Below are 134959 nucleotides of genomic sequence, written 5' to 3' on the forward strand. Positions count from 1 at the left end.
AACAATTAGTTGCAGGAACAGTAAGTATATAATGGATTAATCTTGCTTACTGCCCTTTCTGATTGATAATTTCAACACCTCATCCATGATATTGATATTCCATATATTTTCATGGTTTCACCACATTAGATAGATAAAGTCTACCAGGTTTTTCATAAAGCAGCATGTAATTACTATTTCAGAGGGAGACAACAGAAAAACCTCTACTGAAGTTCATGTGTTTCCCTGTCATGCTAAAAATTAAACGAAGCACATGTTCTTTGTAAAAAAAATGTAATTTTAATACTCAGTATTACTACCAAGGATTCCCTTCAAGTTTCCGTTCTATCCCATGTGCAGCACAATGCTCATCCATGGAAGTTGATGGTAACATCAATGGGGAAACTAAAATGGGAAAACTAAAGGGATAAGTACCATGATATTGGAATTTGGTGATTCCTTTCAATATTTATCTTGACAAGTTTTTCCAACATGAATTACTTTACTGCACAAATGCTGTAAGTCACACACGCCGACATTCAAAAACAATATATGTCGGTCTAACATGGAATCATAAAGACAAATAAACCACAGCCAGAAGTATACAAGCTAAGCTGCAGTAGAACAGGGCATAGTCACTTCTAAAGTAACTCCAAAAGATATTTAAGGGAAAATGCTTCCATTAATTGATAACTAGAAAATATATATACATGCATCTTATATAGATTTATCACAAAATAAAAGTCCCAGTAGGACATGGGAAAGATTTTGAAAACAATGAGTTTGCGGCATAGAATGAAAGAGCACAGATATCTGAGAATCCAAATCATGCTGTAGAAAGAAATAAAATAATTTACAATCAGTTTAACAACTACAAATTATGACGATTAGAACCATGGACAATCAAATTCATTCTTTTCAGGAAGTGCAGTTGCAATGGTTAAGTGACAATTTCCAGACACATTCATATTATCGAAGCAATACATCTGCGAAATCAGATTGCTGGAGACCAGTAATGCCTATAGCATTATTTCATCACACCAGAAATAATAACAATTCTAGGCTTACATTCTTTTATTCTACTTTAAACTCTGGTACAGAGAAGGAAAATAAATTAACTCCTTTTAGGTACCCGTCTTAGGCATGATTGCGAAGTAAACATATGCTAACAAAAAAAATAGTAAAAAACATTCAATTTGAAATACGGTAATTTCAGTCAGGAAGTGAAATATTGTATGTAATTATTGGAACTGAAGCATCAATCAATACAACTCTGTGCTCAAGTTCATGTTGGACAACACAAAATCCTTACTTCCCTATTTAGCTCATGTGCATGAGTAAAGGCAGGAGAGAATTATTACCTTTCAACCTACTCCATGTTAGTAGGTACATTTGGAGCTGGGATCATCTGGTGCACAAGGTGCTGCATTCCTGGCTTCAACTCCATCTTGCAGAAATCGTCATACTCTTCATTATCGCCTGCCTTCTTTTTTACCTCCACTACCACAAGGGAAGGTGTTAGCTCAAATATCTCTGCGCCGATGGTTAATGGCCCCTTAACTCCTTCCCGCGTACCCTCTATGCTCACCCGCCAATCCTTCCTCCGCACCGAGAAACTCTTCACCTTCGCAATCTCCTCCAGTTTTGTTATAATATCTGACATAGGCTCAGCAGACACGAATCTGATCTCATTTCCCCTCTCCTCAAACAGACCGGACAAGTTGAATCCTTTTGAGAATGATATGATATCAAATGCATTAAGGCTTGCTGGCCGTGGTAGAGACCCACGGAGCCTCTGGCTCTCCCCAGTTGACAATGTGGCTGGGCAGGATACGACTGATGAGTCTGACTCAGACCCTGAACCATCACCATCATCCCCTTGTAGAGATGGAGGTGCAGGTGCCAATGGTGGGGGAAGAGCATCAGCAGGCTCCAAGTCCAGCACGTCATCAGACAGGTTGTAGAGCTTGTCATCCTCAATATAAAACTTGACTGGCTTATATCCTTTCTTGAACCATACGTTCTCTATGATCTCTGGCATAGTGATCCTAGTGGTGGGGTTTGAGTCAAGAAGGCGCATTATCAAGCTAGTAAGATCCTTGGAGAACCACCTCGGACACCTGAACTCCCCCTTGTAGATCTTCCGATACAGAACCATGATGTTGTGGTCATGGAAAGGGAGGTACCCGGCCATGAGCGCAAAGAGGATGACACCGCAAGACCATATGTCCGCCTTGGCGCCGTCGTATCCACGGCGCCTGAGCACCTCAGGGGCGACGTAGGCCGGCGTTCCGCAGAACGTGTGGAGCAGACCGTGGGTGTCAAACTGGTCCGGGCCGGCGGCGAGGCCGAAGTCCGATACCTTCAGGTCGCCGTTCTCGTCCACGAGGAGGTTCTCGGGCTTGAGGTCCCGGTGGAACACGCCGCGGGCGTGGCAGAAGTCGACGGCGGAGACCAGCTGCTGGAAGTAGCGCCGCGCCGTGTCCTCCTTGAGGCGGCCCTTGGATACGCGCGAGAAGAGCTCGCCGCCGCGGACGTACTCCATGACGAAGTAGATCTTGGTCTTGGTGGCCATCACCTCGAACAGCTGCACGATGTTCGGGTGGCGCACGCGGCGGAGCACGTTGATCTCGCGCTTGACGAGGTGGACCATGCCGCCCTTCACGGCCTTCTCCTTGTCGAGCACCTTGATTGCCACGCGCTCGTCGGTCTCCAGGTGCCGCCCCTGGTACACCTTCGCGAAGGAGCCCTGCCCCAGGACACGCCCCAGCTCGTACCTCCCCAGCACCGTCCCTCCGCCACCGCCACCCCCACCCCCACCTCTCCTCACAATCGCCGCCGCCGCCGCCGGGCTCGGCCGCACCGCCTGCCCCGTCGCGTCCCTCCGTGCCGGCGAGACGGTCGCCATCAGCATCGCACGCTACTGCCCCCCCGGACACACACGGCACCACGAGTATCTCCCCTCCCCTCCGCTCTCCGCTACTCCACCACCGGCTTTCCTCTCTCGTCTCTCCCTAAAAAAAAAATACGGTTTATATCGCCGCAGGGGGGCGCTTCTTCCCCCGCAGGCCCGCAGGAGGCCACAGCACCGCACGGGTCGCGTTGTGGGGAGATTTTTTTTTCCCCTCTCTCCTCTCCCCTTTTTCGCGTCTCCAAGCTTTGTTTGCTGTTCCATGTATCGGTGGGACGGGTCTCGCTTCGGCCTCGTGCGTTACGGTTTTTTTGCTGGCGCTCTCGAGTGAGTACAAAGTTAACTGTATCAAGCTTAGCTATAACATAAAGCGCTCGGAGCGGGAGGTACTAAAGCGTAACAGCTGTACAGTAGACCAGTGGCCATTGGTGATAAGCACAGCCTTCCCTTCCGAGTTGTGCGCTTCCATTCGTTGGCGAGCGGGGCGGCCCACGGCTCACGCAACACCTAGTGCAATAGCTGGCCTTGATACTTCGGTACTGAAATTTGTTGGGTGGCGAAGTATTCAGGGGTTGCATGTGTTCATAAGATAGGGTTTGTTTTTGGGACCGATACTAAAGCGAGCGGTTAACTATTGGAATGGTCTCATCTTTAATATGGGTCTTTTGGCTTTCGGAAAACCGTTACGGCTGAGTAATTAGACTTTGTAATTCTATATCCCATAAAATTCCAATCAATTCATATCATTTGGTCAAGTGTGCGTGCGGTTAGGTTTTGATATCTAACTAGTACCTATGTTGTCGTGTATAGGTCACCCTCTTCTAATAACGGATATTGATGGCAATATCATCATCATTGCACCAATCAATATACTTCCAATCATTTGAAGTTTTGTTTCTTTTTGCATACTCCCTCCGTCCCAAAATAAACCAATTTTTCACTTTTTACCTATAATTTTTTACTCTTCGTCTTATTCAAAAAAAATTGCGATTGATATTTTTATTTTTACTAGGTGATAAATCATGAATAGTACTTTACGTGTGACTAATTTTTTTCTAATTTCCTGAAAATTTTTCAAATAAAACGCATGGTCAAGCGTTGGACACGGAAACCGGAGAATTGGTTTTTTTTGGGACAGAGGGAGTACATGAGATAAACCACTTGTACTCGTCCAACTAAAATATACAGGACCTCCATCGTCATTCCAATTGAACCCCTTTTGAACTTAGATAAAAATGAAACATAAGATAAATAAAATTTTATGTATATAAATTTTATTTTACTAGCTCTAATGTTAGACTTTTCTACTCTAGTATTATTATAGTTTATTGTGTGCACAAAACAAGGTGTTTCTCTCAAAATCCCATAGGTTTTTCGAGGTCTTATCATTCTACCCAAATTAACAATGTTGAATGTCTATAACAAATACGGTTGATCCTTGTAACAAATTATATACTCACTCCGTTTAGAATATGTCCAGTTTAAAATTTTAAATATTAATAACCAAAAAATAAAAAATCAATTAAGTAAGAATTATTTATTACAAACAAACTATAATACAACTCTTTTCACTTATAATAATATATTTTTATAGATATTATTAATCAAAATCGTATCTAAAGATCTTATTAAAATTGAGGAGTAATTATATTTTGAAACAGGACACCAGTATCTGCGAGATCCTGCAAGCGAGTATATGCAAGATCCTCTGATTGTACCAACCACGACACCTTCACCTTCATAAATGAGCCGTTGCAAGTGATACCTTCACGTGACTAGTACGTGAATACCCAGTTTGGTCATATAGCCTACAAAAGGCACCTTAACGACCTATCAGGCGCCGCCGGCAGTGCCCCGGATTGTCCGTCACGCTCTCCATGCACGGGTGTTTAAAGTTTAGTGTTATGTCACATCAGATATTTAGATATTTAATATAAATATTAATATAGATTAATTATAAAATTAATTATAGAAATGAGAGCTATTTACGTGACCAGCCTAATTAATCTATAATTAGTACATGTTTACTGTAGCATCATATAGACTAATCATAAATTAATTAGTCTCAGTAGATTCGTCTCGTGAATTAGTCTAAGATTATAGATAAGTTTTATTATAATCTACGTTTATTATTTATAATAATTATCTAAATACCCAATGAAACAAGTGACTAAAGTTGTCCCAAACATCTCTTTAGTTGAGCAGTTTCAGCCTTTTATTTCCCCTCTCTCTCCTCTCTCCTTTTCTTTTCTTTAACAAGAGCACATTGGCGATAATACCAGCAGCAATACCATTGTACGGATTACTACTAGTACAAGAGATTTTGTTCGCTTAAAATAAAGCGCGGCAGAATCCCCGCCTATTCACCTTTTCTGCTATACTACAAACGAATGTTTTTTTGAATCGGAGAAAGACCGCGCAGCGGCGACGTGGTGCACGGGCGATACCCGAGGGGACAGGTGGAGCGTCCGCGTCCCAGCTGGTTGTGCGCGGCGGGGTGGCGAGGCGTGCCGGGCCGCCGGCTTCGCCCCCGTGGCCCCGTGGATTTTTTTTCCCCACACACTCGCCACGCCCCGGATAGCATAAACAAAATGGAAAAGTGCCGGCGTCGCGCGGCGCGGCGCCGTCCCCGGGAAGGAAGGGGGACCGCGGCGGGCGTGGCGCGCGGAGACGGCACCAGAATTCCCGGTGCCCTTCTCGTGCTAGCTGACTGCACTGTAAACCGTTGCCACTCTGCCGACGCTTGGACTGGAGCATCATCCTGCGGCAAGTTGTGTTAAACTGTTGATCTGAGACCGTGAGACCTACCTACGCTGCACAACGCAGGAGCACCGTAACACGAACAGCAACGTACACATGCAATGCTACCATGAGCCAAGGCAAAATACACTCCATTAATGAGAGTCGATCAGAGCTCGTGCTACTTTGGAGCTGTGGTAGATAAGCAGCGATAGAGACTGACCACAATGGGCCAAAGGAATGTACAAATACAATAGCCTATAAAACTATTATATATATATATATATATATATATATATATATATATATATATATATATATATATATATATAGACAAGTTATATGATGATGATCTATTTGGTCATCCATACCATATTTTATTATTTTTTTATTTATCGCATACAAATGCATGAAGTTTTTCTATAAGATCGGGAGCACGTGCTTAAGCTGTAGATAAAAAACGATGACCAAGATTGCTGCTAAATTTTAGCAATATCTTTACCTATAAGTCTTATGTCAAAGAAGATTATCAAATTTTAGCCTTAAACCAAATATAACTTTATCATACCTACTATTGGTAATGATAAATTTTCATAAGATCGAGTTAAACCAAACAAGCATGTAAGTCATGATAGACTCTCAGATGGGATTATCAAAAGAAAATCAGGAACATGGATTTGCAGTGGCAAAAGTTAGTCATGCAACTATTCAGATAAGTCGTAAGCGATACTAATTGGGAAATTTGATTGACTTGTTTTAGCAACCTCACATGATTGATTGCGAAGCTGCTATCGACTTTACAAGGAAATGCGAGAGAGTCTTCTGGAGACCTGAACAATATTCCATTTTGCAGCCACTGCAATTAAACCATGTTATATCTGGATCTTTCCGGCAACTAAAGGAATTGTTATATACTGATAAGTCCGCCAACTCAATTTTCGGGTACAGTTAAAACAAAAGGAAGTATTAAAAAAGTGTTAACAGTAAAAATTGATATTAACCTCCGTTAAAAACAGACAATATTGAATAGTATAGTAGCTAGGTTGACTCGGTCAAAGCCAATTGGTAGAGAAAGGCAGTCGGATAGCGTGCAAGGGTTCCACCCGATGGAATACAAATCCCATGAGAGCTGAAACATGGAAATAATGTTAAAGATAGAGTTCAAAAGGGGATCAACTCTATAAGTCTGTATGCTATAGATTGACCTTAGCTAATAAGGTATGACGGGTCTATATTTATTTATAAATGTAGTTAGGAAATAAATTTTATTACGAGTTCGATAAGGATAGCCTCAATGTTGAGGGTATAATTATTTTCTCATACATAAATTCATGTATGGCTGATTTCTGCAATCGGCTAGGTCCTGAAGTATCGACTACTTTTGGTTTAATATTATTTCTTGTTTTATATTTATCAGTTATATGATCAAACTGACTGACACACATTTTTTAGTTGATTCTAAAATTTATAACCTGCACTGGAGCAAACAAAACTTCCATGCCTTATTGTTTGATTTGCAAAACTCCTATGCCAACTGTCCAAACAATTTTCTTTGTCACGAGCATTGAATTTGTACTTATTTATCAAATTTGTCATAATAGCATCTCCAAGAGACTCTCTTGTTATATGAGTAGCTAAGCTGAAATTTAGCTATTGTGTGAAAAACAATTAATCTCCAAGAGAAGAGCTATCTAATGGAATAGCTAATTTTTTTCCTCCAATCGCCAAATCCGGCTAGTCTCTCCCACCTTCTCTCAATAGCCAAACCTGGCTCGGCCTACACATATGTTAGGATTTAGTTAGTGAAGATGGCTAGTCTACTAGAGTGCACATCAATTTGGCTATATAATTTTTTGATATGAATAGCTAAATTAGGATTTGGAGATGTAAATTTTGGCTAGTCTCTTGGAGATGCTCTCGGTAGTTATATATGCAATCCGTTCAATGTGAACCATTCCCTTGTTAGGAGTGACCTATAAACACTTATCCCACAATTTCAAGTAATCGTATATCAAGACGGCATGTCAGTCGTACCATGCGTATTCTTCCTTGAACACGAGCAGTTTAGTGGCAACCAAAATTTCAAGTAGGTTTGTATGAAATTCAAAAGAATACACGATGATCATTGGATCGATGATTGCCAGTGTGCTTTTATAAAGTTCGTAAAATTTTCGTATGGTTCAATGTACGGGGCACCATTGAGATCGTTTATGATATCCATTGCTACTGTAGCACGAAACAGTGTGCACATAATACTAGATGATAAATGTTTGTTGGAGTATACACATTTTTCTTGCATATATAATTTCTCGGTATTTCGGTATTTAATGAAGTATCTTATATTATACTAACAAACTAGTACAATATTCATGTGTTGCAACAGAGCAACGAGACATTATATATATATATATATATATATATATATATATATATATATATATATATATATATATATATATATATATATATATATATATATATATATATATATATATATATAGTATTTGGGTGTAATGAATCATAAGATTGAATCATGTGGTTGGCTTTCGCGTCATGTTCACTTTGCTCATACGGTGGAAGAGGATATGGTACATGGTGAAAGCCCAAGACCTATTTAATAAGGATTGATGCTAATTACTGCCTCCGTTTTATAATGTAAGATGTTTGACTTTTCAGTTTTTCAGTTGTAACGTTTGGTCATTCGTCTTATTCAAAAATTTAGTATAAATATAAAAAATAATAAATCGTGCTTAAAGTTCTTTTGATAATAAAGCAAGTCACAAGAAAAATAAATGATATTTTCATAATTTTCTGAATAAGACAAACGATCAAACATTGGAACCAAAAAAATCAAACATATTGCATTATGAAACGGTGGGAATATTTAACATTTCTTAACTTCTGCAAAAGTTATATGACAAGTAAAGTCATATGTGGTTAATAAACTTGTCTGGCTAGGTCATTCAGGTTCAAACTTTCAAAATACATTCTCAAGTACATAAACTCATCGAAACGCCACCACTAGTCTAAACTAGTCACAACCTATTTTAAACACCGATGATAATACCACTGTGGATTCCTATAGACTTAGTTGTGACACATGGGTCCCATATGAGGGCGGACACATGTTGGATTCTCCATCACCTCTCATCTCTCCTATCTCTCGTAGCTCCTTATTGTGATTTTGAATTTTATAATTTTTTAGTTTATAGAGTTTTATCTATTTCCTTCTAAAATTGAACGAAAGAATGAAGAACGATATGGATTGGCCTGTTTGGTTGATGCCCTCCTGTTCATGCCCGACCTGAGATGCTTGCCGGAAAAACATTGTACCTTGTTTAGTTGGCGTCCTGGTATGCTTACATCATGGCCTGGCACGCTGGATATTTTGATTAGCACCATGAAATTCCAATGCTTTAGAGAAACTAGCAAGATTAAAGGTAATGTGAAAGCTACGGGTCCCACTTTTGTTTACTTTCTCCTGTTTTTCTTGTTTTCACCTGAGTAGTTAATTTGTTGAGCTAATATTTTCTATGGAGTGATTATTACAACATGAATAGGTTTCAAACCAATCAACTCATATCTAGACTGCTCCATCAAGCAAATATCTTCAAATTTTCAAGTCATCTTCAGGCATTAGTTTCCATGAGGTACACGGAGGAAATGAACATGGAAATTCCTGATCAATCTAGCGCCGTTTCCCTAGAATTACTATCGTTTCCGACCACTTTCCTTTTCTTATTTATATAGAGTATAGAATATGGTTGTTTTATAAATTCTATAATAATGAAATTAATAAATAATACTCTCGTATTTTTTGTTTGACGTCAATTCAAACCAATTTCATATATTTGTGCCTCCGGTCATATATATATATATATATATATATATATATATATATATATATATATCGGTCTTATCAGACAACCTAATAACCACAAACACGCTACATTCGATGCGACACCCTGCGAGTGACATCGCGTTATTAAATACAACGACCGAGCGTCGTTCGTGCATACGCATGACGCCTTCCGCGCCACGTGGCCTCTCACGCGCAGGTCGAGAGACCGGCGGGTCGGGCGGCCCAACCCTTGGTGTGAGACAAATCAACCGTAGAGCATCAAATCAATAAATATTATTAAATCGAGTAATATCGTTAGCACCAATATATTGTTATTGTACAGTGAGACCAGAAGAACAAAGACGACGAGCCATGGACCGTGGTACCGTCGTCACTCGTCATCAACTAGCTTTTCTGTTCCTTCCAACTCCAAACCCACAGATTACTAACTCGACTCGAAGCTCCCGTTGAGCGAAAGCCCGTTCGGCTGTTTCACGAATCCTTCGGGGTCGGCCTCGTCCTCTCCGGTTTAGTCCCAAATCTAGCCTTCACCTCGACTCCCCTCGCCTCGACGCCTCGCCATGGCGTCCGACACGGAGGGCGGCATAGCCGCTCTCTTCTCCATGTACAACGACGATGAGGAAGAGGATGACGGCGACGAGCCCAGACCCCCTTCACCTCCGCCGCCCGCCGCCGCAACCTCCTCGTCGCCGTCACCTCAGACAGAAGGCGAGAGCTCAAACCCTAACCCCAACGCCGCCACTTCCTCGGCGCCCCCCTCCCCTCCCCTCGCCGAGGATCTGGCCGCCCGCAGAACCCTAGCGAGCCCCTACCCCTCGCCGGGGCTCCCGCCGCTGCCTTCGCGCCGTTCGCCCTCGCCTTTCGCGATTGCTTCCCCGTCCCCTCTCCGGCCCGCTGCGGCCGTACCGCCGGCCGACCTGCCGCGACCCCCTCGGCGTGGCCCACTTGCTATCGTGGACTACGGTCATGACGAGATGGCCATGTCGCCGGAGCAGGAGGTAGAACCGGTAAAGTTTGTGTTTAGTGATGCTGCTTGGAATTTCTTATTTTCCAGAATTGATGTTGATGTTATTTGGTTGCAGGACGGGGAGCTCAATGGCATAGACATATCGGGTTTGGATGCACAGGTTACTGAGGGTAAGCACATCTTTCTGTAATACAGTTTGCTACCTTGTGTTATGTTCAGTATGCAATCCTAATTTCTAGTACAAATCGAGATGCCCAGCTAGCGTGCTGTGATTCAAGGATTTACAATCAGTGGCATACTTGATGCAGACTGGTATGCAATTTAGTGTCAATTTATCACAATGCAAGCATTATTGATGATATATTACCAATGAGAGCACATATCAGAATTCAGAAAACATGCTTGTGCCACTGTTTAAATGGTTTGTTCGCTTGAAAGTTTTCTTTTTCAAAAGATATTCGAAATTGAAGTTCTGGAATGTTCAGTTTACCCACAAAGCATTTGTGTCGACTATTATGCTCCGGATATGCAAAGACCTGAAAACATAATCCAAACACATGAGAATAATAATTTTTTGAGGGACTTTATTTTCACGCAATTAGGCTATAAACACTGTTGCTAATTGCCCCAGTTATAAAACATAGGTTTCACAATTCAAAGAATGAACTTTGAATTACCGACATACCACATTAACATGCCTTGAGAGTTTTTGCATTTACAGTCGTGTCAGTAGTTAGTACGAAATTGTTCTGTGCAGAACAAGAACGCACACATCTCTTATTCATTCACAGTGGGAGCTCTTGATTTCATGATGGATTTATTTCCCTTTGTGATTATATATTTGTTTCTGACCATTCTAGAAAACATTATGGCGAGTTACTGGTATCATTTTATGTTTTTTATGAAACTAAATTATTATGACCTCTACGTTTCTAATCTAGATAAGACCTTATCCATATTCTTTCTATCTCTTACAGGGAATTTCGAAGAAAAAACTCTTGCAGGTACTGTTCACATACTGACCCCAAATAGACGATCAGAAATGTCTCAGCAGAATGATGCACCTGAGCAGAATCAAGTAGGGACGACTGCTGCAATGAGTGTAGCTGGAGCTGAATCAGAAGATGCTCAGTTGGAAGAAGCTGCTGACAACATTCAGAATGATGATCCACTGAGTCATTTCCTTCCTCCTCCTGTGACTGCAAAATGTTCTGCAGCACTTCAGGTTTCATTTTTGACAGAAACAATATTCTGTGCATGTTTTTTCCATATAAAAAATTGATTGCATTCAATGTAGAACATGTGCTCCTTTGCATCATATCACTGTTTTTTGGATTTAGCAAACTCCACTGTCTAAAGTAAATTTGTTCATCAGCTCATAAAAACGCATTCCCAGTAATCATTTCGTGCATTTTTTTTCCATGGTTTAATTGAGAACTGGCTATGCCATAGCTATATGTCTTGTTTTCCTTTTATTTTTTCACATGCTTGTAAATTTGTTCATCTAGCTATTGACTCTTGCTCATATGTAATTATTGTTTCCTGAAACAAAAAAGGTTGACAGTTTTGGAACCTTTCTGTTCCTTTTAGTTTGTCATATGCTTCTCTTATCAAGTCCTGTTACACATTGTACCATCACGGCCTTTCATATGACATGCGTACTGCTTAGAAATTAGAATGCACATCCATTCAATTTTTTGCATTGCTTATTGCATTAAACATTGATTTTGTTTATTTATGTTCCACTGCTTTGGATGCAGCAAAAGATCAACAAGTTCCTTGCATACAAAAGGGCTGGAAAGAGCTTCAATTCTGAAGTGCGCAATAGAAAGGACTACCGAAATCCTGACTTTTTGCAGCATGCTGTTCGATACCAAGAAATCGATCAGATAGGGACCTGTTTCAGTAAAGATGTATTTGATCCTTATGGGTATGATAGAAGTGACTACTATGATGAGATCGGTATGTTATACTTGTGTTTTATCCATTATGCTTTACTCATGGATTACATAGTGCTGTTTGACAAACAATTGAACATCAGAATATAGTTTCCTCTTTTCCTTGCTAAATACAAACACACACTTAGGCCTTGTTTGTTTTAGCTTAGGATTATTGTAATCTGGATTGTATAAATAATCTGAAACAAACGACTAGATTATTGTGACAACTTATTATAATCTAGAGCCCAGATTACTGTAATCTGATAAGCTCCTCCAAAGTTACTTTTTTCAGATTATTGGGTGGCTAAAGACCTACTACCCTTGGATGCTTTGAAATAATTACCCTAGACTTTAGCCTTACAAACCCAGTAATTTAGGGCCACAATATCTAGAAAAACAAACGGCTCATAGCTTATAACAATTCAACTTATAGTATTCTGACTCAATAATCCAGATTACAATGATCCTAAGCAGAAAAAAAAACAGCGCCTCAATAATGTAAACGAAATAAATGAAAGCACATGCTGTGCTATGCATGTAGAATGTGTTATCCCTGTCATCTGATTTGTAGTCCATTCATCCACGCCATCAAATATATGACTGCTTGATGTACTTTGCTACTAGTTGGCTGCATGCATGCACACAGGGAGCTTTATATGCATGCATGTGTACGTTACAATATCTACTACTTTAGAAAAGCTTTAAATCATGATTTCTTTTTAAATATTTATCTGATATACAATCCAATTGAACTGTTATATCTATTGTAATTAATTCTTTACAACACGATCTCACATGACTATATTTTGGATATTGCCCGATTTGTGTTTCATCACATATGAAAAAAAAAGTTTGATTATTCATTGAAAAAGTTTCAGCTATTAAAATGGTGAAATACAATTGAATCACACTCTGAATAAATTTTATCTGTTGAAACATGTGTTATCTATCAAATCAAAGACAAAAAAAAATTATTGACCAAAACATCGAAAAATCACAGAAGAGTGTTATTTCAGATATGATTCTTACTCCTCTATAGTGGCCATGAAACAACATCAAAATATCTAGTGGAACATTCTAATCCAACACAAAGGAACATCGAGTCATACCTATTAAAACATAACAAGATACTTACTAAAAGATCTAAAGAGTAGCGCATTCAACATTCACAAATAACTAATGATACATTTGAAAATATTTAATCACACTTTGAAACATTTTTGTTATATAGTATGAAACATTGAGTTTTATTTGTTGAAACATTAACATGTCTTATCCGTCAAAGACAAAAAATATGACAAACATTATGAAAATAATCACTGCAACATTTATTTAACACAGGAACATAAAAAATACATCGACTAAAACTAAAACATCGAAAAAAATTCAAAAAGTATCGTTCCAGATCTGCTTCCTCCTCTCCAGTGGCAATGAAACAACATCAAAATTACAAAACAACTTTGTTGCATATCTACTTTCTCTGCGGTGTAACTCCAAATGTGCAACATAGTCAAATTCCAATTGAAACATTAGCTATTCACATATCACACATCATTGTTTAATGGTTGAAACATCTACTATTCTTTCATCAAAATATAATCATGTAATATCTTGATATAAAGATTTAATTGCAACAGATATAGTGATCTAATTAGATTGTAGATTGGATAAGTAGTTTAGGGAAAAAAGTGGCTTTTAATATCTTTAACCACTTGCACTCTTACATGCAAGATAGTATACTAGCATGCAGGGATAACAACGCGTGCAGAGAGTGCCTGAGCGGGAAGTATCTAGGCATCTAATCTTTTGGCATCCATCAGCAGAAGCATTATCTGAAAAGTTGTTATAATGGGCTTGATTTGCTGCATTACCATTATGTGCATATAAAATAAATTAGATGATTGCACAATTCTGAAATGATTTGATGAACTGCTCTTATGTTGAGATGGGAATTGGTGATCAAGGCTAACCTCACAGAGGAGTTCATTATTTGTAAACTGAAATTAGAGATCAGTTATTTATACATATATTGTGCCTGTGGAGTTATTAGTGAATGTTTCTATTTCTTTCTCCAATGGTCTTATGCAAAGACTATATACTAATTATGATGTGTCTCCTATTTGTCCACAGAAGCTGATATGAAGCGTGAAATTGAGAGAAAAGAATTAGAGAAGAAAAAAAGCGGGAAGGTCGACTTTATCACTGGAGGAGTACAGGCTCCAATTAGTGCAGCAATACCGAAGATTGCAGGTGCAGTGCATACAAACATGCTGTGTGCTTTATTTTGACATCATTATTACCAACCTGTCATTTATTTCTGATATTTCGGTGCTCATTGCATGTTTTACAGCTGCTGTATCAGCGGCAGCTGCGGCTGGGGCGCCATTGGTTTCAATATCAGGAGAAGGCGTACAGAAAGAGACTAGGCCGAACAAGAAGTCAAAATGGGATAAGGTTTTAAACCTGAACCAAAATAGTATTGTTTGCATACTGCAGTGTTGATCGTCAGGACTGACTGTTGCTTTTGTGCTATTTATTACTAGGTTGATGGGGATGTTAAGAACCCTGTAGCTCTGGCTCCTAGTGGACATGACAATTTATCAGCAGCTGCACTTTTAACTTCAGCAAATGTTGGTGCTGGATATGCTGCTTTTGCGTAAGTTCTCTTGTTTCAGCTGTCAGAACATGAGAACAAATGGTTTGCCTCTTTGTACAGGGTCTATGAGCGTGTTTTTTCTTGGGTATTATCTTCCCTGCTGTCTGCTGCCGATCGAAAGTGTAGGTGTCAATCCAATAAAAAGTAATAAACTAATTGAACTGTTCATAGCGATGCCATTGTTCGTTATAAATATTTGTTCTGAGAAAACTACTTGCAGAGTTGCGGGGCATTTAAGCATGAATCATTTCATAGAGGTCATTTTATTTGTTTTGAGCAACTTTATCATGATAAATTGATAGCTATATGAAGATTCATTTTATTTGTTTGAGCAACTTGTTTCATGATAAACTTGAGCACCCCTCTGCCAATCATAACAATGAATCAATTTTACTTTCAGGCAACAAAAGAGGAAAGAAGCTGAAGAAAAGAAAACAAGTGATCACAAGTCAGAGAGAAGATCGTAGTGCTGCTCTCCTCCTCTTTTTACGGATGTACTTCTGGGAAATTTTCAATTATACAGCATTATAATGTGCAAAAAAATGAAATTCAAGAGTTGGCTACAAGACTTATAGAAAGTGTTCCTATTTGTTAACACGCATTTTCTTTGCGTGTGGGCACTTCTCAAATGCAACCTGGCAGAATTTTCCCTGTTGGATTTCCCTGTGTAGGACGGACGTATCTTCTTCATCCTGGCTGAATTAACTATTTAGAGCTAAAATTTCTGCATTCCAGTTAGGACTCAGGTATAGCGCCTTCCAAGTTCCTACTTTCGCTAATGCTCGTGTCCTGTCAGGACCTAAACCTTGCGGTTTGGACGGCACGGATGGGCCGCTCTGCGTGGAACAGTGCCGTGGATCTGCGAACTACGTATGCCAGTAAACCAGCAGGCACCAGTACTACTGCAGTAGTAAGCCAGCCAACCAACAAACCCAATAGATGAGTTTCACGGTGCATTACGGCCGCTTTAACAGTTTAACGCTACCTCCATTGCGACCCAAACGGTCCAGGCGTCCAGCAGTGATCAAACACTGCAGCAATTGCATCCGTAGGCCAGCAGCACCCCCCTTCGAACTGGTAGTAAAACCGCCGGCAAGGGACAAACACAATAACCGGAACGGCAATCCCCCCCCCCCCCCCCGGCCATTAATTACGACCTGTTAACCAAACCTGACTCAAGTCCATGAATTCACCACAGTCCCACAGTACAAAGATGTACGCCACATCACGCCACGAAACCCGTAGAGATCTGGCAGGGGAGCATGAAATTTTTTATTTTAAAACATTTTTAGTAAATAATTTTATTACTAAACCTCAGGTTAAAATATTTCCACACATAAATCTTTTGACCATGTCACCAACACTGACGTAGCGAAAAACGTTATTATCGGTGGCGTGGTAGTATTTTCTTGCCACGCCATGTCGACCAGGCTGCGTGATAGCGTTATCTTGCCACATCATTAACATTGATGTGGTCACAAAGTTCAGTTTTTTTTAAAAAAATTACTCGGTGGTTTAATAATAAATTTACTTGCTAAAACCATTTATTTAATAAAAAAAATTTCGGGGAGCATCGTCGCAGCACCACGGCAGCGGGATGGGGAGCACGTTGGCCCCCTCGCGCGGCGAGTTTACTACTACTACTGCCAAAAAAAAAAACGAGTAAAATTACCTGCTGATTGGGGGGCGGTGCGAAAGGTGGCAGCAGTAGCCAGCCTCTCTCGGCTTCGCTCCGGTGGCCGTGCGGCCATGACGCATTGCCACTGCAGGCAGGCGCGCGGTTTTACTACTCCTGCGTTTACCCGCAAACGTACCACCACCGGTGGGTGGAACAAGCAGCACTGCACCAGCAGCAGCAGCGTCGCGATGCACCGCGTCGGAGTCCGTGCAGGGGGGGCATCTCTGATCGCTTTCCTACGGCGGTCCCTGGCCCCGCGGGGCCCCAGCGGTAGCCGCCGGCCCTCTCTCCCTGGCTCCCCCGATGCAATCAATCATCGCCTCGTCGCTCGCATCGCACAACGCAGGGCAGAACGGCACCCAACGGTAACTTTCCTCGCCCCTCTCGGCCTCAATAATCTACTCCTACTCCGCCTCTCGGTCCCTATGGCGACTGCGAGTCAAGCGGGGCACGAGACGCACGCAGCAGGGGGCTGACGGGGCAACCATCATTTTTTTTTCAGGAGCGGAAAACTACAAACATCCCCTGTACTTGGACCGGGCTGTCAGGTGGTGCTGTGGGTATCTAAAATCGGAGCCAGCAAGAGATGTTCCGACCGGTATCTGGACTACTACGTGGTGCAATGCAATCCCGCGATGCACTTCTGGTCTCTGGCGAGTCTTTGCCATTGGCTGGCTTCAATGATCACCCCCGGAAAGGATGTTGTTGCCCTGCTTGATCCAAAGGACTCTGTCATGTCACATCAGTGTTCATGATACGGTAGAAATTATAAATCGTTCCCGCTAAGGTAATCATTGTAAAACTGTAGAATGCTCTGCTAAAATACCTTCAGGTGATCAAAGATGTTCCAGATTTGCAATCTGTCCTAGGATTAGAGTAAGAAAGTGTAGCATCTTCGGTAAACTAAAAAAAAAAAGGAGAAGAACCCAAACTCGTAATAGTAGGATTAGAATAAGAACGGCTACTCGTAGTCGTAGGGACTAGGGAGTAGTTAATGCACGGAGGGGAAGCTGGTGAATGGAGAGGGGCAATTCGGTCATCCCCAAAAAGCCAACGGCCAGTTCAGTTCCCCGGAAGGAGGGAAGAGACGCTCGAAACACGCATAAAAGGGAAAAGAGAAGCAAAAGTGGGGAGGAGGAAGCACCACGACGAGGAGTCGACGACCCCAGTGTGCGAGGGACCAAGGCTGACGACGAGCGAGCGAGCGAGCGAGAGAGAGTGCGAATTGCTCTTGCCGCTTCTTCTCCCCCATCACGCAAACGAGCCATCCTCTCGCGCGGCCTTTTCTCCAACAGATTTCGTCCCGATCCCTGCGGAGGGGACGCTGCCGAGTGCCGGAGTGCGTACGCTGGGGAAGCCAGCCCCCCACCTGTCTAGCTCCAGAAGCCTTCGAGAGAGAGAGTGTGTGTGTGGTGTGAAGTTAGGTGAGGTGAGGCGAGCGATAGAGCGAGGAGAGAGCACGCAGCGGCGGTCGCGCCGCGCGCCTGCATAAGCGAGGGGCCCGTGTGTCTTCCTCGGCGGCACAATCTCGAGGAGAGAGAGAGAGGCGTGAAGATGGCTGAGGTGAAGCCGGAGGAGATCAGCCATCCGCCCATGGAGCAACTGCAGGGGTTCGAGTACTGCATCGACTCCAACCCTCCCTGGGGTGCGTGACAGCAGCTCGAAGCGGCGGCGGCCTTGCATTTTTCCTGCTCGTGATTTGGTTTTCTGAATCCGCGCCTTGGTTTTGCTGTTTCAGGGGAAGCGATCATCCTGGGCTTCCAGCACTACATCCTGGCGCTGGGCACTGCGGTGATGATCCCGGCGGTGCTGGTGCCCATGATGGGCGGGAGCGATGTGAGCGCCGCCACACTCTGCTTTGATTTCCTCAATCCATCGCCATTGTCTGCGCACTCACTCGAACTTGACCGTGTCCCGGGCTTTCTGATGCTGCAGGGGGACAGGGTAAGGGTGGTGCAGACGCTGCTCTTCGTCACCGGCATAAACACGCTGCTGCAGTCGCTGTTCGGGACGCGCCTGCCGACGGTGATCGGCGGCTCCTACGCGTTCGTGGTCCCGATAATGGCCATCATACAGGACTCCTCGCTCGCCGCCATACCCGACGACCACGAGGTGAGCAGGCGGCAGCTCTTCTTTCCTGTCCATCCATCCGTCCAATCGCTCTACTGTTTCGGATGAGGTGTGTCTCTGATGAACCATCTGCTGTTCATCTCTCTCTCTCTGAGCAGAGGTTCCTCCAGACCATGAGGGCGATACAGGGGGCGCTCATTGTATCCTCCAGCATTCAGATCATCCTTGGCTACAGCCAGCTGTGGGGCATTTTCTCCAGGTTTACCTTTCAACTCCTCCTGCGTTTAACTACAGATGGTTACTGCTTGTTGCGTGCGTGACAGCGTGAGCATGTCAGATTCAGTTTCGACCGCGCCTACGCTCCCATACTGACGGGTCATGGTCTCATGGGGGGTGTTGCTGCTTTTACCTTTCAGATTCTTCAGCCCGTTGGGGATGGCGCCAGTGGTTGCATTACTCGGGTTTGGCCTTTTCGAAAGAGGATTCCCTGTGGTACGAGCTGTTCATTTGACGCTTCACATGTTTGACAAGCGAGCAGAACATACAATGTAGCGATTTTTTTTTTCAGACAGGAAAGATTGTTCATTGCATTTTTGTTTTGGTGTTACTGTATCAGGTTGGGAGATGCGTTGAGGTTGGCCTTCCAATGTTAATCCTGTTTGTCGTGCTTTCTCAGGTTTGGCAAGCAACTCCAATTGCTTAGTGATCAAATTTAAAGAAGTTAAGCATTTCTAATTCTTGCATTGTCAATTATGTTCATCAGTATCTGAAGAATGTACAGATAAGAGATATTCCAATCCTGGAGAGGTTCTCCCTGTTCATTTGTATCGCATTGGTCTGGGCCTACGCTCAAATCCTCACTGCAGGTGGTGCGTATAAGCATAGCCCTGAGGTCACTCAGATTAACTGCCGCACTGACCGTGCCAATCTGATCTCTTCCGCACCATGGTTGGCCTCTTCTCTTATTTTCCTAACGAATTAAAATGGTTGGTGTTAGGATGCTAAGCTCTACTTAGTACAGGACTTTGGTGGGTCAGCTCTTATTTGCATTACATGCTAGATGTCAAAGTTTCTAAATTTAACCATATTTAGTTGATTGAATATGTGTTCAGTCACCTTAAAGTGAAATTGATACTGTTATGATCGTTATTTTAAAGCTATCATCGATAGATGCTGTAAAAAGGAAAAGACTAAAGGCCAGTTCAACCTTTGGGGCCTTAACAGCCTTATACATTTTGCATTGGATGGGTCACAGAACTCACAAATAGTATCAAATGGGCCCACACAAAAGTTTATTTGTCCTTCATGTTGAATCCTATTTGAGATTATATTCTTTGGTTAGTTTTCTTCGGCTGATTCATCATTCAGTTAGTGTGCGTGCTAACATAGGGACTTGCTCCAGGATTAAGATCCCTTTTCCACTACAATGGGGGGCACCAACCTTCAGTGCCGGTCAATCCTTTGGTATGGTATCTGCCGTTCTGGTCTCGCTAGTAGAGGTAATGCCCCTCATAACTCGTCTGCAGGAGCCATTTCTTTGCGTGGCAGCCTTGAATTTAACTCAAAGTCTGTCTTGGACAGTCCACGGCTTCTTACAAAGCTGCGGCTCGGCTTGCAAGTGCAACTCCACCTCCAGCACATATCCTCAGTAGAGGCATTGGGTGGCAGGTAGACATTTTCCTCGTCTTTGTTCTTAACTTTTACTCGTGAATGTCGTTCAGAGCTTTAAGTAAGTTGACTCTATAAACAACAGGGCATTGGTATCCTTCTTGATGGGTTATTTGGAACGGGCACTGGCTCCACCGTGTCAGTGTGAGTAAACTGCTCAATTTTTTCATCAAACAGTATTCTTACTCCCAGCTTGGTAATATTAAGATCAATGCAGGGAGAATGTCGGGTTATTAGGATCAACGAGGATTGGAAGCCGAAGAGTTATACAGATCTCTGCCGGCTTCATGATCTTTTTCTCCATGCTAGGTGAGCAATTTGACTGTGTACAGATCATGCCACTGTTGATACAGTATTGCTGAATTCTTCTTTTATCATCTGGCACAGGAAAATTCGGAGCACTATTTGCTTCCATCCCATTCACGATCTTTGCTGCCGTGTACTGCGTCTTGTTTGGACTAGTTGGTTGGTTTACCCTGCACGATCTGCTGCGATAAATACACCACTGTCTTGTTCTTGTCTCACTCATTTTATTTGTTTGACTTTCAGCGGCAGTGGGGCTCTCCTTCTTGCAGTTCACTAACATGAACTCCATGCGCAACCTCTTTATCGTCGGTGTCTCCATCTTTCTTGGCCTATCTGTGCCCGAATACTTTTTCCGGTACAGCATGGCTGCTCAACGTGGTCCTGCCCATACAAAAGCTGGATGGGTATGTCCCTCTTTATCATCTTCCTTGTGGGCTCATTAGTCAAACACCTAGGATTTCGAATCTGAGGGTATAGTATCACCTATGTAGCCAATTGTTCCGCATGTCTAGTTCAACGGGAAAGTGTTGTTGGCAACTTGATACTAGATAAATGCTAGTACTACATGATTCTTCTGAAACAAATCACCAACTTCTGTGTGTTGTGATGCAGTTCAACGACTACATCAACACCATCTTCTCGTCGCCTCCGACGGTTGGACTGATCGTGGCCGTCTTCCTGGACAACACGCTGGAGGTGAAAAACGCGGGCAAGGACCGGGGGATGCCATGGTGGTGTACGTTCCGGTCGTTCAAGGGGGACGCCAGGAGCGAGGAGTTCTACAGCTTGCCCTTCAACCTCAACCGCTTCTTCCCTCCGTCTTAAAACCGGAACGATCTAAAAATCGTCGCTGATGCGATCGATCGTTTGCGTCTGTCAGAAAGAACTCAGAATGCTGAGCAGAGGCAATGTAGATGTTTCTAGCTGGCCATTATTTCATTCGTTGATCCGTCGTGTTTATGCCGGTGAAGTGGTGAGGTGAAAGTTGCCACGCTAGTCTCGCTGCAAAATGGCGCCGCTCGTGTGATCGTGTCCGTGCCGTGGGGTGTTGTTTTTGGTGTGTGCTGGGGGTGGCGGCGGCAGGCTGGCGGCGATGGCGGGGCGGCCCATAGACGATAGATCTGCGGGCGCGACGCGTTATTTGGGCCTAGTTGCAAGGAGACGCGGGCACCGGGCGCCGGTGGTCTCGACGCGAGGTCAGGTCAGGCTGTCTGCTGGGGTCCTGGGCTGCAGCCTGCAGGAGGTGGTGACTGGGTCGCCCAAAGAGAAATTTCGGCGCGTCGTAGGGGGAGACGCGCTGTTAGTCCTGCCTGACGGAGGCCGGAACTCAGAAAATACTCCCAGAGTCGCAGGGAAGAGAAACACAGCGAAGGTGGCCTTATCCGGCTAAGATAACTACTGCAGCATTGCAATTTGCAGGCTGACTGTAGATGCTCTGATGAAATAGGAGCTGGTGCTGCCACCTTTGCTCTCATCCGTTTTGCTCCGATTGAACCTGCCGGCTAGGATTAAACGGATTGATTTAAACTACAACACCGATAAAAAATAAAATAAACCTGAACATATCTGTACCCCGTGGATCAGGATCTACCGCGCACAATGAACACATGTTGATACGATTCACGCAAAGATATAATACTATACTACTTATATATTAATAAGTTCCAGATCCGATCAGCCGGAAGACTTCCCCACCCTCACGGCTCACGCAGTCACGCTTACGTGGATAACTCAAAATAGATAGGGCGACGAGATAGGCTCCAAACACAAGCAATTAACTTATCGAATTTCTCCCTATCTGCTATAAGCTCCTCCCCCCTTTTCAATACCATGTTCCTCATATTAATCCAGCCACCGAAATCCATACGCCCAGCCCATCCCAAAAAAAAAAGAGAGAGAAGGAAACAAAAGGAAGGAAAAAAAAAAAACTGATCGTGGAAAAATATCCAACACACGGCAACACCCACTGTTTCCGGTTTCACGACCCAACGGGAGCAGCACCCAGCAATTGAACCTGTGCCTCTAGTGCCCGATCCATCCGGATTCCGGGAACTCGTCCAGGCTGGGTTGTTCGCACGTCACGTCGACGCGGACGCATCCGCCCATCCTATAAAAAGGGGACGCCGCGTTGGCTCTCATCTCAGTGCGTGGCATTTCGAGCATATTAAGCAAGGCAGGGCAGGAAGGAGTCGGGAGAGAAGAGAGCAGCGGAGACGACCACCATGTTGGAAGGGAAGGCGACGGTGGAGGACACCGACATGCCGGTGAAGATGCAGCTGCAGGCGATGTCGGCGGCGTACAAGGCCCTCGACCGCTTCGACGCCCTCGACTTTCGGAGCATCGCCGCCCACATCAAGAAGGTCCGTAATAACCATGCTCTACGTACTCAAATTGCTCGAGATCCAAAGAGCGGATTGAATTCGGGTTTCCATTTTTTGCTGCATGCAATCCATTCTGAGCTTCTGGCACGTAGAACTGCTGGCTCGATCAGCTGCAACCGTCCGAATGAATGGCTTTTGGTGCTGCGTATATGCAGGAGTTCGACATGATCCACGGGCCAGGATGGCAGTGCGTGGTGGGCGCCAGCTTCGGCTGCTACTTCACCCACAGCAAGGGAAGCTTCATCTACTTCAACCTGGGGGCGCTCAGGTTCCTCGTCTTCAAAGGTGCAGCATCCTAGCCGATGGGCTGAAAGCGACGGCCACGAGTCCAGAAGCCATCTGATTCAGAATAATCAGAATAACCAGCGGGCGCTGCAAGTTTTTCTCTCCCGGTTTTTGATGACGACGAGGGCGTGAAATGTACTCTCACGATTTAGAACAGTAGAAAATTGGGAGTAGGGATTTGGAATTGCTGGTCAGACATGCGATTCCACTTGGTGTTTGTGTTGTGCGTGTGTGTGTGTGTGTTTTTTAATAGAACGACTTGGTTGTACTCGTACATAATTGGATCAACAGCAACAAGGCTAAATTTATTCAGTATTGGTCTACGAATTTGCTGGAGTTGCTGGAATCAAATTCGCGTCTTAAAGCTTGCTTTATAATCTTGCACAAGACGAGTTCAAACCGTAACTCTCATTATTAATTTTCAAAAGGAATAGGAGAAAATAAAACTAGCTAACGTGTCGATTGAAAGAACAGAGTAGAGGGCAACTTTAGTTCCATTTCTAAAGTAAAAAAATATTAAAGTAACTCTCATTATTAATTTCCAAAAGGAATAGGAAAAAATAAATTAATTTTCAAAAGGAACAGGAGAAAATAAAACTAGCTAATGTCTCGATTGAAAGAACAGAGAAGAGGGCAACTTTAGTTCCATTTCTAAAGTAAAAAAAATATTAAAGTAACTCTCATTATTAATTTCCAAAAGGAATAGGAAAAAAATAAAACTAGCTATTTCTAAAGTAAAACAAATATTAAAACATAAAACTAGCTATTTCTAAAGTAAAAAAATAAAACTTGCACAAGACGAGTTCAAACCGTAACTCTCATTATTAATTTTCAAAAGGAACAGGAGAAAATAAATTAATTTTCAAAAGGAACAGGAGAAAATAAAACTAGCTAATGTCTCGATTGAAAGAACATTGAAGAGGGCAACTTTAGTTCCATTTCTAAAGTAAAAAAATATTAAAGTAACTCTCATTATTAATTTCCAAAAGGAATAGGAAAAAAAATAAAACTAGCTATTTCTAAAGTAAAACAAATATTAAAGAGTAATATGTCCGACCTGTCGGATTCGAACCAGCGACCTAAGGATTGATCTGCACATACTACAGTCCCCCGCTCTACCAACTGAGCTAAGGTCGGATCTGATCTGCAAAAAATAATTTATCTTTTAAATGTTTTTCTGTTTCTGCCTTTCAGCTAACTATCCAATTAACCCCTTAACTGTTTAAGTAGATAGATGCTTTTGTCATTAATTAAACCATGACAAATGCTCTTCTTCTTCTTCCTCCAGCTCGGCAGCTCCCAGGAGGAGGCGCTCCCGGCCCGGACCGTTCAATACGGAAAGCAGGGTGGCTAAGAATGGCGCTATGGCAGGCAAGGCACTTTCTAATAATAAATCATGTGCCGCTCCCTAATTATGCTCCCCTCTTCCCCGGGCGCCTCTTCTTACCGGGGACAATGCGGACGATCGATCGAACCACCACCCGGTTCTTGGATTACCGAGACCCACAAGAATCATCAGCTCGGGATTAATCATTTCAATCCTCCCTTTTTGTTCCTTCTCGTGGCTCTCTGCGTGCGATCTGCAGGGCGCAATCTTGGCTCATCCCTTTGCTTCTGCACACGTCGCTCGAGGCCGCAGAAAGCTGCGTCCTTTACAGGTATATACACTCGGTGGTATCATGGGGGGGGGATTCCCCGTCTTTTCGACGTTTCGTGTCATCGAATCCATTTTTCCTTACTGCCGTTGTCGCCAAGACGGCCGCGGCTGTCGCGGGGCGGGCCGGCCACTGTGTGAGAGGGTGATCGTTTGATGGCAGCAGCGAACGGCGGCGGGGCACTCTTGGAGCGGCGGAGCTCGGTGCAGCGGTCGCAGAGCATGGTGCTGGAGGAGGACCGCGGCCCACCGGCCGACGGGGAGCAGCTCACGTCGAGCGGTGGCGGTGGCGGCGGCGCGCTCAAGATCGGCGCCGTGCTCGACCGGGACAGCACCGAGGCGCCCAAGTCGCGGCTCGCCAAGGACGCCGGCGACCACGGCGGCGGCGGCGGCGGACCTTCCGGTAAGTCGCTAGGATCGATCAGACGGCCGGACGCCCCGTGCGCCATGCACTGTACGGCATTGGTTTGAAGCGATGCTAGACGCTTGCATGCAGAGATGGAGCTGATGAAGGAGAAGTTCGCCAAGCTGCTGCTCGGGGAAGACATGTCGGGGTCCGGGAAGGGCGTGCCGTCGGCGCTGGCAGTGTCCAACGCCATCACCAACCTTGCAGGTGAGGTGACTGCCTGCCCAAATTGCATCTCAAGCACACCGAAAGGAAAAAAAAAAGGTCCTAGCGGTGAGAGAAATTTATTGTTTGTGCTGTCCATCACCAGCTTCTGTGTTCGGCGAGCAACGGAAGCTGGAGCCGATGGCGCCGGACAGGAAGGGGAGGTGGAAGAAAGAGGTCGGCTGGCTTCTGTCCGTCGCCGATCACATCGTCGAGTTCGTCGCGAAGAAACAAGTCTTGGACAACGGCACCGAGATGGAGGTCAACCCCCATGCAGCAGCCGCATATGCCCGTTTGCACTTTGTAGCTCAGCATCACAGCTCACGAGCATGCAGCTCCAATAACCCGCTGTCTCTCCTGTGTCTCAGGTGATGGGCACGCAGCAGCGGAGGGATCTCCAGGCGAACATACCGGCGCTGCGCAAAATCGACACGATGCTCCTGGTAAAAACGCGGCATCGATCTGAAAAAAAATCGCAAGCTAACGAGAAATGGCAGCCATAACAAATCATTCATCTTCTTTTTTTGCATCGGGCCAGGATTACCTGGACAACTACAAGGATCGCAACGAGTTCTGGTACGTGAAGCGCGACTCGTGCTCCGAGAGCGACAAGGAGGAGACGCAGCGATCTGAGGAGAAATGGTGGATCCCGATCGTGAAGGTGCCCGCGGGGGGGCTCTCGCCGGCGTCCAGAGGTTGGCTCCAGCACCAGAAGGAGCTGGTGAACCAGTTGCTCAAGGCTGCCATGGCCATCAACGCCAACTGCCTCATGGAGATGGCCATCCCGGAAAGCTACCTCGAAGCCCTCCCCAAGGTGCGAACCAATCACACCCATCCATTCCATTCCACCGTGCAGCGCACTGCTGACACTGGCAAGAATCGGCAGAACGGGAGGGCGAGCCTCGGCGACGCGCTGTACCGGATCATAACGGACGTGGAGTTCGACCCGGACGTGTTCCTGTCGACGGTAGACCTGACGTCGGAGCACAAGATCCTGGACCTCAAGGACCGGATCGAGGCGTCGGTGATCATCTGGAACAGGAAGGTGCACAACAAGGACGGCAAGTCGGCGTGGGGGTCAGCCGTCAGCCAGGAGAAGAGGGAGCAGTTCGAGGAGCGGGCGCAGACGCTCCTGCTCATCATCAAGCACCGGTACCCCGGCATCCCCCAGTCCACCCTCGACATCGCCAAGATACAGGAGAACAGGGTAAGAAAGATCGCCATTGGTTTTACTCCCGTTGTCAGCCGTCTTGATCAATGTCAAAGAGTCCTGGGCTGCCGCAGGACGTCGGGTTCGCCATCCTGGAGAGCTACTCCAGGGTGCTGGAGAGCTTGGCCTTCAACGTCATGTCAAGGATCGAGGACGTCCTCAGCGCCGACGACCTAGCCAGGGAGAGGGCCAAGAGAGAGGCGGCGGCGTCCCCAGCACCGGTGCCGGCGCCAGCGCTGGCGCCTGCTATGGCTAACGACGCCGCGGAGCGCCACCAGCAGGTAGGCGAGGCGGATGGCCCCGGCAAAATGGCAGGTTCCCCCAACGGCAGGACGCTGCTCGACTTCATGGACGACTGGAACGGCGATGCCGAGAGGCCCTCGCCGACGGCGCCCGAGGCGCCCGCGCAGGAAGACGGGAGGCTGATGAAGCTGCCCAACATCATGACGAACCTGAAGCAGACGTACATGGATAAGCTGGACCTGTTCGGAGCGCATAGAAGCCCACCAGGTCGCCACTGAAAGGCGGCACGAGATTTTGCATGTACTATACATAGTAGTGTACATATAATGAATTTGATCAAACTGGGCTCTCGCTCTCGTTTTTGGCTTCTGGGTTTGTAGAGTTGAGAATCTTATGTAACATTCCAAGGGGTTGTGTGGTTGACCAATGTATGCGAGTATACAACAAAGGCATCTACTGACGTTTATGCAGGTGTGCAAGAAAGGACAGTCAACCATGAAAATACGAAATATATAGTTGTTCTGTACCCAAATAAACCATAAACTGAGCAACACCAGAGAACGAACACAGACTCTAATTCCCGGAACTACTGTATACTATTATTGCGAAATGTGCAAACAACAGGCTTGATAGTCCCAAGGGTTTTCATGATATGCATACGTAAAATGGCCGAATTGAATCAACTTACCCATGGGATGCCATATAGATGAGAGGCTTTCCTCCCTCATGAAGGCCGTCTGATCACCGTTGAGTTCAGTGAAAGTAAACATTCAATCTGCTTAATAACTAGGCTCCAATTTCCAAGTGTTTCTGCATGAAAATAACGATGAAAATGTTCAGGACATTGGTGATAGACGATTAAAAAGTGCAGAGAGGAAAAAAAATGAAAAAACAAACATAAAAGCGCATATCAGTAGCCAAATGATCTGCAGCTTTCCCATTCCAACAAACTGATGTATAATCTGTCAACCAGTTGCCGAGGACATCTAAAAACTCGATTGTGCTAAGAAGAGATAAACGATATTGAGTTGATGGAAACAGTCAAGCCTTTTCATATAACATCAACTAAATTTCCAGCAAAGATGAAATTGAGTTCATGGAAACTTCAACCGCTGGTTTTCTACGAATAGCTGTTGGCCTGTTGATCTGTTCCCTCCTGTCAGCCATGCCCTTCAGCTCCACAGTGCATTCGTTGAACATAATCAACAAGAGCTAAACGCTTTCTTGATTCCCTGAATTTGCAATAAGCCTGCATTTAAAAAAAAATTAGTTAGTAACATGAGTTTTGTTTGTCCTTTAAGTAATTGGAGAGTTTGAAACTTTGAATACATAAAAATAAACAAACATGAGTTAATTTTCAGCCTAATAGTTAAGCAGCATTTCCACAAACCTGAAACACAAAGTCACACTTTATTTAGATTCTCAATGCAAATGCATACTACTTTCCGAGTAGATTTTATAAGAAAAAAATCGCTACACGAAATTATTTTTAATCAAAATCAAAAAGAAAAAATACCTTACTTCAAAGTTAAAGCATCAGCATCAGTGGTTGTTAATTCGTATGACGGTATGACCTATTTGGAGCTGATGAAAACAAATAAGCTTTGAACCACTTTCATCTGGAACTTTCTGTCATGCAAGACTTCCATCCAACATCATAAAATCATCTCAAATGATACGGTAGTATAAAGCAATGATAGCTAAAGACTAAAACTGGAGGCATCAGTGGCTGCCAGTGACGACCACCTTCTGTTGCCTGATAAAATATGCTTCTTTTTTATTCATCTTGACAAAATTGAGAATACTATCCAGGCATCTGAGTAGGCCACTTCAGAACTAGAATTAAGATAAGAGATGAAAAGAAGAGAGATTTCTACATTTGTCAGGTATTAATTACTATGATCAGCACCAGCCACCAGATGAAGATGCCTGAATTCCTGAAACCTTGTGCTCAAGTCTAAGAACTAGAATCATACACAACAGTGAAATTAGTGGCATAGGGCTTTTAACCAACGAAGCAAACCTGTGAAATGGTGTAGACAAATTTTCTTTTGTTATTTGAAGATCTGGGGCATTTTGTACAGTGTTTATGGAAGACCACACTGAAAAGAATATATTGGTGAACTCCTAAGCTATATGAATCAACTAAGCTGAACATTTGTAAGAAGCCTTGTGAGTTTACTGAGGGTTTCTCGAGCAGAAACCGTGTTAGGATGGTGCTCGCCACAAATGGAAGTCAGGATGAATATGGCCTTCCTTATTAGGTCATCTCCAGTGTCATACTGTCCTCCTCGAAGCATCAGCTTGGCACGTGTTTCCAAAACAGATGCTTTCAGAAGAGCCAGCTCCTGCCAAAGACATGTGTATTGGGCTTCTGACTGAGTTGGCCTGAAACAGGAGAACGGTGTTTCTCTCCATTTGCCAGCATGAGAAAGCATTGAGTCAGCTGCACGCTCCAATGCCTCGGTGCATAGCCGCAGCAGCTCTAGAGCTGCATTACATCGGGAATAGGTGATGAATGTGTTGATTGCAAGGGGCACAACAATCTGCTTCACAAAGAAAATTAACTCAGATGGCCTTGGTTCTACCAGCAAAGGATCAGAACCAAATCCAAAAATCATGAAGCAGGCAGCCCACAGGTGCTCGGAAGACTGTTTAATTGAGCCTCGGAGGTAGATTGATTGGACAACAGCTTGTACTGTTCGTGTCCCTCCTCGCTTGCAAGCATATAGCCTGATCAGATCATGGAACTGTACATGTTCAGGCTTTGTGCTGCATCTGGCAATACCAAACCTCATCAGCATTGCAGCCGCTTCAGCTTCAGATTTCTTCATCCTAGATGTAGCCAAGCCACAAGTAACTGTTCGCCACCACTTCCTCCACCTTGGACCCCTCCGGTGCTTCTTCGGGACTTTATGTGCAGCCAAGGCCAACATAGGTATTGGAACTGCAGAAGGTGCAAACCAACCACACACTTGAATCATCCGGGTTGCCAAGCTCCTAGGACCATCAGCATGGTCAAATATCGATAGGCAGACATCCAGGAGCCGAACGAGGATTTCATGATTTTTCAAACCGAGAGCATCTCTCTCATTCCAAGTAAAATCTCTTATGGGAAGAGTTCGACTCAATGTGTCAAGAAGCCTACTCGGAGTGATTGGAAGCTCTGAAAGTATGGCTCCCACAATACCAAGGCCAAGAGTGAGTCTCCCAAGCTTTTCTTCAATTGCCTTTAGCGCATCAATTTCCACCAGTGGATAATCCTTGACACCTCCCTTCATCAAAGACATTGCCTCAGCACCGGACAAATAAGAAAGCTTCATTGGCTCCAAGTTCATCACACGTGAAAGGCGTGTTGTTATGATGAAGTGGGTCTCTCCACCAAAATGTGGGAGAAGGTCTGTTATAACTCTCTTATCCCACCAGTCTTTCTCACTCTCCAAATTATCAATGATAACTAAAAACGGTATGTCCCGCATCAGTTCTTGCCGTATTTTGGCGATTGCTTCGTCTTCCTGCTCTTCAAAGCATCGGTCACTTCCTTTCTCATGCAAGTGATTATCAACACTTAAATCAACTTCCAAAAAAGTCCGCAAAGCTAAATAGTTTTGTCGGATGTACCTGCTTTCTCCTCTGACCCATAAGACCATCTTATATCTCTGGGAGAACCTGTATGCATACTCCAAAACCAATTCTGTCTTGCCAATTCCAGATTCCCCTGATATGCAGGCAATACCCTTTCCATAGAGTATCTTCCTACATCTTTTCTTCCTCCCATACCTGCCATCATTTTTTGTTCTAAATGGTCTCCCATGTCGTAATGGACTGCCCAGTCTCTGCATCTCAATGTTTTCCTTGGTCTCCTTCCACAACACTGGCTCCTTTCCTTTACTCTCATCAGTATTTACTTGCTCATAGTTGTTAACAGACCGTCCAATTAGAAGGCCCTTTCTTCTCTGCTTCGTCTTGATCTCAAAATACTCTCTTTCCCCATCTCCGCTCACATCACCAAATAAAATAAGCTCCAACTCTGAGAGCTCTTTTTTCCTACCAACAAAATCATCATTGCGAGGGAAAGGGAATTCTTCCTTCTCCACCCTCCCTCTCCACCTATTCACTCGATCAACCACACTTCTCCTGCCCAATTTTGTGGCCAAAAGAATGATTGTTTGCAGTATGCAATGCCTCCAATTACCATCATTTGCTTCTAATTGCACATCTGACACCCGAGAAAGAGCATCAACTGATTCCCTCCACTCCTGTTCCATTCCACCATATAACATCCAGAGCTCACCACCATGCCTCTCCCACAGTTCTCCTCTCTTCTCAATAATATCTCTGGAAAGGCAATCAGAAGCACCCAAGTCAAAGAATATAGGGATCAGATTTTTCTTGCCAAAGAAGTTCCTGAGCTCCTCAATGGTATACGGATTGCCAAATGACTTTCTCGTGAGGATGACAACTCCATATGTGGAAGCATTCATGATCCTCTCAATAGTATCATGGCTGTGAGAACTCCGGCATCTAGACCTGTCAGAAGCAAAAGAGCTGATTCCATGTATCTCAAGCTCTGCACGGAGCCAATTTGTGAACCTCAGCAGTGAAGCCTTACGACCATGAAATCCTATGTACACATCAAAGCACCGAAGCCTATTAATGGAGGTAGCTGATGTTGTAGGTTGAGAAGATGAAGATTTCCGATATAATCCCCACTGTCTTCTATGCTTCTCCTTCCGAGTTGAACGGACTCCTGTGCTTGTTGCTGATGAACTACCTTGACATGGATCACTGAAGGTGGAAATGAAACTAGGATTGTTATAGACAATTGCTGGAATGTCAAAATTGCTTGAAGTACAAAGGCTAGGAGGAGGAGAAACATCCGACGTCAATAACCCAACAGTGGCTGATGGTAATTGCTTCCGCTGTATCAGGGCATCATTGGAGAGAATATCACCAATTTTCAGCACAGTGCCATTCAAGGAATTATTGTTATCAGGATGTGCGTGATCTGGAACACGAGCAGATAGACATCGTGGCGTGAAGAAAGGTGACTGATTCGCAGAAACAAATGCTGATGAAGAAGATGATAGGTTCCTTGATGCCGCGGAGAACAAAGTCCCGGCATCTGAGCTTTCCTGCTGAAGCTCCATGTATCCCTCTTTTTAGCACTATCCAGCTCTGACAGGTTAGAATGACCCTAGCTTAATTCATCCCTGTGGAAATCAGTATCTGCAGAAGACAGAAAAAAAATAACTCAGTGATTTGAACGTGTAGCATAAATAACTGGAACTTTGAGAATAGCAACACCTTTTACTGATCAACACAATACAAGAGCATTACTGTTTAAAATGCCATATTTTCAATGACCTTCAGGATACAGAAACTGCCAAAAAAAGTGAGCAGTACTGAAGATTTCTATTTCAGGCCAAGGACAGCTACGTTCCTACTCGTTCAAATAGAAAGCCATGAAGAGTGAAATTGGGGGGAACAGATAAAAAGGAACAGAATGGAATAAAAGAACATCATATTGTCCATGGAAGACAGGCATAATAATAGCTCGGCAAGTACTTCCAGACAAATAAAACACTTCAGGACCGCGTTATGTTGATCTGGTTTACGAGATGCCAGCAAGAAAGAAAGCAAAAAAAGGTTGATATGAGCTGTGCACTTTACCGTGCTAATCAATATGGGAGCAGGAAATAACATGGTGTTCGGTACAGCATTGCAAACGAAAAGGTGAAGGGGATTGGAAAGCAGGGTATTTGGGGGTGACGTGGGTGATTGCGGAATATGTTCGCCTCCTGAACAATTACAAGGCATTGAATACCATTACTGCGATTTTTGAAGCGTCCTGATAGTGCTAGCTACTCGGCAGTGAGTGGAGAACAACAGCACGGAGATGGAGGAATGGTAGGAGTAAGGAACCTCGGCTACTATGAGACCGCCGCCGACGAGCATGACTCCGTGGGGGCCATTGCAGCTGAGCTTGTGGCCGGCGATAAGAACGACCGGATGTTGCCGAGTGCGCCTCCAAGGATGGCCGCCAGATTCGGAACGCCTCGGCCGCCGCTGGCCGTTCGCGCGGATGAGGTCCCAGCCTCGGGAGGTCGATGCAGGGTAAGGGGCTGGCTCAGGCGAAGACGACGCCGTCCAGATCCGCCTCCTGCTCGTCGGCCGCTCGCCGGACTGCCGCTTCGCCTAGCGCCCGTGCGCGCAGGCTTTGTCCCAGTCGCCGACAACGGCCGCAACGCCTCCTCGGCCGATTTCGGCACGTGCTCGCCGGCGCGCCGCTAGCCGCCGGCAAATCGAGTGGGGAGAGATGGGGAGTTCAGATCGCGAGAAGGAGGAAAGGATCGAGCTGGTGGTGGTGGCTGGAGGAACCAACTTTCCATGTAAACGAGATCTGAAGCCACTCGGTTAGGACTTGGGAGTGTTAAACGGGTCTGTATTGGGCTGGGAACCTTTTCCAGGGATCCGATAAAAAAAATTAAAATATGCCGGAATCTCTTTCCGCCGTAATCAAATCAAATCACGCCATAAAAAGTCCGAACCAAGCATTTGCTAATGTCCAAACATTCAAGAGTCCATTTTTGAGTCCATTTTTAAAGAGGAACTCATTTAGGAGTCAATAGGGTAGTACACCAAAGGATGTAACTAAAACTTTTATATTTATGTTTTTAGTAACTTAAACTTAAAAAAAATATAATGTAAACCTATAAAAATAACTTTAAAATTAACTTTATAGTTTAAATTTTAGCAACGAAATATACGTTTTAAGTCGAAAAGGAGGCTCCAAAACAGACGGCCCTTAACAATTCTTCAATAGCCATTGCACCTTCCTTTATGACAAATTCAAGTTTTATCATTAACAAGTGATCAGTTTTAAAAAGTACCATCGATAAAGGTATGTTTTATAAAATGATATTGCACGTTGTTTTTCTTTCCCTTTACCAATGTTGCAATTCGCAGGTCCTACCAATGTTGCAATTCGCAGGTCCTCTAGACCAAAGTGGTAGCTCACTGACTCTAAATACCCTCTTAATAAACAACCAAAAATAATGTTGGCATCGTCGTTTTATTTATAATAAATATAAACAAAATGATATGGTAGCAAATAAAAATAATTATATGTACAAATTCTTATTATTTTAAAAGCCAATATTAAGATAAATTACGAATAACATAAGCTAAATTACAATAAAGCTAAGGCAAACTACGAGGACCCAAGAGGATTCCACAATATCCAGACCGTGGTGGCACGGGGACGGTAGTACCACAACATTCCGCATGTTTTTTATCATACCAAGGAAAGAACATGTCATATCCTTATAGGCCAAACTACCAAACTAATTACTCGGTACTCGTTTTAGAATCCGATTGTTTGATGTTTTATCAAAAATAAATTTATATTTATAAATAAAAAATAATATATAAATAAAAAAAATTATATATGTATTCTTATCGATCTAGCTTAAATAAACTTCGATGAAAACCCTAAATCAAATCTAAATTTATGATTAAAAATTCAACCTTTAGCTTATAAGTATAAGAAATCTAAATTTATGATAAAAATTTAAACTTATGCTTAGCTTATAAGTATAAGAAAAAAGATTTTTTAGCTTATAAGAATATGGAAAAAGACAGAGGTTTACTATGCATAAGACTGGGCTGCACAAAATCCACGACCAGCTCAGAGACAAAGGGAAACGAAAAATGATGCATCTGAATAGCACTGTATCGGCGTATACCCTGTCCGCCAATGGAAGGTAACGAGAGGCGCGCATTTGTTCGCATAAAATAAGCACTAGCTTCACAAATTTATAGATTAAACAACGCGGCAATGTGAAAGCATCACAGATGGAGCTTATTAGGTGATTCCAAATGAATCACCATTTTTTTCCCTGAATCCACCGGTACAAAACTGCCCCCAAAAGCAAGTAACACGAGTCAATTACAAGACAACTTCCAGGATGTGCTCAACCAGCAAACATCACTAGCTGAATCCTTAGAACACTGCTTTAGGTGATTTTAAGATGTTATTCTCGGAGGGAGTTGTTACGCTATCATTGTTCACTTCAGTTTTGTGACTGCGGCATGGATGGCATCTGCAAGATGGGGTATCGTCCTGCCGCTCAAACCAGCCATACTGATCCTCCTGCAAGAGACATATTTTGCTTGTAGAGATGAGTAGTCACAAAGGAACAATTAGTAAAAAGAACTACCAATGAAATGGTAAGTTAGATCGTCAAATGTTTGAGAACTGTTCGTACAACCGCAGACTTGGATCATCCAAATGAATTTTATGAGAACATATGCTTTTTCGTTAAATTAGACAATTACCCATCAGATGTCATGTAAATGTGGTACTCCTGCCTCATGAAGGCCACTTGATCACTATTGAGCCCAGTGAAAGTAAACATTCCAATCTGCTTAATAATGTGGCTCCAATCTCCAGGTGTTTCTGCATGATGTTATCATGTCAACAATGCTCAAATGCACAGGCCATAGAGATCAGAGTTAGAGAATGAAGCGAAAATGCAAAAACAAAAACAAAAACAAAAACAAAACAAAACAGATTAGGTAATCATAACAGCCCAGCTACCATTAAGGTTATCAGTGCAAGCCAAGTAGATCATACAGACATTTTAAAAATAGATTGGTTTAATAACTAATTGGAGTTTAGGGAATTTATCACAGAAGTTTGATTAATAAACTTGAAAACAATGAACCCAATACAATGCTATACAGTTTTCTCACAGCCAGAGAAATTCTAATTTAAACAATTACATAATAAACTCAATTGCGCCATTCGCAGAAAAAATAAAGAAGGGGAAATAATACTGAATTGTTATAACATAGGAGTTGGCAGAAACTATTACCTCTCGTTTTCAAGGCATCAAAAAGCTGTTGCCTCATGCTAATAATCCTGTCAGCCATCGCCTTCAACTCCACAGTCCATTCATTGAACATCACACTAGTAAAACCATAATCAATAAGAACTCAGAACCACCTTTTATTCCCTGAATCTGCCTCCAGGCACGCTTTTTTCTACATAGTTCACAATAATTATGACATCAATGTTACCTGTCCTTAAGTATGGTAGCCACGATAGATGCACCATGAATAGGAGGGTTTGAATACATAGGCCTAATTACAAGCTTGAGTTGACTTTCAACCCTGACAGCTACATCAGCACTTCCACAAACCTGAAATACAAAGTTACATTCTATAAACTTTTTCTATGCAACTAAATAGGATTTAGTGAGATAGCCGGCATGAGATGAAATGAAATAACGACACAGATCTAAATGTATGACAGGTAAACATCAGTTACTACCATGAACAGCAAGAAGATGGCAGCAACCTCAGTCAAGTCTAAGAAGTATGTATGGGCAAGCCACAACTTGACAATTATTAGAGTGAAGATATCTTACAATGCTTAAAGCACCAACACGCTCTCCATACAATCCCATGTTCTTAGCGTAGCTCTGGGCCATGAGCAATTCACCACCATCAGCAACAAACATGCGCACTGATTGAGCATCTTTGTCAAGACTTCCACTTGCAAATCCCTGAACAAATAAAGCATTTCATGCATTACAATGATTTTGAAATCTATTTGGAACTGAATATCATGTGAACAGAAATCAATGGAATTTATGGCTACAGAAAGGAAAAAAAAAGCCATATGTCATGCTTCCTAAGAACAAGACGCATACGTATTAAGTTGCAATTATTGACCTGATAAGCACTGTCAAAGAATGGCAGCAATGCTTTTGATCTCATCAATTGCCTGATCTGTTCCCACTGATCCAACGTTGGATCTACTCCAGTAGGGTTGTGGGCACAAGCATGAAGCAGTACAATTGCACCTGAAGGAGCTGAACCGAGATCTTCTAACAGCCCTGTAACACCAAAACACATCCTTGATCAGGTCAGACAGGTGCAAATAATCTTCATCATAATTATAAGCTCCTCCATGGAAAATTGACGTCAATACCTTGGAAATCCAGTCCACGGGTTGCAGGATCATAGTAGCGGTAACTCCTGACAGTCAAGCCAGCTAAAGTGAACACTTTGGGGTGATTTCCCCAGGTTGGCTGCGGAATGTAGATTGTGCGCTGGAGGACACATTTGTAATTTAGCGATCACATTTTGCAGTGTACCGTAGAACCATAGCAATTCATATCTATAAAGGAGCCAGGACAGTCCTTACTTCATGATAATGCCTTGCAAGAAATTCACCTCCCACCCTTAAAGAACCAGTTCCTGACAAGCACTGCACTGTAGCCACCCTACTCTCTTGAATGGCAGGACTGCTCCAATAAAGAGTACAATCAGTTTTGTGAATTACCTAAAACAAGAATAAGCCAAAAGTAGCCAAAGGATCTGAAGATGCCACTTTAGTGAGAGAATTTTACAGTTTGTTATGAAGATTGACACTATAATCTTTGGTCAAAGGTAACAGATGGAGGAACATACCTGTCAGCACCAAAGATAAGCTTAGCACTCAGCTTATTGAATTCGGCCAGTCCAGTTATTGGCAGGTACTCCTTAACACGTGACCTAGTCAAAGCAAGTAATCGCAGGTAAAATACAACTGCAAATATCAGCATAACTTTCCTGTCAAATATAACCAACGATTTCTTTTCTGTAAACCCATCCAAGAAATAATCTATACATAAAAGATGTTTACCATGTGCACAAAAGTGCATTGCTTGTAAATCGTCAAATTGTACCGCTAAAGAAATTAAATCATCTACAGAGAATTCCTTTGTAGATAGTGCCAACTAATAAGGCAATAGTTGGATACCCAGCACTGCAAGTACATCAACCAATCCTACACGCTAGTATAAGAACAGTAAGGGTCCGTTTAATTCCTAAAAACAACGGATTGAATCTTTAGACACCTAAATAGAGCATTAAACATAGATAAATAAAAAAACTAATTGGACAGTTAGGGAAAATCGTGAGACGAATCTTTTAAGCCTACTTAATTCATGATTAGCCATAAGTGCTACAGTAACCTGTATGTACTAATGACGGATTAATTAGGCTCAAAAGATTCGTCTCGTGTTTCCAGACGAGCTAATTCTTTTTTTTCATTTGCGTCCAAAAACACTTAAACATTCGACATAACACCTAAAAATTTTATTTTCATGAAGCATAGACAGGGCCTAAAGCAAAAAAAAAAAGACCTGAAATGTTATAAAATCAGGTTGGTAGAACAGGAAAGGTCACTAAAAGACCAAAGGTCAACAATTATTTTCTTAGAATAAAATAAGTCAGCCGGACGATTCATAGCAAAAACGGTGCCAAATACTAGTAGTATAATAAACAATATACTACTCATTACCAGAGGTTAGATCTAGAAGCAAGTTGAGCCGGCAAAGCCTAAGAACATCAACTCTGATATTTCAATCGCTTGAGTCTAAATCATGCGGATCATCTGGTTTTCAAATCAGACTTACGGGTTGTTGATCAGCATCTGCTCGGCATGCCTGACCACATTCAGCACCAGGGGCTTCCCTTCCTAATCCGATCAGAGCACAATATCGAAGTCAAATCCACCACCAATCCAAAGAAATGACGGAAAGCGCAAATTCAATTGAAATCCCCAAAACACCTTACCTCTGTCCGGTAGGCGCCGACGCCGAGGTTGACCTTCACCGGGCTGGGATCCTTGTTGTACGCGACCGTCACCTACGTCAATACCAGCACGAACACCGATCAGCTCGAGCAAACCAACGAAACCGCGCGATCGCGCCGAGACAAAGCAACCAGGCAAGGAGCGGGGTGGAGACAGCGATGGGAGAGAGATCGGGAGACAGCGACGGGAGAGAGATCGGGATGGGAGACGAGAGGGGCTTACTCCGAGGATGGGATCCTCCGGCGCCTGCGTGAGGCCAGCGAAGACGGACGACGACGCCATGGTGGGGAAAGCTTCGAGGGGAGAGTCGGCGGCGGCCGCGGAGGTGGTGGTGGTGGTTGCTGTTCGTGCGGAGGAAGGCAGTAGGTGGCGCACCAGCGTACTTAACCTGCGGTCGGTGCTAGGCTGCGCGCCGCGCACGTTAGCAGACGACATCGTGGCCCCGCTAGGGTGCGCCGCTCTTCGCCTTTCGGGCGCGGCCGCGCGGGGGAAACGAGGCGGGGAGCGGAGCGGCGTGCTGCGCAACCGGGTGCGGCCGCCGGGTCGCGCCTGGAAAAGGGAAAAACGGCGGGCGGCCGCTGCGGCTGACGTGGATAGCTGTTTCCGCGGAGCTCGCGGGACGCGACGCGAGTGCAAGTGCGCACCGTTCCTTGCTCGGTGGCGTACGTGGGCGCGGCACACGATGACTTTTTATATAGCCGAGTTTGGCCTGTTCGTGTGGGAAAGCGTGCCGTGGCGGCAAGGGCCACCTCCACGCCTCCTCGAGGTAAGGCTCAAAATATTGCCACGAATTAGACTTTTTTTTATAGAAAAATGGATCTAAACACGGGGCAAGAAAATGATAAATTTGTACTAGGACACGGATTACGTCTCACTTTTGTAATAAGAATAGCAACTTTTGCATGCCTCTAAATACCGACTTGTAAAAATACAATGTCAAAATTTTTACCACCAAAACTTGTCAATGACATTTGACATTTTAAATGCCTCTAAAGGACCTTAATGAGTAGAGTGATTCATTTCGATGGATTTGCAATCAAACAAGTATTGCGGACTTCAGAGTTAAAATTTAAATTTCATTGATTGTTTAGTTTTTTCATCAAATATTTAGTATAAAAAATACGTATATATATTATACATTATTTTTATTTATAAATATATTGTTCGTATTTTTTCATATAAAACACCCGATGTGCACGCCTTTGACCGAGGCTCTTAGCTGTGCCGTGCGCTGCTGTTGCTACCAGCGCGGCGAGGGAAGAGGGATTTGGGAATCGGCGACGTGCCTAGCTGCCTAGCACGATCGACGCGGCGGCGCGGTGGCCGGACTTGTGGAAGATGACACGGGCTCACCGGTGCAGCAGCTCAACGTCATCGGCGTGGGGACGTGATGTCATCGTGTTATCGATCGGTCGTATTGGTCTTTACGCACCGTTGCTCTCCATATTGCGGGCCACGGATATGATCAAGTTCGAAGAAACCGCACTTGGCACGGCTCTCTGCTTCTTGATTTTTTTCCTCTTTTGTAGAAACTTCGCTCAATTTGGAATGTCAAATGGGGATTTTGCAACAATTGTACAGCAAACAGGTTGGTTGCTGAACTAAAGTAAAATTCAAAACAGGGATTTTTAACGCTTATTTGTTCATTTACAGTCCGTGTAGTTTTATATTTCTTTAGCTGTACTGTGTTGTCTGTGCACGCGCCGTAAAACACCACCAGTCCACCATGGCACCGTGCCATGTCTTCATGGTAAGTCACGATCTCAAAGCTGCCTTGCGAACGTGGTCTCGTGATGTAGAACGCAGATGAGGAGAACAGTTTTTAGGACGCATCCACCCATTCACCTAAATAATTATTAAAAATAAAAAATAATAAAGTAAGTTAATATGAGATATATTACTCTACAAAAATACAAAATACATGTTTAAATTCAAATTCTATACATTACAATAAAAATAAATTAAACTGAAACCGATACACACGTTCATGCTTATTTTTATTTTTTTGTGTAGCTCGAAGAAGTCTAATTTGAATTTAATTATGTAGTGATACGTCTGATATAATCTATCATATTAGGTTTTTTCTGACTGTTTGGTAACATGTAAGAAGCAGTTTACCACTTTCCCTGCAGACGTGGGCGTCCCGTCTAGAAGTCATCCTCGCACCCCAGGGCTTTCCTGACTTTGTCCAGAGTGGAGGAGACCAGGCCCGTCGCGGCCTCCAGCGAGTCCGTCGCGAGCGTCGCCGCCGGCGACGAGCTGGCCAGGACTTGAAACGCTACGGTGACCAACGACCCGGCCCCAGCCGCCACGTTCCCCGACGCGGTGATCACGGCCGGCCTGGACTCCAGCCCATCCGGCATCACCGAGATGAACCCGCAGGGCAGGAAGGCCACGCCGCTCGAGTCGTGCCCGGCGGTGACCGGCTGCAGCGCGGCGGCGTCGATCGCTGCGTACGCGGTCGTGGACTCGCAGGGGTTGGTGCAGATGTCCTGGAGGACCCACTTGCCGCCCCCGCTCCCTCCTCCGTCTTCCGGTCGCACGGCCTGCCATGCGATGCATGCACTCAGTGTACGTGGCTAGCTACCGTCTACGAGATGCAGTTGCAGCTACTCCGGTTTGCAGTGAAATGTAACGTACGTAGACGGTGACGCAGTTGGTACGGTCCTTCCCCTTTGCGAGATTCACGCAGATTTGAAGAGAGTTTCCCGGTAGCATCACATCCCACTGCAACAAGTTTGATGGGTCATGGTGATATGCAGGGATAAGTCGAGACGCAGCTACCGGTGCCCGCGCTCACCTCTGGTCTCCGTGATTCGTCCCTTAGTAAGTCGAGGATAGCCGTCGGATTCACCGGCAGCCACGTCGACAGCGCGGCGCAAGTGACCAGCCCCTGCGGCTCCCCAGGGTCGTCGCCGGAGTTCGTCCGGGACGACCACCAGATGTCGTCGCCGCCGCCACCTTTCGGCGCCCGGCTCCACATCATGTCACGCGATCCACCGATGGTGCGGCAGAGGCTCGACGTCATCCGGTGCGCCAGCTTCAGGACGCTCCTCCTGCCTGCGAGCGTGGAGACTCCTGCGCGGCAGGCAAAAATCGGTGAGACGGCCGGCCATCGATCACTCTCACACAGCGCGGCGTCGTTTCAGTAGCGGCGCGGCTCTACCGTTGGAGTCCCTCGTCGGAACGTTGGTCGCCACGGCGAAGACCATCCTCTCGCACTGGAGCTGGAGCGCGGCCACCCAGCGTCTCGCGCCGAACGCCACGCCGCTCGCGGTGACCGCCCGGTACACCGGCGGGACCGTGCGCCTGCGGCATCTGGTGTGCTCCACCCAGGTCACCTGGCCAAAAGCACGGTGCATATTGGGTTGAAACGGCTGTGCGAGCGTAGCGTGCGTCAGCTTGAAACGAACATAATGTGTCCCGTTCTATACTACGTACGTACCTTGCATTGGCCATTGGTCTGCTCTTCAATGACGCAACCGGAGGGTTTCTTGAAGCACCTGACCGGGGACGACGCGTGGACGCCTGCCTCAAACTCGTCGAACGTCGACACGTCGACGATGGCCCATCTCTCCGCGGCCAGCTTCTTGCAGTGGCGGGCGAAGTAGAACTCCCTCGTGGGGACCATTGGTGTCAGCATCTGGAGCTCTGCATACATCTGGAGCCATCGCCCGAGGTATAACACGTTTAGCGCTATGATTTTTGTGGGTTAGAAGCAGAGAAATTAAACCGCGAGATGGGATGGCTCGGGTCACCACCAGCTGCACTACGCCGTCTCGGCCATCGTCCTCGCCCGTGCTGATCACATCCAACACCGCTGCATTTGAGATCATGGAAGGGAATAGCTCCTTCCATCGCTCCTGCAAAAAAAGAAAAAAAGAAAATCATGAAATGCAGGTTCATGCAAGGTGTATATATGAGCTAGCGTCAGTGTATTCGCAGTCTCGCCATGCACATACCACGTCCATGAAAGCATGCACAAACTGCATCGTGTCAAGGTAAGCAAGTCCGCATTCCCTGGACACCTCAACCGACCACCCGGGCAGCTGATCGCCGGAACCATCGTGGTCGCGCCGGAACAAGCGCACGTACTCGTCGTAGTTCAGAATGTCCCTGCCGGTCTCGACGGCCCGCACCCACAGAGGCTCACCGGAGGAGCACATCGCCACCAGCTCGTCCAGAGCACGGCCGGCCAGCTCCAAGATCCTCGGCCTGTCGTCGTGGCCATGCAACGGTGGGCTCTTGCAGTTCGTCCGCGCAGCGGTCGCGGAGCGCGGCGGCGAGGCTGCTCCGTCGGCGGCGGTGGCCTTTCCTGGCGTCCCTCGCAGCTTCTCTATCTGAAACGAGTTCAACGTCAGTGTCGGTCAGCGCCATGCATGCCATGCAGCAGGCAGGAAACGGCGCATGCAAGACCTCGGCTTTGAGCTTGGCGTTCTCGAGGCGCAGCCGCTGTTCTCGGGTGGCCGCCGCGACGGCGGCGTCGCCGGAGGCTGCCGCGGCGCCGCAGTTTGGACAGCGAGATGGCTTCCTGGCGAGCTCTCTCATCGCGCGGTGCTCCTGCTGGAGCTTGTCCAGCACGGACTTGAGAAGCGAGTTCTCGTGCCGCTCCTGAATTGCCTGCACAGATCAGTATCACCAGGTATTCATTTGCTGTTTGCGGTTGATCCACGGGACGAAAAATTTCTGCTATTTACATACTGAACACTAGTAATTAGTCAGTGTACTAAAACAGTAGTTTGGTGACCAGCATGCAGGCGAGGTGAGATGATTAACCATTTAACCTTGATCTGAGTTCGCCGGTTCTGAAACCAGAACTTGACTTGTCGTGCAGAAAGGCCTAGCTGCTTGCTGAGCAGCTGCCGCTGCCTCTCATCTGGATGCGGGGATTCTTTGAATAGCCTGTTATTTTTTAAAAAAAAATCGTAGCACATCATTAAGAAACTATTAGTACGATACTCGCATGGTGATTGTTTGATTTTTTTTAGAAAAAATGTCACACTGAATATGTATAAATAAAAAATAATTTGTTAATAAAATTTTTATAAACATATTCATAGCGATATAGAAACAAGGTAAAAAAATAAACTACGATGAAAAAATCTCAAAATTACTCTAAATTTAATCTAAGATTTAAATTTTGGCGTAAAAACACGAAAAATGGGTTGTGATGTTTTTTTAAAAAAGGAAAAAGTCATTGTTCATCCTTTCTGGGCTGGGCATTATCCGATGATCCATTGGTCCTGGTTAGGTACCCATTCCACCCGGCCCAGTAGACAGGGGGGCCTCCAGTATGCATGCAGATACCTGTTGCTACGGGTATTCACGCAACAATCTCTGCATCACCGCATACACGCAGTGCTGCGAATTCAAGAGGAGTGGGCGTGCAGCCGTCCCGTGCATATGATCAGATCAACTGTTACTTAGCTAGAGGAACAAACTCACGCTTCCATAACTCTGATTTGTTCAGCGGTGTGCCTGTGGTAGTTCTTCCTCCTCTTCCTGTCGCCCCCTCCGTCGGCAGCGTCATGGCCGCCGTCCTCCCCGGAGCCACCGCCAGACTGGGACCGGCTGCCGCCTGGCCCCGTATTCCCACTGCTGCTGATCTCCACCGCCTCGCCTGCTGCAGCCTGCACCTCGTCGCCTTCCTCTAGCTCGTCTCCACCCGCCGCCGCCGCCGCAGGCGGTCCATTGTCCCGGCCAAACACACCTGCCTACACGGAGCACGTAAACGCATAGCAAATCAAAGAATTCCAACAAAGCGATGATCGAGTCGTCGAAAGAATGGGTGGGACACGAACAAGTGAGAGGGAGAGCACCGGAGCTGCGAAGAAGTCCTTGGTGCGTGGCGGCGGCCGGTTGGTCCCCATCTTCCTTTCTCCTGAAATCAGCTAGCTAGAGCAGATGGAAGCTGGCCGGCTTTGTTGATCGGTCAGGAAGACGGCAATGGCGGAATTGAAGAGTTAGGGAACAAAGAAGTTACTACGTGAGACCATCAGTATTCAGGAGGGACGAGTGCATGCTAAAAAGCCTACAACTGCTATACTGTTCGAATGGTACGAGCAGATCGAGAGACGGAGAGAAAGGCAGACAGGCAGTTAGGGATTGAATGGTAGTTATGTACGTGCAACCGGACGGCGCTTCTTGAATGAATGCGTGCGCCGATCGATCGGATATGATGTTGAACGGGCTCATCGAAGTGGTAAAAGCTTGTGCCAGGAGCTTACTAGGCTTAATTAGCTAATTGGCGAGAAATAAGTCCATGCATGATGATGCGCCGGCCAGCTACCAAATCCTATTTCCTGTAGACTCCTACATCGCACGCTACTACAGTCTACTTGCCTGCAGTCTGCAGACATCCCTGCGATGGTATGCTCGGCTCGGCTCGCCGTCTGCACGTCGGTCGCCCATTAACAGTAGTAGCTCATCCAACGAACGCCGAGACACGAAAACGCGGGGGTGTCCCGTGGGATACGTAAAAAATAATAAGATTAATTAATACTATTCCCGTTACAATAAAACTTTATTTTTTTTAGTTTCTGTGTTCTGTGTTTGACCATCTATCTTATTTAAAAATTTTAAAAAAACTCAAAAAAAATAATCACATGTAAGGTATTATTCATGTTTTATCGTATAATAACAATAAAAATATTAATCACATAAAAATTTCAAATAAGATAAAAGACTCAAAGATAACATCAAAAACTAAAAAATAAACTTATTTTAGACATGTCATTCTAGATTAATTAATTGTGGTACTACATTGTACCTTTTTCAATAGCTGGGGAGGAGTTTTAATTGTGAAAAAATTCCAATTCCCACGGTAACAATCCATTAGTCTCACCTCTACTTTCAAACAAGTGATCGAGAATAGAAGTGAAACTCTCGTTATCTATCACTCCATCAACCACTCCTATAAAATCTCTTTCTCAAAAGTTGTCAAACAACCCAACGGGTATCCACTCGAGGGATTAAAATCCATTTCTAGGGTCAACAATACTTTTCCTTGATGACGCACAACGTTGAGTGCATGTCCAGGTCGATCAGGAATTTACAGCCGGGGCCAAGGCAAAGCTAGCTAAACACATACATGACGATCAATGGACACTGGTTTGAGAAAATATGGAGAATTCAGTGATAGCAGATTGCCCATTGTTACCACTCAATACTGAATTCGTTATAGCGTGTGTCCTGAGCTATTCCGGTGGCGCTTTTGGCTCTTAAGCATGCCGCCTACCTTTCCTGAGAAATGACAAGATATTACTGCCATGATTGGCCTTCTTCTTGTGTCCTGCTAGAACAGTTGGAACGTCCTGCAAACGGGCATCTTGTTACGCTAAAATTGTCACAAGGAGGAGAAGCACGCTAACTAGGTAGTTTGATTTGCTAATGTAAATGCTGTCTAAAAGACTAGAACACAGTATTTCAATTGAAAAAAAAAGCATGCTCTTATCATATCAAGAGTATACCTCTGCTCTGAAAGAGAATGAACTCTTTGCAACCGCTGGGCTTTCAAAGTCTGAAGTTGCCACCGAACGTTCTCTCCCTAAAGACCAACAACATCATGAAAATAAACAAATAGTTAGGCCCCGCTTGAGATAGCCAAAATTAATGGATTATTTAATTTTATATAGCTATTTAAAGATATAAACAAACAAATTATCCCCTACAACATTGAAATGTTGTTATAGAAAAGTATCCCAAGAAAATTATATAGAAAAACTTTTGCACATAATATATAATTTAAAAGTTTAATAAGTGTACAAATAAAAATCCAAAATTTGGAATCAGAAAAGAGCAGGCCTAATCTACCACAAATATATCTGGAGAGAAGGCTTAATAAATAACTCGGAGAAACATGCCAATGCTATTATTATATCCAGGAAAACAAGACTATAGCCAGGTAACATAGAGAGAATGTTGATGGCACGATGAAACTATGTAAATCTTTCCATACATAGAAGACAGGCTTAGGACAACTGTACGGATTCATATATCAGTAAGCTTGTTCTATTAGGTATTTTACATGCTCCTTAGCGATTTGCACAGTTCTCTTCAAGTTCATAGCACATGACAACGTACCCTATTATGATCTCATCAGAAAAATTATTCAGGATTTCAGATAACATTTCTTCTAAGATTTACCTAAAATTCAAGATAATAAAGCAATACTTATCCATGAAAAATGTGTAACATAGTACTGACAACATTAATAACCATACGACTTTAGAACATGAGCAATATACCGAATTTACCAATAGTTGACTGAATATCGTATGGCTTGAAAGTACGAGTAGCTCCAGGTGTGGTTGGGCTGTTGGACTCCACAAGTTTTAAATCATCTTTTCTGTGTGGGGAACTACAAGTGTTATAACGTGGTGCAGATCGCAGGCTATAAATAGTAAAAAGGGAAAATTTTAGTCGGCATAAACCTGGAGTTAGTACCATTTCCTTCTTTGATTCCTCCAGTAGCTGTAGTGAAATATATAGTTAATTACTCAATGATAACAGAGTTGAAGCTGTCGAAATGATTATATCAACCACCCATTTTTACAAGTAATGGAGAACACAAAATCAAACGAGCTCGAGAATTTACATTGCAAGAGGTAACGCCGATGATACTGAATGGTGTCAGTGTCCCCACGTACAGTCAATACATTGAGAGTAATTGCATACTGTTCACATGTCAGGAGCCTCTGGTGCCACGAACATGAAGATACCATAAGATTAAAATGAGTGAAAGTACTCACCCTGAACCGTGAACTTTCAGAATCTACTACACTGACTTCTTAAAATTGGAACAGAAAAGTTACCCCTGAATCATACAGCCCCAAAGTAAAGTTAGGTGGTTCAATGAATTCCGGATCTTAAGTTACTTTTTCCAGATAATGAACTCTTACCTACGGTCATTTTCAGTGGGAGTTTTATTCTCATTAAATAGATTGTCATGCCAACATTTTTTATGTGTGACAATGAATTAATGAAGAGAGGTAAAATATGTTTAATTTACATCTAGTATATTGTATGTATTGCCATGAAACAACAAAATAAAACACATGTAATATATAAACTATTTGTAATATCAACTAAATGCTTATTTGGCAACTCTTGAAAACATATTTGCCATGAAACAACTAAATAAAACATACTACCTCCGTCCCATAATAACTTTATTTTTCGTTTTTCTATGTTCAACGTTTGACCATTCGTCTTATTTGAAAAAATTGTACAAAAAATTAAAAAAATTAGTTATGTATAAAGTACTATTCATGTTTTATCATCTAGTCAGAATAAAAATATTAATCATAAAAAATTTTAAATAAGACGAAGAGTCAAAACATTGTATCAAAAAACTAAAAAATGATCTTATTTCGGAACGAAGTAAGTGTGTATTGCTTATTTGGCACTCTTGAAAATACAACATCATCTTTTCGCTTATGTGGTTTGCCTTTTTCCCTGAAAAAGCAACAATCACCCCCTAAATGTTGCAAACTACAATTTTCTGTAAATTACAGTGACATTTGTTGCTATACGAAATTTAATCATTAGGTTCAGTTCATGACGCAATTAAGTGCTGACCTGCTTCAGGAAGTTCAGCCTCTTTTCTGTTCGTGTGATCTCGATCTTCTCCTGCATCTGGCGCTCGAGCTTGGATGACACAGTCCCCAAATGATCAATCACTGCTACAATCGCTTCGCAGATGTAACCCTTTGTGCTCTCCATAATTCTTCAGACGAAGCATGAAACAAAGCACCGCATGAACAAGTCAGGCAACGTTTCAGGCATGAGAAAACAAAAACGCTGTGGCGGCAGCCGGCAGATAACAATACTAGCTGAAGCTTTGCACTGACATCTTCTTCTTCTCGGTGCCGAGGAACGCCTTCTCGCAGCAGTCCGCCGCCTGGTACAGCTGGGAGCGAAGGTCCTTGAGCTCCTGCAGATCACACCTGCAAAGTTCAGAAACAGGCGAGACGAGCAAACGTACGAATCGGGGGGGCCCAGAGGCCAGAGAACTGCTCAACTCTGAGCGCGCCGTCGAACCCCTCGGCGCCTCCCGCAGTGCCGACGAGCGACGAGGACCCGCCGACCGGCGCCGCGCCGGAAGCCTCCTCCTCCTCGCCCCGTCGCCTCCCCGCCGCAACGGCCTCTGCCGCCTCCATCTCCGCCACTCCCTGTACACGCGCCAATGCCGGAGACGAGACGAGAGCGAAGCAGCGTGCTGTGTGAGCGCGTACGAATCCCACCCGCGGTGTGCAGGCAGCAGGCAGCAGCAGTACAGTGCTCGGTCGCCCGCTGCTAGGCTAGCGATGATGATGGAAGCTGAAAATGGCATGTGCAGAGGCGCGGGAAAGGGGTTCGCGCTCGGTGTCAGGAGGGAACCGGGGACCCGCAAGAGGACAAGGGGGGCGTCGCGCGTTCAGGCGGTCTCGTGACGCCTCCGTGGCGCGGCGCGGCGCGGTGCCGAACCGAGCGCCGGCCCAGCGTGCGCGCTGGAATCTATTATCGAGCGGGGCGCGCGACGCGGTAGCGTAACCGAGAGAACGAACGAACGAACGAACAAACGCGATCCCAGGGCTTTCCTCGTGTGAAGAGGATCAGCACGCCGAGCCGCGCCGAGTACGGGGACCGTGGGGGCGTGAGAGGTGGTACCGTGAGACTCGAACTCTTGGACGGCACCGCGCTGCGCCACAGCACCCAGTGCGGTGGGGGTGCCGGGTGCGGGGGGGCCACGGGGCATGCCGGGCGCCCTGCCGGTGCCACGGGGATCGCAGGTGGTGGATGGTAATCATACCTGATTAACCGTTTAACTGGGGTAAAAACACTATTAAGGCTGCTTTCGGCGTTAGAGTACTTGTCTCGCGTGAAAAACGTAAAACGTAGCAATAGATTAGTACATGAATCATTAATTATTAGTTATAAAAAATTATAAAATAGATTAATATGATCGCCATCTCAGACGGTAGCGACGGGACGACCTCGGCGGGCTACGACACCTCTCTCTCTCCTCTCTTTCTCCCCTATTTTCTGACGCTTTCTAACAAAGCTCTTGTGGACTCTATAGGTCACACGTGCCTCTGTGGGATACGGTGTATGGAGAGGTGGCAGGCCGGCTCCGACGTGGTGGGCTAGAGCCACCTGTCACATAAGAGCATAGTGCATGTTCTTACTGCTTCTTTGATTTCTTTACAGAGTTGCAAGAGAGCGTGCGATAGTGCTGGGTTTGCAACGTCGTGTCGTTATTATATCTGTTCCAGTTACGCACAGTAAATAAAGAAAAAAGAGTTGAACGTCTGGTGCAGTCAGGACTGGGAGCGCTCAAAGCACGACAACATGTTGTTGGTTGTCCTGCTCTGATGGAGGCACACCGGGAGGCGCAAGGTGAACCGGTCGAGCCGCAGCCCTTCCGGCGGCCAAAGCTGCCAGTGTGGCTATGGTGCACGGTGTCTGCAAGTGAACACGAAGGGAGGAAGAAGAGAAGTATAAGTGTATTCTTGTCCGTGATTGTATTATAGTGTATAGAAACTGATTAAGAGTTATAATATAGCGAAACCAAAATTCATGATGGTATTCTATTGAAACATATGTTTGAGTACATTATACTAGCAATTTTCTCGTCGCTAGAGGTGTAGCCAACATCTGTACTAGTACTTGAACCTTCACTGAAGCTGTAAGCCTAAGGCAATTTTTAGGAGTTGAGAAATTTCCTCCTTTATTAAACTTTTGAGTATATCTAATATCTAGATGTATTTTTTTTAAAAAAACGTAGAGCTATCAAATTTCTAGTGCAATAGTTTGGTACCTCGAGATACCTCACATATAAAGGTGACAAAATTTCCATCTATGCTAGAAAATATTATAATTTAGAGTATATTCTCAGGAATAATATAAACAACTCCTGGTATTATCATCAGATAATAAAATTGCTCCCAAGTGAAACTTCTCCGGACAGTAAAATGTAAACCAAACAGAATATCTGCAAAAGGCAAGGGGCAATCTGCCAACCTGCCAACCGATGTTGCGTTAGTGGACCGGCAGCCTTCAGTTCACATCCAGCAGACGAAGGCCAAGCAAGCAGTAGTTCTTCGGTTCTTCCCAACATCCATTTGGCTCGCAACCTCTCAATTCCTGCGTATTCTCGCGGGGGAAGCTAGCGATGACGGTCTCTGCGCTCTCTGTTGCTCGGCCTGCTGCTCTCTCGCTGCGGGGCGGCGGGAAGAGCGTCCCCGGGAGTCTCCCCAGGCTGCCTGCAGTGCCAGGTGCCAGATTTGTTTCAGGTGAGGTTTTTTTCCCCTCTTCGAGGCTCCAACCGAAGTTTCTTTGCAACGAGCCGTTGAGTATCTTGTGCTCTGTAATGTGTTCGCGTGCAGGTAGGATGAGGAGTCGCAACGTCGTGGCTGCAAAGGCTGCGCAGGACAGTTCAGAATCGTCATCCGGGAGCATTGTGAAGTATGTTCAGAGTTCGGTGAGTTTTTTTTTTTTTTTTTTTATCAGTGTCAGTCTTTACACTAGTCAAGTTTGAGATAGTGAGTTCAGGAACCATGATGACATTGGCAAGAACTTCTTGACGACTCCCAATGCACAAAGTTAAGACAAGTTCGTTGTTACGCTCTGATCAAATTTAGTTGGTTCTGCGCCGAAGATAACTTGATCCCATATATTGTTCTGAATTGTGTTTCAATTGATGCACCTAGTTATAGTTATTTATGGAGGTACTCATCGTCTTTTTTTATATGGAAAAAAAAAACTGAAAACAGTTCAGCACTCCTGAAGACCTCTTTGCTTTAGCTGGTATAGGTTTTGCAGGGATTGCCGCATTATGGACTGCTGTAAATCTCGTAGAGGTAATGTGCAGATCTCAACTGTTTGATAAGAGAGTTTTCACAACAGCAAAAGATTGATGAATCTGGTTAATATATATCTGAACTTCAGGTCATCGATAAGCTTCCTGCTCTTCCTCTACTCTTTGAATTAATTGGCATATTGGTTGCATGGGTAAGCTCTAGGCTTCTAAATTTAATTTTCAGTCTACAATTTTCCTTTTATGAATTATATTTTCTAATCTTATAAATGTTCACTATTTAACTCTGCAGTTTTTCATATATCAAAACCTACTGTTCAAGCCAGACAGGTAACTTCCTAATTGCCATATCTGCATATTGACGTAGCAAATGTTTCCAAACCTTAAAGACCGAACTTGCTCTGAATCACTTACGAGAAGATAATCGATGTGTAGCATACTTCCAAACTTTTAAATATCTTGCTTCGAATCATTGACGAGAAGACAATAGGGTGATTGTTTGGATTTTTTATGGAAAACCAAACGGCGTATTTACAAACAAAAATAATTTATGAATAAAACTTCTATATATGTATTTTTAGCGATCTAAAAGTCGAAGTTAAAAAATAAACATCAGTGAAAAAAATCCCAAAGTCAACTCTAAATTTAATGTTATAAATTTAAATTTTAGCTTATAAGTATAAGTATAAGCTGAAAGGTGAGGGTGAATGAATATTTAGCATGCTTTACTCTTATGGTTTTATGATATTTTCACACCTGCCACACAATGCGATGTCAATTTCATTTTGGTTTGCTGCATATCTGCATCAGTGAGAACACCTGGATACATATTGAACCGGCACCGTACTGACGTTTTGTAATGCAGTTGAACACATCTGGTTTATCATTCTGAGCACCGCTGAAGAGTGTTCCGCAGTACTTTCTTTACTAGCCCAACTGTTGTTTTTCTGCAGGGAAAGGTTTGTGAACAACGTCAAGAATTCTATATCTCGAGTCTTGGGGCAGTAATTTTGAGGCTACGGGTACCGGGGCACAAAGAACCTATGACTCTTGCCTTCCTGATCGACCGATCCGCTTTCTTCAGACCTGGAGAAACTAAGGAATATTTGACTGTATGTGAACAATGCGAGGAACGTGTTGTTACCATTGTCCACTCTAGAAGCAATGCCTGTTTCATGTACAGGATATAGTGATATCAAGTGCTCTAATAGAAAAGAACGCGGCTATACGTCCAAACTAACACGTACGACTCGCGCATAACTTGAACTGCAAAACATGACGACGCGAGGCAGGGCACTGCATCCTGCTTCCAACGACTGGTGTCGCGGTCGTACAAGAATCGTACATTCTTTAAGTGTGTATAGCAATTTCAAATAGAAAAATGTGTCTTCCTTCATCCCTGGATCCCTGCATTAAGTTTCAACGGCAAATTGCACCTGAATAGGTGATCGACATGAGATGAAAGGATGAAGCACTTCTCCAGTACTCATCATGTGCATCCGCGGTTTACATAACATTGATGCTAAGTCCTAGGAAAGGAGCTCTAGTTTTCTAGAGCATGAACTGTACTGAAAGCATATATGGAAACGAGACGGTTCTGCACTTCTATCGGTCGCCAAAAGTTCGAAGCATAGGGTTCACATTCACAAAAAAAGTGATTTGAAGCGCTGGCAGTCTGGAACTACCACCAGCCACAAGCTAAAATAAGTCCCCTTTGTTTCATAGAACAAGCTAATTTGAATTGATATTGTAGGCAGCAATGACCAGTGTAAAATGGAATAATAATCACATCTAAAATAGGTCCCTTTGTTTCATAGGATAGGAAAAACAAGGGAAAACGTAGAAATTAAAGGGGTATGTTATTTAATCCTACAAGAATAAAAAAACACTTGAAGGGACAGTAGGTGGCCTTTGATAGTGCCATTAGAAAAACAAAGGAATGTTTACAAAGACGTCATGCCTCTGGCTATTTTCCCTATGGAAGTGAAGCATAGGAACAAAATCATAGGGAAATTTTCCTTTCTTTTTCTATAAATTGTAGGGGTATGCACAAAATATGCCACATGAATTTGAATCATATGAAAATAATTTTCCAATCCTATGAATAAAAGGACACCAAGCATGGTGGTTGGCAAAATTTCACCAGGAAAATAGTGAAGAGAAAGGAACGAAAAATGAAGACACTAAGATAAAGGTTAAATTCGTATTTGTGACTAAGCTAAGTAGCTAACTATCCAACATTACACTTATTTTGACCAATGAGAAATAATTGGACCTTTCATGAGCCTAAATCAACAATGAAGACTGATACAAGCTTCTGATCAACATGTTAGAGGGGGCAAACATGATTCTCTTGACCATGCTATACCCCCAAATACAAACCCGGGAGACCTATGTGTTTTCATGCTTAGGTTTTTTGTCTAAATGCCCAGTTGCGGTGTTTCCAGCAACAGGATGTCTGCTGGAACCCTGTAGAAATGTTTTTACAACAGGTACGTCTACATCTTTTGAATAAGGTATTCGCGAAACACCATTTGCCTGCATGGGGTGGCCAGGCACTTCAGATTTGATTGCCATGGAATACTTTTCCTCTGCAAGGAAGAACCATCAGAATGAAACCGTACACGTTTATAAAAGAGAAGGTTAATGATTCTGCATTAGCATGACAAGTGGAAAATTTTGGGGTACCTTTCATTCTTCCGTATGTCACAAGCTTACGGAGGCAATCACGGAATTCCGTAAGCACACACCTTTCTTGTTCTGCGTACAGTTCAGATTGGTTCTGGTTGACAGGTACTGCCGGTTGTGTAACTACATTTTGTGAAGTCGTAAACATTGTATCTTGTTCATCACACATCAATGCTAGTGTTCCTGGAGACATTGGCCTATTGGATTTCTGATCATCAATATTATCGTGTTTAGATTCTTCTAGAGAAGCTTTGCCTGCATGAGTTCCTCCAGTTGACGGGTTATCAGTTGTTGCCTTTTGATAATCTGGATCTTTACTGTTTTCTTCTCTGTCATGGTTTGTCGATGCTAGGGAACTTCCCACCTCATCTTCCCTCTGCCCTCCTCTCTCATCTTCCCTCTCTACCACCTTATCTTCCTGGGCTTTCTTACCTATTTCCCAATGAAACAGCATATTACAAGCTATGCTATGTACGAATGTGGTCATGCGTTATATTAACATATTTAAATATTAAAAAGTGCACCATAGAGCTGTAAAATGTAAATACGCTAATAAAGTCTTCGTTATCATTTAAAAACATCAAGTGTAACTATGCTGAAATCATCACGATTACTACAATTACACTATGATTTCAACAAGGAAAAAAACTTAATCCTGAATCCCTGATAACATAGAGTGATTTCCAGAAAGTTACAGGACAGTGTTTATGGGATGCATCATGCACCAAATTAAGCATGGAATAGCTGCATATTCATTTAGGATTCCAAAAGATATATTATAACTCCATTCTTTAAAAATATGGAGAGAAACCAGCGCTTGGAACCCCTATTTTGTTGGGCTTTTCCTTTTTTTTCACTTTAAAGTGATACACACTGCATAAGCATCCAAATTCCAACCCCAAGAAAAGATGCAAGTTGAACTAAAAGCAAATGTGCCAGTGCAATCTAAGTTTCAAAAACAAGAAAAGTAAAACATGTTTGGACCTGGAATGGTAAAATGCAATGAGGATGTGCAGATTGATGTGAGTTGGTTGAATATCGAAACTTCTATTGAAGATTAAGTTATGAGCAGTACACAGGATGGCCAGGAATAATTTCTCAAGAAAATTAATAAATTGCAAATGTAAGACCAACAATACCAGCGTATGCCTTTGCGGTCTTTCCTGATACAACCACCAAAAGCTTGCAAAGGTCCTTTACGTCCTCTTGTTGGACAATATCCGCTAAAAGAGGCCTATAATGGAAGGGCATAAAGCCATCAACAGAAAGAGGTATGATTGATCTTCTCAAGGAAAAGTCATACAAGTTGACAGTTACCTGTAGGTGACCTTAAAGGGCCCCATTGTTGGAGGATGCATAGGCTGGCTCATTGGAAGTGGGCCATCAGATGCCACTCCATTCTTCTGATAAACAAAAAAACTAAATAAATCACAGAGTATATGACAAACGTTACCAGAACCCTAAATAACTCTTGCTATTAGCAGATTATTATTATCTAGGTTAGTCCAATTTATTTGGAATCTGTTATAGAGGAATTTGTATCCCTCAAGAAATAATATTTGCGTACTTAAATTTATAAGTAACACGGTGGCAGTACATGAGGAGCTACCACTTCTGTATCAAAGACTCAAATTATCTATACCTCAGTTAGTTCCAGTGCACAAATTGCTGGTGTAAACCAAAAGCATGACATAGATTGTGTTAGTTGTGCAAAACTTGTGGGGATGTCAATAAGAAGGGGATGTAATGTAACAGGTGTTGCTACAAAACGTGCAGCATTGGTACAAAACGGCAACACCTTTTCCTTTCTGATCATAAAGTAACAGCGCATGCCAATAACCATCCCTCAGAAGAACATATCTGAAACACTGTTCATCATCTGACTATATTGTATGCATGACATGATTTATTCTTTTTATGGAGCAGAGCACTTCCATCTATCAACTGAAGTCAATAACTCAAAAACACAAAACTATGTAGTATGCATAGACAAAGGTATTAGGGAAAAATTGAACTACCTGCTGAAATCTAGAAATTGTCATTACCTGAGGTAGGTGACTAGTTTTGTGAGCTCCATTTTCCTTGGCCAAATGGTCAAGTGAAGGATCTATGTGCTTTCTCTTCCTGGATGTGGAAGGAGAAGAAAAGGCTGCTGCTCCAATAGCACCATTTACTGCTGCATTTGCTGCTTGCTGCATGTGAATGGAATTTTTATGATCCCCTTGGTAAAGAGCTTTTCTTTCTTCGCTCCCTTCGAAATTCTTGCAATCCATACACTTGCAATTTTCAGAGCATAGTATGTTAGCTTGGAAGCACTCACAATACTTCTTGAGGCAACCCGACTTCTTGCAGTGGCACCCTTTATTATGCTTCCCAACTAAAGGAAGATCACCAACCGCCTCCTGGCAATTTCAGGGACTAGCATTAAGTGCATGCATCATGGCAGTGTAGATCAGAAAGCAAGATGTACAAAAATGAATATATGGCATTTAAGCTGTAAATTTCTTAGTTATAGAGAGAGTAGCAATTAGTTCCTCAGTGAACCTGTGTGATTTCCAAGCCTCCCCCTGTTCTACATTTGGTCATTTGTCTTCAATTAGTGTGAAGCTTCATTTCGATTTTCGAATGTTTCACTCTAAATTAGAATAATACGTGTAATTGTATCATTCCCACGAGCATTCCTTGTATGAATCATTAATACTCCAGAAGTAATGGACATCAATTATTGAACTCCCTTAGCATGTACATGTACATGTAACTACTCATACAAGACATGGAACTCAAAACATACCATATTATTCCGGTTAGCATGTGGGCTACTCCCAATCTTAGGCCTGAATGCATCGGGGTTGCGCTCCAACGTAGCATCAATAGCTTCACGCCTAGCAATCTCATTCTTAACATTATTAAAACAGTTGGAGCAGTTGCATCCATCACAGTAAACGCCCGATGCAAAGCATTCACAATACCTAAGCATAGAAAACCATAAGATTAATATTGATAATATCAAGACATCAACTATCAGTACACAAAGCCTTACTAACATAGTGAAAGAGATACCAAAAACATTGGGGGTAAACGTGGGCAAATAAGAGCAGATCCTGGTTCAGGATATGGGTTTTGAGACTACAGTGCAAATTGGAACAGAAACGCAGTAAAGTGCAGAACCAAATCATGTACTGCGAATCTGATGAACCACATTTCTAGCATACAAATAATAAAACTTAGGTGGTAAAGCCAGAGCACCCATAAGCTTTTTTAGATACATGTATAGTATACCCCTTTAGAATTATCTAGACCAGCCAATAGTTGCTCTTTCAGCTAAATTGCTACAATTATATACTCGAAAAATCTTCTAAAACTATAAGATCAAATATTTGGTCACATTGTGAATGCTATTGGTCAAGTTTAAGACCATGCTATTATCATCTAGCTTTTCACATGTAAAGGATTGAGCATCCAACTATGTACTAATATAGGCTTTCAGGAAAAAAAAAACTCAAGACAATTTACACTTTAAATATTCCGTAGCAAATAAAATAAAATCTTTTGGATCCAACACTATTCAGACTAGAGCTGCTCAGGAGGGCACTCGAGTTGTAATATTGCATCGTTTTCAATCTAAGACATGTAATCTGACTTACAACTTCAAACATTTGGAGTGCTTGCAGTTGCAGCACTTCTTCTTTGTCGGGGTGCCATCTTTTCCTTCATAAAGCCGTGCCCGTGGTGGCTTCGGTGACTCTGGCTTCCTACAATACAGATTTAAAGCACAATAAGAACAAAACTGGAGCATGACGCAAAATTACAAAAGAAAACTAGATTTAGGAAATTTGCATCAATTAAGATCGCAAGTAGGAACAAGGCTAATATCAAATGCAAATGCCAGTAAAAAAACAAACACCTCTTCATTTACAGGGAAAGATAGGTGCACAATATGAAACAAGTACTCCATATGAAACTCAACCTATAAGCTAAAGGAAAAGAAACACCAAAAAAAAAAAAAAACACTCTAGTGAAATGAATCACCAAAGCAAATTCACAGGTCCCAAGGAAGAAAATACCAAATTGAGAAGTGGAAATGTCAAAGCTTGACGGTAAACATAAATCTAAGAGCAGACGCACTCACAAAGGAACGGCGACCGGTGGCCGCGGCACTGTCTGCGGCTGCGCCGGCCGAACCTGTGGCACGGGCACCGCCACCGCCACGGCCGGCCGCGGCAGCGGCACATGCACCACGTGATGCGACCGCATCAACGGCAGGCCCCGGGGGTGCAGCTGCTGCGGCACCCCTATCGGCACCGCCGCCCTAAGCTGCTGCGGCTGCGGGAACCCCACGGGCACCGCCCTCGGCTGCAGCGCCCTGGACACGGCGGCCGCGGCCGCCGCCATCGCGGGGTTACCCGCCAACGCTGCCGAGGTGAAGTCCAGCTGCCTCACCAGCTTCTTAATCGGCGGCTGCGAGGACGCCGCGGGCACCGGCGCCCGCGGCGGCTGCCCTCCTCCTCCGCTGCCCTGCTCCTTCCCCGCCATCTATCAACTCAATCCCCCCGAAGCTACCAGATCAACACGCCGCCCTCCCCCCCCCCCCCCCCCCCCCCCGCGACTCGAATCTAAACCCCACCCCCACCCACACCCCCAATTCGCCGCAGCCGCCGAGGCGCACGGCGAGATCGCGGCCGCCGGTGCCAGATCGGGGATAGACCGCCCCGCGGCCGGGGACGGGGCGAGGCTGGATTTGCCGCGAGCTCCCGCGCGTGTCTGCGGCGGAGGGGGAATGGCGGATTTCGAGAGAGCTGGGGGATTAGTGAATTTTCCCTCTTGCTGTGCAGCTCCCTCCTCTCCTCTCTCTCTCTTCCTCCCCCACCCTTTCTTTCTCCTCCCACTCTTCGCTTTCGAAATCAAATTCATATTCTACGGCCGGATCCTAGGGGCGCGGCGCGATCGGACGGTGGGGAGCCGCCCGGGCGAATCCTGCGGCTCCAATTCATAGACGCGAGGTTGTTGGGCCGCTCGCCGTTCGATTCGACGGGGTGAGGCCGCAAGGGGCGGAATTGCTTGGTGGACGCGTTACGCGTCGCTCGCTGACTCCGACGTGGCTGGCTCGTGGGGCCGCGGCAGCTAGATCTTTCGGTGGGGCCGCGCAGCCAGTGGGGTGTGGTGGGGTGGGTGCGGGCCGGCTACGTGGGTGGGGGAGTCGGCTCCTCAGCGGCGTCGGTATCGTTTGATGTGATACGTCCTGTCATACGTGGAGTTGTGTTTTCCGGAAAGTGCTGGCGGGATTGTTGTGTTATCCCATGACATGTGGGACCACACGTAATGGGTGTCCCACCTGTCATTGTGGTAAATAGATGAAAAGATGTACAAATTTGTATTGTGCTGAATCGCTTGGGGCGGTTTTGAAAGATGTGACTTGTGGCTCTGTCAGTTTCGGTAAGGCCCATTTGACACCAGATTTGTCACAGGCTTTTTTTTTATGGGCTACGAAAACGGCCTACGTAGAGTAGTTTAAGCTGTACCTATGGCCGAAGAAGGGGTTAGTTATCCATGATTAATTAATTATTAATTATTAAAAATTATAAAATAGATTAATATGATATTTAAAGCAACTTTCATATAAAAAATTATAAAAAATACACCGTTTAGCTATTCGAAAAGTGTGTGCACGAAAAACGAGGAAATCTGAAATTAGGAAGAGGAACGTTGAACGTGGCCTATGCCTAATAAACAAACATGTGATTTTATGATAAAATCATATACACACAGTCCCAAATATAATCATTTATAAAATATGCTTTTTTAACTAAATTACAAATATTTTCGATGCTATTCATAGCACTAGTTATCAATCAGATTGATCACTTCTCATTTAGTTTTGTCCTTATTTTATCCATACATATCATTTCACATCCATTACCTATTTATTAAAGGAAACCATAGTCTTTTCTTCTTAATCTTAATCTTCGTTAAACAATCTATATGTGGGATTATTTGGCTTTTTAATGAGAAAAGATACATATTTTAATAATATAAATAAAATTTCTATATACAATATTCTTAGTGATCTAGAAATCAAGTATGAAAAATAAACCTCGATGGAAAAACCTAAAAAATAACTCTAATTTTAAGGTTAAAACTTTCAAATTTTGGCTTATAAGCATAAGTGGAAACGAACAGATGGAACGTTCCACTTAAGATGCACAAGTAAACTGGAGGCCATAAGTGATTACTTAAATATTAAATATTAAAATTTAAAGAATAAAATTATTTGATTTTCAAAGTTACTTATATATAAAGAAAGGTTTTTAGAACACGTTGCTAAACAATTCGTAAGCATGTTCACGGGGTAGCACAACCAAACTCCACTTCCCAACGAGGCCTAAGGTACGTTCGAACCTATAGATTTAGAGCCCATCCACGCTTAAGAAAAGAAATTATGGATTAGCGAATGATTAGCTAAATAGAAATAAAAACTTGAAAATTGATAATGCGATTTTCTCGAGAAACCTGTCGGAATATGACCCCTCGAGCAACAGAGCGATGAACCCCATTTGTGTTCCACCGAGGGAGCACGAAGGAAATCATGAGTTGGAATTTGGTGACCGGTGAAGAGAAGCGGTAGAGAAGCATGGAGAGGCTATACATGTTAAGAAAGTGACGTGTAATATCTTACTCGTATGGATGTTCTTATGTTTATGTGTAGTACAAATGGTGTGAGCGGGGGTATCCCTCTTAGTGGTTGGAGGTTTCCTCCAACTTATTCCTAAATACTCCAAGCTTCTAGATTACTATGCACTATCTGCTTTTTTACCTAGCTCTGAATACTTCTTTCTCATGATTATCATCAGTTATGTTCTTTTTTTTTACATCTCTTATATTCGATCCCTCCCTTATTTTATTGGGCTTGGTCCTTCTTTTATAGTTTCAAGAGGATACCACAGTGTCCAACTCTGATCAAGGAACATGCTACTATATATAATCATTTCGTTTTTTACTTACGGGATAACCAATTAACGCACATATTTTCTTCTCCTATTGACGAGAAGTGTGACGAGACTAACGGTGTCGAAGGTTGGTAGTAGCCTTATGTGGACCCGTCGGTCCTCGTGAGCCATGCTCTTGGGTTATGAACGGAATTGGCAGTTTTTATATATGTCGTTGGACATATGACCAATGGCCTCTATATATGGATGATAACGAGTGGCAGGTGGTCGTTGAGCTAAGTCAACATAGTTAGTAAGATAGTGTTGGACATTACACGTGTCTACCATCACATGCTCGACGTTAAATACGACAGGCAAAGGGTCACTTCATCTCAAATGTGTCTACCATCGCATTCTCTTGGCGACCCCTCTTATTGGCCTTCAACAACGTGCCACGCTGCTTGGTGTCGCACCACCCCAATGCTCCCTTGCTCCTCGAGGAGGATCGAGGTAGCCCGACCTCTCCCAACTATGACGTCAACATGGTTCAGCACGTCACAAGCCAACTAATAACTAATAAGGACACATCAGTTTTCATATAATCCACATAACTTTTTTATATATTTTTGTTTATGCATAACACATACAATTTAAAAAGGCTTATGGGGAAAACAACGTGGAAGTATACATTGAAAAAGGGAGAAGCGAGCGCAGATCAATTTAGCTAGAGAAAAATGTTGCTAGGTGCAACAGTCAAAGTTTGTCGCAGTAATCGCTGAGATGGACACTAGTTTTGAAGGACGGAGTCAAGACTGACACGTGGCAGGTGATGGTTCAACCGAGCACTGTACGACGCTACCTCTACTCAGCGACGAGAGCCGCCGAATGACAAGCAAATACGGCGGTACTAGTTCAAAAGAAAAAGAAAAAAGGAATACGGTGGTACTCCATACCAAGCGTACCCTGTCGACGGCCAGATCAGAAAAAAAAAAATAAAGGAAAAAAACCACTAAACTGACCCCTCCCCTCTCCCCTTCCCGCGGATACACCACCTGCCCCACGCGCGGCGGCGCCACCGCCACCGCCACCGGGCACCGCCGCACCGGCCACCAGCGGCCATTCAACCAACCTGGTAGCGGTACGAGCGCGGAAACAGTGGCCGCGGCCGGGGTGTGTGTCACCTACCCGGCACAGCCCGCCCGTAAATGCCCACACAGGCGGGGGCGCGCGGGGCGGTTGCGCGCTTGATGACGCCATTGAATTACCCCGCGGGCCACGCCTCCTCCCCCCACCTGCTGCCGCACCTCCTCCCCTCCTCTTATTCCCTCCTCTCTCGCCTCCGACGCCACTTCTCCTCCTCCTCCTCCTCCTCCTCGTCGTCGTCAGGTCAGTCTCTCCGTTCCCCCCGCTGATGCTTCGCTTCCGCGCCAGATGTTTGTCGTTTTGCCACACCGGCGCTTTGTTTCGTTCGTGGGATTCTGTTGCCCCGGTTTCGCGATCGGGAGGTGCTCGCTGTTTTGCTTCAGTGGGAATGTCTCGGCTAGAAACAAGCTAGTGGCAGTAACCAGCCATGGGTTTTATCGGGCTGCCCGCTGCCCCGTCATGCTTCATCTTCGTTTGTTTTGATGAGGGCTTCGGTGTGCAAGTGGACGAACTCGAGTTGATCGGTGAATAACTTGCGTCCTCTTGGAGTAGTGGTCCTAGTGGTTCCTAAACAGCCACCTGATGAGTCTTCTGCGATGATGATCAGTGCACAATTTGCGTTATCATGGAGCAGTGGTCCGAATGTGTTTCTAAAGCTGCCTGTTGGGCCCTATGATGCTACGTATGCTCTGACTTGCCCTTGATGTGCTTCAGTTGGCTTTATATCCCAGATTCCTAGTAGGTACATCACCCATGGGTTGGTCGGTGCTTAGTGAATGGTTTTCTTTCAACAGCCGAGCCACTTCCAACGAGTCATTGATAATCACATTGACATTGATACGTTGCAAGTCATAACCACTCCTTTTGCTTAAATTGAGTTCGCCCGATAGTGTTGTGCTTCATAGGGGTTATATGGATTGCGTAGTGGTTCTGTCTGTTAGTGAGGAGGTACTGCTGACTGGTTATGCAAGGCCAGAACTTACATTTGGATCATATGAATTAATTACTGGCTATTATTTTACTGTATAATCTGGTGAATTTGAGTTTTCTCATATTTAATTTTTCATCTTGTATTTTAGCTTACAACACCAGACAAAATACTAGCACGCTCATGGAGGTTGTTCAAGAAGTCCTTAAACATGGTTCGACACATGGTGTCCGTGCAGCCATCAGATCTGATCAAAAGAGTTATAACCTTGTACAGCTCATTGCATCTGCACTGGATGTCTACAATATTCTTCGCAACAAAAAAGTACCACTGCTTTGCTTCTCTATATGTCAAGCTTAGTCATTTGAAATTTACTGTTAGGTGATTATAATATGTTTATCACAACCTTATCTCTAGGTTCTGACTGGATGTTTTGTTAGCCTCCCTTTTCCTTTTGTTGGGTTGCAAAACTATATAATTTTCTTTGATAAAGTTGTACCAAAGTCCTTCAACTAAATGCACTAATGCAAATATGCAACGGCATAACTTGATTTTGCTGAACCAATCACAGGGAAACACTAGGTGGGTACCCCTTCATGTCAGTACTTGCAGTATTGTGCTCGATTTGGTTTTGCAACCTCAACTAGAGGATATCTCGTGTCTCATTGTACTAAGCAACATTCCACAATCAAGCAATTAGTTAATCATATTTTTGTTCTTGCATATTTGCTAGAAGGCATCAGAGTAACTTAATTTGTAGTAGGGTCTTGCAATTGCAGGATAGGCTTTTACTAGATATCATCATCGTTTGACTTTCAACTTGAACTTTTCAACATTTAGTTTATTGTCTGTGATTATTTTGTTTAACAGAACCTCCATTTGTAATTGGGAGTCTGTTTTGTTATGACCTGGTTAACACATACACCAACTGTTGAGATATTTGACAACAATAAACTCAACTTTACGTCCCTAAACCTTTTGACTTGTTCTGACTTTTCCCCCTCAACTCCAATCCTGGACAAAATATGTCCCTAAACTATTAAAACATGAAAGTTCTCATCCCTTAAGCTGATTCAAGACAGTTTTAGCCCTGGGTTGGGCGGAGAAATTTGGGAAGGTCGAAGAGAGATAGTAGGACTGGTGATAAAGGGTGACATGCCTGTTAGCTGACCTGTACATGTCATTTGTTATGCCTGCTGAGCAGTCCAAATTGGCTAAAACCGCTCTAATCTAGCATTGGTGATAAGAACTATCCATAGATGAGGGACATGTTTTCTCCAGTTTTGGAGTTGAGGGATGAAAATTATACTATAACAAGAGTTTAGCAATGAAAAAAAAAACTTTATCCTTTTTATTTTCGGAGATCACAAGAAAGATGTGACACAGATAACCACCACACATACACACACTAGCTAGTGCACTCCTCTAGCACATGGCGAAGCTAGTAGATGCCAGGAATAAATCTGTCAATCTTACAGTTTTCTACTGAAGTGCACCTGCCAACCCACACGTGCATATAAACTGGCACGAAATTTGAATCTTGTTGGCTGGAGTCATCCACCATCCCACCAAGAGGTCGCTCCCAAAATTAATAATATTTTGTTAACCTACTCAATGCCTGTTGTTGATGCCTTATCAGTAACCACCTCTTATGCTATTTTTCTTGTAGACGACACAGAATGGAAGTAAAGGTTCATCCGCCGAAGGCATTAATGGAACTGGATTCCTTTGTGGAGCTCGTATCGGCATAGTGGCTAAACCTTCTCCTGAATTTGTCGCTGGGATATTTGGAACCTGGCTTTCTGGTGGAGTCGCAGTACCACTTGCACTTAGCTATCCTGAAGCTGAACTCCTGCATGTTATGAATGATTCGGTTTGTTCTAAAACTTTGCAGTGTTTTGTTTTTGCATTACATCTACTTACACATGAAAGGTGCCATTCTACTGTCATGCTATGCACCTCTCTCTCCCTGAAAAGAAAAAAAAAAGCTGCAGTGAGAAAGCATCAATGCACAAAACGATAGGGGCAACAGCAGGAAAATGCATCACGAATTTACTTCTCTAGCTTTCACTTCTTTTTGTCTTGGTATTGTAAGCTGGGCCAAAATTAGAAATAGTTGTTTAAAGAGGACCATGCTGGCATGCAGCAAGCAGTATTTCTTCAATGGGCCAAATGGGCACAGCCTACACACATTCTTACACACATATAAAGTCAACAAAATTATGTACAGGAGCATTCATTGCAATTTACTACAAATTTTGGAATATGCCATTTTCTTCTAACTGCTGAAACATGTAGGACATTTCAATGATTCTAAGCACCAAGGAGCATCAAGACATAATGGAGAGCATCTCTACCAAATGTTCTGCTCACTGTTCTCTTCTTCCAGCTGTGACAAGTGTACCTGTCGATTGTCAAGAACCATCAAGTAATGAAGTGACCTCATCTATTTCTAGCTTAATGGCTGAGATTGACAGTTCAAAGGACATTAGAGGTGAATGGTTCTGTTTCTCACTGCAATCATATCTGTTGATTTCTGCTGCTACTTTTATATACTGTAATTTGGGTTCTCTTAAATCATTCATATGCTCAATAATCAGTTTCAATTCCGAAAATTTTGCAGCAAGCTGCCTAACCATGCTAGGGTTTGATTACAGGAGATGATCCTGCTCTCATCCTTTACACAAGTGGGACAACTGGTAAACCAAAAGGAGTGGTCCACACTCATAAGGGGATAGTCTCTCAGGTGCATTTTTTAAATATCTTTTATGCCTGTAGTCTTCCCTCTCGGAACAGTCTGACTGAAGTTAGCAATTTTTTACTTCACTGTTGTTATTTCTACTACTCTGTCCCAAAAGAAGAGAATTCATGGGTTTCTGTGTCGAGCGTTTGATCATCCATCTTATTTGAAAATATTATGAAAAAATTGAAAAAGATTAGTCACGCGTAAAGTGCTATTCATGTTTTATCATGTAATAACAATAAAAATATTAATCATATTTTTTTAAATAAGATGAAAAGTCAAACATCTTATCTAAAAATTGAAAAATTGACTTATTTTGGGACAGAGGTTGTATATTTTATCACTTGTCATGATACTGCTATCTATTTTCAAGTATGGTTCATGAGGTCTCTTTTGAGTTACTATATACTAGTATTATATGTCCTGACTTCTTAGACATGTAATGTTGTTTTTGGTTTGGCAGGTTCAAATTCTGTCAGAGGCATGGGGATATCAAAGTGAAGATCAATTTCTGCACTGTCTCCCGTTACACCATATCCACAAAACACTAATACTAAATGCTAGTATTTAAGTACTTAGCCATGTTCTATAGTAATGAATTGCATTTTTATTCATTTCTTGTTCTTTGCTGAAACATCCAACTATGTGGTTACACCTTTCAATGATATATCTCCCCCTTTTAGACTGGAAAATATTTCTTCACCCTTACGTTAAGATTTCTCGTATTAGAGCTGTCATGCTAATTCAGGTTTGAAGTACTAATTTTAGTCTTTACATGCACTAGAACAATTATTATGATTCACAGTGTCTAATTTGAATGATAGTTGTGTGGCCTTTAGATATTTCTAGAATTGTTTGTGGAGGAAGCATATGCCATCTTTGTCAGATTTATTGAGGTCCTTAACTCCAAATTACATGTTCATGGCCTGTTCAATGCCCTATTTGCACCCCTCTATTCTGGATCAGTGGTAATTAACCTCTTACTTTTACTTCTCAAATGCTTTATTCAGCATATGCATAAGGCTTCACTTAATCGATATATGCCATAGTTTGGTTTAAATGAATCAGTCTTCTGTGGCACTTGGGTTTCCTTTCTGGTCATATGATGTGCTACTTCAAGTCTTTCATTTTGATTTAAGAGACATACAATGTATCTTGTTTCAGTAGCACGTCTCAAATTATCTTCCATGTTAATATATTTCCTCTGAGGTTGCAGGTTGAGTTCATGCCGAAATTTAGTGTGAGGGGAGTCTGGCAGAGGTGGCTTGAGTCATATCCTGATGATGGCAGTAAAAATAATGAAGCAATTACAGTATTTACTGGGGTACAATTCTACACCATATCTTTTTAGAGTTTTAGATTTATGCTAAACTATTGTCTGTCCTTATATTGCTTGAGGCATTGTGCTCATCTTATACTTTTCGACTACCAGGTTCCAACAATGTACACAAGGTTATTGCAAGGGTATGATAGCATGGATCCTGAACAACAGTCTGCCTCTTCCTTCGCTGCCAAGCAATTGAGGCTAATGGTCAGTTGTTTATATATTTTGTAACTAATTGTATTGATGCTTTGACCTTGGTTGGAGTAAACTTCATGTGTCAGGGAAAAATTACATGTATTTCAGTCTGTGCTGTGATCTTGAAAAGGCTAGCAGTTAGTTACTATGTATAAATTCTGGTTACTATCTGCTGGAAATGTGCAAATATATGTATGTTATACGGTAGTAAGATAGAAAATCAAGGGGCATGAACCCTTCAACCTGCTGTTCAGTTTGTAAAGTCCAATCGGTTCAGTGGCTATGCTTGCTCGATGAACCACTACTTAATCAAGCACCTCAGGGTCTATAGTACATCTAACATCCAGTGTATCCAATATCAATGATTTCACTGGCTTTAGGTTTATAACACCAAAAGAACTTGAAAAGTAGATGAAGTTTCTTGCATGCATGCCTTTGTTAGCTTCCACATGCTTCTAATGCTGTTTTAGCTGCTTCATTTGATTCTGCTTGGTATTGAAGCCAAATACTTGTTTGTTTCTATCCAACTTTTTGAGCTCTAGGTAATAGATGTGTACTATACCTTGCTTTGAAGGCTTTGTTAAGAACAAATCGTAACGTGGATTGATATAATGAATTATCTTTTTTTTTTGTTATTAACATTCTATGAACTGCTTGCTGTAGATGTGTGGATCATCAGCCCTTCCTTCCCCACTTATGAAACGGTGGGAGGAAGTGACAGGCCACCGTCTTTTGGAACGCTATGGCATGACTGAGGTCAAGAGCATGAATTCTTCCTTCTCTAGTAAATATGGACTTACGTTTCATAAATATGATTTTTTTTTTCATGTTTCCTGACAGTCTTATTGTTGTAGTTTGTCATGGCATTGTCTAATCCATTGCATGGTGAACGTAAAGAAGGTACAGTTGGCAAGCCGCTTCCACGTGTTGAGGTATGCTAAGCAATTCCATGGGTGTTAGAATAACATCGGACTAATTTATCCTTTATTGCCTCATGCTCATGGCACTTAAGACATCTTTCTTTCCTAGGCCAAGATCATCATGGAGGATGGGACTGAAACTACATCTGAAGTTGGTGAGCTCTGTATTAGAAGTCCATCCCTTTTCAAGGAATACTGGAGAAAACCGGAGGTATGGTTGTGCTATCACAGATTTAAAAAAAATTGAAGTCTATGGCTGATAAAGTATCTTTTTGGTCAACTAAAACAACCCTTTGCTAATTCACCCAACTGTCAACCTTTATCTATTGCTATATATTTTATTTGAGCCCGTTTTGATTACATGTATTATTTGTTTGTAAATAATTTCCATGAGTTGCATCCTTGTTTTACCAAAACCCATCCGTTGACCGACCCATGGGCAGAACTTTACTACTGATGGGCATAGTTTCTCTGATAGTTTAGATTACTAACTAAAGGGTATCGCTGGTGCATTTTTTTCACCCAACTCTATAGCCTACACTTGTTAATATGTGCATGCCTGTTACTTGTGTGTCTTGTTTTTAAAAGACAGCGTGGCATATTCTTTTTGTGGGTGTTGTGATAGACACAACTTCTAAGCTACAGTATACAAACTTCGCAGAGTTTGCTAGTCACTAAGGAACAAAATGAAGGGTGCATGTTGAGAAGCTAATATCCACTGTTTCATTATTCAACACGGTTAATTTATATTGCAGGTTACTGCAGAATCATTTATTGATGGTGGGTTCTTCAAGACTGGTGATACAGTAACTGTAGACGATGAAGGATATTTCATAATTTTAGGGCGTAAGAACCACTTTATTGCTTTGCACTATCATATCCTTCTGGTTGTTTTATTTAAGTCGTGGTACTACTGTCTATTTGTGATCATTTTAGGTTGTCTGACTCATTTGTATTATCCAATGTAGGCACAAATGCTGACATCATGAAAGTTGGTGGTTATAAGCTGTCTGCATTAGAAATTGAGTCAGTGCTGTTACAGGTAAATATCCTCACATTAGACAATATTAGTAAACCTGCTGCATCAAAACAACTTGCTGGTACTTCCTTCTCTTTGTGCTAAGAATAATAGGTAGACAATACTAGAGGTGAAATCTTAAAATCTCCACAGAAGGATCACTGCAATAGTTTTCAATAGTAACTTTGTAAACCTATCTAATCGAAGACAAGCCAATGGTTTAGTTGAATATTACTCATCTTGTTTACTCTGGTTTGATTTCTTGTTTAGCATGAAACTGTCCTGGAATGCGCTGTTCTTGGCTTGCCTGATGAAGCTTATGGAGAGATTATCTGTGCAATAGTTGTGCCTAAGGATGACGCAAAGAAAAGAGCTGAACTGGACTCAAAGCCTGCATTGACCTTGGAAGCATTGACAAGTTGGTCAAAAGATAAGCTTGCTCCATACAAGGTTTGCTGTTCTACATGTTTTCCCCCTTTTCCTAGTAGCTTTACAGCATCGCCTTTGTTTGTGAGGCTGCCTTTTTTAGTGGTCTCTGTTGACAGTTGCACGGTAATATGAAGTTTCCAATTTATATTTTGCGCTCCTAAGGGATGGCTCCTGACTCACGTTTTTTTCAACCACTTCTGGTTAAATTTATGATCCATTTTGCTTATGCTAACATACATTGATACTCCCTCCGTTTTATATTATAAGTCGTTTGATTTTTTCCTAGTAAAATTTAGCAATATTTAAAATATTAAATTAGTTTCATTAAATCTAACATTAAATATATTTTATAATATGTTTGTCTTGGGTTGAAAATACTAATATATTTTACTATAAACTTAGTCAAACTTAAAAAAAACAACTTATAATATGAAACATAGTTAAACGTTTTTAAGATATGACATATAGGAGTATCAGTGATGATCATGTATTATTGTTGGACCCACAATACTACACTGCATAGCCTCTATTTGATCCTGAACTGAAATCCATTTTTCCGCTTGAGTTAATCTTTTCTCCATGCATGATAGATTCCAACAAGGTTGTACTTATGGGATTCGCTTCCTCGGAATGCCATGGGAAAGGTGCGGCTGAGAATGCTCGTTTTTTTTTTTTTGACGAGTAGTTTTGCTGAGCTTGTTACTGATTTACCTAATGCTTTTACCAGGTCAACAAGAAGGAGCTGAAGAAACTATTAGGAGTTTAACTGTGGTTCCAGGAAGGCAGACATTGTAATGGTTAGCTAATAAATATTTTTTGCATTGATAATTTGCTGAATCTATCTTCTGAGCTATATATTCCTTTTGCTTCAGAGGATAACCAAAACCAAAAGGAAGTAACCCCTTGAAAAACATTAGAGATAGATAGATCCATAGGTACGGTGTTTGCTAATAAACGGCCAAACTGAGTTACACAGATTTTCTTGGACAACTGCCACTACGATGAATATAGATAGATGATCACCCGTCGATGTTGCATATGATCAGAGAATCAAACCTGCTATTTTCATGGGGGCAAAACAAACAAGGCTACATACTAGCATAACTGTCACAAGTTCCAGCCAAGGTCGCATTTTCAGTTTTTTTTCTAGTCCTGAGAGCTTGCACCACAGCGAGCTACCCAGAAATCCACACGCACTGACGCACAAAACTGCTACTCCATAGGCGTCTCCCCGTCGCCTTCGTCTTCCCACTCCACGTTCCTCCCCTCCTCGCCGTACGCCCAGCCGCACCAGAGGAAGTAGACGAAGTTCACGGCGCCGATGCCGGCGAGCAGCCAGTAGTAGTAGTCGTAGCGGCCGGCGTTCAAGTCCTCCGCCAGCCAGCTCGTCCTCCCCCCGCGCCCGCTCGCGGCGTGGACCACCCTGATGATCAAGCTGCCCGCCAGGCTCCCCGCCCCCATGGCCATGTAGAGCAGCGCCATGCTGAAGCTGGCCATGCTCTTGGGCAGCTCGGTGTAGAAGAACTCGATCACCCCGATCACGCCGAACGCCTCGGCGAGCCCCGCCAGCGCGTACTGCGGCACGAGCCAGAACGCCGACATGGCCCCGCCGCCGCCCAGCGCCTGCCTCCGCCGCGCGCCCTCCACCACGGCGGCCGCGGCCATCGCCGCGGTGCCGAACAGGAGGCCGCCCCCGATCCGCTGCTTCATGGTCAGCCCGCGCGGGTTGCCCGTCAGCCGCCGCAGCGCCGGCGCGGTCCACCGGTCGTAGCAGCCCGACCAGAGCGACATGGTGAGCATGTTGAACACGGCGAAGGTGCCGCTGGGCACGCGGAACCCGCCGCCGCCGACGAGCCGGTCCATCGCGTCGGCCTGCGGCACCGCGAAGTACTGGTTCATGGCCTGCGCGAGGAAAATGGTGGACGACCAGATCGGCATGACGCGGACCGCCGACTTGAGCTGCTCCACCTGGTCCACCGTGCACAGCCGCCCCCGGTCGCCGAAGCCGTCCCCGTCCGCGCCGCCATTGCTGGGCTTGTCCTCCTTTGTGCTGCTGATCATGCATGCCTTGTTCAAGAACCTGAACAGATTCAATCAAACGTCGCCGTTACACCATATGAACTCCAAAGTATGCATCTTTGAACAGCAATTCGCACCATTGGCAAGCTGCATTGCTGATCCATCGATCGATCGATCGATCGCCTACCTCAGCCTGTCCGTGGGAACGGTGAGCTTGCAATCCTTGAGGTGATGGTACACGCCATCCTCGGTCTTCTCCGGCAGCCACGCCCCGCGGTTCCTGACCGCCGCCGCGACGGCGGCGCCTATCCCGTCGAACATCCGTTTGGAGCCCTTGTCCTTGATGTAGAGCCTGGAGCCGAGGAGGAAGCTCGCCGCGGAGAGCAGCATGAGGCCCGTCGGCACGGCGAGCCCCACCTTCCACCCTAGGTTGTCCTGCACGTAGACGACCACGGTGACGGCCACCATGAACGCCACGCCGATGGACCCGTAGTAGGCGTTGAAGTAGACCTGTAGGATCCTCGACCTCCGCTCCTTGGGGTGCCTGGAGAACTGGTCGGCCCCGAACGCCATCGAGCACGGCCGGACGCCGCCGGCGCCGACGGACAGGAACACGAAGCCGGCCAGCAGCCAGGCCATGTGCCTCGCCCTCGGCGGCGCGCACAGCTCCGGCAAGAGCCTCATGTCGCACGGAGGCGGCCTTGCTCCAGGCACCATGGCGCTCAGCCACAGGAACACCATCCCCTGCAAGAAACGAGACATCAGCTCGGCCTCGGCGTATCGGTGGTGCCAATGGATATCTCATCTTCTCTTGCACTTACAACCAGGCACGCCACGGAGCCTATCGCGACGACCACGAAGCGGCCGAGGTACATGTCCGCGATGACGGCGCCGGGGATGGGAGCGAAGTTTGACACTGCGCTCCACACGAACAGGAGGCTTCCGGCGTTGGCGTGGCTCAGGTGGTACTGTACGTTGAGGTACGTGATGAAGTTCACGTTGAGCCCGAATCCAGCAACCTTCTCCAGTATTTCATTTGCTAGGGATCCACAGGGAGCAAGAAAGTTCCATCAAATTGATGATGATGGACATCACTATCTTTAAAAAGGTAATTAACATATGAAATCATAGGCCAAACACACAAATATCAGCTGACAGCATCTGCGTCGCTAGATGCTAGAAGATGACTCCAGATTGTTAAGATTAGCTGAAGAAACTGATGTCATCCCAAAGAAAAAAAGCGAAAGAAACGAAGGAACGAAAGGGGGGCATCACAACTTCATGAGTACTCTGATCAGTGGTTTAATTTCTGCAATGAATTTGCATTGATCCAGATGAAACTTACAGATGATAAAAGGGAGTGCTTTGAAACCACCCTTGGCCTTGGTATTGGCCTTGAAGCACTCCTGTGCTTCAGCCTCAGCAACACCGGAGTGCTCCATGGCGCAGTAGAAAAGGGATGCTAATTGCTACAGCAAGGCAATGGACAAAGAGTGGCAGGATCTTGTACCACGGCGCATAACCTCGTTAAATTATATTCATGGGTAGACGGTAGTTAGGTCATAAGGTGGACAACTACTAGTTCTTAATCTAGGCAAAGCAGTAGAAAGTAGGAATCCTAACAGGGACACGCATCTTCCGGAACACTACATGTGAATTCGTCACTGCAGTCTTCGGTTTACCTGATACATTTGACTAAGGTGGATCACTTATACTGAAAATAACCAAAGATGATATGCTTTAGCTATTTCTGAAATATGGATGAGCTCTTGATGTCTTTGGCAGCGCAAAATGTGAAATACACCCTTTTTCCTGCCACCACAAAACATCTCTAGTATGCTCCATATCAGTGCCTTTGCTTTCTGGAATTCGCAACTGAACGTTGCCATTTTCTCTTGATTTGCCCTGGATGTGTCAGGTTTAGCGTAGGCGATCATCTATGTTTGTCATGCTACATGTAGTGCCACGCTGATAATCAAGAGAGCTCTGTGCTCCATATGGAAGTGCTCGGTGTGTGCAAGGCAATGAGGCATCATGCATCTCTTCCTTAATCCATGGACAGAGCTTGGTTGAATTTTGCTCATTGTAAGAGGACACGCACGACAAGATATGCGATGTTAGTAGTCATAGCATTCCTCAAGGGCCGTAGATATTATTTTGGATGTTTCTCTATGATGTATAATCTTCAAAGATATGATACTTAATGGGAGTATTTTTAGAAGATAATTTTAGGGGCAATTGTATTTTTACCCTATTTTAAAGTCTAACTACTAAACCAACCCTGTTTTCTCAAATTTGTTTATTTGACTCCGGTTTTCGAAAATAAAACTACCGTCTAACCTGTTCCATGAAATCACCTTAACGGTGTTAAAACCAGAGCTAAAATGTCACTTGTGTCCTTACCTATCTGTACCCTACTTACTTAAGATTTTGTTTATTTAATAAATTTGACAAAATTTTGATTGAACCTTGATAAATTTAGTACAAATCTTGGCACAAACAAAACTTTGAGAAAGTATTGTCAAATAAGTAAGGGTATAAATGGTATTTTGTCCTTGAGTTTAGCACTATTAAGTTGACTTTATGGAATAGGGTCGGACGGTAGTTTTATTTTCGAAAACAGGGTCAAATAAGCAAAGTTAAAAAAACATGGTCAAATTGGTGTTTAGACTTCAAAACAAAATCGAAAGCACAATTATTCCATAGTTTAGGATACCTCCAATTTCAGTACTTATGGAAAATAAAACACTTAAAGCACGCTTGAGTTTGAGTATTGTAACTTTTCACACATATAAACTTGATGTTACTTATTATCTAAAGGTAAGTTTGATATGACCAGTAAATTAGTATGAGCTGCTACAAGGCTTTAAGAAAAAGATAAATTTTGCTACACAACACTCTAAAAGTATGGTCTTTGCTAGAGGATATCCTTAAAAAATACATTGCCAATGGATATCAGAAAAACATGGTTCTTTGTTGTAGGATACTACATGATCATTTTGGAGACGAAAACAATGGCCCATTCACTTGGGAAAATTTTTTTAGAGAGAGGTCACATCGACGCGTACGGTCGTACATTTGAAGTATTAAACGTAGTCTAATTATAAAACAAATTTTAGATTTCGTCTGGAAACCATGAGACGAATCTTTTGAGTCTAATTAATTCGCCATTAACACATGTTGATTACTGTAGCACTTATGTCTAATCATGGACTAATTAGGCTTAAAAGATTCATCTCACGATTTCCCTCATAACTGTATAATTAATTTTAATGTTCATGTATATTTAATACTTTAATTAGGTGTCCAAAGATTTGACGTGATGTCTGTGGGAACAGCGCCAATATGAAATGGTCAGAATGCCCCTGGACCAGAAATACCTATTTGATCTGGTTCGACCAAACCATGTCATGGCGTAGTGATCTCCCTCTCAAACTGTAATGATCAAAGTGGTGGCATGCAAATGGTTACCACAATGGTAGAACCAGAGTGTCATTTATCAAAAATTTCTTTTAGAAAGTAGTTCATCTATACTATTGAAAAGCCATATAAGCTAATAGTTATGGTGACATGAATAATACCTATATATCTGATTGGATATAGAAACCATTTATTTTCCCTTCTCTAAAAAAAGAAGGTAGTAAATTTGACACCCATATGCTACTGTGTAATTTTTTACGAATTATCCCTTGAACCTTTTAGTATAGAAAAATAATTAGATTTAAATGGATAGCCACATATAAAACCAAATTTAGTAAATATACATGGATAACACATTTCATAGAAAATACGTTTTAATTTATTTTAGGAAATATTGATATATTTTATTTTATATGTAACAAAGCATGAGCACGTGGCTAGTTAACACAAAGACTGCAATGTATAGAACGAAGGTACTAAATTTAACGGCCTCAAGCGTGCAATTTGAGATGATCTAACTAGAACAAGAAAAACAATGACAAGAGCCTAACTGGAGCGCACGGTTCTAAAGCCACAGGAATAGAAAAAGAACATGAATAAAATTGGACATGCTACCTTATCCCACAAGAATTCAGAACACATGAATATGGGAGGTGAAAATTTAATGCATGGTTCATAAGAAAGCGTACATTTTTTCACTAGAGGGTTGAGAGGGGAAGATAGAATGTATTGAACTTTTGAAAAATAAAAATAAAATGGGTGTTTGAGCCATGCTTATTTGCTATGAAATTTAGAGCACACGAAAACAGCCCATCGGAATTTAGCTGCCTTGTTTGTATGTTCCAAACAACTATTGCCAGAAAAACTTTCTGAGCATCAGAATCGCCCAAAACTCCATTGAGAATTCTGCCATCCAATGGTACCCACAAACTAGAAACCTAAAGACAAGTGGAAAAAAAAAAGAAATGCTCACATACCTACGATGAACGGTAGGGCTACAAATCCACCTTTCCATTTCACTTTGGAGGCCTGGCCGCTTTTCTTCATACCACATTCTTGAGCTTCCATCTTCTGCAAAGCTAAAAGGACAGTAGCTGGTAAGTGGGCGGAGGTGATTAACCATGGGTGACGCTTTATACGATGCATCTATCAGTGAACAGCATTGCTTTTGTGCTTGTTTCCGTTACTGTTTACCTATAGGCTTTAGGCCTGTAGTGTACGTACAAGTTATGTCTGCTGCCTACTAGGAAAAATGTAACTTTGGGGATCAGCAAAGAAAAAGGGGCACTCTTTGTAGGACCCCTTTTTTTTCCAAGGAAAATTGCATAAAGGGTCTTGCAACAGAGTACCTCCTGCACCTATTTGATCTAATTTACTACTCCCTCGCTCACAAAACCAAGGTTTTCTACCCGTTTTCCAATATGTGTACGGGCATAGTGATATCCAAATAATTCGTCTATTTCATGATGTAAGATTTTCTAATTTGATCTATATTTATATTAATGGTAATGTATCTAGACATATATACACACTATATACATTAATCAATATAGATAAATCTAGATAAGACTAAAAAAATTATAATATAAAATAGAGAAAATATATTTTTAAAAGTGTGCAATAATCATATTTTGAAATGGAGGGAGCAGGGGATAGAATCAAACTCGTGACCTCAGCCACCATAACACATGAATTTTTTTTAGAAATAACATTATTTTAATGGTAAATAGCAAGATTAGAGGTTATTCATGGAATATCGTAATTTCAGAGGCGTGTCGAACTGCCGTAGTTCGTTCGATAGGCCCCCTATCGAACAACGAGTGTGTTCGACAGGGCCGTTAGCGCCAGGTGGTGGGCCTTGTCGAATGGTGGGTATTCGATAGGGTTCCCTGTCGAACAACAGCAGTTCGATAGGTGTTAAAATTGTGATTTTTCCCAGATGACTTCTAATCTTGCGATTTTCCATTAAAATAGTGTTATTTCTCAAAAAAAAATTCACAGCACATGGTTTCCCCCTAGAGATTAAGGAAAACGCACCCTTCAAATGAAGAACAAGCTTTAAAATCCCTTACCGAGGCAAATGGTGGAGTACCAACTACTATTGCAGATTTGCAGTTGGCGTGACACAAGATAGCGCTTAGAGAAAAGAAGAGAAGCGAAGCTAAGGAAAAAGGATAGGGGAAAACAACACGTACCTAGTTTATCCGGAGTACACAGAGAAACAACCACATGGGAAGTGCCAGAGGGACAAGACATTTATATCTCAAGTTTTCAGGTTGTTTCTTATCGGGAAATATGCAGAAAAGGTAATAAACACAGTGTAACGCCGGCATTTAAGTGCTTAATGCCTATCATGTTCGGGAACAGTTGGACCGAAGAAGAGAAACAAGGTGGCTGTCGGGTTGAATTTTGTCTAGACCGTATTTCCAAGTTCCAACCATGAAATCTCTGGGTTACATCAAGCAAACTCGCTTGACTCGATTGATTGCACAAAGTAGAGAAACGTCTAGGAGTCTTTATCATTAGCTTCACAGGGTGATGGGTTAGCCGGTCTAAATTTAAAGCCTCGTTTCTATATATTTAATTGATATTATTTCCTTCCTTACTATCTAAGTTTTTGTTGCACGGAGTAACTGTCGCTAGTGGGAGCTATTTTGGCACCTTGGCACCACCAACACAAGCAGCCACTTTCATTGATGACGAAGGCTGCAAGAGCAGAGGTGAGCCGGTGATCATCTGATCATGTCCTTTTGATGGGCAGCGAGTGCTGACGGCTGCGAAGGTTCAGAGCAGAGGACAACGCCGTGGATGAGGTTGTCGAGTTTACAGGCAACAGAATCGCGGACCTGTTCCTCTTTCCGAATTGGAAAATTTGGAATGGTGATACGTATTTCGAGTTCCCGAATGGTGTAAATTTTATAAAAAGAAATTCTACTCACCACGTTCTAAAACACTGAAACATAATTATATGATTAGACACCAGATAATACTATGTATTTAGTCAGGCATCTAGATTCATACTACTATGTGATTGTCTATTTATAGTAACATGTGCTGTATTTTGGAAGGAAGTAATTATATATGAATTCTAAGGAAATCGTTCTAGATCATTTTTAACTTTATAATTAGTTACTTTTTGTTTGTACTCTTAAATAGTTGTCACAAATCATTCAGTTATTCAGCACAAAACTTAAAATTTTTGAAGTTGTAGTTTGTGGCCTACGAGTACTTTACTATATTGGATCTTTGGAGCCGGAGAATCATGCCGAGCTAGAGTTGTCTAAACCGTCGGTTATCACGTGGTTATCATAATGTTATCGGCGTGCGATAACGATAATATACGGAAAAAATTTGGTGGATACCGGCTGCAAACATTAGCCCATACAACCATGATTTGGATGTGCGACACGTGGATGAGGGTGAGATCCGATGTTCAGGCGCTCAACTCCAGACTTCCAGAGGCTGGGTGAGAATACTCGCCTCGGCTCGGTTTGCTCGCGTAGGCTACGACGAGCAGAAGCTTGAGCGGGACGACGGGTGTATACATACATATATGCCTTATATATAGATAAACCTTATACATATAAACTTTATATAATTTGTATGAATAGGTGTACTCTTACCGGTAAGTAGGTATGGAAAAAAATTTGGTGGAAAAAAGTAGGTATAAAGTGTGTGTGTGTGTATATATATATATATACTCTCTCCGTTTCTAAATATTTAACGTCGTTGACATTTTATACACGTTTGATTATTCGTCTTATTCAAAAATTACATAATGATTAATTATTTATATATCATTTTATTTATTGTTAATATATTTTTATGCATATATATAGCTTTATATATTTTTTAAAAAATAAAACAAACAGTTAAATATGTGTCAAAAAGCTAACGGTGTCAAATATTTAGAGACAGATGAAGTATGTATGTTTGTATGTATACGTATCCTTATACGTATCGCATGCGGCAGAGGCGCGCGCCTGTGCGCATTAGATCGGCCCGTCGCCCTGCTCGATGACCATGCTTCTGTTTGTCGTAGCCAACGCGAGCGAGCCGAGCCGAGTATTCTCCCCCCTCCTCTGGAAGTCTGGAGCCGATCGACTGAACGTGGGATCTCACTCTCATCCACGTGTCGCACATCCAAATCAGGGTTGCACGGGTTGATGTTTGCAGCCGGTATCCACCAAATTTTTTTTTCTAATAATACAGTAACTGCACTATATTTTAACCATATTTAAAATTTAATTTGGATTTTTGACAACTTATTTATGGTTTCTCATGGTTTACCGAGGTGTGGTAACCCCGTATCCGGTGGTAGGAGAAACCCTGGGTCGAACCGTCCAAATTTTTTCACCAACTTATACATGTACATATTACTCAATTTTCACAAGAGGGAGAAGTAGAAGGTGAAGCAGCAGCCTGCCTCACTGAAAAGGGTTTTACAGTTTCTGCTGCTCTTCCTTTGGTTTGTCTTCCATGATCGCTTCCTCCGCCGTGACGCGGTTCTGGCCTTCCTCGCCGTAGGCCCAGCCGCACCAGACGAAGAAGACGAGGTTGGCCACGCACAGCACGGCGAGGACGAGGTAGTAGTAGTCGTAGCGTCCCCTGTTGAGGTCGCTGGAGAGCCAGCTGTCGCCGCCGCTCCTCCTGGTGGCGGCGTTGATGACCCCGACGATGGCGCTCCCGGCCACGCTGCCGAACCCCATGCCGAGCGCGAGCAGCGAGACGCCGATGCTGGACATGGTCTTGGGGAACTCCGAGTAGTAGAACTCGATCTGGCCGATCAGGTTCAGCGCCTCGGCGAGGCCCGTGATGCAGTGCTGCGGCACCAGCCGCATGGCGGACATGCGCGCGGCGCGGCCCGACTGCGGGCCGTAGTCGCGGAGCCCCTCGGCCAGCGCCGCGGCGCGGCGGGCGCTCTCGGTGCGCGCGGCCACGGCCATGGCCACGGCGAACAGCGCAATGCCGATGCCCATCCGCTGCCGCAGGGTGACGCCGCGGGCGTGGCCGGTGAGCTGCGACAGCGGTCGGACGAGCGCGCGGTCGTAGACGGCCACCCAGACGGTGAGCGTGAGGATGCTGAAGACGCCGAAGGACGCCGCGGGGATCTCCAGCCCGCCCACCCGCCGCTCCATCATCTTCGCCTGCAGCACCGGGAACATCTGCTGGCCGATGACCACGCCGGGCATGATCCCGGTCGACCATATCGGCAGCACGCGGACGGCCGCCTTGACGTCCTCCACCTGCTGCACCGTGCACAGCGTCCACGGGTCGCGCGCCGACCCGTCGTCGGGGTTCACCTCCTTCTCCGGGTTGTCGCCGAGCGCGCACGCCCGGTTCAACCACCTCAACCTGCTCGACGGAACCCTTGGCTTGTACCCGGCCCGGTTGTGGAACCACGACGCGTCGGCCGTCTCCGCCGGCAGCGCCTCCCGCCGCCTCCTGTAGCTGGCGACGAGCACCTGCACGAGGCCGACGAGCACGCTCCTGTCGGCCTTCGCCTTGAGGTACAAGGGCGAGCCGAGCAGCAGCAGCGCGAGCGCGGTGAGCATGAGCACGACGGGCACGGCGAAGCCGATGACCCACCCCTTGGCCTGCTGGATGTAGACGACGACGGTGGAGGCGAGCACGATGGAGAGCCCCAGCACGGTGTAGTACCAGTTGAAGAAGGTCTGCAGCGTCCGCACGTTCCGGGCGCTGTTGTCCCGCCGGTCCAGCTGGTCCGCCCCGAACGCCAGCGCGCACGGCCGGATGCCGCCCGACCCCACCGACATGAGCAGGAACGACGCGAACAGCAGCGGCAGCTGCCACGGCACCAGCTCGCAGTCGCTCCGCCTCGCCGCGCACCCCGCCGTCCTCCTGTCCGCCGGCAGTATCGCCGTCAGGCACAGCAGGCACATCCCCTGCACCTCACGCACGCACGTATACATGTGATCGGTGGAATTAACAATCCAAATCAATGGCCAGAGCACGCAGCTCGGCGGCTTTGAGAAGCGGGTGCACTGCTCACGGCGAGGCTGACGACGGAGCCGAGGGCGATGACGCGGAAGCGGCCGAGGCAGGAGTCGGAGAGGACGGCGCCGAAGACCGGGAGGAAGTTGGAGAGCGCGTTCCAGATGTAGAGCACGGCGGTGCCGGTGGCCGCCGCCATGTGGTACCTCTCGGTGAGGTACAGGATCATGTTGGCGTGCAGCCCGAACGTGGCCACCTTCTCGAAGATCTCGTTCGCTGATGAGATGAAACAAACAGAGTAATTAAACCAACCATGAGCGCATCGTCCATCGATCGATCTTCCCGGCCAATCTCGCGCATGTCTCGTGTCCGTGCAAAAGCTAGCCGAGTATGCATGCTGGCTTACAGATGATGAACGGTATGGTCCTGAGGCCTCCCTTGTTCTTCGTCGTCGCCTTCGGGAGGGCCTCCTCCATGGCTGAGACCTCCATGCTGGATACCTCTAAGCGAATGTGTCTACCTAGTACTTCACTTGTGACGACGGACACCGCAAGTGGTAACACACATACTGCCACCAGCAGGCGACAAAGCATGTACGGCAGAGTGGCAAGTCAGCGAAAATAACTGGGAGACTACCCGTCAAATAATGCAACTGATCAAGTAAATTTAACAAAACTGCACGTAATTTAATCCCAAAACTACATACTTAGCATTTTTTTTTCACAAAACTGTGTTTGTTTAAAACATTACATCACAAAATTACATATATCAAGCATCAATTTTATACATAGACTACAAATTTATACCACGTTTACTCTCACGGGTTAGAAAATCCCACATTAATCGAAGAAAATAAGAAAAGAAAAAAAAGAGAAAAGATGTATTTTTTTCAATCGGACAAGGACAAGGGTCTAGATAATTTTTTTCCCAAACGGACAAGGACCAGGATGTATGTTTCTTTTTTTAGGGGTGTTTGGGACAATGGGCTAAACTTTAGTCCCTTGTCCCATCGAATGTTAAGACACTTATTATAAATAGTAAACATATATTATTAATAAAACCCATCCATAATCTTGGACTAATTTACGAGACGAATCTATTGAGCCTAATTAATCTATAATTAGCCTACGTGATGCTACAGTAAACATGCTCTAATTATGGATTAACTAGGCTTAAAAAATCCGTCTCGCGGATTAGCTCTCATTTATGAAATTAAGTTTTTTATTAGTCTATATTTAATACTTTAAATTAGTGTTCAAACATCCGATGTGACATGGGACTAAAAAGTTTAGCCCCGTCTAAATAACCCCTTAATCGGACAAGGACCATGGTTTAGATAATTTTTTTCCCAAACGGACAAGGACCAGGATGTACGTTTCTAATTTTTTTAATCGAACAAGGACCATGGTTTAGATAATTTTTTTTTCCAATCGGACCAAGACTAGCAGGCATCACGTTTCCCACATTAATCGAAGAAAATAAGAGAAGAAAGAAAAAGATATACTTTTTTCAATCGAACAAGGACAAGGGTTTAGATCATTTTTTTCCCAAACGGACAAGGACCAGGATGTACGTTTCTATTTTTTTTTAATCGGACAACGACCATGGTTTAGATAATTTTTACCCAATCGGACCAGGACTAGGATGTACATTTCTATAAGAGAAAAGAAAGGAGAAAAAAACAGTTTCTTTTGAATCGGACAATGAAAATCAAAGAAAGATAATGTTTTTTTTGAATCCAACAAGAGAAGCAAAGATCAATTAAAAATAAAGAAAAATAATAAAACGAATCCATGCGTATTAAAGTTTAGAAAAATCTAAATCATGCATAAATTTAAAAAGTCCATGTGTAAATAAATCTCAGATTAAAAAGTTTAAAATAATTGATATCGAGGGTAGAGTCTGTCTATAAATACAATTTGAAAATATTTAAAAGAATCAAACTAGAAATACAATTTCAGAATTAAAAATAAAAAAAAATTAAAAAGTCCACGTGAAAATATAGTTTAGAAAAATTCAAACTCGGATTAAAAATTTTAAAAGAATTGATATTGAGGGAAAAGTCCATCTATAGATACAATTTGAAAAGATATAAAGTTTTGGTTAAAAATAGGAAAAACTAAGAGAAAGAGTCAATTTATAAATACAATTTAGAAGTATCGAAATTTTGAATTGTAAATTCAATACTATGTAGAAAAGAGTTTATGTAGAACTTATAATACGGGTAAATGGAGTTCCATGTAAAAAATATAATTTAGAAAAAATTAAATTCAAATTAAACAATTTAAAAGTAATTATTATCTAAATAATAGACCTTATATATATGGATACAATTTATAACGGTGCTAGCCACGTAATATACACGGGCTACCATACTAGTTTTTAAAACAGTAACAGCAGAACTGATCTAAATATGCAGTTTTCCATTAACTCCACCTCTAAATTCTTAGTTTTGGGAATCTATAGTTTTTTCTTTCAATAAATTTGCCGTTAGGCCCGGTTTATTTCTCAAAACAAAAATTGACACATGCATGAAGTATTAAATGTAGCAAAAACCCAATTACATAGATTGCGCGTAAATTGTGAAATGAATATTTTAAGGCTATTTGTGCCATGATTTAACAATGCAGTGCTAGAGTAAACATTTGCTAATGATGGACTAGTTAGGCTTAATAAATTCATGTCGCATTTTTCTGACAAAATCTGTAATTTTTTACTATTAGACCACGTTTAATATTTTAAATGTGTGTCCGTATATCTGATGTGGCAACCAAATTCAAAAATCCCAAACTAAACATGACCTTAATTCTGTAGTTATATGATATACAACTTTAAATATACAATTTTAGGATAATTTTGTTAAAAGGGGTACTTTTATAAAAAAAATATTACAAACAAAAATCGAGCAAAAGCACGATGACAAACTCGAACGGAAACTGCGCGTGCGTACGCAATATCAGAGCAGCAGGGGCCGGGGCCCTCGATCTTTAGTTAGGTGAACCGGCTCCCCGTCTCCGGCGGGGTTTGGGCTTGGCCGGAAGCGTCTTTACGAGGTCGGGACGAATCTGAGCCCCGATGCGTCCTTTGTGATGGGTGGAGTGTACGTTTTAGCGGGCGCTTGTGTGTGCACGTGTAAGTACTGCGATTTTGCAGAATCGCAGTGCACGAACAGCTCATGGCTTTACCACGTACGTCCGGGGAAGAAGTCCGATCTAGAAAGGATTTGCTGCTGCATACACTAGCACGGAAATGGGTTTTAGTGTTGGTTTTAGGATCAGTATATCTTTACCAACCAATATAGAATGGGAGAATCGGGACTGATGTTGTTTAGCAAGTTAAAAGAAAAGCACAAGCGGCTCAAATGGAGGCAAGCATATATCATCCCCATCTTTTTACTTATTTTTCTGCTTATAAAGCAAAATTTAAGTTTTCAACATTGAATTTAGATTTGATTTTGGAGGGTTTACATCGTAGTTTATTTTAAAGCATTGATTTTTATATTAGTAGGAATACGTATATAAAAATTTTTAATTTTGCTATTGATCAAACGTTTGATTTTTTATTCCTCTGTCAAACACACGTGCAATGCATGAGGCTAGGAGGGAGGACTTGTATAGGCCTTTTGACTTGCGTGCACGTTTTTTGATTATCATTCAACAACAGTAACTGAGTTTGATTGATGGAATTAAAATTTTCAAACATTTATCACTAGATGGACATAAATCAAATTCGGTCACTGTTGTTATTAGATGATAATCTAAAAGTATGCACGCAAGTCAAAAATCTCATACGCACCCTCCCCTACCGTCTCTCATGCATTGTGCGCGTGTTTGACAAAAAAAATCAAACGTTTGACTAGCAAAAATGATAAAATTTTTATTTATAAATTATTTTTTATTTATAAATACATCGGTTGACTTTTTCACCACTTTCAGTTAGTGCTATGAAATGAATATCCGATCTTATTCAACACGAGTTGTTCCCCTTTGAAATCTAGGTATGTACCGTGATTTGCGCACGTTCGTGTGCACGTGTGTACTGTGATTTGATTTGCGGTGCATGAACAGGGCATGGATTTACGGGGAAGAAGTTTGATCTAGTTTAGAGATCTTCCGCATAGCAAAGATTATGAACAGGTCATGAAGTTTTAGTTAGTTTAATGAAACGCATATGCTTTCTTATTCAACTCAAAATCACTGTTACCTTTTGGAATCTACGCAAGGTGCAGACGTATATGGCATAATGCCAGCCCTTATATAATTAGGTCATGTTTCTTTCGGCTTAAGATTGTTATAATCTAAATTATTAAATCAGATTACTATAAGCTAGATTGTTATAATCTGTAGTAGAATAAGCTGTGAGTTATTTCTTTCCTAGATTATTAGAGCCTAGATTATTAGGTTTGCAAGTCTAAAGAGGGAGTGTGTGGCATGGTGGGTAATTTTTCACCCAATAATCTAGAAAAAGCTCACCTAAATGAGCTTATCAGATTATAATAAGCTGGGCTCCAGATTATAATAAGCTACTTCAATAAATTGTCTGTTTCTTTCAGCTTACTCTCAATAATCTAGATTATAATAATCCCAAACTGGAAGAAACATGGTCTTAATCTAGAACCTAGCTTACTAAGAGAACAACATATTAACATGACTTGATCATACGACATTAGTACGTATGCAGTCTTACGGGCTCCCCCAACTTAAAGCATAGTTGTGGCAGCCAGGGGTGGATCTACCGAGGGCTGACCCCTATATGTTAGATCCCCTGTGTGTAAAAGAGAGGAGAATAGGTGAATTAAAAGAGGAAGAAGGTAACTAGTCCCTCTAACTTTTGGATACTGGATTCGCCACTGGTGGCAACTACGAAGCTTCCATAATACACATGTCATGGCACTGCCGAAACTGCTGGCGAGGTAGCTATAGCTTTCGCCAGCTCGATCGAAGTAAATTGTTCTCGTTTTACATGTATGGTTTCTTTGATCACTTTCGTCATAGCATCGGTTTAATTTAATTGGTCGTGCCAGGACCGGGTCGACGCAAGCAATGGTAGGAGCATTCCACGCACTGCACATGGCAAGCATTGGATGCATCACCTCAGGTCCCTGACCGAAAGAAAAGAACCAATGCCAACCTGAACTGAAGCCTGCAGGCTTCAGTGCAAATCCAAAGTCCAGAGCCAACAAAAGCCCCCGACGCTCGCTACCATGCAGGCGAAAGGCGTAGCAGAGGCGGCATCAACCCTGCCGTGGATTCCACCTAGGTTACTACTAGGTGCGTACGTGCAGACCAAATCTAAAGCTGTGGCCAACAGGAGAAAAGGAGAGACGCACACAGGAGCGAGAGGACGATACGTTGTTGTCCCCCTCCTGAGAGAAAAGAGAGAATGCTAATAATATAATCAACGAGTTGATTATAAAATTTTTTATAATCTTTTCTTCGTCTATTTATAGAGTAGTTAGCTTTTTATTATTAAAGAAGAACCCATATGTCTCTCATATAATTTTTTTTCTTGTGTCCAAGCTGACTAAAAAATATTATAGTTCACTACTCTTTTCTCTTCTCTACATAAGCATTTAGCTAGCTTGTAGCCTGCTATTATACTTTCTGTGAACCACAGTTGAGAGAGTGAGCGATAGGCAAGTTTTATGAAAACAAAGCTGTGCGTGCAGAGCTAAAGGGGGAGAGGAGAGAAGATTCGGTCCTTTTTAACATCGGCCAGACGTTCGATCCACGTTGCACGTCGTACGATCTGCTGCATAATTTGGCCGTTTTGCTAGTAGCGCTCGTTGGGAGCAAACACTGCGTAGCCCGGTCGCGCTTTCGTTCCACTCGTGTTGGGGCCGCTGCCGCGCTGCGTCGTCGTCGTTGAAGGCTAGCTTAGCTGATTCGGGGCATGCATACATCCGATGCTACCGCGTCTGTACCGGATCAACCGAGATCGATGCTACAGACCAGTGAGGGGCAGACATAGCGAGGAAAAGGTGAGCATCCAGCAACCGCAGCCCCGGCCGATCGGTGGCCGGCCGGGTTGTTACCAGATCGGTCATTCGGTCCCATTTACTGCTACCTGCACGTACGTGTCACTTGAAGTACTCGCTAAAGGTGTGATTTTTGAATAATTATACAGTACTTGAGAAAATATCAAAATTTTAGTCTAAAATTTGGTACCCACTAGCATTACTAAAATTTTGTTAACTCTCAGCATATACTCAAGCACTATAAAATTGCTCGTGATCTATTGTTTTTAAGAAAATGATAAATATCATATTTATAAAAAATAATTTATAAACAAACTTATATATATATATATATCTTATTAGTGAAATACTACCTCTGTCCCAAATTAACTGTATCAATGGATTTCTATGTTCAATGTTTGATTGTTCGTATTATTTTAAAAGTTTATAATTTTTTTAAAACATAGTCAAGTATAAAGTATCATTCATGTTTTATCATCTAATAGTAATAAAAATACAATTATAAAACTTTTCTAAATAACATGGATAACCAAACGTAAACACTGTAGAAGAGAGAGAGAGCAGAAAATAAGACCGAAAATAAACTACCCTCTGATCAGACGACGAGTCCGTATGTGCTGCGAGAGGCCACACGGCCGCACGGATCGGCATGCAATGCGACCGCCGGTCGCGTCAGGGGGTCATTCATTCAGATGAGATACCAACGGTCGTACGCCGTACGTACGTGGTCTCTCTTGCGTGGTCCTGCGGCGCGCGGCGCGGAAGGTGTGAGCGGGCGGATCGCGCGCGGCCCGTCTGACCGTCTTTCGGTTTCGTGGCGCGTGACGGAGGGAGGCCGGGCGTGGCGTACGTACGTGTCGCCGTGTCGGCGAAACACGGCACGCGCGCGGGATCCATGGAGCGTGCGTGCGTGCGTCTGCAGTAACCCCCTGAGATATTTCTTTTTCGGTGGATTCACCTAATTTGGATGTCACGTCTTTGGTGTTTTTCCATCGTGCACCACCTAACCAGGCAAGGTTCCGGCTCAGGCCAAATGCTTAGCTTTGATATCGCGCGGCCCAAACTGCAGAAGGCTCCTTGTTTTAATTTGAAACAAAGGCCACATTAGTTCGAGGGATATCGGGTGTTAGTTATCCGAGAAATGTTCAAAAAAAAGTTATCCGAGAAATCGTAATAATAGATTAGTACTCCCTCCGTTCTATATTATAAGATTTTTTGGTTTGTCTAAATTCATCCATGTATCAATGTATATGTTTTATATATGTTTTGTGACATGTTTATTAGCACACGTATGAATCTAGTCCAGGCTCAAAAGTATTATAATGTGAAACAGAGAGAATAAATACACTGTTTAGCAGTTCGAAAAGTATATGTGAAAAAACAAGGGAACATGAGGTTAGTGAAGCGGGTGGCGATCACAGCCGAAGTTCACTCGAACCCTCGAGGGTGGATCTGATTTTATTTATATCCTTTAACCATAGAGCCGGGTACACAACATCCCTAACTATAAATACCAGTGCAATCTGTGTAGGTATTGATAGTTGGTGGGACATTGTATACACGGTTTTATAATTTAGAGATGTTATCCATAGTTAAGACTGAACTAAAGTATACACGGTTTTATAATCTAGAGGCTTTAGGCTTGTACTTTAAACAAATACTAACACATGGGCATCCGAAGGTTTTTTAGGAATAGCCCACGCTCCACAGCGTAGTATAGCTATGGTACAGTAAGGCCACCCTTTCACAAAGGGTCTTTAAAACTTTATGAGCCATGAAAATGCTCCATCTTAAAGCTTACAAGCATCAAGCCTCACTAAATATGTGAGCAACATTTTAGTGTCAAAAGGTTCTCTCGTATGTGTAAAGCACCTTTATTACAAGATAAATTTGGAATGTGTCATGATCATTAACAAACTTGCATAAAAGTAATAAATTAGGTCATAAGAAATTAAAACCAAAACTATACACGTATTAAACAAACGACAACACATTTGTCATGTAGCAACACAAGAGATAACCATCCTCATCTTTTCGTTTATGCTTATACGTCAAAATTTAAAATTTCAACCAAATATTTAAAGTTAATTTGGGGGATTTTTTTCATTGAAGTTTATTTCCTTAGAGGCTTTTAGATCACTAAGTGTGTGTGTGTATATATATATATATATATATATATATATATATATATATATAATTTGTATTCATAAATTATTTTTTATTTGCAAATATATCATTTGGTTTTTTCCATAAATCAACCAAACAATCGCCCCTTTAATATATATCTCATTCTCCATTTCACTAAACTACAACCACTCATAGGCATTCCGTAATGCGGGAATTCAAATAAACAACAGAACGTGGCGTTGATCTGCATATGCTTTACCATAAACATTGAAGTTTTTTTTTTCACATGATAGATCGAGATATTCCTTCTTGTTTTGACTGCTAATTGATTCCTGAGGTAGAGAAAATAACTTGCATTTCCTCGAAATTGATGGTGTTGTTGCCCTCCAAAGTAGAACTGCATGGCCCAGCTTGTACCGTTTCTGGGTCTAGGCATGGAGATTCACTACATTTCGTGTAGATACTGGAGCATCACCTTCGCCACTCAAAGTTGTACCCATCTTTTTTCTAAACTCAAATTGAAGCCACCAGGCCTATCATCTTCTGAAACTGAAACAGGGTATAAGGTTAAAGTTTCTACATTTCACTTCATTGTGCTTGCCAGTTTCATAGCTTTCAGAAAATATAACAGTATATGCTATCTGAGAAAAATAGGAAGATTATTCATTAGCAGTCCCCGAGTCAACTTCACCCTTCCAAGACCCTGAATTGCCACTACATTCTGCAGGCACTGTCTCCAGTCCTATTTTTGCAGAAGACCTGTCATACAAACTACTTTCTGTGCTCACGATTGCTGGAACAATCTCCATACCGATATCAAAAAGAGATGAACATTCTGATTTACTAGTATTTGTTTCAGCTTGACAATCTACTGAAGAGGACAGATTTATATTTTCTTCTAGTGAAGACCTCTGATGTTGGGTATCTTTGCTGCTGATGTATGCTCCAGGCTCAGTTGCACCATCTGCATTAAATCCCACATCATCATCCGAAGCATTATCAAGGCACTCACTCTGTATTGTTTCCACGTCTGGTTCCTGCAATGATCTCTGAAGTTCAACTCCACCAGTAGATGTTAGAATAGTATCCCTTCTCACAACATTAAACAGAATACCATTTTCGATCTTTTCAGGTTGCAGTAAGTCACCTTCAGAAACCATTATACTTGTTGAACCACCAAGTGGAGATCTAGGGACATTACTATCAAGAGGATCATAACCTGAATTGCCCAAGCTCCTGTCAGGAGTAATAGGCATTGCACTGCTTTCAACAGATTCTCTACCAATTGCCTGAGAAACCAAGAAATTAGTATTTGGTGTTACAACATCAGTTCTGTCTTCCCTTGATGAAATTGTTCTGAAGTCTGTGTCAATCTCAAGATTCTGAACAAAACTAACAAATTTATTGGCTGATGCTGTCCTCATAAGAGGGCCACCACTTCTAGTCCATGAGTTTAAGTCTATACTCTCAGATTCACTGTCACTGTTATCATGTACATTTTGTTGGACGTGATGGTTTTTGTTAGATGGTCCAGCAATTCCTCCATCTGCATGATGGTTTGTACTAGGAGAAACGATGAATTCATCCTCAAGAGAACCGGATGAATTTTCTCTTGCTATGAGATTCCATGATGGAATCCTCCTAGAAGGGCAGAGTCTGATTGTAGGACCATATCCTTGGGAAGCAGCTGCTCTTTCCACGCTTCTCTTTAGTCTACGCATATGGTTCAACAGGGCAACACATTCATCTAGCACCAGTTCAATAGCACAATTTGCCCTGATGGCTGATAACTTCTCCCAGGTGCATCGTCTACCCTGATTTGCGGCCTTCTGAAGCTCAGAATAAGATGGATTCTGTATGATCTTGGAATACTGATGATACCAAGAAAGAAATCATCTGTAAGTTTTACCAGCAGTGCGAAGGATATTTGTGAAAGAAAGGAAGGGAAATATTAAAGACCTGAGCAAGAGTGGCTGGCATAACAACTGTGACATCACCTTCCCAATCTTGAGCAAACAACTTAGCTAGTCCTCCTAAAGGAAATCCAAGTTCGAGAATTTGATTGCACCTATGCTTAACTTCCATCTCAGCAAGTTCAGCCAGCTACATACAGACATTATTGAAGAACATGTGAGATCATACTATCATAGAACAAAGAACTTCAACGCATCCCTCCCCATAGTAGTTTTTGTATTTGAATTATTCGGCCATTAATTCAACTAATATCTGAAGTTAAAGCATTGCTGAGTATACTGTTAAGCTAGGCTAATGAGCCACTAAAGCACAAACGTGCCTGAAATATTGGAAGTTATATCATGCAGCAGTCAAGTGAAAATAAACATTTCCATTCACTCCATGAAATTGATATCTAGTCATATCACAGTCAGCTCAAGTAAACAAGTAGTCAAAAATAAAGAATGCAATATGGAATGTTTTTGATACGCACCTTGGCAGCAAAGTTGCCTCCATAAGCCCTGATAATTTCCTTTAGTCTCAACAATGGAGCTATGTGAGGATTGGCCTGGCTTACTATGAAATGATTCACATTGAATAATTCCTTCAATTGCTTCATGGGCAAATCACTTTCTAAGCTCCCATCTCTCCAGCGCCGAGTTGTAGCGCCAACTCTTTCATCCAGGCCCAACAGGAAAGAAGCATGAAAAGGAACTGTTTCTCCAAATCTGTCTTTTGCCATCAACTCTTGGGCCTCAAAAAGACCAGGAAAAGCACAGGAAGCAGTTACTGCACTCCAGATGAGAACATGAGGTGATGTCAAATAGTTCAAGCATCGAGGTGGCTCATGTTTCCTTGGAGAACACACAGTGACAACAAGAATCCGGCCCGTCATGTCATAGGCCTCTTGGAATGTCAAATTGCTGGTAAGATTTCTCAAAAGTGTCTGCAAGTGTCTAATGTCATGAACAGCTCCATGTGTCAAAATCCTTTTAACTACAGGAAATATCCCACCCATCTGGTCAAAGAATTTCAAGGAATGCCACTCCTCAAAAAAGCTCTCCAGCTCTGGCCATGACCTTGTTGCTACTATAGAGCACATTATAGAGCCAACACTTGATCCTGAAATTATCCTCGGCAGGAGCTTATGTTCTACCAATGTTTTCACAACACCCACATGAAAACATCCTAGAGAAGCACCTCCACTTAGCAGCAAGGCAGTTCTACCGAAGGCATGTCTTGTCTCATGCATAAATGCAAGTTTCTCTTCGAGAGGCAACTCGTCTGAATCAGAATTACATACAATTTTCAGCTGAGTAGATACCTCCTCGATGTACTCCTTTATCATTTTCGGTACCTGGCAATATGGCATATACCAATAGACATTGAGTAAACGATCGGCTGTCCGTACTGAAATAAACGCAATAATTATTATCCGAATAAAGTGATAAAATTTCTAAAAGTAAATTAGAAAAGAGGCGGATCCACTTCGCAGTTTTAATGCAATGGAAATGACCTACTTCAGCTACAGTTCTAACACCAAACAAGCATCCTATTGCATCGAAATTGCTTGCGTGATGTAGGCGATGATTAGCCAAGTACCTGCAGCCTCCCCTTGTGGAGCTCGGGGTTGCACATGTTGCCGAGATTCCTAAGCAGGTCGGCGCGCATGCAGAAGACGATGTCCCTGAGCGACCCCTCCTGGCGGCGGTGCCTGAGCTCGCGGAGCTTGTTGCGCACGAGCTCCTCGTCGTAGAGGTCGGCGTCAGTGGCGCGGCGCGGGGTCTCGCGGTCCAGCATCCGTGCGGCGTGCGCCCACTCCTCGTAGGTGAGCGCGGCGCGCATCATGTTCCGCCAGAACTTGCGCCGGTACGCGGACTGCACCCTCGCCCGCACCCCCGCGCGCCCGCCCCGCCCCCGCAGCAGGAGCGCGACGGCGCAGACGGCGAGCAGGATCCCGCGCGTGTTGTCCCGCGGGTGCAGCCACGCCGCCGCCAGCGGCAGCGCGGCGCGCAGTGCCGCGGCCAGGCGGTGCCGCAGCTGCCCCAGGGAGCCGCAGAGCAGCACCCGCAGCGCCACCGCCCGGCCCAGCGCCGTGGACGGGCCGATCGCGAACACCCCCACCGGCGGCTCGCTGCTGATCGCATCCATTGCCGCGACACCGAGCCTCAGGACGCGCTGCAAGGCACGCGCGCGATGGGCATGGATATTGAGCCGGCTCGGGGAGACGGGAAGGTTCGGGTTTCGAGGTGGTGGCGGCGGCCGCCGAGCGAAGCGAAGCGAGCCGGGGGGATCAAGGGAGGGAGGGAGGGGAACGAGGAGTTGGTTTCGTCTCGCTTGCGGTTGCGGATCGGCGCGCGTGGGGACAAAAGGCCAAAAGCGATCCGAGTCACAGCCAGGGATGGGAAGCGACTCAGCGAGGCGATAAGATCATTCACAATGGCTACCGACTAAAATGTGTTATTCGCATCATTAAATAAGTGGTTATATGGAATGAAAAATAATTTAATAAGTAAATATAGTAAGAAAGTGGGAGAAAAAAAGATGTTTTACATAAGGTATATACTACGGTTGAGAGTAAGTTTTATAATAAATGTGGATCTCATCTCTAATTTTTGTTTCACTTATAAATTAAAAGGTATACATACCAGACATCACCTGGCACTAATTTTAGACACCGATTAATTAATCTATTTTTTCTTTTTTTATTCAAGATGGCAGAGGATGCTACTCCTCGTACGAAGGGTGACTCATTTCGTCTCTCCTCTCTTCTCTCCACTTCACTATTTAATCATATATATCATCTTGGTTTTGGTTTTGTGTCCGATCTCACAGTTTAATTATATGTCATCTTAGGTTTGTGTGATACTCATAATTCCTGCTCTAAGACATAACAACATACAAATTAAATTAAATTTAAAAATAAATTAATGGCTTTTACATGGAAATAATAGTGTTTAGTATTTATTTTTATGATAAAATAGAATAATAAAAAACATAACTATTCTCTAGTAATCTAAAGTCTTAAAGACTTCCCCGAATTGAGCCCTCCGCGGCGATTTGGCTGCCGTGGCTAGGGGCATGTCCCGACGCGTGCCCCCTGCGTGCTCGTGCCCTCGTCTGAGCTTGGTGCATGGTGCGCCATGTCACTGCACGGTGGGCCGCACTGGGGTGTTGCGGTTTTTGTCCGTGCTGCTGCAGTGCTTTGCCTCTTTTTTGCTGCCTTCCTATGCCTTGTTACTTGTTGCTCACCTTTTTCTCACATGTTATGTGGACTTAATCTATGCATATTGTCTCACTATTTTGTTGGCAGTCTTACTACTTGTTTCTCTACCTGCTATGCGCCGGGTCTATTCGGTTCCTCTCTTTGCGTCGGTACTTGTGTGTTTCTTTTCCTCCTTTCTACCTGTGTACGCCTGTTCCATGGATCGGTCTCTTTGCTAGTTTTGCTTCTCCTTTGTTTTTGCTGTGGGTTTGGTCGAGCGGTCTATTACGTTTCGCTCTCTCATGGTTCTGCATGGCCTATGCAGAGGTAGGTGCGTTTGGTCAGAGCTTCTGCCTCCCTATTGGTTGCTGTTCTCTGCCCTGTGACCGGTGCACAGCCCCTACATGGGAACTCTCACTGCCTCGTGAGCCCGTTTTATTTCTCATTTGCTACTCCCTTCGCCCCGAAATAAATCAATCTTTCACATTTTTCTACAGTATTTGCCTCTTCGTCTTATTTTTAACAAAAATTTGTGGTTCATATTTTTTATTAGATGCTAGATTGTGTGACTAATTTCTTTACAATTTCTTGAAAATTTTTCGAATAGAACGGCCGGTCAAACGTTTGATACGAAAACCAAACGATTTGTTTTTTTGGGACAACGGTATTTCTTAGTGGGGTTGTCGCCTGCTTTGCCGCATTTAAAGTTTGACAGTTTGTGACGTTTACTTGGGGCATCTCCGTTCTTTTCCTGCCGCGTTGCCGATGATGGGTGGGGTCACCATCTGCGGGGCCGCTTCTTGCCTCTCTGTTTTGCCTATGGGTTCTCGTTGTTCACGTGCCTAACGTCGTTGCCGCTCTTATGGTTTGCTCCGCCTTTTTGCATAGCTTGCTTCCTCTTCATTTTTTCTTTCTTTCTTGGTTCACATGCTCTCGTTCTGACTTGATCCTTTTGCATTTGGAGTCCGACCGACCGATCGTGTTGCTGCCTGCGAGGATTTTGTACAAAGCCCTGGGTTGCTCACTGTTTTTCTATTGTGGTTTGCTCTTCGGCTAGATTTTGTCGGTTCTAATTTTGCGTTCACTCTTGGTTGGCCTGTGATTTTGCTTTCGTCATCAAGGGGATGGAGCTGCGCTCCTTCGATTCGGGTTTGAAGGGCTCGTGATTGCCTCCGTCCATTCTGGTTTGCGCGCTGATAGGTATTGTTGCTTCTCATCTTCCGCTCTGACCGCGCTTATTCCTGCTCTTCGTTGCCCTCTCTTCTTTGGTATAAGAACGTTCTCTGTTATTCATTGCTTAGTTTGCCTTTGCTGTCGGCGTGCCCTCGGTTCTGTTTCTGTGTTCGTGCTGTTGGTTGGTCACGCGGGGCGCCTTGGCCCGGTCTGGATTGGTGATCGCATTTGCTGTTGTCTACGCTGCTCTCATACCAAGTATTTTTCCGTTGCTCTTTCTTTCTCTTGCGCCTACAATGTTGTTCCCTCGGTCTGCTTATCTGTGTTGTTCGCGCTGCTATTTTCGTTTCTTTATCGGTTGTCCTGTCTTTTTTGCATGCTTATATACACTAGCTGCTGCTCTCTTTACGATGCTCCTCTTGCCCTATATGGGCGCTGCGTATCGTTCTAACGGTCCATTCGCTTAGTCGTTCTAGTCGTTGCGTTGCCTGTTTTAAGCCATGCTCTCTCTGGATGATCTGTCGGGCTATATAGGAGATTGTATGCTTGGTTCACCCATCTATCCTGCTATCTATGCACCGTTCAGTTAGTTGTGCCACCCTTCTTTCCACCCTCATACCTTGCCTGTTTGCTCCTTGCCTTCGTGCGTTCGCTGTTTGAGTGCGTGTCTGTTTATTGCTGCTTATGGCTGTCGTTCGTGGTTCTTGTGTTATGCTTCTCAATCAGGCTACCCAGCATTGTATGATTCCTTGTCCGTCCTATCTGTGGGAGTTCGATTCATGCAATAACCTTCTTGCTGGTATTGAGCTCGCTGTTCCGTTGGCGCAGAGTCCGGCTCAGTTACGGCTAATCTTCTTCTGGGTTACAGCCTGCGATCCACTTAGTTGCGCGCATGATGAACCAGCTCGAGAGGCTCTTCGGTATTTGCAACATTAATACGCTTTTATAGTTGACGATTACACTTTTCCTTCGATGATGGCTTATAGAAGATTGGCGCGAGATGCTATTGATGTCGCGCTATCGGCGTGTGGCTGTATCGCACGCTTGCTGTTGCGTTCTCGGTCCACACCACCAGAGTGTAATAGTATTCTTCGTGCATGTTGTATGCTGTGGTTTGGTTTTTTTGTTGAGGACAGTGAGCATCTACGGCTACGGTGATTGTATAAGTCCTTGTTTCTATCTAAATGTTATATATAATTTCGCTGTTTCGGGTAAGTTATTGTTGTTTGTCTGTAATTTTCGGCTATGCTAGACTACATCCTCACGATGTTAGCTGAGCATGCTGACAGTGCATGCACACTTCGTCTGGGTGTAGGCAATCTGTAGGTCGTTTGGTTTGCCAATCAGCCATGCATACGCAGCGACCGATACCGATGTTATGTCGATCAGCTACCGATCGCGCACCCAAAAGGGCACGCTCACTTCTGGATTTTCCTTCTGCCATGGCTGGATTCAATAGGCAACGACGTTCTTTGCTTCGGTCCGGTGATAGTCCTACGCCTTCCACGGTTGGTCGTAGCGGTATGTTGCGTTCTAAATATACTATGTTAGCAATATTTTAGCCTATGTGTGCATTTCTGCTAAGTTATGGATTCGATGCGGCTATCGTTGGGCAGCCCAGTGATTGCTCGCAGCGCGTGAGTAAGGAGTATGTTGCGTTGCTCAAAGGTTCGTGCTTTATACCGTGTATGCTATTTTAATTTGCGCTCCATCATTGTGACGATGGCTATGTGTGTCATGCAGCATCGTACCCTCATAGATCATACTATGGCCCTCCAACATATGAGTGTCCATATTGTCGTGCTGTCTTTTGGTAGCAGGAAAGGGTAAAGAGCGCTTCTGTTGTGTCCAGAAGGAAAATTGTCTATAATCTCTGCTGCAAGGGTGGAAAAATACGTCTGGCACCGTTACAGACTCCCCCTGAACCATTAGCTACACTGCTAACATGCCATGACATACGATCAAAGAGATTTCTGAGACAAATAAGATCGTATAATTCGTTGTTTGCTTTCACGTCGATGGGTGCATGCGTTGATAAGTCCATTAACACTAGAAATGCACCCTATATTTTCAAAATAAACGGTGTCGTGCACCATAGAATTGGTACTCTGCTTCCATCACATGGATCTGCGCCTAAATTTGCTCAGCTCTATATCTACGACCCGGAAAATGAAATACAGAATCGAATAAACCTTTTTGAAAATGAGAGCGACGATGCGGAGAGACCCGACCCCCATATTGTTAGTGCTCTATCGACTATGCTTGATGCCCATAATAGTTTGGTTCAGAAGTTTAGATATGCTAGAGCACGACTGTTTGAGCATGGTGGCCAAAGAATCACTTTGCGCCTTTTAGGGTGCAATGCAACAGACGATGTCAAGTATAATCTGCCAACGAGTGGTGAGCTGGCTGCGATTATCGTAGGCGATTTTGATGCTGGCGAGTATCGATTTGATATTCTTGTCCATGATAGAGATTTCGGGTTGCGCAGTGTCTCTTCACTACACCCATCGTATGGCGAGCGCGGCTTTCACCTTGGTATAAAATACATCGACTATGATGGAGTTGGCAGAAAGTATGTTACAATGCTCGAATACTATAGGTACATGGTACACTACAGACTTAATGAGCCAAATCCTTTGACATGCTATGGCCGACTTAGTGACCAGGCAGATGTAGATGTCTATTCAATGATCGAGACTAATAGACTCAAATTTATACTTGAACATCAAGATGACCTTCGAACAAAATCGGTTGAAGGAATAACCGATGCAATTGATAGAGGTGTTGAAGGAATAACCGATGCAATTGATAGAGGTATTACGAATGGCGATTCTATTGGTAAACGTGTCATACTTCCTGCTAGTTTCACTGGTAGTAGGCGGTATATGGTCATGAATTATCAGGATGCGATGGCAATATGCCGTGTCTTTGGGTCGCCTGATTTATTTGTGACCTACACCTGCAATTCTAAATGGCAAGAAATAAGCGAGGCGATTCGATTTGAGGTTGTCCAGCAGCCATCTAATCAACCCGACATAATTGTTCGTGTTTTTAATATGAAGGTTAATGAATTTATTACCGACATCAGAGAGGGAAGGACGTTTGGCAAGGTTTCGGCAGGTAGACTACACTTATTTACTGTCGTAGAATTATTTATTGCAGTTTTGTCCATGCTAATACCTACAAAACTATCCCAGTCCTCTATACTTTTGAGTTCCAAAAGCGGGGCCTGCCCCATATACATTGCTTGGTGTGGCTGGCAGCGGACACTGCTGACGTGTTAGCATCTTTGATAGATGGGTTTATTTGTGCTGAGATACCTGACTATGACACTGATCGGCTAGGATACGAATTAGTTAGCGAGTTTATGATGCATGGGCCATGTGGTGATGCTAACAAACATTGTCCTTGCATGAAAAATGATAGATGTTCAAAGCATTACCCAAACGATTTCCAGGATGAAACGATCATCGATGAATCTGGATTTGCTATATATAGAAGACGCAACGATGGTCGTTCCATCATCAAGAATGTTGTGGCTTTGGATAATAGGTATGTTGTGCCATACAATTTTACGCTTCTTAAAAAATATCAGGCCCATATAAATGTTGAATGGTGCAACAAATCTAACTTGATAAAATATCTGTTCAAATATATAACTAAGGGACATGATCGAGCCAAGATTTATTTTGAGACAGCTCTGACAGGAAACATATCACCAAATCATGATCTCGCACCCCCAAATGAGGTTTTGGAATATATGGATGCTAGGTTTTTGTCAGCATGTGAATCGCTCCATCGCATGTTCGAGTTTGATATCCACTAATTCCCCCCGTTGAACGTTTGGTTGTGCATTTACCTAGCCAAAACTATGTTAGATATGAAAGAGGATCCGATTTGCATGCTGTCCTTAATAGTCCTGCGGCCAAAAAATCCATGCTAACTGAATGGTTCGAGGCAAATAAAAAACACCCTGCTGCACGAACGCTAACATACTGTGAATTTCCTCGACAATATTCATGGGATTCTTCACATTGAGTTTGGCGTCCACGAACCGCTTCTCCCAAAATTGGTCGTATCTATTATGTGCACCCAACTGTGGGTGAGCTATATTATTTGCGAATGCTGTTGATGATTGTCTGCGGTGCACAGAGCTATACTGATATTCGAACCTACAATAACATTACCTACAACACCTTTAGGGAAGCATGTGATGCGCGTGGCCTTCTCGAAAATGATAATGAGTGGCACTTGCTCTTCGACGAGGCTGTTGTGTCAGCCTCCTCTCGTCAGCTGAGACAGCTATTCGTTACTATCATCTTGTATTGTTCTGTTGGTAATGTTAGATCATTGTTCGATAAATACTGGATTCACATGACTGACGATATACATGATAGAATAAAGAAACAGCTTGGTAACCCGCGCTGCCTTGTTTCTCATGAACATCTACTTAACCTTCTTTTGCATGAGCTAAAGGCTGTTTTTGCAAATTCTGGTGGGAACATTGCACATTTTGACCTCCTACAACCATCCTTTGTTTCATCCCTACACACAGCGAATAGACTAATCGATGATGAGCTCTCACATGATCCGCTTTTGCTGTCGAATCAGGCACAATCATTCATCGATCAACTAAATCCTGACCAGCTGGTTGTTTTTCATGCTATTGTTTCCCGCGTAGTTGCTAGATCACCTAGGTTCTTCTTTGTCTCTGGCCATGGTGGCACAGGAAAAACCTTTCTATGGAATATAATAGTAGTGAAGCTTCGATCACAAAATAAGATTGTCCTAGCTGTAGCATCATCAGGGGTTGCTTCTGCTTCTCCCAAAGGGTCGAACAGCTCACTCTCGCTTCAAGATACCACTTGAGCTTAATGATTCGAGTATCTGTAATATAAAACGAGGCACTATGCTTGCTGAGCTATTAACTAAAACTGGATTGATTATATGGGACGAGGTTCCAATGACACATAGGCATAGCTTCGAAGCGTTAGACCGGACGTTACGTGATATCCTTTCTGAGGTTGACCCTCCAAATGCTGTTGTCCCTTTTGGTGGAAAGCTCATTGTTTTGGGTGGTGACTTCAAACAAATATTACCTGTCGTGCCTAAAGGTTCGTGCTCTTCTATCGTCAATGCATCCATCGTTAACTCATACCTATGGAAGCATGTTACTTTACTGACTCTCAATATAAATATGAGATTGTTGAACACAACTCTGTCAAGCGAAAAAAGAAAAGAGCTACAAGAATTTGGTGAATGGATTCTGGCAGTTGGTAATGGAACCATAAACGCGACTGCAACAGCGAACGACGCATCTCCTTGCTGGATCACAATTCCTGATGACCTCCTTGTTAGAACTGATGGTGATAAGATAGCTGCTATTGTTTATGAGGTCTACCCTGATTTTCTCCTATCATATAAAGATCCAGAATACCTTGCCTCTCGTGCCATAGTTTGCCCTAATAACACAACAGTCGATGAAATCAATGACTACATCATAGGTCTTCTCCCAGGAGATCCAGTGATATATCTTAGCTGCGACACCATATCAAAATGCTCTGAACAGATCCTAGACTTTGACTTGCTCTACCCGCCTGAGTTTCTTAATTCAATTAACTGTGCTAACTTTCCTGCTCATAAGATTGCTTTAAAACAGGGTGCTACTATCATGCTGCTTCAAAACCTTAACCAATCCATAGGTCTGTGTAATGGAACTCGCCTATTGGTCAATGAGCTAGGCCAACGAATTCTGCGATGCACCATATTAACAGTCTCTAATATAGGCGACACTGCGTACATACCTCGAATTGCACTTGCTTCCACACAGATGAAATGGCCTTTCACTCTACAAAGACGTCAATTCCCTATACGTGTCTGTTATGCAATGACAATCAACAAAAGCTAGGGGCAGACAACCATGTTGGTGTGTACCTAAAAAGACATGTTTTCACACATGGGCAGCTATACGTTGCTTTTTCGAGAGCAACAAGTCGATCTGGCCTGAGAATATTGATTGAGGGCAGCAATGGCTCATGTGGTAATCAAGCAAAAAATATAGTCTATACCGAGATACTCTCGGCTACACAGCCAACGGTGATTTTTAATGCGCTGCCTCATATCCTATAATTGCAGTGGATATACCTCTTGCTCTAACATTTCACGTTCTTATATTCTGCAGCCTCAAGCGCACGCCAACTAGCAATTACTTTCCCCTCTTTTTGTTTTTACATTATACGTGTTACTGTACATATATGCCTATAACACACTACGGTTTTGTGATACGGTATACCTCCATGCATGATGACTTTGTCTTTGTATCGTTCGTTCCAACTACATTATCATGATATTCTGTATGTGCTAACAACCAGCGTTATCCATCATACAGGTGTATTATGGCGCATAGCCTTATTTCGGAGCTTTCAATTGGAGATACAGGCGCCAAGATTTGCGCAAGGATTTCTAGGCTGTGGGACTTCTGCGATGTAAATGATGACACAAAAATTATACACAGCAACATGGTCCTCCTAGATGAAAAGGTCATCCATCATTCTCTGTGTTCTTTACAGTCCATTTACCTAACTATGCTATCGTATATGCAATTTTCTCACAATCATCTTAGCTGCAAGGAGCCAGTATACATGCACAGGTTTATCCACCAACAGCTCAAAGGCTCAAGTCAATGTTACATGAAGGGAAGGTTTACTATATTGACTCCTTCTGTGTCAAACAAGATACTAGAACATATAGGCCAGTAGGGAATGATTTAATGCTATCATTAACAAAGTGGACATCCTTTGAAGAACGCCTCCATGTTCCTGAGCAATTTCCTGCTGTCACGTTCTCGCTCACGTCGTTCGAAGACATTGCCTCTTTCGTTGATAGAAATCTCTTCTATGTTGGTATGTTGGCTGTGCATATACATTTAGTTATCTATGTCTTCTTTATTTAGTTTGACATGCCTGATGAAATGCCCTATACAAGTAGATGTTATGGGTCTGATCACCCAAATAGGCGACACAACTGTACTCCGGCCTAAATCAAGAAATGCTGGCAGCCTGAAGAGAACTCTGTAGATTTGCAATGCAAGGTTTATTTACCAAAACAACTATTCCTGTGCATGTTAAATACATCGCTATTATGCATTGTTCTCTTCATTTGTGACTAACAGGCTAATCCATACACTAGAGTAACCGTTTTTTGCCTAACATTACACCACAAATTTTCCCACAAATATACACATACAGCGGCTCAACGCTACCGGTGACGTTGTGGGGACAGAGGGCTGCTGCCTTTGATGCAGAGAGTATATACAAGGCTGGGCAAACACAACCTCAGGTTGCGGTGTTTGTAGGCACACTTGTCAAAAACTATAGAGGCATAGGTACAGTCATCCCATCTTCTTACATCATTACATATTGCATTCCACCATGTGTGCGCTTACTACATGTCCGTAATATATGTTTTAGGGCTGACAGTTACTGGGAGTGCACCCTGCAAGTGGTACATCAATCTTGATACACCGGAAGCTCTTGAACTAAAACAAAGGTGATGCTATTTTTGCTACCGTATTTTACATACTGTTATGCAGCCCGCAAACCAAACAACACCATAAAATGTTTCATGATTTACACCTACCCAGCTTTTCTACAAGCTTCCAGCCAATTAGGTGGGCCGACAGTGCACAGTCAAGATACAAACAAGAGGATCCCGAGCAAAAAACCATCGAGGAAATTCCTTCCATTAATCCTCACAAAAACAAGGTTATTTTCTTCTCTCTACATGTTGTTGCCTTCATTGCTACAGGTTGTGATTAGCCTCTCTTCATAATACTTCTATGGTTTATAGGGAGCTCAGTACATAGTCAATGTGACAATTAAGACAATATGCAGTGAGAATTCCTGGTGGTATAACTCATGTGACATATGTTATCGCACTTCTAAACCGTATGGTTCAAGCTACAGATGTATTGGATGCTTTAGTATAGGCACACCAGTGGCAAGGTAATTCTTCTCATGGCTGTGACTTTGCTCTCACTGTGTTACTCGCTTCAGTAAATATCTCATGCTCACATTGCTTTCATTGCATAGGTACAAGATTGTTCTTACAGCTGCTGATAATACTGCCAGCACCACTTTTATCATCTTTGGCAAAACAGCGCAGCACCTTATTCGTAGACCTGCTGAGTCTCTAATTGAAGAAAACCCAACAGACAGATTTTATCCCAGATGAAATCTTGCGTCTTACTGATCAGTCTTTTACATGGAATGTGAGTTACACACAGGAAGCTCTCCGAAGAGACCAGGAATCCTTGCAGGTTAACAGTGTGTTGTCTTCCAGTTCCTTGGTTACCCCACTGATGCTAACCTGTCCAAGTACCTCCCAGTCACCATCAGCCAGTGCATCAGCAGACTCTACATCCTCTCTCAAAGCACCTGCATCAACTAGCGAAATGACAGGCCCCTCTCATATATTAGATAATGAGAAAGAAACTATCATGGTACCTCAACTTCCATCAACCCCCTTGAAAAGCCCGGTCCTTTCCACAGGGGACAACACACCAACAAGCAAACTGAGCTCAGTCAACCTAGAAAAAAGGAAAGATATTGTATCAGTGTATCCAGTGCCATCGCCACAGCTCCAACCATCAACAGATGCAAAGGTATTATCCCCCCGAACACTGGTAATCAACAAGTACTTTCTTTTGGTATCCACAAGACTAATTTCAGTGTTTCTGCATTTTTTGCAAGTCTGATAGTCCTGACCGAAAAACCGCAAAGCACCTGTCTAATCCATCGTCTGCTACACCAACCATGTCTGCATCAGGAACAAAGGTAATAATTTTTCCTTGGTTCTTTTACCTCGACTGCATTCTATCCATCCCATGCTAACCTACCAAGGCAAGATAGGTCTCTGTGCCATTACATGTTGCGCAGTCTACACAGTCCTCTGCAACAGCGAAAAGCAGTGCAAACAAAAGGTATGAATCCATTCTTCTATCGATTACAAACGTGCATCCTTGCATACATTCAAAGCTGACCTCGGTATTCTTTCATTAGAACACGGTCTACATCTCTAGCTTCAGCTGCAAAAAAGTTGTTCAAACAGAGTGGTACCGACTCAAGGTATTAGTAGCTAACTACATATAAAAGTAACATACCTACATTTTTCCATTTGCATCGGGTGTAATGTTCCTGCCCATTTTTCACTGCAGCGAGTAAGCCCTGATAAACACCATCTGCCACGTCTTTTGGAGTCCTGTCTATATCCTACCATGTCGACCGCAGCAGACATTATAACGAACAAACAAATCTTACCCTTTTGCATAAAATCCACTTCCTTGTTGGATGGGCTCTATACCTATCCTTCCTTTTGCTAAAAACCTCTATATATTGTATAAGGCTACCAAGATCTTCTCTAATCAGCGTACAAACTTATTACATATTGCTACCAGTGTAGCTAATGTTGTATATACTATGGAACTACACCTTCGCTGTCTGTAAATTATTCTGTTAGTTTATAAACCAGATTTGACTGATGGCCATGTTACTATCTCGCTCGCCCTCTACATACGACACCATACCTTATATATATCTTCTAAATGCATCTAACATGAACAAAGGGACTCTGTTTTCCCACTATGCCACTCGCATTATTAATGCAGTAAACCAGCATGTCTATGTAACCAACATGAACAAAGAAGTTCTATTTTGCCTGCGTGCCACGCACATTGGTAGTGCAGTGCACCAGCATGTCTATGTATAGTTATGACCATCCACCATGCAACATCATCTATTATGTCCCAATTCTATCCATGTATGCCTGTGTAATACAACCATCTCTTTTATATACATCTGCTACTACAAATGGTGCTCTGCGATCTCATATTAGTACCGCGCGCATAGCGCGCGCCCCTCGCTAGTAGGATCCCAATAAGGGGAGGAGGTTGCGCGAACGTAACCCTCTATAGTAGCTGCAGCAGGCCAGCAGCGGCAGTCACACCACGTCGGGCTGGGGCGCGACATCGCTGCCAAGGAAGAGATGGAAAGGGACCGCGCCGCGCCGATCCCAGCACCGGCCGAGGCGACGGGGCGGCGAGCCGGTAAAACTGAACGGTGGTTAGCGTTTGTTTTGCATCTGTCAAAACGGTTTGCGTGCTGAATATTGACGCCAGGGGGCGCGACCAGCACAGCCCTAGCTTGGGAGGCAGTTTTTAAGCACACGATGTAGGTATATCCGTTGTTTGTATGTCATCTAAATAGTCATCAAAAAATATGAAACAATTTGAGAAGATAGTTTAATATGAGTTATTTCACTTCACCAACATGCAAGTTAAATTCAACTTTTACGAGTTATAGCAAAAATAACAAAAACAATTATGAATATGCGTATACTTAGTTTCAGTTTTGTTTTTTTTTTCTACAACTTGTAGAAGTTGAATTTAATCTTGCATATTTGTGGAGTGATATAACTCATATTAATCTATCTTGTCAAAATTTTTTTTATATTTTTTAATGACTATTTAGATTGCATGCAAGCACACCGTGTGCTGAAAACGGTTTCCCCTCAGCTTGGGGGAGTTCGGCGACGGCGAAGCGAAAAATTCGCGGTCGATCTTGGGATCAACGGAGGGTCTGAGCCACCAATCCATCGCGGAGATCTTGCCAGGAGTGGTTCTTGGGATCAAGGATGATACGCTTATGTTTCAGGTTAATTTGCAATCAGACAGAGAGACCGGAGCCATCATGGAACTGTGTGTGAGATCACTCAACGATTTAGAAGGATCTTGATTTAGTGGGGGCATCAGTCTCATGTCATTTCACATTAACCATGCTGATTTGGGGAGATGGACAAGCGATATGTATAACATTTTGTATCGTGATCCTCGACCTCGAGTCGCACACGTCGAGACTTCGAGATGTACGTAAGAGATCTTTGGGCTTAAAAATAAGTTACAGCTATTCTTGTGAACTAAATACAGCTTAATTGGTTATATTTCTTGTAATTTTTTAAACCCCGTAGGGTGTATCTTATTGAATGAGAGAAATACCGTACAAAGGCCCAAAGTAGACCTAGAGACTTAAAATCGAAAAAGGAGAAACATGGGAAAGAGACATCATCCGGCAATAAGGACTTAAAACATATTTTCTGTGACGAAACATGTTTTGAGTCCAAATCTCTCGCAAATGCTATGGTTTGGTAATTGGCACATATGCATTGTCAGTGTACAATTTTATCCTATAAGTCATATATGAAAGATTTCGGATGAAAATTGGTGCAGATGGAGTTTTGCACATAAAAGTTTGACAGGTGAAAGTTTTCAAGAAATCGTGTGCTGACATGACAATTGGCATTCATGAAAAACACGTGACAATGACTAAGGAAACATATACCGTATTTGAAATGTACAGTTTAGGATTCCAATTGCCAAGACGATGGATAGAAAATTCTTGTTTAAATCTCCGTAAGACCATAAGTAATGATCATGACCATGACCATTGTAGATAAAACTGGTGGTTTATACAAGGTAACCACCAAGGTTATTGTGGTTATTGTGATAACCGTGATTATCGTGGCAAGAAACTATTTAAAACTGTAAATATCGCACTCCGCAGAGAGTGGTTTTGGAGCATGGAGCGGTCAACTAAACTCAAACTTAAAGTCAGAGGAACATTAAGACTGACATATAGACCCCAACGTGTATATGTCCACATGCCAACGACATGGTTCCTCTGACTTAAAGTCAGAGGGTCCCGTTCCGACCGTGACTGCACGCCCCATGACATTCCGGCTGATACTCGTGAGGATGAGATATGTTGCATCAGATGTATGGTAGAAAATAGATCCATGATCGTGATTATGCAGTACTATTGTAATACATCTCGATGGAACCTAATGGCCATTTGTAGTACAGATGGTATAGACACAACTAAAAATTCTAAAGCACGTGAAGTACAATATTGGCTTGGTCATGTTATATCCTTGTCCATCTCTAACTGCAGCCCTGGTGTTGAACTGTTGATAACGATATCAGATTAACCATTTTCAGCCTGTGAAGAATCTTCTCCATGACTGCCACGGAAGAAAACCACCTGAGAATGAAGCAGAGTGACGCATATTTTCAGTTCATCTTTGTTAGCACACCACACGGTTCAAGCCCTATAAAAATTGCTAGCACGAGCCTAAATAGAATAATTCAGTAGTACGTACCACAGCCTTGACAACGAACATAGTAATCCTTCTTCATCACAAGCCCAGAGCCCCCACAGACTTCACATTTCTTCTGTGCAATCTAAAACCACAAGAGAAGACAATAATGAGGTGAAGGGTCGTAAAAATGATTAGGAAGAGCATACACCAGCTGCGAACAAGAGATGGTCTGAAATTCTGAATGCGTGATCGATAAGCACCATTTTCTTCACTCATGCTCCCCCCTCTTCTAATATACTAGGTGGTCCAAGCTTAGCACGCCTTCCAAAACTAATATTTTACTTTTAGTTTCTCATATACTAGTGTTTATAAAAGAAAATCATAAATGCTAATCCGATGATACTATAGCGTGTTTCTTAGCACGAGAAGGGAGTATTTCAGATTTTCAGTGTCCATACGAATATAACTAATGAACGTTACTAACGACTAGGTATTTACTCCGTAATTACTCATCACCATTGACTAAAATTCATTCTAGTAGTATTATTGCGTTCAGTTTAGGGCTTCAGTTTTTCACTGAGAGGAGTACACGCAGCTAGCGAGAAAAACAGTAGTAGACAAGCACTCACAATTCTCTTGCCGAACTCGACGCCTGCGACGACGAAGGGCGTCACTCCAGCTGCACATCAAAACCCGGCCAATACCATGATCAAAGATCAAGCACATAATTTGGGGGCGCAAATGAGAGGAAGCAAAGCCGAAGCGCACCTACAGCACCGACGACGATCTGCCAGGTGATCTGCGGGGGTGGGACGTCCATCGCGGCAACGGCGGCCGCGGCGGAGGGCCCGTCCACGGCGAGAGCGGCGGCTCCCCGGCCGGCGGGGGCGGGAGCTGCCCTCCTGGCGACGATGCCCCCGGCGGCCGGGAAGAGGTCGCCGCGCCCCGGGACCGCCAGGCCAGGCAGCGGGCCACTGCCCGGCAGGCACGGGGGAGCAAAAACGCGCGGCCGCATCGTCGCCACGGAAGCCTCCTTCTCACAGGACGCGTCTGGCTTTCGCGGCTCTGCTTCTGGTTGGGCGCGCGCGTCCACTGGTATACATTCTGGCGGGGCGCGAGGTTCCTCCCACCACCACGTCCACGATAAATACGAAACGGGGTCTAGCTTATTTTTGGAGTACAGATTATCCACACCATATTGCGAGTCTGAGTCCTGATGAGTCGACAACTACTCTCCTATCTGTTCACAACTTCACATGTTTTGCGCACAGCAGCTTGAAGAATGCTGAGTTCCGGTGCAGGGTTCACCCTGTTTACACTGCACGAGACTGCAGCAATCAACAAAATATTATTAATCCAGAAATTCAACGGAGCGATTACCAAACAAAGCATTCTTTAAATGACATTTACTCACATGATTGATCATGCTTGATCATAAAATTCCCGCATAATTTGGTTCGATGTCCCTCGGTATGGAAAAGAAAAATAAGGAAACGTACAATAACTATGGAAGTAAATATCCCTCGGTATGGGACCCAGACTGACAAAATTACAATTCCGAAGCTAAGCTAACAGGTTCACTAAGAGGCCTGTAAGAACATATGGATTACTCAGGTTTCCTTCTGAAACATAATAATCATCATCTTCGCCATAAGCGTCCCTGATGCTTTTGCTCCTGCATGCGCCTATAAAATGGCAGATTATGTTCGTTAGAAGCAGGTTGAAGGTTGTGGTAAAATGTGGCTTACCATGCATTTTTCCATATCCAGGTTAGTGTGAAACAGTCTGTTTCTTTACAGCACAAACTCAACAATGATATGCTCATTGTCAAACAAAAATGCAATGTTTTGGGAGTTACAAGCATAACAGCATTTCCTACTTTTCAGAAAATATTGAATATTCAGAATATAAATTAGCATCAGCTACAACTAGTTGATTATGGAACTGCTTACCTCTGGTGTTCCTTTGAACGCTCAATAAACTCAGTAGGTATATCACGGCCTTGATAAGACGCAAGAACAGTCCTGATATCAGAAGGTCTTGCCATAGCAACATCTGCCGCACACATTGTTTGTCAAGATTCAAAAACAGGAATACTAAGTATGCAAGTGGGGCAACCAAGCAGGCTTCAAAACTGTCGGGACCCAAACTGTTTTGCAATTAAACAACAAAATGAAAAGCTGAAAAAGGGGACGTGACAAAAACCCACATGAAAACGAAATAATATGAGTGTTAGTTGGCTAGTGCACTTGCATTCCTAAGAAATACTCAGTGAACCATTAAAAAAAATGGATGACAGGATAATAAGAGATTGATTAAAAGGCTTACATTCAAGAAAGGGAATAAGATCAAGTAGTTGCGTGTCATCATTTTCAAGCTTCCAAGGTTTGATCGGAACACAATTTTCTGGCTGCAGGCATGACTCAAGAGCATGCCCACTGATATAAATAACTTGCGCTGGATTTCTGTTTAGCTTTGATAAATCCTGTAATTGACAACATAGCATAAAAGATACAAGAAAAATTATATGCTGTAAAAATACAGCTAACCATACACTTCAATTGCAAAAGAATAAATAGAGCCTCTTATATGATATATAAGAACTCACAATTATTCTCATATTGACCACTTAGTTTTAAAAAACATTATCTAAATTCAAATTTAAAGTAGGATTCTTCACTAAGAAAACACCTAACTGTCAGCAAACCATTTAGTGAGTAGCTTATCAGCACTGAGCGCAAAAGATAAGCACCATAATCAAAAGAGTAAGTTGCAGGCTGGTCCTATTTACCATGCCCATTATAAATGGAAAAGGCTAAACAGCTTAGAAAATGGATGCTTGCGTAATAGTACATCTGTATCAAAATGTAAGCATTTCATTCTGGTCCAGATTCATAACCAGAAATGCACAGGTTTTGGACTGGAGGAAGTAGCTACCAACGGCCAATACATGTTAAGCTCAAGAAGGGAAGTTTGAAAGCATCAAAGGCCATTGCAGTAATTGTAGATACAAGATGATCTAGACCTTTTTGGACATACGCTGCTACCTTTTTTAAGTAATAGTCATGAGCAATAGTGTTGCAACAATATTTACCACTAGTCCACACCTCATGTAAAGTATTTGTTGCAAGAAAAAGCTAAGATGACAGCAACTTGCTATGAAGACAACTGGCAAGGTCATAAGGAGAGGGAGCTTATTGGGAAGGCATCATGCAGTTAAAACAATTAGAAGCAGTAGGATGTTGGTTTTTGCTTACAGTAATGAAAAGTTAATTATGGTGTAGACAATCCAGGTGAAACACCAAAAAATATGCACAAGACAGTTTGTTGTATTCTGTAGTACAGACAAAACTAAAGTAATGAAAGATGACGTGGTGTAACAAGAGGAGACAATATCATGAGTAATGTGTGAGAAATATGGGAGTATGGAGCCACAAAATAAAGGGAGCATTTTGATGAGCAGCGTATTCTCGGCAAGCCTCAAAAGTTCTCTCACCCAGGAAGAAACCCTTAAGCAATGAAACATACAAGCATTTATTTTGCACAGTTCTCCACAACATAATGCAAAAGAAGATATACTTCAGCATAGCAACTCACACATCGTATCATGATTGTAAACCTATTAGTTCCTACTCATCCACGTTAGAAGCTTCAGCTAAAGTGTTAGAGCATAAACCCATACGTAAGTCACGCATGACAAACCACATAGTCAGAAGCAAGATAAAGCAAAAGGATGTGTACATAAAGCTCCAATAGCTATATGTCATGTTGCAAAAAGGAGGAGAGCTTATAAGACAAGGCATGACTGAAGTGTTAGAACAAACCCATGCATAAGAAGCTTCAGCTGAAGTGTTAGAACATAAACCCGTATGTGAGTCACACATGACAAACCAGAGTCAGAAGCAAGATAAAGCAAAAGGATGTGTACATAAAGCTCCAGAGCTATATGTCATGTTGCAAAAGGAGGGGAGCTTATAAGACAAGGCATGACTAACAAAAATTTATCCGCTTATTGTGGTCCATATTTCATGCAAGAATCCAAAGAACTCACAGGTCTCGGTATTAATTGTGTCAACGTGAGGTGTGAGAACACTCCAAAAGCTCCTCACTAAATATTAAAGTATTGCTAGAATAGAGTCCAAAAAGGAATAGAAAGCCATGTCACAGCAACAAAAAGCAAAAGTATGTGTGCAGATAATGGTTTACATAACCCATGTCATATCGCAAAGGAAAGAGAGAGAGAACAATACAATGATGTGTAAATTATACATATATGTATATCCATCATTATCCATCCACCTTTCGTGTACCACATTTCATGTATCATGAGTCACTTCTTATCTGGACATTAACAAACTCTATCTTAACATTTAGATGCATGAGACTTTATCTCACTATAAATGCACAATGATTTATCATTGTTTATCACAAAATCATTTGAGATCATTAGTCCTACAGCATGGCATCCATAAATCGCCCCATAGTTTTCTTCACAGTTTGTTTGTTCCTCTTGTGCGATGGCTCTCTAGCCCAGCTATTAGGCCAGAGCACTAGTCAATGGCAGAGTTCCCGTCGTGGAAGTCCAAGAGAATGCAGATTTGATAGGCTGCAAGCATTTGAGCCAATTAGGAGTGTGAGGTCTCAAGCTGGCACAACTGAATTCTTCGATTTCTCTAACGAGTTATTTCAATGTGCCGGAGTATCTGTTGTCCGCCGAGTTATTGAACCAAGAGGCCTTCTACTGCCCCATTACACGAATGGTGCATCTCTAGTATATATCATCCAAGGTTTGTTCAACAATTTAAGTGCATAATGAATTAATTATCAACTGCCATGTTTATGTATCTCGTAATTAACATGGGCATGCCATACTTCCAGGGAGAGGTATAACAGGGCCGACTTTCCCAGGCTGTCCTGAGTCCTACCAACAGCAGTTCCAACAATCAGGTCAAGCCCAATTGACCGAAAGTCAAAGCCAAAGCCATAAGTTCAAGGATGAACATCAAAAGATACACCGTTTCAGACAAGGAGATGTTATTGCATTGCCTGCTGGTGTAGCCCATTGGTGCTACAACGATGGCGAAGTGCCAGTTGTTGCCATATATGTCACTGATATCAACAACGGTGCTAACCAACTTGACCCTAGACAAAGGGTAATTAAGCAGAACTTATCCAAAGTTAAACATTTTGTTAATATTTTGACCATATTATTCTACTTTTTTAGATGATGACTTACCTCTTAATTAATTGTTAGGATTTCTTGTTGGCTGGGAATAAGAGAAACCCTCAATCATACAGGCGTGAGGTTGAGGAGCGGTCACGAAACATATTTAGAGGTTTTAGCGCTGAACTGCTTAGCGAGGCTCTTGGCATAAGCAACCAAGTGGCAAGGCAGCTCCAATGTCAAAATGACCAAAGAGGGGAAATTGTCCATGTTGAACGTGGGCTCAGTTTGCTGCAACCATACGCATCACTGCAGGAGCAGGAACAAGGACAGGTGCAATCAAGAGAGCAATATCAAGGACAATATCAGCAAAGTCAATATGGGAGTGGTTGCTCTAACGGTTTGGACGAGACCTTTTGCAACATGAGGGTTAGGCAGAACATCGATAACCCTAACCTTGCTGATACATACAACCCAAGAGCTGGAAGGGTTACAAATCTCAACAGCCAGAAGTTCCCCATTCTTAATCTTGTACAGATGAGTGCAGTCAAAGTAAATCTATACCAGGTAAATGAACAGCACATCTTTTGTTTTTGGTAAAAGCTTTAATGCATACAACATACTAATAATGTGCATCTTTTCTATTGCAGAACGCACTCCTTTCACCGTTTTGGAACATTAATGCTCATAGTGTCGTGTATATTACTCAAGGTCGTGCCCGGGTTCAAGTTGTCAACAACAATGGAAAGACAGTGTTCAATGGAGAGCTTCGCCGTGGACAGCTACTTATTATACCACAACACTATGTAGTTGTAAAGAAGGCACAAAGAGAAGGATGTTCTTACATTGCATTTAAGACCAACCCTAACTCTATGGTAAGCCACATTGCAGGAAAGAGCTCCATCTTCCGTGCTCTCCCAAATGATGTTCTAGCAAACGCATATCGTATCTCAAGAGAAGAGGCTCAGAGGCTCAAGCATAACAGAGGAGATGAGTTTGGTGCATTCACTCCAATCCACTCCAAGAGCTACCAAGATGCTTATAATGTGGAAGCATCCTCTTAGGCTGGCTTGCAGACAAAAAGAATAAATAAAGTGCAAGCAATTACTTTGCTGCATGTACTGCCCTGTCTTTTGACTAATGATAATAAAGCGTCTCTTTTTCCTTATGTTTGCTATTTCATTCTATATCAAAATATGAAATTGATTTGTTGTGCAATCCATAATACATAAATATAACAACCCTAAGTAGTTATTTTAATACCCCACCAGAAAACTACGTACACATCCACAGTTATTAAGGTGCCACTGCACCAAAGCATTTAGGGAAGCACACCACACTGGTCTCCTCGTGTAACAGGAGAAGGGCAAAGGCCTTGGCCAAGATGCAGATGAGAAATTACCACTCCACCAATTCAAAGATTTTATTGCATCCAATGAAGATTGAAAGGAAAAAATTAATAAGAGTATGAAAAATAAAGAATAAAGTGTACAACCGGCCCCTAAGGTTGTTAGCATCTAGGTCCCCAAGCCCCACAGTCACAAAATGTGCATCTAGATCCTAGAACTTGTTAAAGTGTGTCAATGGGTCCCAACTTGCCACAAAAGATCCTACCTGGTGCTGACATGGCATGCGGCATGCCACACAGACAATGATGTGGCATCATTTTTAACTCTACTGTGACTGACTTGTTAAAGATGATGTTATGTCAGGGTCTGTGTGGTATGCCACGTCAGCGCCACATATGACCCCGAAGAGGTCATGGCAGTTTGGGGCCTAGATGACATACTTTAGCAAGTTCTAGAAACTATATGTGCATTTTGAGAGTATGGAAACCTAGATGACATAGACAAACTAGTTTAGGGACCAGCCATGCACTTTTACTCAGAAATAAAACTCCAGAATTATTTACATTACAATATAAAACCCATCAATGAGCTCATGTTTTAAGAATTAACCCATGTCAGATTGATATAATCTCTAGGTATTTTTAGAGTATGAGAGGAAACCATACAAGATACAACAAGCTAGGCTGTGTCGGTATGAAGCCAGATTCTACAGAGCAAAGTGGACGAGGTAGTGTGTGCTTAACGCATACTCTATCCCAAAAAAAACAACTTTTGGCTACAAATAAAGTATAACATACAGTAATTACTCAAAAATCACAATAGTATAAAAAAGAAGATAGTTCTGCAATTTATCTTGCCAAAAGGGTCCATAAAGGATCAATATGTGAAACTGTTGAAACCAAATGTAAAATGCAACTACGAGAATAGATGGTAAGAGCATAAGACTCACATACCCGATAATGTTTTCCATTTTCATATTTAGTTGCGACTCTTGATAACCTGTGCCGAACATAGCCCTTTGGATCCAGTCTTTCAATAACAGGATCAACATACTGTCCATGTAAAATATTTCTTCCGAGTTTATATATTTTTCAGAAACAACCAAATTGCTGAGGAAATTCTGGTAAACTTACCATACTCAGCTGATCAGAGTACACAACAATTTCATAGAATTTCCCAAGATGTTCCAAGAAGGCGTCCACTCCTGGCCTCTTAAAAGTTCTCCATCCTCGTTCACGCTATACATGTATACATAAAAAGGAAATTGTTGGTCAGGCAGCCTTCCAAGGGTCATAAACTAATATAGTGTGCATGTTTTAAAGCTAAACAAGAAAATATATAGGCTTCTACCATAGTTTGGCAATTTTGCAGTAAACATCCATATATATAAGAGTCAGTATATATGCTTTATTAGGAAGTTTTAATATAGACAGAAGTTGACAAAGGCAAACAGGAGATCCGTTTGACGGATAGGTGAACCAAACAAAAAAAGTCACATGCTTCCAATTGAACAAGCAAATAAGTTAAAACAATTTAAAATACCCATCCCTTTTTAGATCAATCAAAGTGGGGATTAACATCAGAACTAAGGACCTGTTTGGATCTCTGATTGCACCAAGACTAGATCTTGCCAAAGAGATTTTAGAGGGCAACAACCTAAAACTTTCTTTGGATCACATAACAGATTCATTGCGATACCCAAGAAAGTTTAAGGTTATTAGGCTCTCAAATCTGTTAAAGAAAACAGTATTGGTAAAACCAGAGATCCAAAAGAACCCTTTAAATAAGCAAGAGCACTTTCAAGTTTCACCGTACAGAATAGATGGTAATGTTCAAGTACAAATTTGTGGAGAGACTAAGAAACCAAAGTGTTAAAGGTTGTGGAACTTTTAGGTTTGGGTCATACTGCATAATACATAAGGACTTCATAGAAAACATAAATGTTCACCTTCCAATCTGAGTATACAAGAGTCTCATTCAGATCCAGAACTAGGGTGAAGACATGCTGGTCTTGAGGAAGTAGATCTGGAAGAAGTTTATCTGATGATGGTTCGCTAAAGCCCTTTAATAAAAAAGAGTATTAGCATGATATGCACATCAGTTCACAATACCCAACATGGATAATGAAGAACAGAAGATTTAATATCTTTACTAACACGAATTTGATCTTCTATTTGGCTCCTGGTATCCAGATAGAACTCAATAGCAGCAACGGGAACTGCAAAACAAAATATATGTGTTTAAGAATTGAGATGCAGAGAAAAAAATACATCTGATGCAAACAGAAGGTTAACAACCAACTTAGGCCGAGTTCGTTGTTGGGGGCATAAGTTAACTTATGCCCTGGCACGGAAAACGTAATAATAGATTAGTACATGATTAATCAATTATTAATTATTTAAAAAATATTAAATAGATTAATATGATTTTTTAAAATAACTTTCCTATAGAAATTTTTTGCAAAAAATACACCGTTTAGCAGTTTGGGAAGCGTGCGCACGGAAAACGAGAGGGCCTTAGTTAGCTAGCTGTGGTGCCGAACGCAGCCTTAGTACATGAAAGGGTTAAAAGACGAGCCCCTGCTATCTAGGGCAGCTCGTATCATGTTTCTTCCAAGTGGTGCATGTTTTTCTAGAGCTGTAGAATGGTCTAGAATGTGCATCAGTTTGCAGTTAGAACAAATCGATATTTAATAAACAGCTTTGTACAAAAACACATGTTCTCTGTAGCAACTGGTTGCAGCAAATGTAAAGTCTAAAAGTTACATATTAAAACAGTTCCTCTAGGCCTCTAGCTAATTGATTATCACACAAAGCGTCCTACTTCCTAGCTACTTTACACAAGGTTATAGTACCCCTACTGTTTTATTTACCACTGTGAAGTTTGGTTTGCATATTTGGAAGTTATTGTATATGGATTAGTGGTCATGCATACAGTAAAATAGAACTTTCTGGTTACCATTACTTTAGTGCGTACAAAATTATATTTCAGAGTGAAAAGACTTAGTTATTCACTTTGAAGCAGAGTGAAATTCCCCTTAGGTTGGCTGCATACAAAATTATATTTCAGGGAGTGACAAGACTCAGTTATTCACTTTGAAGCAGGGTGAAATTCCCTAATGTTGGCTGGAAAGTACTATTCCACAAAGAAAAATAACATAATGGTAAATTGCTCCCGAAGTGGATGAAGAAAAGTATGCATGACATGTTGAAACTCTATAATCCAGAGGTAACATAGTAAAGATAATGAAGGAGTGTGACGCAGTCAGAACCTTTCATGGCTGCTGAATAAGCCATAGCCTGAAACTTCTGCAGAGAGGAAAACATATTTGTTCTATCAGGCATGGTTGAAATCCAAATCCTGTAATCCATTTAAGAACTTCACCCTTTTTCCCACTGTCAGAATACACGTCTACAGTAGAACATATTGTCTCATACTAGAATAACTTTTGGTTTCAGATGTCCAAATCTCGACTACTCTATTGTTGTACAAACATTCACCCATGAAACCGAATTCTTTTTACACAGAAAATCAAAATTCTGGGGCATATTTCCAAGGGTATTACTGCTTATGCAGTCACACAATTAAGGAACTAGCAATAAGTTAACACGCACCCAAGCATGAAACATGACAAACAACCACATTACCTCGAAACCAGACAGGTCATCACGGATGGGCTCCTTCGAATTCTTCCGGAACTCACGTGTTTTCTGATCAATCTCATCCAGAGAATAAGCTACATAAATCAAATACACGAGCAGGAATGAATCATACACAACGAACCAAACCGAACCCCGCCCATTTTAAATTGAGAATGAGAATGAAATACTGCAATGCGAAGTAGCAGTGCCGAGAGGCCTCCAGGAGATTAGGGATCAGAGATCGCACCATAGCTGACGTAGCCTGTGGCGCCGACCGCCGCGGCGACAACCGCGAGGATGCTGCCCTTGAGCAGGCCCAGCGGCTTGCGGGTCGGCGGAGGCGTAGCGGAGGAGGGGTCGCCCGCGGGGGACGAGTAATCCGCCTCGGAGGCGGCGACGGCGGCCGCGGCTTCCGCGGGCCCTGACGCGGGGGAGGCGGCGGAGAAGCAGCGGGCGGAGATCCTGGGAAGGAGCGGGACGAGAAGGCGCGACCTCGCGACGCCTTCCATGCCCGCGCGGGATAAAACCTCGGGGGTTGGGGTTTTGGATTGCTTGCAGTTGCAGAAGACGAGGATGGTTTAAGGAGAGAGAGGGAGAGAGGCGGCCGAGCGCGTGACGGCGAGGAGAGGAGGGAGGAGGGCGGAGGCGCCGGATAGGCGAAGGCGGAAGGAGATGGAGAAGTCAGGAGCGTCCCTCTGTGGCCCACTTGTAAGGGAGAGGGACGATTTTTCAGCGGGAGCGGGTGGGGCCGTGGGCATATGCCTAACACGATGCGCTTTTGTGTCGAATTCGACACGGCCCAGTGGCCCACGATGGCGCCCATGGGACATGATGGGCCGAGCCACGAATGGGGATTTCTAGCCGATCAGAGCACTATGGATATAGCCCCCCTCGGTTGGGAAAAGAAAGATTCCTAGAATCCCAGTATACCGATAATTAATGTATAAGTAGTATCGGTGCATGTGTAAGGAGCATTCAAACGATAAAATTTCTTGATTTGTAGAAAGATAGGTAGAAATATAGAAGTTGATCTATTTGAAACAAAATTAAGATTTTAGAAGTTGGTTTATTTTAAGACGATCGGTTCGCCAAGTTTCCATTCTAAGCATATTTATATAGTCCCTCAATTTATTTTAGTTCTATTGAGCGTGCGCGATAACAGAAATCCAAAATTTAGCATTGATGTAAAACAATATACATATCCTATGTTGATGTTAGACATCTGTTTAATAATGTATGACTTTCTAGCATTATCTAGATTAATATGAATACTGTAAATCTAGATATATTGATCAATAAATAAATCTAGTTATAGCCAAAAAAATCTTATAATATGAAAATAAAAAGAGTATCATATAAAAACAATTTTGGTTGTTACGCGATTGAGTGGACAAAAATCAGTTATCCGATTGTTTTGAAAGAATGTTGCCCCAGACACACGTAGGCAAGTTGGCGAGATTCGAATTTTTTTAGAATTAATAATATTTTAATAGAAAATCGTAAAAGTAGTGGTCAGTAAAAATCCTGAATATAGGTGCTTGTTGAACGGATGTAGTTCGACAGGCGCTCTAACGAACAGCCAATGCGTGACTGAAAATGAGATCGAACTAGATCGCTAGCACTGCAATTCGACAGGGCTTGGCGAACCCCTGTCGAACTATGACAGTTTGACAGGTCTGGCTGGCTCAGTAGTCGAACGGGTGGTGGGCCCTATCGAACTCCCTTCGTTCAACAGGCACTAGTCGAACGATAACGAACGCTTATCGTTCGATAGACTTCTAAATTCACGATTTTCCCTCGATGACCTCTACTTTTGTGATTTTCTATTAAAGTGATATTAATTCTCAAAAAACTTCGCGAGATTCAAACCATTAAGTTCTACTTCCATTTCAGAATTTTCAGCTTTACCTAAATTTATCAATTAATCAATATATATGGTTTGGATATATTTCTAAATAAATTAGCATACATATGAATCTAGTTAGCACTAAAAGGTCTTACTTTGTGAAACGGAGTGAGCATCAATTTGTTAGTCCCGTCGGTATATGTTTTCTTCTAGGATGGACATTCTACTCGTACGCTAGCAGCTTCAAAAAGTTAAAACACTCATTTTCCTCGCAAAAAGGCTAAATTACATTTCAAGTCGTTTATAAAACGATAGTTTACCAACTAGAGTACCCTTTGAATTTATAGGTTTGTGTATGAATTTTATAGGATTCAAATTCTATAGGACTTTTCCTATATAACCCTTCGAACGTAAGGTTGGAGTTTACAAAACCTATAAAATTTCCAATAAATGCCACAATTCATGTTGATTTTGTAGGAAAGTTAATGAGCTCTACTCATTGAAAAGTTTCCTTCGAGTATATCTCTCTCATCTGATTCCCGCGTGTTTTCCGTGGTCTATTCAAATGACCATTCATTTTTCATGTGTTATTGCAATCTCTTTTTACATATATATTCATATAAAATCATATGTTTTCATGTTCCTTAGTTTTTTCGATCCCACGCTATCAAAGTATCCATTCGTTTCGTGGGTTGTAACAGGCTAGACCGCTAGACACAAAACCCAAGGGGGTGGGCCTCGTATTGGCTAAGACGAGGGATGTGCGCAGGACAAACCCATCTATAAGGGATGTTCTAAGAGAGTTTAATGAGGAACATTAGACTATACAATTGTTAGATACAATATGGAAATAAACGATATACGTGTTACGTGTGTGGTGGGACGAGGGGATGGAGGAGGACAGATGCATGCTTTCTAGCAGTTTAGAAAATAGTGGTTACAATTTTTATGTCAACTTGATATTACCACAAATAATTTAAGCAGAATAAATGATCTGTTCAAAAGCTAAAGCAGGTGAATCGAATGTTTCGTTAGGGAATAAAAGTGTTTCCATTCAATGACACGCTTCCCAATTAAGGTAGGTGTACTTTAAAAAATATATATGATTTGTATAGCACTATTTTAAATCCATTTTAAAACTTTACGATATGCAATTCATTCGTTCGTACTGTTGAATAATTATCACAAGATTATCACAAGTTATTCAACAATCCGTTCCATTCACGAGAACAAAAGCCACCTCTGTAGCCAACAATTCTTTTGCTTACTAGAGAACTTCGCATCCATCTTGACCGCGTTTGTTCAAATCCACTCGAGCCAAAATGTCTCGTGCCCTTTTCGGTGCCCAGTCAGCTTGCTCCTCTCGACGTCAGCCATCCAATAAGATTGGCACATTGACATAACTATGTGGTTATTAAAACTTGTTTCCACCTGTTCAATAAAAGAAATGGCCCAACAATTGTAGTACTATGATAAAGAAAATGACCTGTTGGCTTTAGACTAATGGAGAGCAAGCAATCTAGAGCCCAGAGGGACCATTACGTCAGCACAATGGAGCATCCGATGGTATCCGATAGTCCGATCCTTGCACGCGGTCACACGTCAGTCGCATTGACCTGTGCAGTAAAGACTACAGCCTGACGTCCTCGTTTTCCTTTAAAAACCGTATCAAGCTCAGCATCGTGACAGGGACAATCATGCCCTGATTGCCTGAAGTCGCTCGAAAACAACGCGGAATTTAGCCATTAGCATGACGGGGTCCTACTACGACGACGACAGCGATGGGAGAACGCACGTCCGTGAGATTACCGAGACCGTGACAGCATAATGCTACTGGATCTTATCGAAGGTGTCGGTCTCCTTACGCCGAAAGGGCATGCTGCCACCATGTTATCAATCCTCTTATCTTTTGTGTCTTTATAGCTTTTTCATCGAACATCAATGATGCGAAACGAGTTTTATATATAATTGCACCGTTCCTTAGCCCTTACTCTTTCAGTCTTTCTTCTTCTTTTTTGCACTACAGGAGTGAATCTAGTTTTCTAAAGCGGGAGAGAGACAGTTTTTAGGCTCGAGGAAGATTGGGCAATATAGCTTAAGACTTGAGCCGTTCTGTTGGCTCGAACTCGAAGCCTCGAAGGCGTTACGACGAACCAGAGTCCAGAGTTTGAATCAACAGACGGAGACGCGAATGATAAAATGGAAGCCGACACTCCACTGTACTAAGACGAATTTATGGCACGTTTTTATTGAGAAATGGTAGTATTGTACACCCGGACCACGGAGGCGGAATCCTACGCTACGCTAACACGGAGCCCACGGCCGCACCACCACGCACCGTACACCGGGGCGGCACGCACTTCCAGGTGGGCCCGTGCTGGCGGTTATACCCCCACGAGTCCCGTCCCCATCTCCACCTCCAACGACACCCCCCCCCCCCCCGGCGACGAGGCGCCGCTGATTCGGCCGGCCGGCCGCGCCGCCGCTTTCCTTCCTCGGTGCCCCCCGGCCGGGTCTCTAGATCTCAGGCTCCGGCGGCACGTCCACCGCGGCGGCCGCCTCCGGGGGGTGGTGGTGCCCGGCGACGAAGTCGATGAGCTCCTTGCCGGACTCGTCGATGGCGCTGGAGGGGGGCGGCGAGATCCGGAGCAGCACGGCCACGGCCACGAGGAAGAACCCCGTGGAGACGAGCAGCGGCCAGAAGAAGGAGACCACGGCGCCGAGCCTGGGCCCGATGGCCGAGACCGACACCACCGTGGCGGCCACCAGCGCCACCGCGGCCGCCGCCTGCAGCCGGTGCTCCCACATTACCTCCCCGAGCCTCCCCTTGGTCGCCATCGCCGTGGATCGATCGGTCGGCAGCCCGGCCGGTGGAGAGATCTAGTCTACTACTAGCTACTACCGGGTGGCGATGGGGCTAGGGCTAGGGCTTTTGGGTTTCCGCGTCGCGAGACGAGATGCGGAGGCGGAGGGTGGTGGTGAGTGGGGAAAGGGGGATGGAGGGGAGCTTGGGGTTATCTCAGACTGAGGAGATTCGCCCTGCCGCCGCCTCCAGCCAAGGGCCGTGTGCTCTTTTGGGCATGTTTTTGCTTGCAGCGCCGGGGGAATGGTGCGCACTGTGGATGACTCCGCATGCCCTTCTCTGCTGGAGTTTACCGATATGCCCTCACTCTCGAGTCAGCTTTGTTTAGGATGCCCAACAGCCCATGGTTTCGTTCTTAAAAGCTTGAAGCTCTTGCTCGGATCAAACTTGATTCGGATTTGCTCAAACTCATAATCTTAATGAGTCGAGCTGAGTTGAGCTTTTAGCTCATGAGCTTAATGAGCCACCCCGCAAGCTGCTCGTTTAGCTTATTAGTACTAATGATCATTGTATTTTTATATATTTAGAAGTTATTAATCAGTGTGTAGACCTATAATCATATCCAAAGTTTATATTTAGTGAGTAATTTATTAGGTAGTATCTATTTTATGTTAATATATGATGCTACAACGATAAATTTATAAGTTATAAAGATAATTTAAATGTGACTTATCCTATTAACGAGCCGAGCTAGCTCATTATCTATCCTTTAATGAGCCGAGCTAGCTGGTTGACAAGTAAATTTGTCTATATATTATTTTTTACGTTCCAAATTGAAGTATGGATTTCATTAAAATGTTTGTTAGATATCATGTATAATGGTTATATGCATTGCTAACAGACATATGTATTATTGCACAAATTCTTTAATGATATGGATGTTATATCAATCTTTTTCTTTAAACAAAGACCCTTATCATTTATCAATACTCTAAACATCGGTTAGTCAATGCTTTGCTTATTATAAGCATAAGCAAAATGACATATTAAGTGTTAAAAGAATAATTTGTCGGTAACTTCTTTATCTATATTTTAAGGTTAAAAAATAAACTATAATAATCTAAAATCAACTCTAAATTAAAATTTTAAAATTTAGAATTTAACTTATAAGGATAAACAGAAGCAGAAAAGTGTAGGCGTTTATCTCTAATATCCATGTATATCGTTTTTTTTCTGTTGGGACATTAAACATAAAGACAATAGTAAACAATAAGTGCAGTTCATCGTATTTAGCATCATAAATAAAAGTCAATAACCGATTAAGTTTTTAAAATTAAAATAAAGACTACTATAGCTGTAACATTAAGCCAGATCAAGGACACTGTTAGATGGCCGGAAGCCTGGAACCGTCCCACCTTGGCCCAAATCCAACGCGCCAACCACCGATAGTGCGGGCAAGTGTGCCGTCAAACCAAGAACCAAAAGGGTTTTCGACTTTGTGGAGGGCATTTTGGAGGAAGTGCGTTGTGCATCCGTCGGTCGGCTCCTTTGGATCGTCGGGGCCCAATTGGCGGGGGCGGACACGCGGCCGCGGGCAGAGGGCGCTGCCGCTGCGTCTCTCACGTGCAGGGGGGCACCCCCCTGCTACCCCTCCCCCCTGCTGCAGTGCACACGTCCACGGACCACGGCTCCACGATCCCCCACCCTCCCGCCGTGGCCCGTGGCCTCCTCCCGATCTCGATTGGGCCGGCCGTCGCATCGATCCAGCGATCTCTCTGCTTGTTTCGATTTGGCTTGCGAGTAACGTGCGCGTGTGTGTCCGCGTGGGTTCTAGTGTTTCGGACGTTTGAAAAAAAAATTCGGTGCCAGAAATCTCGTTTTGTTTTGTTTCGTTTGAAAAGGAGGAGCAGGCGTGATGCTAGCGAAGTCTGGTCCCATTGCCTCGACGGGATGGGGGATGATCAGATGAAGGGCACAGGCGCACGCCTGCACCTGTCCTGCACGCCTGCACCTTACGGCGGACGATGGCAAGATGGGTACAGCTCATACCTAGCAAACGAAACGGGTGCGCTTGTAGCCTTGTACGCATTGTTTGGTACTGTAATACTGTTGCGTGTTTTATTATGGAACTTTTTAGGACCGGTACTAAAATGTGGTCATTTTTTGGGCTAATGAGCTCGAGCAAAGCCAACAAGAAACCCCTGCTACATCCTATCCTATCACTTAAACAACCCAAGCGAGTCATTTAGGAATTAGGATGAATAAATCATGTTCAGGATGCTGACCATGCAAGTAAATAAGCCTATATGGTTGTCACAGTAAGCTAAGTATTTGGTTCAGCTTGAGATTACTGTAATCTAGATTATTAAGTTAGATTACTATATATTGTAAACTGTAGTAGCATAATATGTTAGATTTTGTCTTTCTAGATTATTAAAGGACTAGATAAGTAACTTATAATGTTAAAAGTCTAGAATACCCTCAACATCCCTTTATCATTTCATGACTATTTACCGCAAATACAAATTCTAAAATAGCTAAAAAATCAGATAATAATTAAAACATTCATGAATATTTTATCCATACAATATGTGTACAGCTGAGTGGGGTGGCCGTGGTACCACCCTACTCGGTCTATCACACACATAAGGCGCCACGAGAGATGACGGTGTACGATACTGTATAATATTGAATGACATGTTGGTAATTAATTTGATGTATCTAAGCGTGGAGCGTCTTTGGCCATTTAATAATCTAAAAAAATAATCTCCAGAGGCTCCAAATTTTAACAATCAATCCCAATAATATATTTGTTTGATTTAGCTTAATTGCAATAAACTAAATTATAATAATGTCAACCTTCAAAGAGGGCCATATATGGCTCCCACTGTTTTGCCATGTTTTTACAAATTGAAAAACAATTCGTATGAAAAACTTTTATACATGTGATCATAGCGACTCAAAATCAAAAGTTATAAAAAAAATCACGATTAAAACTCCAAAATCAAGTCTAAAATTAAATTTTTATAATTTATTTTTTTATCTTACAAGCAGCCGTAACCGTGAAACCACGTGAATCCATATGAAAAGGTTGATTCGCGAACATGTGCGCGTCTCCACACACATGTGAACAACTTTCTACTCTAGTCCTTGGGGCATTTAAATCGGATTAATTACTCTCTAGCTTTTTGGGTTACACGTATGTGTATTTGGGCTAGATCTAGTAGGTCTAACACATAATTATATGTATAAAATTGTTATACCAAATATTTACATGTATAAAGTTTCTTTACTTTATGATCTTACCTCTAATAAATATTTACTTTTATATATAATTCCACGTACGAAGATCCGTTCGTGAGGAGAGGCGAGCGCGCCCGTCCGCCATTAGACCTCCCCGAGCCCATACAAGGAAGATAACTCCTATTTCTCTTGCAAGCCAATAACTTTGAGCCTGTTTGGGGGAGTTTTAGATTGTGAGAAACAGCTGCTTGGTAGCCAACTTCTAAGAATCTGAAAAAGCTCCTAAACCCATCTTCTCCAGCTTCTGGATTCTTAGTTCATTTTCCAGAATCTGTAACTATAATTTTTTTGGAGGCCCTTATCCTCATTATGCCTAGCATTTAGTGGGCTGGATATTTACCTTATCAACTAGCAAATCAGTAAGGGTTCTATTTGATTAGGCACCTGAGTTGGTACCTGAATCGGATTGAACCAACTATTTGTCAGGTGACTGTTCTCCTATTCTCTCGAATCCATGAAGTAAGACATTGATTTTGCAATAAGATCCATTATGTTCATTGCATAATAAGCTCCCTTGAAAAGCATTGGCGCATGTGTAATCTCAGAAGCTGTGAATCATTTGGGGTAGCTTCTGACAGAAATAGCTTTTGGGAGAATCTGCAGTTACGAGAAGCTCCCTCAAATAGACCCTTTGTATGGTTGCCACAATGAGCTAACCATACCAGGAAAAAAAGAGAAAAAGGACAGTTGCCATATAGAAGCAACAAGCGAACTTCCGGTGCTTATATTGCATAAGGCTAGTCTAAATATATGTTTCATGGGGTATTATGCATATTAAGGGTCTGTTTGGGGAGCTTCTCCCTGCTACAGCTTTTTGCAGAAGCTGCCCCAAACGGTCCACATCTTTTGAGAATCTGTAGTTACAGATTCTGGAAAATGAACTAAGAATCCAGAATCGGGAGAAGCTGGGTTTAGAAGCTTTTCCAGATTCTCAGAAGCTAACTACCAAGCAGCTGCTTCTCAGAATTTAAAGCTCTCTTAAACAGGCCATAAATATAGTACCACATTAGCAAAATGCATAAATATAGTACCACATTAGCAAAATTGCTGACTTGACATGATCATTAAATAATTAAATAAGAGAGTTTCATGAGATGAGAGATGAGTTTCATCCCTATAAAACACATCTGGCTCGGTTACCTAGTTTAAGTTTACAATCCTGGTAACTATGCTATAAAGCTATGTATTGAGACTGGCCTAAGAATAACTATTCTCACATTCTCACATTTCAATGTTCATGAAAACTTTGGAAGTCCGCTAAATGAAAACCGTAAACATTGAGAAAACAAGATCTTTGGCATCAGGGAAAAAAGAACATAGTTGTTTGATAGAGGTCCATGAATTCTTCAAGGGCCAGACGCAAGGGAAAAAAAGATTGATGAGCCTCCTTCGGGGAAAAACAACTGACGTGCTTGGGGCATTGGGTTTCAAAAGCGAAATCACCACACATAGACTGATCCGACACACCGATACGCTGCATTCTGGAGATAAATAACAGGTAAACAGGCAAAACCGCAATATGCTACTTTCCAATTCTTCAGTTTGAAGAAGCACGGACGGAATGGTAGAACACACAAATCAATATCGGATAGACGGAAATATATCCGACTAGCCACAATGGACATCACCGCATAAGGCTAAAAATCCTTTCACAACAGAAAGGCTCCTGAAATTAATTTTCTGGAAATTCCCCGCCCTCTTCTTCATCTGAATCATCTTGTTGTCTAGCTTGTTCAGCGTATTCATCAAGGGATGCAACCGGAAAAATGTCTCCTTCACGACTTCTGTCAGCAATCTTCGGAACCGATGGTCCGCTCTCACCCCCATTACCTCTGTTCATCTGAAGGAAAATTATACTAATATTAAATAATTAAATATATAAGCAACAACAAATACACACTAAAAATGATCTTAAGATTCAACTTAGTAACTCAAATAAAAAGTACTCTGGAACATTAAGCTAAGGTTTCATTTCCATGAGATACCTTGACAATTTTTGGAATCTTATTGAATTTGCATACTGAGAGTTCCAAGTCAAATTTACTACTTTTTGGATTGGAATGTACAACCCGCTTGTTCAAGCATTGATATTTCAAATCTGAATAATAGTAATACCATCTATAGTGGACCTTGACAGTTGATAGTTGCAAATCATTTTAAACCAAGCATGCATAGCTATGTTTTCCTTTATTCATAACTGAAGAGCTAACTAGAAAAAAAAATCTTAACTGATAATTAACATTCACAATGTTTCAAGACATAGGAGGAACTGGGAATACAGACCAGTCATTTACATTCATATGTTCAGGTTTAATGAATAGCATGAAAACAGAATTCCAAATCAATAAACAAGCTTTACATCTAAACTAACTATCAATGCCAGAGCAAACAATTAATACCATAATTCAAAATAAGATGAAATATCTAAATCTAATCCTATGTACTGGAACAATAAAATTATGAATACCAAAAGAAGAGACAGTGCATAGTTTCATTCAATTAAAACATCAGATGTAATGAAGTGCGATCCTAATACTAGAATACATATAAAATTAGTTTCCCAAAATAATGATAGATCCAAAAAAGGAATAGAAGGGAAAATCAAGAGCATATGATAAACTGTCAAGAACTGGAGATACTTTTCATATGAAAAATCAACAATATAATCATAAGAGAACTTGTCCATTCTGATTTCTATATTGCTGCATTTCGAGATTATGGGAAACATTTCGTGTGATCTGGCCTCTCTTGAAGACAAATATTTGCTGTAAATAATGAGATAAAGACCAATAATGAAAAAGAAGGTGTGATAGTAAGTACTCACAAGGCGAAGAAGCGTGCGTCGCTCTCTCTCCCTAGCTCCTCTAATGGCCTACAAAATAAAGTCAGCAATTAGCAGAAAATAAAAGGTTCACAGCAATTTCGTTTCAAATATAGTACAATCAAACCTCCTCTAGTGCCTTGCGCTCACTCTCCTCTTCACTAACATCCCTATAAAGTGGTAGAAAATTGTTAGGCACCTGATTTTTCAAAGCTAAGATATGATGTGGTCATGCTAATTCTACTACCACAACAAAGTGAACAAGCAGGGATCACCTTCCGATAAGCTGTTTAACCTGAGTGCAGCACTTGGCGCAAATCCCAAGGTCCTTGGAGCAAGCTGTATTGAGCATTCACAGCAAAGAAATCAGCAACAACATCAACACCATCATAACAAGTCGACATGGTGGAGCAGCCCGAAATTCACCAGTGCAGACGTTGTGATACGCCTGTCGGACGTTCCGTTTCCCACACTTCTGACTGCCAAACCAAAAGTGAACTATCAACATCCATCACTGCGCACAATTACATAGTTCCATCTGTTGAATAAGCGTGGTAATCACAAGGCAAGAAAAGGTACCACTTCGCCGGCTCAACGATAGGCTTGTACTTGCCGTATCTGCAAAGAAGGGACAACACAGATCGGCCCGAGAGGCAAAGAACCTAAATTTTACGAGTTACGATTAACAGCGGCTGGAAAAGAGGCCTCCCTCCCTACCTACGCTTCCAGTCGATTTGATCCTTACAGCGCTGGCAGACCCCGGTGATCTCCGACAGAGGCCGGAACCTGCCGCCGGGCTCCTGCAGCGGCGAGGATTCCAGCCGTGTGACTCGAGCGGGGAAAAATGATAAAGAAGAAGCGCGGAGGCGGCGGGGGTGGGACTTACGGTCTCGTTGATCTTCTGCCCGAGGTTGGGCTTCCATGCGTAGCGGTTCTGGTGCTTCGGGGGGCCCTGACGCTTCGACATCGCTCCCGAGCTCCGACCGTCGCGCCGCCGGGAAAGGTTTCCTCCCCGCCTCGGCCCTCGCCCCGGCGCCGCCTACCCTTAAAAACCTCTTCTTCTTGCGTCGGCTTCGCCGAGGAGACTATACCAGCCGTCCGATTATGAATGAAATCAACGGCGTCTAATGGGCCTCGGCCCAACAAGAAGGCCCATTTATGGAACGGGAGGGCATAAAATTAAAATTAAAAAAATATAAAAAAGTCTAACGAAGGACGTGGTGTGGCTGACATGTGGGCCCCATTTCGTGGACCCACATGTCAGCCACTGAGATCAAAGTTGGAGGATCTCGTTCGCACTTCAGGAGCGGAATTTGTTGGAGTTCATCAACCCGAGCACGTCCGCCCGGCCGCCGCTGACAGCCCGGGGCGGAGGCGACGGCGGCGGAGCGAGGAGCCGAGGAGTAGGATCGGGTGAGCAAGGTGGGAATGGCGACGGGGAGGAGGCTGCTGCAGTTCCGTTCGCTCCTCGCCCAGGAGGCGCTCCGCACAGCCGCGCGACCCAAACCCCAACCAAACCCCCACCGACTCCTCCACGCCCCTTCCAGCCCCGCGGCCGCCTCGCCCTCCCTTCCGGCCTCCCGCCTCCCACTATGGCGCAGCACTGGACCGATCTTGCCTGCGAGCGCCGCGGCCGCGGCTGCCGCTCGGGGCGCCGTGGCGCGGTGGCTGGCGGCCGCGCGCGAGGCTGGCTCGCTCGAGCTCTTCTCGCTGCAGCGGCAAAGGTCGTCGGGGCGGTTCCCCTCCTCGTCCATGTTCCTCAGCGGCATTTCCGGGTGAGGTTTCGGTTGGTATGGTTTGAGTTGGGGATTGTCGTGGTGGTTTGGTGATTTTGTTTTGTTTTGTTTTTTTTTGTTTTGATGTTTGCTGAAGGGCGAGCTGGATGCCATCCGCAGAAGGGGCTGTGTTGATGCTCATTGCCGCCAATGTGGGCGTGTTCATGCTCTGGCGCTTGGCTGATCCGAGCTTCATGAGGAGGCATTTCATGGTTAGTGATTAGTCGAGGAGCTTCTGCTTTTGTTTCAAAAGGGGTTTAAGTGTTTCTCATTTTGATGAGCAGATTTCTCTTGATAACTTCAAAAGTGGGCGTATACACACTTTGCTCACAAGTGCCTTCAGCCATGCAGAGGCTGATCACCTTCTCACCAATATGATCGGTCTCTACTTCTTCGGATTAAATGTAAGATGCTCAGCTATCCACCAGTCTTGCAAGATGCTTTTGTTATTACAAATGCATAATTGTAAACAGATAATATTTCAAATCTTAAACAGATAATATTACAATGCATAATTGTAAACAGATAATACTGCAAACGTATTAAGATTTGCGTGAAAATGGTGTCAATAGATTTATGAGTGAGCATAGACCAACAGATTTATCTAGCACTTGATCCGTGACATGGTTTATGAGTTGTTGTGATAACATACGCTCATCTGAATTTCAACATTTTTCTTGAATATTTCAACCTAGTACCACCAACTTGTTTCCAGAATTAATGTTGGGCGAACATTATGTGTAAAATTAAGAGAGAGTAGCATATTGAGTAAATCTCACAAAACTACACACACAGTTTGATCAAACCATGACAAAACTACAGATTTATGGGTGTGTATCACAAAACTACATATTTAACACCAAATTATTCACAAAACTATATATTTAAGGCATTGTGTATATTTAACATCAATTTCATCACAAACTACAACTTTTGTAACTTAAACGACAATAGTGGAACCCTAAAACCTAGTTCTTTGATAGCTTCACCACTAAAGATGTAGTTTTGTGATACAAGACCTTAAATATGTAGTTTTCTGAGAAATTTGGTGTTAAATCTGTAGTTTTGTGATACACAACCTTGAATCTATACTTTTGCAATAATTTTATCAAAGTACCTGTAGTTTTGTGAAATTTACTCTAATATATTTGATAGTATTGAATTTGATCAAGCAAATTTTCTTTGTTTATTTCTCTAGTGAAAATCACATAAAAGTGGCTTCAAGTTTTAAAAACAACCATTCATTTCATTAGTTTTCTGCAACTCCAATCAGTTCTGTTCACACTCTGAAGATATGTCATGTGTATTTTATGTAGTGAAGAGATAAGATACTTCATCATGGCCAAAAATTAACATACGACATGTCCCGTTTACCACTGGACTGATTCGCATGAGCAGAAAAGGAGTATGTGGCTCCCTTCCGTTGGCTCTAACATGCTGGGCTTATCCAAATACATATGACTAATAATTTCTCTACATAGCTAAGCTAAAAAAAACACAATCTACCAAACAAATCGATGATGCTTGTCCAAACCAAGACAGTTGGGCCAGGTTGAATAGTAAGAGCCAGGCTAAACAACATACGGGAAACCAAACACACCCTAAGTGAGAGAGCTCTGAAATGATTTGGCATGGGAAATGATGTGTACCATGGCCTGAATAAATCAGATATGGTTTATCCATATTTATAAAACCAAACCTAGCATATAACCGTTTCATTTTAATTATAGTACATCATCATGTTTAGTGGAGTTAAAAAGTCATTTCCAAATGAAGGTAGTATATATATCTAATTCTGATTTCTGTATTGATCATCTATTACTTACATTACACGAGTTGAATTGCTTTCCCCCCTCGTCAATCAGGTTTCCTATGCGTTTGGTCCTGCTTTTGTACTGAAGTTGTATGTAGCAGGAGCTCTTACTGGATCTGCATTCTTCCTGCTAGAGAAAGCTTTTCTAGCTCCACGAAAACAGGTAAGCCTGGATACAATGTGAATGCTTATACATCAGGAAACCAGGATTCAAATCCTGGACGGGATATCCTATCTTATCCAATTAAGAAACATAATACCAGCCTTAATATCATCTCTAGTTAAGAAAAAACAAATCTGTGAAAATGCTAGTCGCTGGTCAGTTCGCTGCTAGCTACTAGATGCCACCCAGCCTTGTCGTTCTTCTGGGACATATCCTGCATGGAAAGGGTTCATTACGATTTTGCAATGATCTCCATAATTTGGTGTGTACTATTTCTTTGCAGGCTTATATTGGATGGGACAGTTCAAGGGCTCCTGCGCTTGTATGTGATTTATTGATTTCTTGTTTTTGCAGTTAGTTTAGATTCATATATTCATAAACAGGCAATGATTTTTTTTACCTACCCTACCATATATGTATTCATCTTATTCTACAAATAATTATTAAAATGAAAAGTGCCAATATGGTGATTTAGTCTAACATAATATATAACCACCAAAGTGACATGCTTTGCGCTTTTTGTACAAGTGCACAAGTTGTTACTTGTTACACCCAGAACATAACTCATTCTGTCCATGTCACTCAGGGTGCAAGTGCTGCAGCTAATGCAGTTATCCTTCTTCAGATCTTTTTGCATCCAAAGAGACTAGTCTATCTTTACTTCATTATTCCTATTCCAGCCGCAATTCTGGTTAGAAGCTTTCTTTCCTTTCAAAATTTTCTGTTAAGCATGCAGTTGTTATGATGTAAAACAAAATTCTTTGAATTCTCAGGGAGCTGTTGTGATTGGTGCTGATTTATGGAGGGTCAAGAAGGTAAGCAGTAACTTAAAATGTGACTTCTTTTCATGTGGATTTGCTGCTGTAATACATGCACCTTTTGCCTTTTTGGTGCTACTATGTTTCTTTGCCATGAGCTTTGACTGTGATAGTTTCATGGTTCAGCAGACGCATTACAGTGCAACTGTTGGACACTGCTACTTTTCTATTTAATTTGAATTTTGGGATTTTTGTGAATTGTTTGCTGTGTGAATTTCCTGGTCGTGGTAGTTCTGGTCTTATGACCTGACGTATTAAAAGAGTCAACATTCACATTTAGGGTGGCTAGGGCTATGTTACTATTAGTTCCTGTGATGTTTCTTTTTTTCTTCTTCTAGAATTAGCCTTTCCTGGTTAGTTCATATTATAGATTGACCTGATGTCTTAAAAAAGAGTCAATATTCATATTACGGTGGATAGCAATATTTTACTGATTACTCCCTGTGATGTCTCTGTTTTCTAGAATGTAATCTTTCCTGGTTAGTTGATATTCTATATTTTGCACCTTTCTGCTAGATGGGTACATTTGATTTATACCCCCTCCCAACTTTTCTGTATGACGTTTGCTAGTTCATTTTTGAGCTAGCAACGTCAAAAACATTTACATATTTAGGGAGTATATCTTTTGAATATACTTCATTGCTTCAATATGATCGCCTGACCTCTATTTCTTTTTTATTCCTCCAAAAACTGTACACTGACTGATATCTGTTCATTTCTAGGGGCAAGGACGTGTATCAGGTTCTGCTCATTTAGGGGGTGCCGTCGTAGCTGCCCTCGTATGGGCTCGAATCAGCAAGGGCTGGATCTGATCGTGTAGAAATATTCATGTGGAGCAAAAACAACCTTCGGCTGCGGCTCCATCTGGTGGACTGCTTAGTTGCGTTATTTGTTAATTTGACGAGTTTGCCTGGGTCGAGGGACGGACGACCCATGGACCATGCTGCTCGTCCAACTTCCTGATGTAGGAATACTTAAAGTTGGTCTGGATGCTATCTCGGATTCTCGGTAGAAATCGTTGATACTGCCAATGACAGTGACTGGCAGGAAACCTGATTTCGTCCTGAGGAACCATCCTTAACATAACAGTTAGCACTCGTTCCTGCGGCGGATGGCAAGGGCGGTTTCATGGCTGGTCATCGGAGTCTGCCTGTGATACTTTACTGTGTGTGATGGAGAAATGCCTCTGCTCGCGTGCAAACGGGTTCAAGGCTACAAGCTGATGGTTTCGCTCGCCTGTCGCCACTGCTTCGGGAGCAGTAATGCGATGGTAACGCAAGGGCTGCAGAGCTGGTGTCACGTATCAGACCATCAGTGTATAAATCGCCTCGCCTAGCATGGTATCTCGAGGCTACAAGTTGGCCCATCAGGGATTCAGGCCCAACTCGATCGGAGTCCACTACATTGCACTGGCACACTAGCAGTTGACCAGCTTCTTCAGTGGCAGCGACATGAAACCGGTTAATTATGTGCACATCAGCCGCAAGGAGCCATGGACAGGTTGGTTGATATACTCGATGGAACTTAATCCTCCTCGATCAGGTATGCTGTATGATACACGT

General features: G+C 43.1%; 21 protein-coding genes, 1 non-coding gene and 1 pseudogene across 28 annotated transcripts in view; 9 read left to right on the forward strand and 14 right to left on the reverse strand.

Annotated features, from left to right (window-relative positions):
* The window catches only part of LOC102719730 (CBL-interacting protein kinase 12), a 5611-nt gene extending 2436 nt beyond the window's left edge, over positions 1-3175 (reverse strand). The window contains exon 1 of the mRNA XM_006646282.3: positions 1341-3175. Within this exon, the coding sequence (XP_006646345.3) occupies positions 1349-2893 (1545 nt within the window). The 5' untranslated portion in view covers positions 2894-3175 and the 3' untranslated portion in view covers positions 1341-1348. The remainder of the gene's footprint in view (positions 1-1340) is intronic.
* Positions 3176-9841: 6666 nt separating this feature from the next.
* On the forward strand, positions 9842-15781 carry LOC102701491 (soluble scavenger receptor cysteine-rich domain-containing protein SSC5D). 2 transcript variants are annotated; one of them, XM_015836325.2, is made up of 8 exons: positions 9842-10498; positions 10574-10628; positions 11436-11683; positions 12219-12420; positions 14529-14648; positions 14749-14852; positions 14942-15054; positions 15455-15781. In XM_015836325.2, exons 1-8 carry the CDS (start codon positions 10052-10054, stop codon positions 15519-15521), a joined length of 1356 nt encoding a protein of 451 aa, XP_015691811.2. In that variant the 5' UTR covers positions 9842-10051; the 3' UTR covers positions 15522-15781. The 2 variants fall into 2 exon arrangements, with proteins under 2 accessions (XP_015691811.2, XP_040375939.1); XM_040520005.1 differs by having other exon boundaries at positions 9843-10489.
* A 2098-nt stretch (positions 15782-17879) lies between these two features.
* On the forward strand, positions 17880-21720 carry LOC102701769 (nucleobase-ascorbate transporter 2-like). The gene is made up of 14 exons (XM_006644676.3): positions 17880-18377; positions 18471-18568; positions 18668-18844; positions 18961-19061; positions 19219-19294; positions 19419-19478; positions 19566-19750; positions 20205-20301; positions 20384-20470; positions 20556-20614; positions 20688-20779; positions 20858-20935; positions 21020-21180; positions 21389-21720. The coding sequence occupies exons 1-14, from the start codon at positions 18287-18289 to the stop codon at positions 21599-21601; spliced, it is 1575 nt and encodes a 524-aa protein (XP_006644739.1). The 5' UTR covers positions 17880-18286; the 3' UTR covers positions 21602-21720.
* Positions 21721-22913: 1193 nt separating this feature from the next.
* LOC102702052 (dynein light chain LC6, flagellar outer arm) lies at positions 22914-23754 on the forward strand. Its single transcript, XM_006644677.2, has 2 exons — positions 22914-23136; positions 23313-23754. The coding sequence occupies exons 1-2, from the start codon at positions 22999-23001 to the stop codon at positions 23454-23456; spliced, it is 282 nt and encodes a 93-aa protein (XP_006644740.1). The 5' UTR covers positions 22914-22998; the 3' UTR covers positions 23457-23754.
* Positions 23755-24493: 739 nt separating this feature from the next.
* TRNAY-GUA lies at positions 24494-24579 on the reverse strand. Its single transcript is given in 2 exon segments — positions 24494-24529; positions 24543-24579. It is a non-coding gene; the product is annotated as a tRNA-Tyr (tRNA).
* Positions 24580-24856: 277 nt separating this feature from the next.
* On the forward strand, positions 24857-27578 carry LOC102720013 (rop guanine nucleotide exchange factor 9). Of its 2 annotated transcripts, none has more exons than XM_040522053.1 (8): positions 24857-25100; positions 25260-25499; positions 25593-25709; positions 25813-25967; positions 26075-26149; positions 26245-26520; positions 26593-26913; positions 26991-27578. In XM_040522053.1, the coding sequence occupies exons 1-8, from the start codon at positions 24857-24859 to the stop codon at positions 27435-27437; spliced, it is 1875 nt and encodes a 624-aa protein (XP_040377987.1). In that variant the 3' UTR covers positions 27438-27578. The 2 variants fall into 2 exon arrangements, with proteins under 2 accessions (XP_040377987.1, XP_040377990.1); XM_040522056.1 differs by having other exon boundaries at positions 25263-25499.
* Positions 27579-29195: 1617 nt separating this feature from the next.
* On the reverse strand, positions 29196-33551 carry LOC102702332. Its single transcript, XM_006644678.1, has 2 exons — positions 33085-33551; positions 29196-32388 (listed from the first exon to the last, which is right to left on the reverse strand). Exon 2 carries the CDS (start codon positions 32307-32309, stop codon positions 29301-29303), a length of 3009 nt encoding a protein of 1002 aa, XP_006644741.1. The 5' UTR covers positions 32310-32388; positions 33085-33551; the 3' UTR covers positions 29196-29300.
* Positions 33552-35001: 1450 nt separating this feature from the next.
* Positions 35002-39464, reverse strand: LOC102702612 (aspartate aminotransferase, cytoplasmic). The gene is made up of 12 exons (XM_006644679.3): positions 39032-39464; positions 38791-38862; positions 38631-38692; positions 37642-37725; positions 37376-37475; positions 37160-37280; positions 36901-37064; positions 36594-36731; positions 36244-36365; positions 36039-36133; positions 35500-35620; positions 35002-35314 (listed from the first exon to the last, which is right to left on the reverse strand). Exons 1-12 carry the CDS (start codon positions 39242-39244, stop codon positions 35230-35232), a joined length of 1377 nt encoding a protein of 458 aa, XP_006644742.1. The 5' UTR covers positions 39245-39464; the 3' UTR covers positions 35002-35229.
* Positions 39465-40371: 907 nt separating this feature from the next.
* On the reverse strand, positions 40372-44679 carry LOC102702894 (homeobox-leucine zipper protein ROC9). Its single transcript, XM_015834461.2, has 12 exons — positions 44611-44679; positions 44255-44523; positions 43594-43711; positions 43226-43429; positions 42772-43149; positions 42571-42672; positions 42255-42470; positions 41976-42150; positions 41610-41887; positions 41450-41536; positions 40928-41355; positions 40372-40654 (listed from the first exon to the last, which is right to left on the reverse strand). Exons 1-11 carry the CDS (start codon positions 44677-44679, stop codon positions 40957-40959), a joined length of 2295 nt encoding a protein of 764 aa, XP_015689947.2. The 3' UTR covers positions 40372-40654; positions 40928-40956.
* Positions 44680-45562: 883 nt separating this feature from the next.
* Positions 45563-49286, reverse strand: LOC102703167 (probable protein ABIL5). Of its 2 annotated transcripts, none has more exons than XM_015839169.2 (8): positions 48832-49286; positions 48661-48743; positions 48389-48536; positions 47406-47505; positions 47242-47281; positions 47056-47156; positions 46279-46355; positions 45563-46122 (listed from the first exon to the last, which is right to left on the reverse strand). In XM_015839169.2, the coding sequence occupies exons 1-8, from the start codon at positions 48967-48969 to the stop codon at positions 46030-46032; spliced, it is 780 nt and encodes a 259-aa protein (XP_015694655.1). In that variant the 5' UTR covers positions 48970-49286; the 3' UTR covers positions 45563-46029. The 2 variants fall into 2 exon arrangements, with proteins under 2 accessions (XP_015694655.1, XP_006644744.1); XM_006644681.3 differs by having other exon boundaries at positions 45564-46122; positions 47065-47156; positions 48832-49284.
* Positions 49287-50835: 1549 nt separating this feature from the next.
* LOC102720296 (protein CURVATURE THYLAKOID 1C, chloroplastic) lies at positions 50836-52823 on the forward strand. Its single transcript, XM_006646284.3, has 6 exons — positions 50836-51084; positions 51178-51272; positions 51565-51651; positions 51740-51802; positions 51901-51938; positions 52562-52823. Exons 1-6 carry the CDS (start codon positions 50964-50966, stop codon positions 52614-52616), a joined length of 459 nt encoding a protein of 152 aa, XP_006646347.1. The 5' UTR covers positions 50836-50963; the 3' UTR covers positions 52617-52823.
* Positions 52824-53769: 946 nt separating this feature from the next.
* LOC102720573 (protein tesmin/TSO1-like CXC 5) lies at positions 53770-59159 on the reverse strand. The gene is made up of 8 exons (XM_015834464.2): positions 58426-59159; positions 57941-58048; positions 57088-57265; positions 56342-56698; positions 55614-55699; positions 55436-55530; positions 54297-54728; positions 53770-54199 (listed from the first exon to the last, which is right to left on the reverse strand). Exons 1-8 carry the CDS (start codon positions 58827-58829, stop codon positions 54000-54002), a joined length of 1860 nt encoding a protein of 619 aa, XP_015689950.2. The 5' UTR covers positions 58830-59159; the 3' UTR covers positions 53770-53999.
* A 3055-nt stretch (positions 59160-62214) lies between these two features.
* On the forward strand, positions 62215-71001 carry LOC102703440 (malonate--CoA ligase). Of its 3 annotated transcripts, none has more exons than XM_006644682.3 (17): positions 62215-62605; positions 63442-63614; positions 64960-65163; positions 65589-65784; positions 65948-66036; positions 66497-66566; positions 66949-67001; positions 67250-67357; positions 67466-67564; positions 68216-68308; positions 68407-68484; positions 68582-68683; positions 69228-69318; positions 69441-69514; positions 69761-69940; positions 70510-70563; positions 70647-71001. In XM_006644682.3, the coding sequence occupies exons 1-17, from the start codon at positions 62425-62427 to the stop codon at positions 70683-70685; spliced, it is 1884 nt and encodes a 627-aa protein (XP_006644745.3). In that variant the 5' UTR covers positions 62215-62424; the 3' UTR covers positions 70686-71001. The 3 variants fall into 3 exon arrangements, with proteins under 3 accessions (XP_006644745.3, XP_040378473.1, XP_015698569.1); XM_040522539.1 differs by lacking the exon at positions 62215-62605 and adding an exon at positions 64769-64865 and having other exon boundaries at positions 62713-63614; positions 70647-70999; XM_015843083.2 differs by lacking the exon at positions 62215-62605 and adding an exon at positions 63020-63044 and having other exon boundaries at positions 70647-70999.
* On the reverse strand, positions 70964-73601 carry LOC102720848 (protein NRT1/ PTR FAMILY 1.2-like). Its single transcript, XM_040522545.1, has 4 exons — positions 73284-73601; positions 72760-72977; positions 72126-72682; positions 70964-71999 (listed from the first exon to the last, which is right to left on the reverse strand). Exons 1-4 carry the CDS (start codon positions 73378-73380, stop codon positions 71132-71134), a joined length of 1740 nt encoding a protein of 579 aa, XP_040378479.1. The 5' UTR covers positions 73381-73601; the 3' UTR covers positions 70964-71131.
* A 6025-nt stretch (positions 73602-79626) lies between these two features.
* LOC102721132 (protein NRT1/ PTR FAMILY 1.2-like) lies at positions 79627-81872 on the reverse strand. Its single transcript, XM_040527404.1, has 3 exons — positions 81720-81872; positions 81372-81589; positions 79627-81264 (listed from the first exon to the last, which is right to left on the reverse strand). The coding sequence occupies exons 1-3, from the start codon at positions 81802-81804 to the stop codon at positions 79801-79803; spliced, it is 1767 nt and encodes a 588-aa protein (XP_040383338.1). The 5' UTR covers positions 81805-81872; the 3' UTR covers positions 79627-79800.
* A 7989-nt stretch (positions 81873-89861) lies between these two features.
* On the reverse strand, positions 89862-93700 carry LOC102703733 (triacylglycerol lipase SDP1-like). The gene is made up of 4 exons (XM_015832719.2): positions 92973-93700; positions 91864-92727; positions 91377-91520; positions 89862-91288 (listed from the first exon to the last, which is right to left on the reverse strand). The coding sequence occupies exons 1-4, from the start codon at positions 93519-93521 to the stop codon at positions 90077-90079; spliced, it is 2769 nt and encodes a 922-aa protein (XP_015688205.2). The 5' UTR covers positions 93522-93700; the 3' UTR covers positions 89862-90076.
* An 8446-nt stretch (positions 93701-102146) lies between these two features.
* LOC121055491 lies at positions 102147-103303 on the forward strand (annotated as a pseudogene).
* A 4255-nt stretch (positions 103304-107558) lies between these two features.
* LOC102704013 lies at positions 107559-109392 on the reverse strand. The gene is made up of 5 exons (XM_040521980.1): positions 109316-109392; positions 108670-109229; positions 108531-108580; positions 107962-108043; positions 107559-107843 (listed from the first exon to the last, which is right to left on the reverse strand). Exons 2-5 carry the CDS (start codon positions 108914-108916, stop codon positions 107797-107799), a joined length of 426 nt encoding a protein of 141 aa, XP_040377914.1. The 5' UTR covers positions 108917-109229; positions 109316-109392; the 3' UTR covers positions 107559-107796.
* A 102-nt stretch (positions 109393-109494) lies between these two features.
* On the reverse strand, positions 109495-118698 carry LOC102704567 (mitochondrial import inner membrane translocase subunit TIM50-like). Its single transcript, XM_015835710.2, has 10 exons — positions 118303-118698; positions 118062-118150; positions 117686-117722; positions 116571-116632; positions 116363-116476; positions 115548-115652; positions 115368-115466; positions 110230-110386; positions 109854-109956; positions 109495-109586 (listed from the first exon to the last, which is right to left on the reverse strand). The coding sequence occupies exons 1-10, from the start codon at positions 118562-118564 to the stop codon at positions 109541-109543; spliced, it is 1074 nt and encodes a 357-aa protein (XP_015691196.1). The 5' UTR covers positions 118565-118698; the 3' UTR covers positions 109495-109540.
* LOC102704291 (glutelin type-A 1) lies at positions 112304-114233 on the forward strand. Its single transcript, XM_006644684.3, has 4 exons — positions 112304-112688; positions 112780-113054; positions 113156-113632; positions 113716-114233. Exons 1-4 carry the CDS (start codon positions 112361-112363, stop codon positions 114127-114129), a joined length of 1494 nt encoding a protein of 497 aa, XP_006644747.1. The 5' UTR covers positions 112304-112360; the 3' UTR covers positions 114130-114233.
* A 3632-nt stretch (positions 118699-122330) lies between the features above and the next one.
* LOC102704847 lies at positions 122331-123072 on the reverse strand. Its single transcript, XM_015839651.2, has one exon. It carries the CDS (start codon positions 122737-122739, stop codon positions 122419-122421), a length of 321 nt encoding a protein of 106 aa, XP_015695137.2. The 5' UTR covers positions 122740-123072; the 3' UTR covers positions 122331-122418.
* A 4427-nt stretch (positions 123073-127499) lies between these two features.
* LOC102705115 (uncharacterized protein C9orf85 homolog) lies at positions 127500-129911 on the reverse strand. The gene is made up of 8 exons (XM_006644687.3): positions 129715-129911; positions 129546-129628; positions 129408-129446; positions 129255-129307; positions 129104-129167; positions 128956-128998; positions 128832-128879; positions 127500-127847 (listed from the first exon to the last, which is right to left on the reverse strand). The coding sequence occupies exons 1-8, from the start codon at positions 129793-129795 to the stop codon at positions 127680-127682; spliced, it is 579 nt and encodes a 192-aa protein (XP_006644750.1). The 5' UTR covers positions 129796-129911; the 3' UTR covers positions 127500-127679.
* A 229-nt stretch (positions 129912-130140) lies between these two features.
* LOC102721982 (RHOMBOID-like protein 12, mitochondrial) overlaps positions 130141-134959 on the forward strand; it is a 10344-nt gene continuing 5525 nt past the window's right edge. The window contains exons 1-8 of one of the 2 annotated variants that reach the window (XM_040527475.1): positions 130141-130603; positions 130701-130815; positions 130888-131007; positions 132469-132579; positions 132863-132901; positions 133166-133270; positions 133353-133394; positions 134120-134939. In XM_040527475.1, the coding sequence (XP_040383409.1) occupies positions 130257-130603; positions 130701-130815; positions 130888-131007; positions 132469-132579; positions 132863-132901; positions 133166-133270; positions 133353-133394; positions 134120-134209 (969 nt within the window). In that variant the 5' untranslated portion in view covers positions 130141-130256 and the 3' untranslated portion in view covers positions 134210-134939. The remainder of the gene's footprint in view (positions 130604-130700; positions 130816-130887; positions 131008-132468; positions 132580-132862; positions 132902-133165; positions 133271-133352; positions 133395-134119; positions 134940-134959) is intronic. The other variant, XM_040527480.1, reaches the window with a different exon arrangement.

The sequence above is a fragment of the Oryza brachyantha genome, chromosome 1 (assembly GCF_000231095.2).
Source record: "Oryza brachyantha chromosome 1, ObraRS2, whole genome shotgun sequence".
Classification (NCBI taxonomy): domain Eukaryota; kingdom Viridiplantae; phylum Streptophyta; class Magnoliopsida; order Poales; family Poaceae; genus Oryza; species Oryza brachyantha.

What these genes read in the sequence shown, in the direction of transcription:
- LOC102720848 (XM_040522545.1), bottom strand. Translation starts at nt 73,380, where the DNA reads ATGGAGCACTCCGGTGTTGCTGAGGCTGAAGCACAGGAGTGCTTCAAG. An exon ending in AGCACTCCCTTTTATCATCT is followed by an intron (nt 72,978 to 73,283) that starts GTAAGTTTCATC and finishes GTGGATCCCTAG; the next exon opens with CAAATGAAATACTGGAGAAG. An exon ending in GTTCCCACGGACAGGCTGAG is followed by an intron (nt 72,000 to 72,125) that starts GTAGGCGATCGA and finishes GAATCTGTTCAG; the next exon opens with GTTCTTGAACAAGGCATGCA.
- LOC102701491 (XM_015836325.2), top strand. Translation starts at nt 10,052, where the DNA reads ATGGCGTCCGACACGGAGGGCGGCATAGCCGCTCTCTTCTCCATGTAC. An exon ending in AGCAATACCGAAGATTGCAG is followed by an intron (nt 14,649 to 14,748) that starts GTGCAGTGCATA and finishes CATGTTTTACAG; the next exon opens with CTGCTGTATCAGCGGCAGCT. An exon ending in GCTGGATATGCTGCTTTTGC is followed by an intron (nt 15,055 to 15,454) that starts GTAAGTTCTCTT and finishes TTTTACTTTCAG; the next exon opens with GCAACAAAAGAGGAAAGAAG.
- LOC102701769 (XM_006644676.3), top strand. Translation starts at nt 18,287, where the DNA reads ATGGCTGAGGTGAAGCCGGAGGAGATCAGCCATCCGCCCATGGAGCAA. An exon ending in CCATGATGGGCGGGAGCGAT is followed by an intron (nt 18,569 to 18,667) that starts GTGAGCGCCGCC and finishes CTGATGCTGCAG; the next exon opens with GGGGACAGGGTAAGGGTGGT. An exon ending in CGTCTTGTTTGGACTAGTTG is followed by an intron (nt 20,936 to 21,019) that starts GTTGGTTTACCC and finishes TTTGACTTTCAG; the next exon opens with CGGCAGTGGGGCTCTCCTTC.
- LOC102721132 (XM_040527404.1), bottom strand. Translation starts at nt 81,804, where the DNA reads ATGGAGGTCTCAGCCATGGAGGAGGCCCTCCCGAAGGCGACGACGAAG. An exon ending in GACCATACCGTTCATCATCT is followed by an intron (nt 81,590 to 81,719) that starts GTAAGCCAGCAT and finishes TCATCTCATCAG; the next exon opens with CGAACGAGATCTTCGAGAAG. An exon ending in GCTCCGTCGTCAGCCTCGCC is followed by an intron (nt 81,265 to 81,371) that starts GTGAGCAGTGCA and finishes CGTGAGGTGCAG; the next exon opens with GGGATGTGCCTGCTGTGCCT.
- LOC102703440 (XM_006644682.3), top strand. Translation starts at nt 62,425, where the DNA reads ATGCCCACACAGGCGGGGGCGCGCGGGGCGGTTGCGCGCTTGATGACG. An exon ending in ATATTCTTCGCAACAAAAAA is followed by an intron (nt 63,615 to 64,959) that starts GTACCACTGCTT and finishes TTTTTCTTGTAG; the next exon opens with ACGACACAGAATGGAAGTAA. An exon ending in AATACTGGAGAAAACCGGAG is followed by an intron (nt 68,684 to 69,227) that starts GTATGGTTGTGC and finishes TTTATATTGCAG; the next exon opens with GTTACTGCAGAATCATTTAT.
- LOC102705115 (XM_006644687.3), bottom strand. Translation starts at nt 129,795, where the DNA reads ATGTCGAAGCGTCAGGGCCCCCCGAAGCACCAGAACCGCTACGCATGG. An exon ending in CAAATCGACTGGAAGCGTAG is followed by an intron (nt 129,447 to 129,545) that starts GTAGGGAGGGAG and finishes CCTTCTTTGCAG; the next exon opens with ATACGGCAAGTACAAGCCTA. An exon ending in ATCGTTGAGCCGGCGAAGTG is followed by an intron (nt 129,308 to 129,407) that starts GTACCTTTTCTT and finishes TTGGTTTGGCAG; the next exon opens with TCAGAAGTGTGGGAAACGGA.
- LOC102702612 (XM_006644679.3), bottom strand. Translation starts at nt 39,244, where the DNA reads ATGTCGTCTGCTAACGTGCGCGGCGCGCAGCCTAGCACCGACCGCAGG. An exon ending in CCGTGGACTGGATTTCCAAG is followed by an intron (nt 37,065 to 37,159) that starts GTATTGACGTCA and finishes TTGGTGTTACAG; the next exon opens with GGCTGTTAGAAGATCTCGGT. An exon ending in ATTTACATGACATCTGATGG is followed by an intron (nt 35,315 to 35,499) that starts GTAATTGTCTAA and finishes TGTCTCTTGCAG; the next exon opens with GAGGATCAGTATGGCTGGTT.
- LOC102720013 (XM_040522053.1), top strand. Translation starts at nt 24,857, where the DNA reads ATGCTCCCCTCTTCCCCGGGCGCCTCTTCTTACCGGGGACAATGCGGA. An exon ending in CGCCATCACCAACCTTGCAG is followed by an intron (nt 25,710 to 25,812) that starts GTGAGGTGACTG and finishes GTCCATCACCAG; the next exon opens with CTTCTGTGTTCGGCGAGCAA. An exon ending in AAATCGACACGATGCTCCTG is followed by an intron (nt 26,150 to 26,244) that starts GTAAAAACGCGG and finishes GCATCGGGCCAG; the next exon opens with GATTACCTGGACAACTACAA.
- LOC102720573 (XM_015834464.2), bottom strand. Translation starts at nt 58,829, where the DNA reads ATGGCGGGGAAGGAGCAGGGCAGCGGAGGAGGAGGGCAGCCGCCGCGG. An exon ending in ATGCTAACCGGAATAATATG is followed by an intron (nt 56,699 to 57,087) that starts GTATGTTTTGAG and finishes TGAAATTGCCAG; the next exon opens with GAGGCGGTTGGTGATCTTCC. An exon ending in AAACTAGTCACCTACCTCAG is followed by an intron (nt 55,700 to 56,341) that starts GTAATGACAATT and finishes TTTGTTTATCAG; the next exon opens with AAGAATGGAGTGGCATCTGA.
- LOC102704291 (XM_006644684.3), top strand. Translation starts at nt 112,361, where the DNA reads ATGGCATCCATAAATCGCCCCATAGTTTTCTTCACAGTTTGTTTGTTC. An exon ending in AACTTGACCCTAGACAAAGG is followed by an intron (nt 113,055 to 113,155) that starts GTAATTAAGCAG and finishes ATTAATTGTTAG; the next exon opens with GATTTCTTGTTGGCTGGGAA. An exon ending in TCAAAGTAAATCTATACCAG is followed by an intron (nt 113,633 to 113,715) that starts GTAAATGAACAG and finishes TTTCTATTGCAG; the next exon opens with AACGCACTCCTTTCACCGTT.
- LOC102704013 (XM_040521980.1), bottom strand. Translation starts at nt 108,916, where the DNA reads ATGCGGCCGCGCGTTTTTGCTCCCCCGTGCCTGCCGGGCAGTGGCCCG. An exon ending in GATCGTCGTCGGTGCTGTAG is followed by an intron (nt 108,581 to 108,669) that starts GTGCGCTTCGGC and finishes TTTGATGTGCAG; the next exon opens with CTGGAGTGACGCCCTTCGTC. An exon ending in TCGAGTTCGGCAAGAGAATT is followed by an intron (nt 108,044 to 108,530) that starts GTGAGTGCTTGT and finishes TTGTGGTTTTAG; the next exon opens with ATTGCACAGAAGAAATGTGA.
- LOC102703733 (XM_015832719.2), bottom strand. Translation starts at nt 93,521, where the DNA reads ATGGATGCGATCAGCAGCGAGCCGCCGGTGGGGGTGTTCGCGATCGGC. An exon ending in TCCACAAGGGGAGGCTGCAG is followed by an intron (nt 92,728 to 92,972) that starts GTACTTGGCTAA and finishes CCATATTGCCAG; the next exon opens with GTACCGAAAATGATAAAGGA. An exon ending in TGCCAGCCACTCTTGCTCAG is followed by an intron (nt 91,289 to 91,376) that starts GTCTTTAATATT and finishes TGGTATCATCAG; the next exon opens with TATTCCAAGATCATACAGAA.
- LOC102702894 (XM_015834461.2), bottom strand. Translation starts at nt 44,679, where the DNA reads ATGGGGACCAACCGGCCGCCGCCACGCACCAAGGACTTCTTCGCAGCT. An exon ending in ACGCCAAGCTCAAAGCCGAG is followed by an intron (nt 43,150 to 43,225) that starts GTCTTGCATGCG and finishes AACTCGTTTCAG; the next exon opens with ATAGAGAAGCTGCGAGGGAC. An exon ending in TGCATGCTTTCATGGACGTG is followed by an intron (nt 42,673 to 42,771) that starts GTATGTGCATGG and finishes CTTTTTTTGCAG; the next exon opens with GAGCGATGGAAGGAGCTATT.
- LOC102720296 (XM_006646284.3), top strand. Translation starts at nt 50,964, where the DNA reads ATGACGGTCTCTGCGCTCTCTGTTGCTCGGCCTGCTGCTCTCTCGCTG. An exon ending in TGAAGTATGTTCAGAGTTCG is followed by an intron (nt 51,273 to 51,564) that starts GTGAGTTTTTTT and finishes AACTGAAAACAG; the next exon opens with TTCAGCACTCCTGAAGACCT. An exon ending in CTACTGTTCAAGCCAGACAG is followed by an intron (nt 51,939 to 52,561) that starts GTAACTTCCTAA and finishes GTTTTTCTGCAG; the next exon opens with GGAAAGGTTTGTGAACAACG.
- LOC102702332 (XM_006644678.1), bottom strand. Translation starts at nt 32,309, where the DNA reads ATGGAGCTTCAGCAGGAAAGCTCAGATGCCGGGACTTTGTTCTCCGCG.
- LOC102704567 (XM_015835710.2), bottom strand. Translation starts at nt 118,564, where the DNA reads ATGGAAGGCGTCGCGAGGTCGCGCCTTCTCGTCCCGCTCCTTCCCAGG. An exon ending in AAATAGAAGATCAAATTCGT is followed by an intron (nt 116,477 to 116,570) that starts GTTAGTAAAGAT and finishes TTTTTATTAAAG; the next exon opens with GGCTTTAGCGAACCATCATC. An exon ending in ACTCTGATCAGCTGAGTATG is followed by an intron (nt 115,467 to 115,547) that starts GTAAGTTTACCA and finishes TTACATGGACAG; the next exon opens with TATGTTGATCCTGTTATTGA.
- LOC102703167 (XM_015839169.2), bottom strand. Translation starts at nt 48,969, where the DNA reads ATGGAGGCGGCAGAGGCCGTTGCGGCGGGGAGGCGACGGGGCGAGGAG. An exon ending in GGCTGAACTTCCTGAAGCAG is followed by an intron (nt 47,506 to 48,388) that starts GTCAGCACTTAA and finishes TCGTGGCACCAG; the next exon opens with AGGCTCCTGACATGTGAACA. An exon ending in GGAAATGGTACTAACTCCAG is followed by an intron (nt 47,157 to 47,241) that starts GTTTATGCCGAC and finishes TTCCCCACACAG; the next exon opens with AAAAGATGATTTAAAACTTG.
- LOC102704847 (XM_015839651.2), bottom strand. Translation starts at nt 122,739, where the DNA reads ATGGCGACCAAGGGGAGGCTCGGGGAGGTAATGTGGGAGCACCGGCTG.
- LOC102702052 (XM_006644677.2), top strand. Translation starts at nt 22,999, where the DNA reads ATGTTGGAAGGGAAGGCGACGGTGGAGGACACCGACATGCCGGTGAAG. An exon ending in TCGCCGCCCACATCAAGAAG is followed by an intron (nt 23,137 to 23,312) that starts GTCCGTAATAAC and finishes GCGTATATGCAG; the next exon opens with GAGTTCGACATGATCCACGG.